At 40.8% G+C, this 144,179-nt stretch overlaps 1 protein-coding gene and 1 non-coding gene across 2 annotated transcripts; both read left to right on the forward strand.

Annotated features, from left to right (window-relative positions):
* The first annotated feature begins 26,824 nt into the window (after positions 1 to 26,824).
* On the forward strand, positions 26,825 to 92,339 carry LOC126236077 (sodium-independent sulfate anion transporter-like). Its single transcript, XM_049945137.1, has 11 exons — positions 26,825 to 27,010; positions 32,088 to 32,283; positions 40,757 to 40,977; positions 45,063 to 45,240; positions 45,366 to 45,542; positions 55,465 to 55,626; positions 71,791 to 71,931; positions 80,010 to 80,155; positions 81,619 to 81,783; positions 85,670 to 85,823; positions 92,258 to 92,339. The coding sequence occupies exons 1-11, from the start codon at positions 26,825 to 26,827 to the stop codon at positions 92,314 to 92,316; spliced, it is 1,785 nt and encodes a 594-aa protein (XP_049801094.1). The 3' UTR covers positions 92,317 to 92,339.
* Trnas-uga (transfer RNA serine (anticodon UGA)) lies at positions 51,466 to 51,540 on the forward strand. Its single transcript has one exon. It is a non-coding gene; the product is annotated as a tRNA-Ser (tRNA).
* Positions 92,340 to 144,179: the final 51,840 nt, after the last annotated feature.

Raw genomic sequence — 144,179 nt, forward strand, 5'->3', positions numbered from 1 at the left:
CTACAATAATTGCTCGTATATTACAAGGAAGGAGTATTCCATTCTCCGTCTCCTTCTACATCTTCACAGGACTAGTCACTCACAACACAGTCCTTGAGGAGGCCATGATACCAACTATGTCAGGTACTGACAAGTAGTGGGCACATGTAGGAAGACACATACATACCTGTAAGGATGGTAATAATATGTGTAGCCAATATAGCACACACACACACATATATATATATATATATATATATATATATATATATATATATATATATATTACCGCTGAATATATTTCGTAAACCACATCAAATACTGACGAACCGATTCCACAGACCGAACGTGAGGATAGGGGCTAGTGTAATTGTTTAATACAAACCATACAAAAATGCACGGAAGTATGTTTTTTAACACAAACCTACGTTTTTTAAAATGGAACCACGTTAGTTTTGTTAGCACATCTGAACTTATAAACAATTACGTAATCAGTGCCGTTTGTTGCATTGTAAAATATTAATTACATCCGGAGATATTGTAACCTAAAGTTGACGCTTGAAACCTCCGACGTTCAGTTGCGTGTTGTAACAAACACAGGCCACGGTCGGCGAGCAGCATCTACAAGGACATGTTTTACGATGACGACCGTGTTTCCGAGTGTGGCTGTAGTGCACTGTTGCGGTTTGGTCTAGCTGTCGCAGTGTCCGCATGTAGCGCTTGCTGCTATTGTTATTCTGCATTCGTCTCCGCACGCAGACCAACTGTAGTACACCTTGTTACCAGACGTCTGTGATAGTGCAGTGTTGTAGGAACTGTGACCATGGTGTATTCGAACTCTGAAAAGGCGGAGATGATACTCATCTATGGCGAGTGTCGACGAAATGCAGCTGAAGCCTGCAGGGTGTATGCAGAACGGTACCCGGACAGAGAGCATCCAATGTGCCGCACATTGCAAAACATCTACCGCCAACTGTATGCAACAGGTATGGTCGTAGCACGCAAACGGGTCCATAACAGGCCCGTCACAGGAGAAGCGGGTGCAGTTGGTGTGTTAGCTGCTGTTGCCATGAACCCACACATGAGTACACGGGACATTGCGAGAGCCGGTGGGCTGAGTCAAAGTAGTGTCATGCGCATACTGCATCGTCACCGCTTTCACCCGTTTCATGTGTCGCTACATCAGCAATTACATGGTGATGACTTTAATCATCGAGTGCAATTCTGTCAATGGGCATTAACAGAGAATGCGTTGCAGTTCTACCTGTTTACCGATGAAGCGGGTTTCACAAACCACGGGGCAGTGAATCTACGGAACATGCATTACTGGTCCGTGGACAATCCTCGCTGGCTCAGACAGGTAGAGCGACAGCGACCGTGGACTGTAAATGTATGGTGCGGAATCATTGGCGACCACCTCATTGGTCCTCACTTCATTGCAGGGGCCCAAACAGATGCAACATACATCGCGTTTCTACATAATGATCTGCCAACGTTGCTCGAAAATGTACCACTGGAAACGCGTCGACGTATGTGGTATCAGCATGATGGTGCACCTGCACGTTCCTCAATTATCACTAGGCTGACCCTTGACAGGATGTTCGACGGGCGTTTCGTAGGACTTTGAGGACGCATAAATTGGCCAGCCCGTTCTCCTGATCTTACACCTCTGGACTTCTTTCTGTGGGGCACGTTAAAGGAGAATGTGTACCGTGATGTGCCTCCAACCCCAGAGGATATGAAACAACGTGTTGTGGCAGCCTGCGGTGACATTACATCAGATGTACTGCGGCGTGTACGACATTCATTACACCAGAGATTGCAATTGTGTGCAGCAAATGATGGCCACCACATTGAACATCTATTGACCTGACATGTCGGGACACACTCTATTCCACTCCGTAATTGAAAACGGAAACCACGTGTGTACGTGTACCTCACCCCTCATGGTAATGTACATGTGCGTCAGTGAAAAAGGCCAATAAAAAGGTGTTAGCATGTGGACGTAATGTGCTGTTCCAGTCTCTTCTGTACCTAAGAACCATCACCGTTCCCTTTGGATCCCTACGTAATTCGGTGCTCTCCGATACACACGATCGAACAGCGGAGGAGTGGTACTCAAGCGTCAACTTTAGATTACAATATCTCCGGATGTAATTAACATTTTACAATGCAACAAACGGCACTGATTACGTATTTGTTTATATGTTCAGATGTGCTAACAAAACTAATGGGGTTCCATTTAAAAAAACGTAGGTTTGTGTTAAAAAAAAAACACTTCCGTGCATTTTTTTATGGTTTGTATTAACCTATTACACTAGCCCCTCTCCTCACGTTCGGTCTGTGGAATCGATTCGTCAGTATTTGATGTGGTTTACGAAATATATCCAGCGGTAATGTTAGGTGACTCTCCCTGTATATATATATATATATATATATATATATATATATATATATCTGTGTGTGTGTGTGTGAAAAGTAACTTCATCATTCAGTTTGACAATGACTGATGAGGAGGTGTTTCAGGCAATTGTCTGTTGCTTCATGATTATAGGTGCAACATTGAAAATAATGATATTAAAAATGTAATAACTGGACTATAATGAGAGAGGTATGAAATAAAATACAAACACGGTTTGAGGATATATATACCCATTCTTAATTTAAAAATCATGCATTGGATGCGGTATTTAAAAAGAAATCATCAGACTCTTTCTTTGTCTTCCTTGCACCTGTTCAGTATTTCCTAAAAAAAGCTTTTTGATATGTAATAAATTCCTCACACCAAAGGGCACCTCACAGTACTCTGGCTTTTCCATGTATCTTTAACCTGCCTCTCTTTTGGCTCTGCATTAATGCAGAAATTAAGGTACTGTTCCAAATCATCAGTATGTACACTATGCAAACATAGAAAGTTTACAACATCATTGCATGCGGATTCTATGCTTGGCAACCATTTACTCAGTCTGTCCAGTGCAAGGCAAAGTACACTATCTACAGTGTATCAACTCATAACTGTGGCATGACACACATCACTTGATTCACACATAGTGCAGAGTCATAACAAAAATGGTTCAAATGGCTCTGAGCACTATGGGACTCAACTGCTGAGGTTATTAGTCCCCTAGAACTTAGAACTAGTTAAACCTAACTAACCTAAGGACATCACAAACATCCACGCCCGAGGCAGGATTCGAACCTGCGACCGTAGCGGGAGTCATAACACACTGTTGTAGTAAATATGGCATATCAGTAAGGCAAATGTCCTGTTGATTATGAGTTGGATAATACTGTGTGGTCATCTGCTGATCGATGTGGTGCTCCACAAGACATACTTCATCCTAGTCGAAATTAGAAATAGGTATTCTAACACCCTCAACGCATTTTCTATTTCTATCCTTATGTGCAAGCCCCAGCCATGATTTGCTTCAATACTCCCATTTACACATTTAGTTCCACTAGGAGTTGAATTGTATGCAGAACTTAAAAGCATGATCACACTTGGTGCCTTCTTATCCACAAGAACTGCAAGTTATATGTTGGTGACCAGTACTGTCCTCCATCTTGTTGTTTAGGACCACCAGCAGCACTCGAGGCATTGGTAACAGACAGTGCATCCTCATCATACAAATCGATGAGTGGTGTACGCAATAACAGCTCCTTGTTCTGCTCCAGCAAGTGTGGCATTTGCACTACAGAATCCCACATGATCGCTCAGGTTCGCACATGTTGGCGGTTGCTGCTGCTGCAGGCGCAGAGGTAGGTGCAAGTCTCAACAAGATGGTGGCTAAGGTTGCTGTGAGCCCAGATGTGGCAGCGATCGACATGTTGGTGGTGACCCTTGCAGGTATTGGCAGGTCAAAGGATACAGCTGAACAAGGAGGAGGAAGCATCACATTCAGATCAAGACACAAAACAACCAATAATAATGCTAATTACAGAAAAAGATGTAATATGTGGTACTTATTTTTCCATTTCTTCCTCTCTGCAGAGCTGTGCCAGACCTAGACTGCTGCTGATGATGATGCTTCATGGCTCTTCTTCTGCAGCTGGTTCTGTTCCAGCAGAACCGAGCTCTTCTTAAATCTAGTCCTATTACATCACCAGATGCTTGGATCTTATTGACCAAAGCCTGTCATATGACTGGATTCAGTGTTCCTATTTGTTCATGCCCTTTCTTTTTTGGACTATCATCTTGGTTTACACCACGTGACAGGAGGGGAGATGGGAGTGGGGGAGGGCCAGCAGTATCCTCAGGTGGTGGCATTGCGGACTAAACCCATTGGTCTCTGACCTCAAGATGAACACGCACAAAATTTTATATTCATGCCAATTTGAGTTTCTCACCAAAATTCGAATTTCTCGCCATTTTCAGGGGGTGAGTGGTAAGGGACATGTGCCAGATGAGATAAATCCATGATGTCACCAGGAAGAGGGATAATTAATTGATCTATTATTTAATTTGCATAATTGATTTGATATCAGTTTTATATCAAACTGGCACCATAACTCTCTTTGTGTCATTACTCCAGTGGGAACACCTTGATCAGCCTGTTCGCGCCCTGGATCCACAGCCAAGAAACCTAGCACATCCAGCCACATCACTGGAGTCGTCATGACTCCACATTCATGTTGACCCTTCCAGAAACTCACTGACTCTCTTTCCACACATCTTACAGTGGTCCACAGTACAAGAGTTGGTTATTCAGGCTTTTGAAAGGTAGTCACATTGATGTTATTGGACAGCGTATCTCGTGGTTGTTGATTCGTCCTGGCTGCATGTCCATTTCTTCATTTGACGTTTGAGATGATATTTAAGGCTGCAAAACAAACAAAAACGTGGCGAAATGTTTGCTTATCATCATTCAGCGCAAAATAAGTATGGTTTTCACTAGAGTTGCGACAATACTGCTTATCAGAATCTTCTATGTACAGTGTCATCTGAAACTATCGCCACCAACTATTGTGACTCACTGAAAAACTCTGCCAGGACGGCCCTCAACTGTCCACTTTCACGTGAGGCAGCTTCTTCCATTATGGTTGTCGTGGCATGTCAACCAAGACAAAATTACAAGAGTTGTATGAATCTATTTATCATTTGTACTGTTTCAAAAGACATTGAAGGCATATTTTTAATATTATCCAGTGGATCAAAACAGAACCTCCCAAAGATAACCGTTTCTGTTTGTATTTAATAGTATATTGATTAGGCTAGACTGAGAAACGGGGTGGAAGAGCTAAAAATATATGGAAACGAAAATCACTATAAGAAGATAAGAAAAACTGAACGGAATATGGTTGGATTATACGCATCAAAGGATTGTAATTCATTCATAGGTTACGAATCTTGACTCGCATTTTGCCAGGACAAAATATTTCGTAAGTTACTGTGGCATTTATAACTACGTTTTAAGTAACTAATATTAACTGCGTCGCTTTTCAGTTGAAATAAACTTCCTGTACTGAGGTATTTTGACTTCGTACATCAAATGTGAGTTCTCACTTCTTTCAGAATCTTCTTAAAGATATTGTCGAAAAGTAAGTTGAGCAGTGTTCTCACCTGAGGATTTGCAGAACTGGTCCGGAGTTATGCTGCACATAACTTATTGTTCTGACTACCAATAAATCTTAGTAATGTCGGAGAGAGACCTCTGAATTGCGAGAAGAAGCCTTATAAAGTACATGTAAGCAAATATACTGTTTTGAAAAGAGAGAGAAAATTTCAAACAATTTTATCCTATTCTTCTTTCTATCCGGTTTAGGCCTGCTGGCCTGTTACGGTTTCATTCCACGTCCCTGCTGTACTTCCTTCCTCTCTGGGGGTGGTGGTGGGGGCGGGGGTTCTGGCTAGTCATCTGTAGTGCACGGTCTTTCCAAGACGTTCTGTATTGTGTTGAGAGTTGGTTTTGCTTTGAGATCCTTAAGGATGTCATCAGACCTTTTGCTCTCCCATAGCCAGCTATGCTCACCAACCGCCTCTCGGTGCTCATTAGTCTGGGTTCGTCATCTCTGCAGAGTGTCCAAGCTTCGCTGCCACACAAGAGGGTTAGTTTGGCCGGCGTATTGTATGGTTTGAGTCTCGTGTGCTCATGAACAAGAGATCGTCTGAAGACGTTATTTATTAGTCCTGCAACATCTGTGAAGCTTATCAAACAATTTTTATTACGCGCAAATTTAGTTTACGACGAACAAAGGGCTTCTTCTGAAACTATCGATCGAGTGTAATTCGAGTGCTGTCCACTGATTTTTTATTTATGAAAAGAGCGGATAACTCAACAAAATTATATCACAATGTCTATTTGCTTTTACAGTCCGCGTTTAACACTGGCCACCCCCATCATGAACACATTATTGCTTGGGTACATATGATCTGGCAGCAACCAAATGCAATCGTATCAACCGCTTCACTCGTCCTATGCTCGACTGTCATGCCAATGGTCACATCTCAGTCACTCAAAACGGAAATATTCTGTTCCTGCAGTGCTGTCTCGTCCAACACAGTAGCTATCTTTAATTCAACTGCCCATGTGTATACTTCTGTTCCGTTCTTAGACAACAGTTATTTTGATTGAGACACCTTGTACCATCTGCTGGCTACTGATAGCCGTGTCATTCCATTCCATCAGGGTCATTGGACAGCGACATGGAATGGCATGTACAGGGTGGTCAAAATAAAACTGCCCCATAAAATATTTTATGTACCTTAAGATGTCAGTTGGGTTGCCTGTCGTAAGGTGTATGAAACATTTTCTGGACCAGCTTTATTTTGCACACCCCACAGTTAACAAAGCCAACGACTTTCCAGCGGTGGTAACACTGGTTCCCGTCAGATCACCATCTACATCTACATGGATACTATGCAAATCACACTGAGTGCCTGACAGAGGTTTCATCGAACCCGCTTCACAGTAATTCTTTATTATTCCAATCTCGAACAGCACGCGGAAAAGAATGATCACTTGTATCTTTCAGCGTATGCTCGCATTTCCCTTATTTTATTGTGCTGATTCTTTCCCCATATGTAGGTCGGCGTCAAAAAAACGTTTTCGTATTCGGAGGACAAAGTTGGTGATTGAAATTTCATGAGGACATTCCACTGCAACGAGAAATGCCTTTGTTTTAATGATGTCCACCCCAAATCCTGTATCATGCTCGTGACACACTCTCCACTATTGCAAAACCTGCTGCTCTTTTTTGAACTTTCTAGATGTACTCCGGTAATCCTATCTGGTAAGCAGTCCAGACGGCGCAGCACTACTCCAAAAGAGGGCGTACAAGCGTAGTGCAGACAGTCTCTTTAGTAGATCTCTTGCATTTTGAAAGTGTTCTGCCAATAAGACGCAGCTTCGGTTTGCCTTCCCCACAAAATTTTGTATGTGTTTTTTTCCGTTTTAAGTTGTTCGTAATTGTAATTGCTAGGTATTTAGCTGAATTTATGCCATTTACATTTGACTGATTTATGGTGTAAGCGAAGTTTAACGGATTCCTTTCAGCACTGATGCGGATGACCTCACACAGTTCATTATTTAGAGTCAATTGCCAATTTTTGCACCATACAGATATCTTTTCTAAACCATTTTGCAATTTTTTTGATCTTCTAATGACTTTACTAGACGATAAACACAACATCATCTGCTAACAATCTAAGACTGCTGCTCAAATTGTCCTTTAAAACGTTTATATAGATAAGGAACATCAGAGGGCTTCTTACACTACCTTGTGGAACGCCAGAAACCACTTCTGTTTTACTTGATGACTCCATCAATTGCTGCTAACAGCGAGCTCTGACAGTAAATGACGAATCCAGCCACATAACTGAGACGATATTTCATAAGCACGCAATTTCACTACAAGCAGCTTGTGTGGTACAGTGCAGGGTGCGATTTGTGCTTTTACCAGTGGGGGGGGGGGGGGGGGATGTCTTAGGGGGCTAGTAGAATTATATATGTTACTAGCTTGGACCGTGGCGTTACGCATGGTTAAACAGCTATTTATAAATAAATGTTAATGCCGAAACTCACTATTGACTCGTATGCACTATCAGAAAAGCCATCCCTTGTCATATCTTTAAAAGTACTGACTGTTGTCAACTTTCGTGACCAGAGCTGCTACTTCTCAATCAAGTATCCCCTCACTTGGCCTCACAGCAGCTGAATGCACCCTCCTTGCCAACAAGGGTCGGCAGACAAGGATGGTCACCCATCCAAGTGCTAGCCAAACCCAACAGCACTTAACTCCTACACCAAAGAAAACGAAGTAAAAAATATTCTAGAATTCGAATCAAGAAAAGCAGCCAACATGACTGACTTAGAAGTAAATATCCTTGGAGTAGTGAAGCAACTTAAATCACATAAAAGCAAGTCCTCCAGTCCAGTTTATGTATCAATCATGTTCCTTTCAGAGTATGCTGATGCAATAGCTCCATACTTAACAATCATACACAAAAGCTTGCTAGACAAAACATCTGTACCCAAAGACTGGAAAGTTCTATAGGTCAAACCAAAATTCAAGAAAGGTATTAGGAGTAATTCACTAAATTATGGGCTCATATCATTAACATCAATATACAGCAGGGTTTTGGAACATATATTGTGTTCCAACATTATGAATTACCTCGAAGAGAACGGTCTATTGACACATAGTCAACACAGGTTTAGAAAACATCGTTCTTGTGAAACACAACTACCCCTTTACTCATACGAAGTGTTGAGTGGTACTGACAAGGGATTTCAAATTGATTCCGTGTTTCTAGATTGCCAGAAAGCTTTTGACACTGTACCAGTCTGCGATTTGCAGGGGGGGATTGGGGGGGGGGGAGATTTCCCCCCTCTGCATCAGACCATCCCCTCCTCTGGTTTTAGTTTATGCATCACAACCTGGGATGTTTATTTCCCACGCATTGGAGTAAAACTTTACACATAATTTAAATTTGTGGAACCGAACACTGAAAGTTTTTAATAATACTATTAATACTATTAATATGTTTCAGTTTTCTATCATCAGAATAAGCACAACTTTTCACAAATGTGCTTCTACTTTTTGAATTCCCCTCGTATATCTGTACCCGTATGTAGATCATTATGTAAATAAGCTGCTACAGACGAACGGTGTCCTACAAGGCGATCCACTCAGCCCTATCCTGTTTAACGTCCTCACACACGATCTCAGCAAAGGAATGGCAGGAACAAGCATGTACATATATGCTGATGACATGGTCATCGCAGTGGCAGATATTGACAAACTACAAGTAGCGCTAAACACACTAAACGAATGGGCGGAGCGAAAGGACATCAAGATAAACGCAGAGAAGATAGAGTTGGTAGTGTTCAGGAAAGAAGGAAGACTCACTGCAGCATAGAATGTCAAATACAATGGAAAACCACTCAACTGAGTTAACTATTTAAAATATCTAGGCATCACAGTCCAAACAATGGGAAAAATGTCAGACTTCATATAGGATCTAGAGCAGTGGCAGCCACTAAAGTTATGAATGAAATCAGCAACATCACAAAACTATTGATCAGCACTGACAGCTATGGACCTGTTTAGGCTGAAGATACTACCTGTCCTGACATATGGCCTGGAATCAGTAGAAGAATACCTCACATACAAACAGCTGGAAGAATTGGAGCGAGTTAAGTCTAGGTACCTGAAAAGTATTTTAGGAATCCTGCAGGACTCAAGATCGATGCTAGTATATGAACTTACCAGGAAGACATTCCTGATAGAGGGTCTAAGATGCGAGCTCATACTCTCAGCTAGGGCTGACTTCAAACAGCTTCTGCAAGATCTGAATGAGAAGAAAAACAACATACTGGAGAACTTCTATGCAACGCCCACTATGCACGACAGGATCTGGATGGAAGCTAACCATGAAATGTGAAACATGACGATGAGACAGGCAACCTATTTTCCCCACAAGGACTGTTGCAATAAATTATTTCACAAACCAAATGATGAGGGTGTGTCTGCGTTGTGCTAGGAATTCTGTGACTGATACCATATTATCAAATGCAAGAATACACAGTAATCCATTGTAGCTTATAGCAAAGACAAGTAATGTGAATGTAATGTAAGGTGAATATAATCCTTTCCAATAAATAAACCATGGATTATTATTTTAATCAATAATTATTGACGTTTGTTTATCATTATACATAAGTTTCTTATATTTATAATCTAAAAATGAATCCATAAATATATAATAAAATTTATTAAGTTACTTAAAAATTTTACATCAATTTTTTCTTTATAAATGGAAAGTATAAGTAAAGTGATTTGCCCATTGTGTAAAGATGAAAAAAAATTAATTAAGATGTAAAAGTAACAGAACAGAATACGCCTTCAAAAACGGGTTGTATTGTTTTTATAAAAAGTAACAAAATGAATATAGGGAAAATAAATCATGATGAAAAACAACTAATCAGTAACAGGAATAAAAAAATTCTGGTGGAGTTTGTAAAAAATAAGTTAAAAATTTTATAAATATATTCAAAATCGTGACTATAATCAACCAAAAGAAGAGAGAAAATCTTTTGGTTATCAAAAGCATAAATATAAGTATCACCAAAAGTTCAAATGTTTTTGTGGCAAATTTGTTTGTTAAATATATTTGAAAACACACAAAAAATACAATGTCACGAAAAAGTATTTAAAAGTTATTAGTAACATTAATTATTTGGATGGTAATTCATTAGTTCAACAATGGCCATATGGTAAAGTATTTATTCCATCTTGTAATAAACTCCATCTCTCATTGTTGGTACTGAAAACAATTTTATTTCATTCTATCTATATAATTCATGTTTAAAAGACATAATTAAATTCATTTTACTGTATTATATTATTTTGTCATTTAAACCATTTTGATAACTGTTAAAGGTAATTTCATGTTTTACAACAGATTTTTTTAACGGCTGTAGGTTTTTTATATTCTTGATCTTCTGCCATATAAGTATATATTTTCGATCGTAATCTAACGTGTTCTGACATAATTTTCCAACCGTTTTTGTGTTTCATTTTTCCCAAAACTCTCTTGTTTAAATGTTGAATTGCATAAATATTATCATTTGAATAATCGCTTCTACCAAATTTGTTTATCATAGGTTTCATGTCGTTGAAAAACCTTCAGTTTTTATTGCGAAAATAAACGAATCTGTTTTCAAGTGACATAAATCAATATTTTCACCATGTTGTTGTTGAGGTCTTCAGTCCTGAGACTGGTTTGATGCAGCTCTCCATGCTACTCTATCCTGTGCAAGCTTCTTCATCTCCCAGTACCTACTGCAACCTACATCCTTCTGAATCTGCTTAGTGTATTGATCTCTTGGTCTCCCTCTACGATTTTTACCCTCCACGCTGCCCTCCAATGCTAAATTTGTGATCCCTTGATGCCTCAAAACATGTCCTACCAACCGATCCCTTCTTCTAGTCAAGTTGTGCCACAAACTTCTCTTCTCCCCAATCCTATTCAGTACCTCCTCATTAGTTACGTGATCTACCCATCTAACCTTCAGCATTCTTCTGTAACACCACATTTCGAAAGCTTCTATTCTCTTCTTGTCCAAACTAGTTATCGTCCATGTTTCACTTCCATACATGGCTACACTCCATACAAATACTTTCAGAAACGACTTCCTGACACTTAAATCTATACTTGATGTTAACAAATTTCTCTTCTTGAGAAACGCTTTCCTTGCCATTGCCAGTCTACATTTTATATCCTCTCTACTTCGACCATCATCGGTTATTTTACTCCCTAAATAGCAAAACTCCTTTACTACTTTAAGTGTCTCATTTCCTAACCTAATTCCCTCAGCATCACCCGTCTTAATTTGACTACATTCCATTATCCTCGTTTTGCTTTTGTTGATGTTCATCTTATATCCTCCTTTCAAGACACTGTCCATTCCGTTCAACTGCTCTTCCAAGTCCTTTGCTGTCTCTGACAGAATTACAATGTCATCGGCGAACCTCAAAGTTTTTACTTCTTCTCCATGGATTTTAATACCTACTCCGAATTTTTCTTTTGTTTCCTTTACTGCTTGCTCAATATACAGATTGAATAACATCGGGGACAGGCTACAACCCTGTCTCACTCCTTTCCCAACCACTGCTTCCCTTTCATGCCCCTCGACTCTTATAACTGCCATCTGGTTTCTCTACAAATTGTAAATAGCCTTTCGCTCCTTGTATTTTACCCCTGCCACCTTCAGAATTTGAAAGAGAGTATTCCAGTTAACATTGTCAAAAGCTTTCTCTAAGTCTACAAATGCTAGAAACGTAGGTTTGCCTTTTCTTAATCTAGCTTCTAAGATAAGTCGTAAGGTCAGTATTGCCTCACGTGTTCCAACATTTCTACGGAATCCAAACTGATCTTCCCCGAGGTCGGCTTCTACCAGTTTTTCCATTCGTCTGTAAAGAATTCGCGTTAGTATTTTGCAGCTGTGACTTATTAAACTGATAGTCCGGTAATTTTCACATCTGTCAACACCTGCTTTCTTTGGGATTGGAATTATTATATTCTTCTTGAAGTCTGAGGGTATTTCGCCTGTCTCATACATCGTGCTCACCAGATGGTAGAGTTTTGTCATGACTGGCTCTCCCGAGGCCATCAGTAGTTCTAATGGAATGTTGTCTACTCCCGGGGCCTTGTCTCGACTCAGGTCTTTCAGTGCTCTGTCAAACTCTTCACGCAGTATCTTATCTCCCATTTCGTCTTCATCTACATCCTCTTCCATTTCCATAATATTGTCCTCAAGTACATCGCCCTTGTATAAACCCTCTATATACTCCTTCCACCTTTCTGCCTTCCCTTCTTTGCTTAGAACTGGGTTGCCATCTGAGCTCTTGATATTCATACAAGTGGTTCTCTTCTCTCCAAAGGTCTCTTTAATTTTCCTGTAGGCAGTATCTATCTTACCCCTAGTGATACAAGTCTCTACATCCTTACATTTGTCCTCTAGCCATCCCTGCTTAGCCATTTTGCACTTCCTGTCGATCTCATTTTTGAGACGCTTGTATTCCTTTTTGTCTGCTTCATTTACTGCATTTTTATATTTTCTCCTTTCATCAATTAAATTCAAGATTTCTTCTGTTACCCAAGGATTTCTATTAGCCCTCGTCTTTTTACCTACTTGATCCTGTGCTGCCTTCACTACTTCATCCCTCAGAGCTACCCATTCTTCTTCTACTGTATTTCTTTCCCCCATTCCTGTCAATTGTTCCCTTATGCTCTCCCTCAAACTCTCTACAACCTCTGGTTCTTTCAGTTTATCCAGGTCCCATCTCCTTAAATTCCCACCTTTTTGCAGTTTCTTCAGTTTCAATCTGCAGTTCATAACCAATAGATTGTGGTCAGAATCCACATCTGCCCCAGGAAATGTCTTACAATTTAAAACCTGGTTCCTAAATCTCTGTCTTACCATTATATAATCTATCTGATACCTTTTAGTATCTCCAGGATTCTTCCAGGTATACAACCTTCTTTTATGATTGTTGAACCAAGTGTTAGCTATGATTAAGTTGTGCTCTGTGCAAAATTCTACAAGGCGGCTTCCTCTTTCATTCCTTCCCCCCAATCCATATTCACCTACTATGTTTCCTTCTCTCCCTTTTCCTACTGACGAATTCCAGTCACCCATGACTATTAAATTTTCGTCTCCCTTCACTACCTGAATAATTTCTTTTATCTCGTCATACATTTCATCAATTTCTTCATCACCTGCAGAGCTAGTTGGCATATAAACTTGAACTACTGTAGTAGGCATGGGCTTTGTGTCTATCTTGGCCACAATAATGCGTTCACTATGCTGTTTGTAGTAGCTAACCCGCACTCCTATTTTTTTATTCATTATTAAACCTACTCCTGCATTACCCCTATTTGATTTTGTATTTATAACCCTGTAATCACCTGACCAAAAGTCTTGTTCCTTCTGCCACCGAACTTCACTAATTCCCACTATATCTAATTTTAACCTATCTATTTCCCTTTTTAAATTTTCTAACTTACCTGCCCGATTAAGGGATCTGACATTCCACGCTCCGATCCGTAGAACGCCAGTTTTCTTTCTTCTGATAACGACGTCCTCCTGAGTAGTCCCCGCCCGGAGATCCGAATGGGGGACTATTTTACCTCCGGAATATTTTACCCAAGAGGACGCCATCATCATTTAATCATACAGTAGAGCTGCATGTCCTCGGGAAAAATTACGGCTGTAGTTTCCCCTTGCTTTCAACCGTTCGCAGTACCAGCTCAGCAAGGCCGTTTTGGTTAATGTTACAAGGCCAGATCAGTCAGTCATCCAGACTGTTGCCCCTGCAACTACTGAAAAGGCTGCTGCCCCTCTTCAGGAACCACATGTTTGTCTGGCCTCTCAACAGATACCCCTCCGTTGTGGTTGCACCTACGGTACGGCCATCTGTATCACTGAGGCACGCAAGCCTCCCCACCAACGGCAAGGTCCATGGTTCATGGGGGGATTTTCACCATATTAAAGTTTTATTACATTGTAATGAAAATTGTACATTTTAATTTTGGAAATAACTAAAATACTCATTCCAATGTAAACTGATTTATTGAATTTTAGTATAGTTTTTTCATATGAAATTATACTAGATTTTCTGAAAATGTGGTAGTGTGTTCATGTTTTGGCTTTGAAATAAAATATGTGCAACATTTTCAATGTCTTCTTATTTTAATATTCAGTCTGTTTCAGATATTTTCCATCAGTTTTACCAATAACAGAGTTATTCATTAGTTTAAAATGAATCTTTTTCAAATTCGTTAGCAGCATTTTTTCTTAGTATTAAAATCGGTGCCTTTTTTCAACCAATCTGATTGTTGAAATGACAAGGATTTTATGGTTTTTTCGTTAATTTTAACCCAAGTTTGAACCAGTGTTTAAAATTTTTGTAATGTAAAACAATTTTTTCGTTATTATTTAATGTTGTTAATAGTTTACTTCCTTCTTTGGATGCAAGTGGTGAATCCTTGCGCAAATCATGTAATTCAATTGCGTATTCGAAATTGACTACAAAAATATAACCATATTTATTATCGTCTGTTGTTTCGAGTAATTTTGCAGTTTTCCAATTTTCTGGATCTTATCATTTGAAATTTTTAAATGGTAAAATTTGAGTCACTGCCCAATCATATAAATTATTTGCATTCAAATATGCAATGTAATCTGATTGTTTTTCTGGGTGAAAAATTTCATGTATTTACATTTTTATTTACCATACCATATATTTTGATATTTTGTGAATTTCCTCCTTGACTACCTTTATGAATAAAAACAATTATCTCACAATCACTTAATAAATCTAATTCAATTTGTGTCATTTTAACATAGATCCCAAGATAAATCAGTGCTGTAAAATACTAACTGTATCGAATTTATAAGATTTAATGTTAGTATCTGTAGAATTTTGAAAAATATATAAATGTCAGTGTTATTATAAAATCTTGTACATTCATCCAAAATTTTTAATATTAAATTTTGTTCCAAATTAATTTTGCATGATTATAACCTTTATTGGAAATATTAGATTTATTAAGTCTTGAATAAAAACTTACTTTTTCAGTTAGAGTTGCTTCTTTTAAGTTATATTCAGAATTCATATTTTCATAAGGCTCAATGCCTTTTTTATTTATTAACTGTAACTGTTCATCTTCGAAATCTTTTGTTGTTTATTTTAACTGTTCTTTTGTAACATTCGAAGAGAGTTTATCAAACTTTGAGGCCATAAATTTAAAAGTATTAAAAATCTTAAAGTTAATCCATCTTAAGTAAATATATTTTGAGTATCTATTGCCAAATCTTTGACAAGCAAATGAAGATTGTAATTTGTTAAATTATGAATATAAACTGGAATAAAAGAAAGGGTTTTGTAATTAAGATTACCAATATTCATGAGCATTCCTCATTGTTTTCCTCTTAAATGACAATGACCTCTTACTTTTTTCCTACTTCTGTAAATTCTTCTTCACTAATAAAACATGTTATTGAGTTTTAAAAATTTATTTTATCTATTTTGTCATTACCATTGGTACATTTCTTTCGTATATATTTTTTAAAAATTTTTCTAGATGCATGTTTTAACATTTCAGAGAATTTTTCTGTAGACTCTTTCCAGTATACGCCAAAGTTTATAAGTGCTGTTGGAGTATTTCACACAATAATTTAATGAAAATGGTATGTGGTTTGGATGTATATTTATACAAACTTTGCCCACATTTAGTTGACAAAGGTTAACATCTTTTAAAACATTCGAATAAGGAATAAATTACAAAATGTACCCTTGAAGGATCATTATATCTTTTAAATTTAATTTTTCACCCGTTTTAGGCATATTTATTTTTACTGCTTAATGTTCTTTACAATCATTTTTGTAATTGTCATTTTCTTTCTGTGAATGAAAATATCTTAAAATCTATCACAGAGTCAAATTTTCCAGTGTATTCAATTATTTGCGAATTAATTAATTTGTATAAATTTTTTATCCAACAATAATGTGAATTTTTTTAATTAAAAGAAGATTAACATGTTTTCTTGTTTTTTTTGTAGTAAAGAAGATATTCAATAAAAAATTTTATCGTAAGTATAGAGATCATGGAAATATTTGGTTTAGACCCAAATTTTGGAATACCTTTTAACTGGAAAAGAAAATTAGTTTTTTATTTGGCAAAAATATCATCTATTTCTAACCCAGTATTTTTATATTTCCTAGCTCTTTCCCAAACATGAGCTGCTGAATACAAAACAAATTTTATTGAATAAAGCAAAGAGTTTTTTTGGTATTTTTAATATTAATTACAGCTTCTTTGTATTAATTTCTTTTGGTAAATCGATATAAGAAGAATCGGAAATTGGCTTGCATCTATTAACACTTAATTCTAAATTATTTATAAAAAGTAAAGACCAATCAGATTTTTCCTTTCCATTTCTTCCATCAGTTAATACTTTATTCACTGATTTTTGATAATACTCTTCTTAATCAATTGCTAACAAAAATTCATTACTTGTCTTAAAATTAATTTCTTGTATTTCACCTTGTCTTTTAAAATTACAATAATACTTCATACTAATTTTAAATGGTTGTCTTTGTATTAAAGTTTTCTTAAATTTCCTGATTGCTACTTCTTTATTTTGATTAAAAAGTTCTTGTCGCGTAACAATATTTTCAGTATTATTAAATTCATAAGTTGTTTTAAAAAAGTCATAATCTAGGAAGGTATAAACTTAAAACTTTTCCTGATGCGGTTCTTGTTTCATTTCTTGATCTTAATCTAAATTTTCAATCGTTTCATTATTGTTATAGTTAATGTTAACCTTGGTATTCTGAGTACGATCGATTAATTGTTGTTTATTAAGTTTAGAATAATTTTTAAATTCTTTGTTTTACAGGTTTTACGAATACATTTTAAAGATTTTTTATTCAATTCATTATTGTTCTTATTAATATTACCTCCAGATCATTTGGTAAGATCGATTAATTGCCATTTATTAAGTTCAGACTAAGTTTTCCAACTTCCCATTTTACACATTTTATGAAGTTTTTATAAAAAAATTTATTCTATTCATTTTTGTTACTATTAGTATTGGCCTCAGAATTTAGAATAAGATGGAATAATTTTTCTTTATTAAGTTTAGGATAATTTTTTGAAAACTCTCGTTTCACAAACTGTTCAAAGTTCTTTTGTGATTTTATATGTTAGTTCTCTCTTCCTCATTTCTTTATGTTAAAATAATCAATGAATTCTAAGGGATCTGGTCTGGTAATTTTTAAATAACCTTTTTATTCACAATAACTTTTTCAATGAGTATAACTCATTTCATATTTTTCTTTACAATACTTTTCTAAGTCTTGAAATAATTCAGCTTTGAAATATCTTTTTTACTTTTTATTTATATAAAAAATTAATTTTTAAAAAATAAAACGTTTATGGTTGAAATGTACCTTTGAGTATTTAAATGAAAATTTCTTTCATTGGTATAGATAAAGGCGATCTAATACAACTTATTTACAAAGAGAAAATTAATTATAATTTTATTTTTTTAAACAAATGAAAATGTCGTTCATGGGTATAGATAAACACGAATTGGTAGAACTTATTTATAAAGAAAAATATTACTAAATTTTTAATTTTTTTAAATAAATGAAAATATCTTTCATGGATATAGACAAATTTCTTAAATAGGGGATATAGTAAAATTGAAATCACTGTTTTATATCAGGGAATTTAAAAAAAAAGTACTCTCTGTCCCAGAACTCTCACACAAATACTACTTTTGGCCTTCGTGAGCAACTGTCTCACAAAAATTCAAAGCATTTTTGAAAACTTAATGGAGATGTTACTGGTCGGAGTCAGAAACTTTTTGTAACGTCATATTTAATCGTTAAGCACTTAAAACATTTGAAAATACGTGTTATTACCATCAGCAATGCGTAAACATGACTTCAATACTCTTTTAGCAGATATCACATTCTAACTGAATTTAGTACTGTACTTAGATATGGCGATAAATTGCCAGCGGATATTGTCTTTTAGCATCCCTGATGAGGTCGGACGATCGCGGTAGATGTGCGACTTCAAGTAACCCAACAACGAATAATCACACGGGCTGTGGTCCGGGAACCTGGGAGGCAAAGAATAACGGAAGTTGCAGCTCAGCACGTGGTCCTCACCAAACGATATCAGCAAGAGATCCTTCATACGTGTAGCAAATACGCTGCGGTGGGCCATCCCGCATGAAAGCGTCACTGATGTGTTGCAGTCCAGCGCCATCTGCTGGAGAGTTTTTGCTCTCGTTATTCGTTTCAGTAAAGTGTGACAATTTTTACCTCTGTACCTACATAATTTCGTGAATTACTGCGTTTTCAATTGTTAACGGACTTTTGGGTCACCCTAAAGTCTAAAGATCTCGGCAGTAAATTGGAGCGTAGTTGTGTGTTGTAAATTTAAAGAAAATAATTATTTGGAAATAAAAATGCACAATACATTTTTAAAAAATCATAGCAGGCATGAAGCACATGCAGAAAAGCTTTAGCTGTGTCAACTGGAATGAATATATTCGACAGTTAGCAACTGTTCCCATAAACATGCACTTTTTCATTCTTTGAAACCACCAGCAAAAAGAATCAGTTCACCCCTGTTGAGAAATTCAGTTAACTTAGAGTTCTCCAGCCTCATCTTCGAAGGAGCAATGCTAGCCTTGATTCTTCTCTTCAGTCTTAGGACTTATGGAGCACTATACCTGGCAGAAGGTGCATATGTTCTTGTTGCAGGTAGCCAACTTTGCGAGGCAAAATAAGGTCGCTTACCTTTGAATAAGAAAATTTCGAAGTCCAACATTTACGAATTTGTCACTAACGGCGTAACATACAGTTGCTAGAAGTAACTATTCCTTGGGGATATAAAGAACTGAGATCAGATACTCAGTTTTCGTTAAGAATTGGGTGACCATCTTCTTTCCACACTGAGATTCTTGCTGTGCAATGGACTGGAGATCAGTTTCCAGCCCCTAATGGCATAGCTAAGCACAATGGACAAAAATCAGTCACCCTGCAACACTATCTCTAGTCTTGTTAATGGCCTCAAATCGATGAGGGAGAGAGTCAACAATATCTTCAGTACCGCCAAATCCAGCCCAATCCAGTCACTGTATGAGGGGTATTCTATATGTAATGGAACTCATTTCCTTTCTCGGCTAATCTCGGTGGAAAAAATACAGAATTTGTTGAGGGACATCATGGAATATTTCAACCTGAATGGTTTCATGATGTTCCAATAGGTGGCAGCACTACACATAGCCTCCAAAATGGCATCTGTAATGGAGGTGCATTGCAAGCCAATAGCTGTCATTGAGTTTCTTCTGGCAGAAAACCAGGGCACCTCAAATATTCATAGGCGTTTGCAGAATGTCTACGGAGACCTAGCACTGAACAAAAGTATGATGAGTCATTGGGCGAGGCATTTGTCATCGTCGCAAGATCAAGCGAATCTGTCTAGCCTACCATGTGCCAGCTGACCGCATACTGCTGTGACTCCCACAATGTTGGAAATTACGGGCACTGTCATTCGAGGTGATTGATAGATCACAATCAAACACCTCACTGCACAACTGGACGTCTTTGTTGGTGGTGCTGACACAATTGGCTCCCAGCTGGGGTACTCAAAGGTGTGTGCCCACTAAGTTCCTCACCACCAAACAGAAGACCATAAACAGCAACAAATGGCCATCTGTGCCAAAATGCTTGCACAATAGTAGAGTGTTTATAACAGCTTTTTGTTGAGTGTCAAGACAGCAGATGAAGCATAGTTTAATCACTTCGAATCAGAAATGAAATGGCAGTCCATGGAGTGGTGCAACACCACCTTTTCTCCGAAGAAAAAGTCCAAAGCTACACCCTCAGCCAGTAAAGTCATGGTGGCGGTCTTGTGAGACTCTGAAGCGGTTATTCTGTTTGATTTACTCCCTCTAGGTGCTACAATTAACTCTGAAGTGCACTGTGCTACCCTCAGTATCTGAAGAAACACCTTCGACTTGCTCATCGCCACAAAAATGTAAATAAAGTTCTCCTTCTCCATGACAACACCACACCTCATGTAAGTCAGCACACCCGAGAGGAGGTTACAAAGCTTTATTGAACTGTTCTTCTCATCCACCCTATGGCTCAGAATTTGATTATTCTAACTTCCAGCTGTTTGGCCCAATGGAAGATAAACTCTGTGGGAAGCATTACATGGATGATGGGGAGGATATTGAACATGCAAGTCATTGGCTGAGACTTTGACCAGTAGAATAGTATCATGTGAGATACAGGCTCTACCAGAAGGTGGCATTATGCCACTGCATTGAATGGCAATTGTATCGAAACCTCATGTTTTGTACCAGTAAGAATGGGTACTAATATGGTATATTGGAACTCTGAATAAAACCAGCCTCCTTTCAGAAAGAAAATGTATTGCATTACTTATTAAATGATGCTTGTACATCTATGACAAATGCTTAGCACTGTACGATTCTGTGATGATTACATCCCACAGATCTACTGCTATTGCAGAGACGTTGATCGCTAGACTTCAAGTAGTTGCAAACATTTTCGGTAAGATTAGGGTCTTGTGAACTATCCAGTCAGTTGAACTACAATAAGCACTGAACACATATGGACAGACATGTGAATATGGCTGTTATCATCTTGGATGATGGGAGTGTCCACAGCACACTAATCATGAAATTCTGAAGAAACAGCTACATTTTGTAACCGAGAAATAAAAGTCCAGTCTCATGTCCACAGCAACCCAAAAAGTAGGCCAAAGTCATGGCAGAGAAACGCCATTAAAACATCACAAAACTGTCTTTGGTCTGAATTACACCCTTCATACAATACTGATTAAATGCCTTATTGTGTGACGGCTTGCATCATTTGAAAAGAGCGGCAGTCGTTTGGATTAGATTAGATTAGTACTTGTTCCATAGATCATGAATACGACACTTCGTAATGATGTGGAACGTGTCAGATTAATAAAAGGTGCCTATACAAGATATTACAATAGACAAAATATTACATGACACTTTTTTTTTTTTTTTTTTTTTTTTTTTTTTTTTTTTTTTTTTTTTCTCTTTCCGTGGAGATTGGGAAATTACCCACTTACTATATCCAAAAATTCATCTAATGAGTAGAAGGAGTTGCCATTAAGAAATTCTTTTAATTTCCTTTTAAATGCTATATGGCTATCTGTCAGACTTTTGATGCTATTAGGTAAGTGACCAAAGACTTTTGTGGCAGCATAATTTACCCCCTTCTGAGCCAAAGTTAGATTTAACATTGAGTAGTGAAGATCATCCTTTCTCATAGTGTTGTAGCCATGTACACTGTTATTACTTTTGAATTTGTTCGGATTGTTAATAATAAATTTCATAAGTGAATATACATATTGTGAGGCTACAGTGAAGATTTCTAGCTCTTTAAATAAGTGTCTGCAGGATGATCTTGGATGAGCTCCAGCAATCATTCTGATTACACGCTTTTGTGCAATGATCACTCATTTACTCAATGATGAGTTACCACAGAAAATGATGCCATATGAAAACAGAGACTGAAAATAGGCATGGTAAGCTAATTTACTCAGATGTATATCGCCAAGATTTGCAATAACCCTAATAGCACAAGTACCTGAACTCAAATGTTTCAGCAGATCCTCAGTGTGATTTTTCCAGTTCAGCCCCCTATCAATGCACACACCTAGAAATTTTGAAAATTCTACCTTAGCTACCGATTTCTGATCGTGGTTCCTTGATCTTCACCACAAGGCTCCAATCGAGTGCTGTGCAATATCTCTGTTGTTTGACCATCAAAGACGTGGAGCTTTATGTGCAATGGCATTGTGCAAGGTCAAATATCAGTTACATGCCTTTCCCTTCATAATGTTTGTTCAGAATCTGCTTGAGATAGACCTGCATTAAGTGACAGCAGCAATTCATATCATATTTGAAACCAATTGTCATTGGCAGGGCAAGACACTTATCTCAAGTCTTAGTTGTTTAGGACACTGTTTCTTATGCTGGTGGCTAATTTGAATGTGGTACACCAAACCTGAATTGACCAAAAAAGGCACTGAAACCACTAGACAAAGAATACAGTCTAACACTGGACAAGAATGAGTGAACAAAGCTGCTGTGGCTTTCCTGATGGAATCATCTGTGATGAACATAAATCCAGATAGTTAGTTAGGGACCAGAATATGTGTCATGGCATCTAGCTTCTTCAGAAGAAAGTACAGTGTAAGTTATCAAATAAGTCCCAGAGTACAGATTTTGTTCCCTGATAAATGCCGGTCTTTGAAGAAGTGTGGTTCATTGAATATGCCAGCAGACTCTAACACCTCACCTAAACAGCCCAGTTCCTTGATTGGAACATTATGAGGATCTTTGGCATGGTTCTGAGAGAAAAATCTAGTGATGTAACACTTGCTTCCATTTAACTACTTGACAAACAGCATAAAACTTTTCTTGAAATACTTCACATTGTATGAATACAATTTTCTACAAAACACAACTGAACAACAGATTAAATTTCACCTATTTTCTCAAAGGAATTCAATGTATTTGAGTGAAGTATCATAAAATTTATTATAGGATCTGGAGGGATGACATCTAACACAACACCAAACTGTACAACAGTGGAAGTAATGTATTGCTGAAGGATTCAAAGTAAGTGAACTCTCATATCTAGCAACCAATGTGCTGACATGTGAGTCATAATACTGCACTGTGACTGCCTATTTTTAAACTGGTAGCGCCTCAAATAACAGCTGACATGTTAAGCCTTGCACTTAGCCTGAAGTTGTACAGGAAATGTTGTAACCCAGTCCACTAGTAATCTGGTAAGCTTATGAAGATCATCTTATCTAAGAAATCTTATGTGCATGACAGGAATCAAATCTCCATGACTGTCATTTTAAGAACTTGTCAGTCTCACTACAAATCCCATAATCTCTCAATAAATAAACTGAAGTGACCCTTCTTAGAACAAAGAAAAGGCATTTCCCTTTTGTTATTTCTCTACAAAGACATGCATGAGCATAACTGTGCAATCAGGAGAAGGCATTTTTTAAGTTTGGAATATGTCTATTACAAGCCCTCAACACAAGAAGGAATACAGGCGGCATGATTCTTTGAAAGGAAGGAATGAACAACAATTTTTAGTGCTGTCCTTAATATTATCGGGAATACATTAAGCAAGACTCTCAGCAGAAAACTAGCACCAAATAAACCAATTATTTCAGCAGACTGGATAGAAATCCAAATTTGATGTTCTGCTGGGGAATTCCAGCAAGACACCAGAACTCACATCTCTCATAGAAAACTGTTACCCTAACATCTTACTACAAACTGAGAATGGGTTGAAACCCGAAGAAGGAATCTGAGATTTTTTTGACATGTCAAATATATATTCGAAAAATAGGTTAGACATCCACAAGTAGGGGTTTTTATTAGGCAAGCAGAAGCATTAGGTCTAGTATGCACCAAAATGAATCCAGTTGTGAACCACTGAGGATAAGAATAACATGGTCAGTGGAGTTATATTAAGAACCATGTATTTCCACTGACCACCAGAATCTGACACACCAGTCATAGAATTATTGAAAAGTAGCCTAAGTCTGATAGCGCAGAAATACCCTCGAGCATTCAATAATGGTAGCTGGTAACTACTGGAAAAAATACACCTACATTATCAGCGGTAAGTCTGAATATAATAAATTTTCTTTAGCCACAAATACTTCTGTCTACAAATTAGTACAGATTTAGAAAGTGATGTACATGTGAAACTCAGCTTGCTACCTAAATTTCTGAGAAGTGTTTGATACAATGCCCTGCAGCAACCTGTTAATGAATGTAGGTGCATATGGAATAGGTGTACAGATATGTGAGTGGCTCAAAGACTTTTTATGTAATGGAACACAGTACATTGTCTTCGATGCCATGTGTTCAACAGAGACAGGGGTATCATCAAGAGCTATTCTTTATATGCATAAATGATGTGTCGGATGGGGTGAGCAGCAGTGTGCAGCTGTTTGCTGATGAGGCTATGGTGTACAGAATGGTGTCATCACTGAGTGACTGTAGGCGTATAACAAGATGACTTATGCAAAACTTCTAGTTGGCGTGATGATTAATGTTTGGTTTGTGGGGCACTCCACTACACAGTTATCAGCACCTATACAAAGTCCCAATCTTTACACAGTCCAGTCTCACCACATTCACGGATGATGATGAAATGATGAGGATGACACAAACACTCAGCCCTGAGTGGAGAAAATCTCTGACCCAGCCGGGAATCAAACCCAGGCCCTTAGGATTGACATTCTGTTGCGCTGACCACTCAGCTACCAGGGGCGGAAATCTGGATGTAATGTGGCTAAGTGATATGAAGTGGGACAAGCATGTAGCGAAGGCAAATGGTCGACTTCAGTTTATTGGGAGAATTTTAGGAAACTGTAGTTCATCTACAGGGTGGTCCATTGATAATGACTGGGCCAAATATCTCATGAAATAAGCAGCAAATGAAAAAACTGCAAAGAACGAAACTCGTCTAGCTTGAAGGGGGAAACCAGATGGTGCTATGGTTGGCCCGCTAGATGGTGCTGCCATAGGTCAAATGGATATCAATTGCCTTTTTTTAAATAGGAACCCTCATGTTTTATTACATATTTGTGTAGTACATAAAGAAAGGATATTTGCTATCTTGATCCACTGACAATGCCTGACAACATGTGCCATCACATTGTCAATGTGTGTGCGAACATTACAGAAGGCGAACTACTCCCTGTTGAGAAGAATGTCGCTACACATATTGCCAAATGCATTGAGGTTGACGGACATCATTTTGAGCATTTATTGCATTAATGTGGTATTTACAGGTAATCACACTGTAACAGCATGCATTCTCAGAAATGATAAGTTCACAGAGGTACATGTATCACATTGGAACAACCGAAATAAAATGTTCAAACGTACCTACATTCTGTATTTTAATTTTAAAAACCTACCTGTTACCAACTGTTCCTCTAAAATTGTGAGCTATATGTTTGTGACTATTTCAGTGCCATCTATCATGAAGCGAAAAAAGTGGCCCAACTAAAACATTCATATTTCTTTACGTACTACACGAATATGTAATAAAAAAAAGGGGTTCCTATTTTTTAAAAAAACGCAGTTGATATCTGTTTGGCCTATGGCAGCGCCATCTAGCAGGCCAACCTTAGTGCCATTTGATTTCCCCTTCAAGCTAGACAAGTTTCTTTCTTTGTAGTTTTTTCATTTGATGCTTATTTTGTGAGATATTTGACCCAGTCACGAACAATGGACCACCCTGGATAAAGGAGACTGCATATAGAACTTGAGTCTGACCCTTTCTGGAGTATTGCCTCAGTGTTTGCGATCCCCACCAGATTGGACTGAATGAAGGCTTGGAGGTTGATGAATTTATTACCATAGATCGATCAGTATGTGAGTGTTATGGTGACGCTTTGTGAATCAAATGAGAATAACTGAATTGAAGATGACTCACCAAGTTGGCAGTTTTTGTGCACAATATATTCCCTGCCTACTTCTGTATGGGGACACATGTGTTGTACTTAGTCTCAGTACTTTCCAAGACAATCCCAGAAAGCTGCAAAGAAGTGTCTAAAGGGTGATATTTCAAAGAGGGTTTACAGTTTCAGTATGTGCCTTATAAATTTCTTTTTAATCAAATACCAACTACAAGTAGGACAAGGGGCTTATGCATTTGGAATATTAAGATTAGCATTTCTGTCATTTTCCTTAGATCAAAGAGAAATATTTTGTAAAATCTAAGATTGGTCTCAATAAAAACAATATTTACATATAGTGTGTACATTTAGATGTATTGATGTGTGCATTTGTATAGAAAACATTTCACAGGTGACTCACCACTAACTGTAATAATTTGTTATCTGTAAGAATGTTGTCCTGTCCATAAAGGACTTGGTGCTATGAAATTAGCTGGAGTTTAATTTGGGAGCATGATTACTTTAATCATGTACAATACTTAGGAACCCTGTATTTTTATGTGAACTGCATTCTGAAAAATTATAATGCTTTATTCAGTAGAATGGGTACTTATAATGATCAGTGACTTGTTACGATGCTTCCTCTATATATTTTATGTACATGGTATATCTTGGACATTATGTGCCTATAAACAGTTCCATAAAGACTGTTGCCACTTGTCACTTAATGGCAGCAGTTACCACGGTAATCATTTTGACTGTACAGTGGCTTCACTCTGTTCAGAAAAGTCCCTGCACCAGAGGATGCACATTTGGCTGAAGAGGGCAATCTCACAGAAGACACTGCTCAAGAGGCTGCCCGTGCTGTCATGGCTGCCACACTACTCTACAGAGGATGCTGTGGGGGATTTGGTGGCCGGCATCACAGTTGGACTCACTGTCATTCCCCAGTCACTCGCCTACGCCAGCATCGTTGGTCTTCCAGCTCAGGTGCTACTGCCATCAGAGCTGTTTCATCTACACATTTTCCTAGCTGCTCTCCTCTATGTATACATTACTATATCCTCCCCCACCCCTCCATACAAACCAGCCTGTCTCCCCTCCATCGACCCCTTTCATCCTACTGTTGCCACACTTGTGCACAAACTATGTAAATTCTGTCTGATCAAAGTGTGACAGTTTGACACAGTAGATCTCAACTCAACCTCAGCTCTAGCATCCCATGTGGTGAGGAATGGAGAAGAGGGATGGTATGGGGGAGGTATGTGTGTGTGTGGAGGGGGGGGGGGGGGGGAAGAGGTGGGATTTTCATTTCTCAAGGGGCTGCGAGACAAAAATGAGCAGCAGGGCACTGTTAGCATGAAAAGGAGGATTTGGTTAGCATTAGCAATGGGTATTTGTTATTTGAGCTACAAAGAGACAAATTGAATGCGAATTTAATCTCCTAAATATTACTACAGTAATATGTTGCAGCTAGAACCAGTATTATTGATGAAAATGATATTTACTTTAGAAGTTAGTTAATAAATTAAATAATTACTACAAAGAAAGTATTTTAAGAATTAGTACTTTAATTTACACAAGACATGATAATGTCAGCATGTGTTTTATCTTCGAGTCAGTATATACCTATAAAGTGGACAAGCTGAGATTCAGACAAAGTTCCAATAAGAGAATTCCCTGCATCTCAATACATACATAGAAAACATGTACCCATGCCTTGGGCCATGTATTGCAAAGAAGTTCAAAGTGAAAGTATCTGGCCCATAGAGCTCAAATGCTTTCAGATAACTACAGCCTTGATAAAGGATTATAACACCTACAAATAGTGTTCTGGGTGCTCAAATCAACAAACTGAATGAGTGTAGCAGGCAAAATAAATGAAACCTGAGGAAGATGTTTTGAATGATAAACAACAAGAGGTGCTAAGAATTGTTTATATACCCAATCTCTAAAACGTTCGGTAGTCTCCTATGGAAACAAGGTAGCTAGAGTTTTTCGCTCCCATCAACAAAAATAGGAAGTTTTCTTTGTAATGTAAAAGACAATCCAGTTCTCTTAATGTGGATGTGTACCACATGTCTTATGCAAGTCAGACTATTAAAATAGTTGTGGAGAGTTGCAAGGAACATCAAAGAAACATCTATTTCCAGAAGTTTCCTGTTAGCTATTTTGAGCCTAAAAATTGAAAAACTGTCAGGTACATCGATTTAATTATGTACATTCCTACCTGCCTGTCCATGTAGTTAGACTTGCAGTCAAGTTTTTCAAGTCTTTCTTATAAACGATCCTTACACATGTAAACAGAAGTTGTTCCATGCACCATGACTGCATTGGATTTGTGATGTAAACTTAATTTCCCTGGATGAGGGAATGATTTCAAACCATGAGTCATACTGGTATGTGCTATCTGCCATTTCATATACTGTCTGAATTGCTGGTACAGCAGCTGGAAGATATTTTCCACAGACCCTTATGAAAATAGAAGTATCCATTTCAAAATCCCATGATCACTTTAGTAGAGCATATATTCAGATTACTGGTTTTGGCAAAACTTTTTTATCATCTTCAGATCTGTAAAGCATAGACTCAGTAAACACAAAAACTGGGTGTGAGATACCTACATAACATTTTTAACATAATATGGATTCATAACGTACCATATTCACTACACTTCAAAGCAGCTCATCCATGTGTACAATGATTTGTAACACATAATAAATAAACAATCCAAGAACATGCATGGCATAGTATATTAGTATGTCAAAGGTAAAACAATCATTATATAAAATACCATGTACTGTGCACTGAATGTACATGCTCATGCTCACTTAAAAGCCACATACACACTGACACTGGGTAGTAAACATAGCAGAGACCGAGTGAGGTGGTGCAGTGGTCAACACACTGGACTCACATTTGGGTGGGTGATGGTTCAGACCTGTGTCTGGCCATCCTCATTTTAGTTCTCCATGACTTTCCTAAATCACTTTAGGCACATGCCAGGATGGTTCCTTTGAAAAGGTATGGCCAATTTCCTTCCATAATCTGATGGGGCCCGTGACCTCACTGTTTGGTTCTCTCTCTCAAAGGAACCAACCAACCAAACATCATAGATATTATAGTCAGCCACCAGATAGGATCACAGTAGTAACAAATTGAAATGCAGAGTTCCATATAAAGCCTACGCACAAATATGAATACATGTTTACAATGAAATTGTACAATGATCCAAATTAGAGTATACATTTTTTTTTAAATTTATGTTTGAAATGTGACTTCTGTTGTTGCCAAATATTTAAGTTAAAATTGTTTATGAATGATAAAAGAAAGTGCTGCTCATCTATAATTATAATCCAAGGTGTTTTAAAGAAGTAAAACATATGGTTTGTTCAATCTAAATACAATGATGAACAAGTCATCAAAATAAGTCTTTATTGTTAACAACTGGTTCTGACAGTTGTAACTGTCATCTTCTGGCTTCAACAAATTTTTGTTAGAAAATGTGTTCCATTGTGAGTTCATACTTTGTGTCATGTCATCATTATGGAGGATAAAATACAGTATGTTATATGTAGGTTTGTCAAAAATAAAACCATTTACAGTTAAAAACTACCTTGTGCACATGGGAATGTTCACATATGTAGCACTCACAAAGGTTTGTGTACGACATGTTACATATTTCATCGATCCAACTTACCCAAATCATAAAGTCAGAAGTAGAATGGTTTTATTTTTGACAAACCTATGTACAGGGTGTCCATAAAGTCCCTTTACAACTTCAAAATTTTATTACAACAGCAGTTATTGAAATATTTTAACAACATATCTTTTATTGTAATTAGTATTTATAAAAAAATTTTGACAGTGTTTAATAGACCTCTATATGGGCACATTTAGTTGCATGAAGCACTTCAAGATGGTACTCAATCTCTTGCCATGTTTGCTGTAGCATAGCTTCATCAATGGTGGCAATGGCATTATGAATCCTTTGCTTCATGTCAGGAATGTCCCATATCTGTGTCTCATACACGATATCTTTTACATATCCCCATAGAAAAGAGTCAAAGGGAGTGATATCTGGTGAATGTGGTGGCTATGAATTGGCCCATCCCTCCTAATCCATCTGCCTGGAAATGTTTCACTGAAGAACCAATGAACATGCAGTCCCCAATGTGTTGGTGCACCATCTTGCTGGAAAATGATAATTGACTGTAAGCCAATCAGTTGCGGTGCTCTATATTTGGTCAGAAGGTTGAGGTAAACATCTGCAGTAATTGTTGACTCACTGAAGAAAAATCGATCAATTATTCGGTTGCACATGATTCCACACCACACATGCACTTTTGGACTATCCCAGTGAAGCTCCCTAGTCACATGGGGGTGTTCAGATACCCAGAGTCTCACAGTGTGTCTGTTTAATGTCCCAGAAACATGAAAAGTTGCCTCGTCACTGAAACAAACCTACCTGACAAATGCTTCATCCTCTAAAAGTGTTCCAGCATGTTGAGTGCAAACTCTGTCCATTTTGGCTTGTCGTTTGGCTCAAGTGTCTGTAACAGTTGCACTCTGTAAGTGTACAACCATAAGTTCTTGTGGAGGACCTTATGCACAGCTGAATGTGGTAGTTGCAACTTTCTGGCAGTAGTGCAGATGGACTTCGTAGGTGAATGAGAGAAGACGTTTAAAACACAATCGATGTTTTCCTTGGATGTTCTTGGTCACCTGCTCCTCCCTTTATCCAACAAAGTCTCTGTCTCCATAAATTTTTTGTGCCATGCATGGATTGAAGGGCATGATGGTGGATCTCTTCATAACTTCGTTCTGAAATTTCACTGAGTCTGAACATCCGATTTTGTCTCAATAAACCAGGGCACACATTGTGCCTTCTCTTGAGGAGTTGCCATTTTGTAGAGATTCAGTTCCTGCCATCAACAGAGTATCTTAAACACAAAATTTTAGTATACATAAAAACTTTAGAAAACAGTGATTACAATAACAGAAATTTTGTTAAAATATTTCAACAACTGCCATTGTAATAAAATTTTGAAGTTGTAAAGGGACTTTATGGACATCCTGTATAATGTACTGTATTTTATCCACCATAATGACAACATGGCATGAGGTACAAGTTCTCTAATGGAACACAAGTGAAAAAAAATTTTTTTAAAGACCATAAAATTACAGTTACACCTGTTGAAACCATTTGTCAACAATACAGACTAATTTCTGCAATCCTCGCTACTGAAAGTAAGACATAGACAACTCCTTCACAGTTCTCAATATGAGAAAATTCAGTCATGTTGTTAAAGCACCCTCCTGGGTGTAGAGAACAAGACACAGTATAGACAGTTCATGTTACAACACTATTTTAAAAAATTGTATTATATTTGTAGAAAGGCAACATAACAAAATTTTACAACTGTAGCCTTCATTTCCTTATAAAATTAACTCATAGTATACAATACTAACTGTACAATATAAATTCTGTTCAAAAAAAGCTAATTATTGACATCTAGGTGAATTTAATTGAACTGTTGACACCACAAAGGGAACACATTGGTTCACTTTGTTATATATGAAAATAATGTAGTCATTATTTCACAAAAAGTTGTGACTTGTTCTCTACAATAAGCTTCCTGTTCCCTAGGAGCAATTTTCAGCTGAAACGAACTGAAATTTTGCACATTTTCAGTTTTGAGGAAGATATTACAGTGGAATTACTACACCTCTTTGGTGAGAACGCCACCAGCAGATTTCATTTTATGTCTATAAATTTCAAGTTACAGTAGACTAAAAGTATCACTTTAAACTGAATCACTTATTTTCTCTATGCAATATGGCAAGACCAAGGTATATTTTATCTGTTGTGAGCCCACCATGATGTATACAAGAGGCTATTGTATATTTTTTGGTTAAAGCTGAAGCCACATGCATCCCCCTTGTAGCAAATTATTCCCATTTGACAGTTATTTCTTTTTGAATCCTTATCGGAAATCAATCAGGACACTATACTCCACAATAACATGCACTTGCACAGAAGCCACCATCTTTTTGTGTGTTCCAGTATGGGTTGTATGGCTCTTTCATGGGCTGCATCCTGTACATGCTTTTTGGCAGTTGCAAGGATGTACCCATGGGCCCTTCTGCTGTCATCTCTCTGCTGACATTTCAGTCAGTGCGTGGCATGGGTCCTGAACATGCCGTGCTTCTTTGCTTCCTCACCGGAGTCATCCAGGTCATTATGGGGATCCTGGGTCTCGGTAAGCAAATCTGCTTCATTTTTTCTTTTGATGTTTCATTTCAATGTAAATTCATCAATGATTAGATTAAGACAGAATTCACAGTTATGTGTCACGAAGGTTAATGTTCAAAATATTAATAAGTATGAACATTCAAACATTTATATATGACTGTTTTCTATATTGTTTTACCCCCTGGAAACCCATGCTGATGCTATTTATTTTGTTCTATTCGATGTTTTAAGTCATACTGTAAATTTATTTATTTGGTTTAGCATAAATTACTGAGCTGAGATTTATATATCTCTGCTTCCTGTCACTGGAAGCATCAGACCCATATGTTACTGAGAAGATATGGAATTCTCTAATTCTTTTGAATGTGATGATTTCTGATTGATCAACAAAAGGCTAGTGTGTTGCCTAGCAAACTAAAATTAATGTACACTGACATGAGACTGGATTGAAAAGTAAAAAGTACATTCTTTAGTAGAATACATCATAAAAGTTACATTGTCTATTTTTTAATATTGTACCTGTGAACGGTAAAATGAGATATTTTATCCCTGAAATTGGCTGCAATGACAGACTGGTTTGTAGTATCACTAGAGGTCTAAGTTACATTGAAAGGTGATAATTTGGTTGAGAGTAGCCAAAACCAATGAATGTGAATGCCAAATAAAGATTGTAGCAACAGACTGACTTGTAACATTGCCTAATGTTTATGTTTGTGTCACATTTAAAAACACTAATGATCGTTTAAGTAGTCTGCAATTAACCATTAATACTCTGATGAGCGAACTAAAAAAACTTACAACCAGAAAGTGTGAACCTACATCAAACTTGCCTCACAGTAACCACGAAATTTCAGGCAAAGTGAAAAACAAAGTGCCTCATTCTCAACAAAGATTATTGTATGACCCTAATACCGCGTTTACAAGCAGGTTCAGTGTACAATCAACCGTGCAAAGTAAGAAACATTGTGCATGTGATAAAACTAACTTCCGATCTGAATATGAAACTACAAATATGCTGAGTGATACATCCAAAAGAATGCCTAACAACTCAACTACTGTTATGAAAGGAAATGAAACTGAAAGACCTGAACACTTGCGTGACCCAAATATCAAGTATATGTCCAGCACTGATACTAAATTGTTTGGCCATAACGACAGTGGACCTTCTAAACAGGCAGAGAAACCTAAACGAAGAAAAGTAGTTTTGATGGCAGACAGTCATGGTCGTGGATTTGCTCGCCTTCTGAATGATCAGTCCAGTTTACAAACAATCACTTACATAAAGCCTGGTGCTTCTATGTCGGAAGTTTGCAATCATGTACAATCCACAGACGTTGCTGACTTATCCTCTGAAGACTTTGTTGTGCTAATTGGTGGGTCAAATGACGTATATAAAAACGAAACCCACAAAGCAAAACAAGAACTAAAAAGGTGCTTAGGACAGTTGACACACACAAATGTTTTAGTGCTGAACATTTCACATCGGCATGACTTACCGTCTTGGTCATGCATAAATAAAGAAATAATCAATGCCAACCAACAAATTTCATTACTTTGCAAACATTTCAGAAATGTAGAACTCGTAAATGTTAATAATATTGGGCGCAGATTCCACACATTACATGGATTGCACGTTAACAACATGGGGAAAAAACTGCTCGTCGCAAAAATTGAAGAAATTATCACCAAGAGGCATCAAACACTCAAAAGTAAAATTATCCTGGATTGGCCCCCCAAATATTCGAAGGAAACAACGCCAGCAAGACCTCACTCACCAACACCAACAACAAAAGAAGGAACTGGGTGCCTCCAATATTCAGGCACAATGAATGCAGTAACAGCTCTACCAATTGCAGACCCAGCTCTAACACCAGCAGCAATATTATCAACAGCAGGTGCAGTAGCTGAAAAACTACCAGGAGAGCCAGACACAGAAGAAAATTCTGCTGCAGATGATAATAGAAGAATAGGTGCTGTCGGGAAAAGAAAAGCAGCACTTCCAGCACACTTGAATGATTTTTTATTGACAAGGTAAAGGTAAGTGATCAATTAAATATGCCAAAGCCTAACAATATGCCAAAGCCTAACAAACCCTTTAATTTAATGCTGATTCATCAAAATGTCCAATCATTGCTAAACAAATTAAATGAAGTTGAAATTTTATGTACTGATGAGCTAAAAAACGTTTCTGTAGTGTGTATAACTGAACACTGGCTGCCTAAAGATGCAATGTCAGTCACAAAACTTTCAGACTTCAATCTTTCTTCATCATTTTCTAGAATTACATCCAGTCATGGAGGGTGATGTATATTTGTTAAAAGTGGCATTGATTATTGTAACATAAAATGCATTGAACTGTTAGCTGAAGAGAAAATTTTTGAAGTATCCGCAGTTGAACTCTCTGCATTAAAATTAATAATCATCTGTGTATATAAGAGCCCTGATGGGAACTTAAATGATTTCTGTCACCAACTAGAAGCAGCTTTAAATACTATAAAAAACTTCATCAAAACAGTGATCATATGTGGAGATTTTAATATTGATTTTCAAGAAATCTCAAAAGACCAGCAAAGCTTGATGACCCTACTGGAAACATATAACATAAAAGCCACCATAGACTCTCCTACAAGAGTTACACCAACAACTAGCTCAACAATTGATCAGATATTAATAAACAAAAATGTAAATCACAAGTTCTGTGCTGGAAATCTTAATACTGGCTTCAGTGATCACTATGCACAGTTTATTGCTTTGCACACCCCAAGTGAAACAACTGAGAAAGAGGAACTTGTAAAAGAAGCAAGGAAATTCACTAACAAACAAATAAACCTTTTTGTACAGAGACTAAGTGAAGAAACTTGGTATGAAGTGTATACCTGTGAAAATACTAACAAAAAGTTTGAAAAATTCATGGAAATCTTCATATCATACTTTGAAGCTGCATTTCCATTAAAAAAGCAAAAATGTCAACCTAACTTCAAAAAGAACAAATGGATTACAATAGGTATTACAATATCTTGTGCAGAGAAAAGAAGATTACACGATATAGCAAAGACACAGAACATGCCCCATGAATTTCATTTGTACCTGAAGAATTACAAGAGGATCCTCAAAAATGTTGTAAGGAAAGCTAAAACAATGGCAAATGACAAATACATTGAAAACTCAAAAAACAAATCTAAAGCTATATGGAAAGTTATAAAAAATCAAACAACAAGGGAAACTAAACAATATAAAAATGTGAACTTATGTTATGAAGGACAAATGATTTCTTGCCCAACAGAAATTGCAGGGACCTTCAACAAATATTTTGCAAACGTAAGTGAACAGTGGGTGAGTGGACTGGAAGAACACAACAAAATATCACCTCCAACATGCAATAGTGTGAGAAATGTGTCTACATCTTTGTTCCTTTCACCCACAAATTCTGAAGAAATTTTATCAGTTATAAAAACCTTGAAAACAGGCTACTCATGTGGAATTGATGGAATACCAGATGCAATTATTAAAAAATGCTGTCTTGCCTTAGCTGAACCCTTGACACATTTGTGCAACAGCTCACTGGCATCAGGAACCTTCCCTTCATGCTTAAAAACAGCAAAGCTGAAACCACTGTTCAAAAAAGGAAATCCAGAATGTGTTTCAAATTATAGACCAATAGCCCTACTGCCTGTATTTTCTAAAATTTTAGAAAAAGTTTTTTATAAGAGATTGTCTGATTTCCTAAATAAAAATAAGATTCTCTCTCCTTCACAACATGGCTTCAGGAAAGGCTATTCAACTGAAAGTGCAATATTTGAATTTCTTAATGAAATCTACACTAAACTGGATGCAGGTGAGTTTGTGACAGGCATATGTCTTGATTTATCTAAAGCTTTTGACGTCATTGACCATAGTGCCCTACTGCAGAAGCTTGACCAGTTAGAAATTAGAGGTACATCCAATGAGTGGCTCAAGACATACCTATGTGGTCGCAAACAGGTGGTTGAAGTGCAATATACTGACCATAACAAAATCAGCTACTACTATTCAGGATATGAAAATGTGAAATATGGTGTCCCTCAAGGATCAGTATTAGGACCCATTCTGTTTCTCCTCTATGTCAATGATCTTATGTACAACAAGTATTGCCAAACTACCCTCCAATTTGCAGACGATACAAGCTTCCTTATTAGTGGTAAAACAGAAGAAAAACTTAAAGACTCCGCTATCCAAACAATGAACAGTGTAGAACAGTGGTTCAGCTACAACAAGCTAATTATAAACAAAGAAAAGACAGTAGCACTGAATTTCTATAATGTAAAAGGAAGACACCACCCAAACATAGAAATAGAACTTAGGGACAGAGTTCTTGAAAGTGTTGACAGCACTAAATTTCTGGGACTCTGGCTCCAGAACAACACAAAATGGGTGGTACATATTGAATATTTGCAAAGAAAACTAAGCAAAACCTGTTACATGATACGGATCTTAAAAATTTGTTGCAGCAAAGCCAGCCTATTAAATGTATACTACTCCTATGTGCATTCTGTAATTAAATATGGCATAATCTTCTGGGGCAATACAACAACAAATATTAAACTTTTCAGGATGCAAAAGAGAATACTAAGAATTATTGAAGGGGTAAACAATACGAAATCGTGCAGACCCATATTCAAAAAACTGTCAGTTCTTCCTCTTCCTTGCATTTTTATCTATGAAACATCAGTTTTCATCAAACAACATATCGATAGACACCCAAATATCTTGTTAAAAAATGAAGATATACATGCACACAGTACAAGGCAAAAATCTGACCTTCATGAAACAGGTGAGAACATCATTGTGCCAAAAAGGCACACTACACACTGGGATAAAGATTTTCAATAATCTACCTAAACATATTAAATCAATAGGTAAACTCTGTAGTTTTAAGGCTGAAGTAAAGGCATATTTAATTGATCATTGCTTTTACAGTCTGACAGAATATATAAAAGCCAAACAACAAAAATAAAGATGCATTATTAATATTCTACTTTGTATGTTGCCTGTAATGTTTGTTGTATTTATGAATCTGTGCTAAATTACTTCAATATCTAGTCCTTAGGATTGCAATACAAACTGTATTTTATCTTGTAAATACCTAACCATGTCCAATATCCTTGTATATATTCTATACATATAGGATTTGAAGGACTAAATAAATAAATAAATAAATAAATTTAAGGCATATTTCATCGTAAGAACTAAAAGTGCAAGATAAATTCAGAAAACATATATTAGGTAATGGACAGAAGTCTCCAACAGTTATTTTGATGCATATTATGTCCATGTATTGTAAGCAAACTACGAAAAATGTAAAGGGGAATGAAATATTTAAAAGTAAACAACATTTTTATGATTCATCCAAATGATATATCCCCCCCCATTTACATTAAAGTATGATAACTTGCACTGTGACGAGCTCAATGAGAGTAGTGAAATGAAGTGTTGCTGGTGAAACCATTCAAACAGGAGATGTGTAATAAACCCTAGAGAGATTTAAAGGACAATACAACTTTTAAACTGGAACTTAGAAAATTTTTAATTGATATATGTTGCTACTCAATAAACGAATAACTTGAAGACCAAGCAAATGACATTACAAACTAACCTCCAAAATTTTCTATCTTTGTTTGTTTCAGCTTTTATTATACATTACCATTTATAGTACAAGTTATATATTGTTACTGAGATGCAAATTACTATGAACCATTTATGTGGGAAGAAGCTGTAAGTTCGCTGTCATTTATTATAGACAATTTCATTTTGTACATTCTATATTTTAATTTCTGTGTATGACAGATCCAATTGCAGACAATTTCATTTTGTATATTCTATATTGTTAATATCTATGTATGACAAGACCAATATAACTTGTATGATGACACGGATGCTAAATAAATAAATAAATGAGACAAGAACTGTGAGACCAATCATGCTTGAAATAACTTGAGTAATTATTTATCACGCACATGGTGTAGCTGATGGATTACATCACATATAAGTTCCAAGTATTTTGCTGTAAATTCAGGGCTAGTATTCTTTGTGAAACTGCACCTCAGGATGTGTTCTGACCATGTACTGTTTGCAGCTGCACATTGTGTAGTTGTGGCCAACATTACAAAGCTCAAAATTTGTAGTTGTTGAACCTTAAGTTTTCTGTTATTAATCTTATTGTTATGTTACATTTTACAGCTGAACATGCTATGTCTTTCATACTGATGAACAAAGTGTAGAACAGATAAGCTCCACTGCCTCATTTAACACCTTGCAACTTGGAAAGGAATCCTGCACGTCTTTGGGAAAAATAGCTAACCATATATATTTTCTGTAAAAAAACACAACCTTAATAGTGAGCAGGAAAGACACTTGGAATAAAGCTTCCTAATGTGCCAACCCTGCAAACAGATCTGTTTGTTTAGCAGATAATGTTTTGAAAATATGAACCATGGCTTGCACACACATTCTTTGTAATGGGTGATACCATTTGCAATAAAGAAACTGCTCTTGATCTATATATGATGCACTAAGGGAAAAACTACATGAAAAAAGCTCAGTTTGTAAATGTTTTAATTGTCTCATACCCCATTCTCTCCAAAAGTGTAACACTCACATTCAAAATTGAAGTCTAAACAATTTACAAATCCCTAATGGTATCAAAATTCAACTATTTAACAATACTTTTCAGGTTAAAATTACTCCTAACCTCTGTTACATTAGTCAGTGATCTTCATCTTAAAGGTGTTGTATTACATGTATTCTTCTGTAACAAACTGTACTACAACAGTGACATGGGAATTTCATCAAATTTCTCCCTGCGGTCTCTCAGTAGGTAGCTGAAAATGCACAAGTAGTAATGCTGCAAACTTCATTTTAAACTGTCCAAAAGTGCAGTGTTTCATTACATTGGATTCAAAATTTGTGACAGGTGTTCCTGCAATGTTTCCTGCTTTATGTTCTATTTATAATATAGGAAGGATGTGACAGGTTGTATGTAAGACCATATCTGATTTTTTGTCTCTGTATAAATGAGTGATGTCTTAGAGATAATTGAATTTTAATTTAATGCCTAGAAGTATGTAACATTCAGTTTATTAGTGTTTGTCAACTGCATGTACCAGTGATGTCCCCTCTTCTTCAAATTTGAGACTGTAACAGCCACCAGTCCTAGAAAAAGCTTCCTTGGCAACAGAGATAAAACTACGTGCATGTCTTACAAAGAGCATCACAATGAGTGAGAAAATTGTAGGCCTCACTTGAGGTAGCAAATGCCTTGCAAATGGCCACACACAAGAACTATTATTAATATTTAAAATATCCTGTGTTTAGTGAAGTCTCATAGGAGGAACTTCTAAATCAACCATTGTGTTCAGCAGAGACTGATTAAAGGTGAGACATTTGACATTGAACTGTGGCAGATTTAACCTCTGCAGCACACCACATTCTGTAAATGGGTTCTCTTGGCATGCCAGACAAAAAATTTTACACTGAACATGAACATCTGCATTGATAACCTGTAAAAGACCCCTATAGTTTGAAACTTTATTCAAAAGTGACCCAGTTTGTGTTTGCCTGTCTATTATACCTTCACCAGTTGTCATTCTAATGAAGTAACCATTTTCTCTGAACAACCTCACTACACGACTACACAGAATTTGTGTAACATCGATCGGTTTTGTGTGATGTAGAGCACTTTTTAAGTTTTCATTCATTTATTTTCATTTTATTGAAGCCTCAGTTTTTTGATGTAATGCAACTTCATGTTTTAGATTATTTCTTGTGTTATACATGTGCTTGGAAATGTGCGTGTGAAACATGCATGAATCACATGAGCTACCAAAAAATATTCTGTATGTCTCCCAGGCTACAATGTATGTTCCTTTCTCATCATCTAGTAACAGTAAGAACGTTAACATAAAAATAAAATAAATATTTCAGATAGAATTTCATTATTGGGACTTAATGCCAGATACGAACATGTCCTTGCTGTTGTTTGATCTAGTCTGAACAGATGGGGATTTGAAACTGGCATGCAGTCACAACACAAGTTTAGAAAACATGGAGATCATGCTACCAGTAACATACTCCTCTGTGCCTGTCCTCAATCATAGACCAAGATGACTGGGTAGACTTCAATAACAAATTGATTCCTACCAACTGGAAAGAGCTTGAACTCATTATACATTTTGCTGAGAAAAGTTTCCAGCTAGCTTGAAAAGAAAGCTTTTCAGAATTAGGTGACTGAACCCCAAAGGGATATCCCAGTGAACAATGCCATGCAGAATTACATTTTTATTCACTCATAGGCAGATGAGATGCACTGTTTACAAAGATATTTTACTACAAAATATAATATAAATAATATTATAGTAAATATATAATATTCACGCATCCCAGATACAAAAACAGAATTCTTGATCAGCAGTGGATTAAAACATTCTTTCATCTTGTTTTTGCAGGTTTCATTATTGACTTCATATCTGGACCAGTGTCATCAGGTTTCACATCAGCAGCTGCTCTCATGATTGTAACATCACAGATGAAGGATTTGTTGGGAATCACAGCAGAGGGCAGTACTTTCATTGAAGTATGGGGAAGTCTGTTCAAGAACATGCATAACACAAAACTCTATGACAGTGTTTTGGGTGTTGTCTGCATTGTGGTGCTGCTATTGATGAGGGTGAGTTGTTACCTTGTGATTTAACAACAAGAACTGTAGTGTGATTCTGCAATTGGCAAAGTCCAGATGTTTATCATTTTAATTGGTCCAGTTTTGGTTCTCGATGAAATAGTCTGCTGCTGTGTAATGTCTTATTTTGGGGTTTTCAAGTCTAGCAAAACACTTCTTTATTATTAAAAAATGAGCAATAAGAATTATGAAAGAGGTTGCACCTAGGGAGTCCAGTAGGAAAATATTCAAAGAAATGAAAGTTATGACTCTTCCATAAGTATATATCTATGAAAATATGTGCCTTTTGAAATCCCATCCCCATTTCTTTGCTATGAGCAATGATTACCATGACTATGAAACTAGACACAGAATTGACTTCCATAGAGACATACATCAGAAAGCCCAGTAATAAAAAAGTGTGATATATCATCCCAAAATTCTTTGTAGAGTTACTAAGATGCAGTGACGTAGCATGATTGTCAAGGTTGGGGAGACCCTGCAGTTATTATAGGGAGACAAAATAGTACAATAAACAATAATTTAAACAAATTAAACAAAATGCATCAAATAAAACAACAACAGCTAATACTACTACCACTACCACTACCACCACCACTAATAATGATAATAATAATAATAATAATAATAACTAACTTGTTCAAGAAACGATGACAGATTTTTAGAACCCCAGCAGCAGGAGAAGAAGCACTTATATTTTCTTGTACACAAGTGCAATGTGCCTGTCTTTTCTTTCCACGAATAAGCCTATAACTTGGTCTACAAAGATCTGATCACTGGATAGCTCTCCAGGTAGTGTCTTTTCTATGGCTAACTTGCTCAAAAACGACAGCTGGATGTTGGACATTGAATTCCTTAAATAATTCTTCACTCGATGTGCATTTTCAACTTGTTGCGACATAATGAATAATTCTTCACTCGTTTAAGAGCACTCATGCTTCGTTCACTGCTTGCTGTAGTTGCTGGTAGGGTCAAAACCAAATGCAAGGAACTTCGAAGTTTCTTCATAAACGAAGTCTAAATCACTGTTGACAATTAACTTTAAGAGGATTCCTTGAGATAAGTGATTTTTCTTATCAGCATTTATGTTACACAGTTCACTTTCAAGTTGTTGTTGTTTGAAAAAAGAATATTGTTCTAATAATTGAAGCAGTTTCAACTTTGGGAATTCTTGTTGACAGTTGGGAAAACACTTTTTGTTCAGAAGTTCAACAAACTGAATTTGGGGAAACTACCTTTCCATCTGAACAATTTGCAAATCCAGTATCTCGTTAAGTTAGTGCCCTGAGAGATGTCTTTTGACTGTCACAGAATGATAAGTTGCCATTCAAACACAAGCTGCATTTAATGCATTCATCAACGAATGTTTCTGTTCTTAACTTTCGTAAGTTTCTCAAAACAGTTCTTATTTCATCATGGCAAGCTGTTATACTGACAGATTTTGACTGAAGCACATTAAAGAGATGTTCAACATAAACCAAGCACCCTCGGTAGTAGCAAAGCAAGTAGGCAAACATAGGATCATCCATCTGTCGTTTCATTCCCACACCACAGCTCAAAGATTCTGGGTCCCACTGAGAGTCTGTATCATCAAATATACAATTAAAAACACTATATACACCTAAGAAATGATTAGATGTTCTTGAAACTGCCCTGGAACGAAAGTTCCGGCAAGTGTTGTTTGCAGGTGGCAGTTTAAATCCCTTCTCAGTTAGCAATACAGTTCGTTTTGATGATTTGCTGAAAAACAAATGGAATGCAGTAAGATCACTTACAAACATGCGTACTTGTCGAATGGTTTTGGAGGCATGTAACAGTACCCAATTCAGCTGGTGTGCATAACAATGAATAAACAGCGCATAGGGGCAGAACTGCTTCACCAATTGTTGTAGTCCTCTTTCTCTGCCCGCCATTACTGAAGTGCCATCATATGTTTGACTGACCACTTTTCCTTCCACATTCTATTCTTTCAATACTGCATGAATAATGTTTGACAAACCTTTAGCAGTTTTATCTCCAGAAACATTGTAAAATCCAGCTATTCTTTCCTCAATTCTGTCTGCAATACCGTTCCTGAATATTATACTCATTAGACTCTTGCATGACACGTCTAATGTTTCATCAGCTTGAATCGAAATGAAATTGCAGTTCTGAATTTCAGATTTTATTTTCTCATTAGCTGCCAAAGTTATCATTTCTATTACATCATTCTGTATATCTGGAGAAGTTCCTTTGAAGGTTGAAGATGATGACAGATGGTCTCGGATTAACTGCTCTCCTTGAGCTAGTAAATCCAACAATTTGAGATAGTTACATTTGTTGCTGGAGGTTTCATCATCTCGATGGCCGCAAAAGTCTAGTTCTTGTTTACAAAGTAATACAATTGCCTGAATAAGATGAGCCAATACTCTCCTGCTGGATGCAACTTGTTTGTTGTATTTTGCTGGCCGGAGTGACCGAGTGGTTCTAGACGCTACAGTCTGGAGCCGCACGACTGCTACGGTCGCAGGTTCGAATCCTGCCTCGGGCATGGATGTGTGTGATGTCCTTAGGTTAGTTAAGTTTAAGTAGTTCTAAGTTCTAGGGGACTGATGACCTCAAATGTTGAGTCCCATAGTGCTCAGAACCATTTGAATGATTTTTGTTGTATTTTATTGCTGTCAGACGAGCGGCTCCAGGAAGGGCGTGCTCAATTCTACTTTTGCCCAGTAACTGAAATGAGTCTATGTTCTGCAGGTGACGCTTTGATATCTTATGCTTTTGTGCTTCCCTGTCAAAGTTCTTTATTGCATCATTCCTTTTCACCACCAATCAGAAGGCATATATAACAATATAATCTATTATTAACTGCATTCGCAGTCAGCCAAGAAGACTTTTCGTACCAGGCAGTCTGAAAAGTGTGTTTTTGTTTGGCTTCACTTAAAACTACATGGAGTAGGTCATTTGTCCTTCAATTCGCACTTTTTTTCATATGTTAATGTAGAAAAAGGCGTTTTTAATAAAAATTGTATAAAATGTGCAGTTGCTGGCTCACTCATGTTGGCGACACAATGAAAATATGCACTAAAATCACACAAGAATGACTATGAACACAAACCGAGGAACCGTTCACTTCTGTGTTAAAAGCCAGCATAAAAGCGGCAGGGACTAGTCTCGATATCTGCTAGCAAGTGCAGCGCACTGGCCTTCATGGAAGGGGAAGTGGGGGGGGAGCCAAGAATGCCACTAACGCTCAGGCACACACAGGGAGGCAGAGACTGAGAGCAATCGAGTCTCAAGCAGGCAGATACACCAATTCTCAGGGTGCGGTGGCACGGCCTACAAAACTGATGTTTTCACACATTTAGTGCTCTTGGTAGAAATCTGTTTATATTTTTGTTATGAATTAATATTGCATCTTTTTTAAGCACGAATACAGGGGAGACTAAGTCTCAAAGTCTCCCCTCACACTACGCCACTGCTAAAATGTCAAAGCTGCACATTTTAAAAAATGAGCTCAAGGGAAAAAGTTTTTACAGTGTTGATGAGTACATGAATTTTATGAATTTGAGGACATCAGTAACTTAAATTAAACGTAGCCATGTGTTACTGGATATAATGTTAACTTAGAATTCATTTGGTTTATGTATTTGGTTATCTGTATGATTTTTATCTGTATCTGTATGATTTGTGTTTGTTTATGTACCTAATTATCTGTATGATTTGTATACAGACGCCGGCCGAAGTGGCCGCGCGGTTCTGGCGCTGCAGTCTTGAACCGCGAGACCGCTACGGTCGCAGGTTCGAATCCTGCCTCGGGCATGGATGTGTGTGATGTCCTTAGGTTAGTTAGGTTTAACTAGTTCTAAGTTCTAGGGGACTAATGACCTCAGCAGTTGAGTCCCATAGTGCTCAGAGCCATTTGAACCATTTTGTATACAGACACTATTATTTAAGTTTCTTTTGTGTCAACACAGCTATAGAAGGCACCTGAACAAAGCAGATGGCATGATGTTTATGAAAAAATTGAAATCTTAAAGTCTTATTTTTAGTGTTTTACAGCAATCATCATTCATAGACAAATTTGACTGTTACAGGTATTGGCAAATTTTAAAATAGGACCAAAAGATGATGAAGAGAAGACGACCACCCACAGGATTCTAAACAAAGCTATCTGGCTTACTGGGACTTCTCGCAATGCTATCCTAGTTGTTATATGTGGCATCATAGGACATCAGCTATCACTCTCAGGGGATTCACCTCTTAACTTAATAGGTTTGTTTTTAAATTCATTTATCATTTAGAAACTTTGTGAAATAAAAAAGTTAGTATTGAATCCTAGTGCATTAGTAATACCTGTATGTGATGTTGACTAATATGTGAATATCCTTTTTCTTTAGGTCCCATTCCTCCTGGACTTCCAGCTTTCCAGTTACCGCCATTTACTGTGACATTAGAAACAGGAAATTCCACAGTTACATATTCATTTGGTGACATGTGTTCACACCTTGGATCTGGAATTTTTATTGTACCTCTTGTAGCACTATTGGAAAATATTGCTGTCTGCAAGGCATTCTGTAAGTTCAGGTTTTTTACACAATATTATTTCATTTCACCCTTTTCTTTGGCTTTACTGAAAGGCTTTCTAGTTACATCAAGACAGAAAAAGCTTTTGTTTAAGTTGTGACAACAGACATACACAGAAGCAACTGTATCACTAACATGCAGCACATTAGGTTCCTTCATCTAACAAAAGAAGGAAGAGTCTCAGGTAGTATTCTTTCTCAGGAGAGATGCAGCATGTCAGAGTAAGAGGATCATCCACAATGACATGTCACCAATGGGTAACGTATAATGTGGTTAGAAAGCTCTAGCCAGTCCATTGAGCTTACTCTCAAACAACAGGCTCTGCATCCAAGTTCACACACTATGCATCAACACTGTATTTTCTTTTTCTGTCAGAATGAATCAATACAGAGTTCTGTCAGGGAGACTGTATATAATGTACATGAATCCAATGCCTTGTTCATGATACTGTAAGGTGTAAATGTTAGGGAAGCACTAAGCTCAAACATAAATCATAGACTTCAGTGGCTGTCAGACATTTCTGTGTTTATCAGTGAGATATATTGTGGAAGACATTTACTGCATTGTGTTGTGGTAACACCGAAATTTGGTGGCTGTTGTTTTATTGTCTGAGACTCTTCTTCTTTGTTTGGGAATGGACCATTATTTTTGTTCAGTACCAGTTTTCTGTATCAATGCAATAATGTTACACACTACAATGCAAGAACCATCTGCTTGAGGGGTTGAGAAAAATTAGGCTGTCTTGTTGGATAGCCCATTTCAAACCCCAACCTGAACCCAAAAATCATGTAATGCCTTCAGGATACAATAAAAATCAAACAATGGAAAATCCAAGATGCAATAATGACAGTATTATGAGAAGGATACATTGCTGCTTACTATATAGAGGATGTACTGAGTTGAAGTCTGGTACAACAAAAAGACTGCTATACATTTAAGTTTTTGGCCAAAAGGCATTTTTCTAAAGTGTAAAATGCACACAGATTCACACAAACACAACTCACACACACACAACAACTATCTCTGGCCACTGAGGCTGACCTGCTATAGCAGTCTGGCATCAGTGGCCAGAGGCAGTGGTCATGTGTGTGTGTGCGTGTGTGCGTGTTCTTTATGCATGAATGTGTTTGTATTTTCTACTTTAGAAGAAGGCCTTTTGGCCAAAAACTTAAAATAGAGCAATCATTTTGTTGTGCTTGTGTGCTACTCAGTGCCTCCTCTGTGTGGTGAGTAGCAATCTATTCTTTTATTGTTGTATTTAAGATAAAATAGTCATCTGTGTGTTATATCTATTTGTCCAAAACATGGTAATACCCCTCATCATCTCCAAAGAATCAGAACTTGAGGAAAAGTCATAGCAGAAATCAACACTATAATATAAAAACAAGTTTGTGTGTGCTGTTTGTTACATGATTGGTATCTTTCAAATGACAGGACTGGTTTCTGAAGATTTTGACCAAATAGTAAATATGTATATAATATGTATATAAATATGTATATAAATGTCTGCTTGTGTCTGTGTATGTGCGGATGGATATATATGTGTGTGTGTGTGTGTGTGTGTGTGTGTGTGTGTGTGTGAGTGTATACCTGTCCTTTTTTCCCCCTAAGTTTTTCTGCTCCTGGGATTGGAATGACTCCTTACCCTCTCCCTTAAAACCCACATCCTTTAGACTTTCCCTCCCCTTCCCTCTTTCCTGATGAAGCAACCGTTGGTTGCGAAAGCTTGAATTTTGTGTGTATGTTTGTGTTTGTTTGTGTGTCTATCGATCTGCCAGCACTTTCTTTGGTAAGTCACATCATCTTTGTTTTTAGATATATTTTTCCCGCATGGAATGTTTCCCTCTATTATATTCATATGTATATAATAAGTTAGAAGTTAGAGACAAGGTGAGCAGTAAGTTAAAAAATGGAGAGTTAAGGCTGTAAGTAGGACTGAAGACGGACAGCAACGGAGACCAACTGAAGAAAAAGCTTATAGAAGATGAAAAGATGCAAAAGAAAAAAGATAAAGCAAAACCTGAAGATTGAAAAAAATTATTAAAGTGTTTTTCCAGTAAATCAATCACACTCCATTAATCACAAAAGTATATCTGCCTATTATGCCATAAGATAATTTTTTCTCATTAATTCCCATTTATTCATCCTACATTCTTATTTGGAAAGGCAACCAACAACTTTGGAGTGTAATCTCATTTGTCTTTTACAATCATCATTCATGAGTTCATATACTTGATTACTGGTATTCAGTTATGTGAGTTAAATAGCTCTTTGATGCTTGCAATGCCCACCAAAGAAGGTAAAGCATCCCAAGAAAAACATTTTCTCCTCTCCTCTAGCTCTATTAAAAAATTAACACTTTAATATACTTGAGTTGTAGGAATAACTACTGTTATGTGTTTGACATTTAAGTATCTTTACATTAACAGGGTTTGTTGTGTGAGCTATTACTGTAATTCCGAAATGACTTTATTAAATATTGCACATATGATCCAGTAGGGTGAGGATGGTGAAGGAGACCGCCCACATCCTTTTCAAAGGAACCATCCTGGCACTTGCCTCAATTGATTCATGGAAACTATTGAAAACCTTAATCTCAGTGTCCAGGCACAGGCTTAAACTGTGAAAATTCTGTGCTTTTATCATTAGATATGAAGCATACAGTCCTATAGAACAAAGAAAATTGGCCATGACCATTTAAAAGCAACCATCCTGCATTTTCCTTATAGATTCAGGATTTTTTTTTTTTTCAAGCTGCATTATGACTACTGGGGCCTGCCATTTTATTGCTATATGCAGGCCATAGTGTTCCATACAGATCTCTTAGACAGTAACCATGGACACCAGCATGCAGCAAAATTGTGCTATGCATTAACTACACAAACACTGCTTATTGCCTTGTTTCACAAATTTTATTATGGTTACTACACAACCAAGGTTTTGAGTTACAAGCCCATTTTCACGTAAATTACTGATTCCAAAGATGATAATGGGCTGATAACCCAAAACCTAGATTTTGTAGTAAAATTTGTGAAATGTGGCAAAAAAAAAAAAAAAAAAAAAAAAACACTTTATAATGTTTCACCAAGAACTCAGAGTTGATTCAGTTAAAATAATTGTGCTATGCAGTTGAGGCCATGGGCACTGTTGCCCAATCAGCACCACTTGGAGGTGGCGCTGCGTGGAATTTTCAGGTCTTCACTTTGCTGTTATCTTTTACTTACTTACAGCAATTACACTTATTTTTAAAATTAAAGTACAGGAATTTGGAAGTAGGAAATTATAAATTTATGGTATAACTTAAGAAGAGAATAGCAGAAGGCAGGAAAGAGTAGATATAGATGTAGCTTCACCAACACCATCTGGGGAAAGCTATTTGTTATTGAAGTTCAAGTCCAGTGTCCATATGTGGAGCTACCCATTTTAGTAATTCTCCACATGAAAGTCCCTCTTTGGGAAAACTTGAATTGTTCAGTCCATGCAGATCTAATCTATGATGATGTTGTTTGTTAGAGTGCTGTGGGAGTTGATGTTTGTTAGGTTACGTAACAGCTTCTACAGCTAGGTAAGTTAGTAAACGAACTCCACACGGCTTTGGAATGATAACCTGCCTCAACGTAATCTAATTAAGTCACATACTGTTCCTAAATAGCTTTAGGAGAAATAACAAGCCACCACTGACCTATTATTAATCTTGTAAAAACATTTTTGTAGAATAAAACTATAACTTTTTTAAGTAGTGGACCCATTAATTTTGTAGACTTGTGTAATATGCATGATCTGTTTCCATTGTGTATTTACAGTGTTTGCTTTTGCTTGCTTACTTTATATAAAATTTATATTCCATTCATATTATTACATTTACAATGATGTGTTCATTTATGTTGGGTACAGGTTTTAACATTGATTCTAGAACAACATGTATGTGTGAACTATTCTAATTACTCCTACTTTTAATTACATTAATTCATAATAAGATATAGATTGCAATTTTTGATTAATGTTCATGTGAATAGTTGTGCATGTTTTACGTGTTTTATGTTACCTATATTTTGTGTGTATGTTATGTCAGCATTGCTGCTGTCACTCATATCATTGTCAGTACTGGAGCCACTTGAGCTCTCTGTGTCAGCCTGTCTTTGTCTTCTGCACCTTCTGTATTGATAAGTCTGTTTGTATATGTCATGTTCTGCTTTCGAGATGTTGTTGGTGATTGCATTCAGATGTGTCCATGTATCAGGGTTCCACAGTGAATTGTGTATATAGAGTTGTTTCCATTATGTCTTCTATGTTGTTACATAAGCACCTATATCTAATGCATTTCAAAAGGAAATGTTCTGTGGAACCAATTTTCCTGCAAGTGCAATGATCACTTTATGAAAGCAACATACACTACAAGTGTGTAGAGTAAGGGCAATATCCAGTCACAAAATAACCATGTCATGGCTGGGGTTAACATGGCACAACCATAACCACTCCCTGATATTGGGGAAAAATGAATAGACTTGATGGCCCTTATCAGTCTTGTTGCACCCTTTTTGCCAAGAGTTCACATGCCAATGTTTTAGTTGGCGCCTATCTTCTGTGTGCTGCCCAGCGATCTGCAACACTCTGTCAAGTCTACTGATCTTTAGGCAGTATGTTACAGTCTGATATCTGATGGTTATGTCAATCAGGTATATTCCGAGCACCACATACAGTAAATCAACTGATGTGGTGCTGAACGCCTCATATAGTCTAAGTAGCACACTCCTCTGCCACCTCCTAACAGTGATCTTGTTCATGATGAGAAGGAGTCTATGTGCCCATGTACTAGCTGCAAAGCTCGTTACTGACAAAAAAATGCACAGTGGTACATACTTATGTGTGTGAGTGGCAGCCTGTATATTGTCAAATTTAATGTCGCTAATTTGTAAAGTAGACTTTTGGCTTTGTTTGTGATTAGTCATTTGTGTTTGTTGAAGCAATGTCATTTTTCAATAAGTACCACAAGATATTTAGTTACTACTTCACATTTTATGTTTGTGTTGTTTATTTTAATTGCCGGGTGTCTTTGTAGTGAGCCTTTAAGCATTATGAACACTGTTTTTGTGCCGCTATGGATAATTTGTTTTGGTTACACCACTGGCCTTGTTTTCCAACACTGCTCTTGTTTTGACTGATATCACAACTAACAGGTCATCAGCATACAGAATGATCCCATCTCCCTCAATTAAATTCAAGAGCTGTTCAATTGTGTAAACCCAGAAGATGGGTCAATGGTTGGACATTATTTGGTAATCCTTTTTACAACCTTGTGGTTGCCTTCTTGCCACTCAACTCCTCTGTTCATACAATAGTCTCAAAGATTGTTGTACAGGGACCCAGGTACTTGCAGTTCTCAAAATAGAGCAAATATTTAAACTTCCTGGCAGATTAAAACTGTGTGCTGGGTTGAGACTCAAACTTGGGACCTTTGCCTTTCGCGGGCAAGTGCTCTACCAACTGAGCTACCCAAGCACGACTCACGCCCCGTCCTCACAGCTTTACTTCTGCCAGTACCTCATCTCCTACCTTCCAAACTTTACAGAAGGTTACTGGCAGAAGTAAAGCTGTGAGGATGGGGCATGAGTCGTGCTTGGGTAGCTCAGATGGTAGAGCACTTGCTCGCGAAAGGCAAAGGTCTCGAGTTCGATCTCGGCCCAGCACACAGTTTTAATCTGCCAGGAAGTTTCATATCAGCACACACTCCGCTGCAGAGTGAAAATCTCATTCTGGAAACATCCCCCAGGCTGTGGCTAAACCATGTCTCCGCAATATCCTTTCTTTCAGGAGTGCTAGTTCTGCAACGTTCGCAGGAGAGCTTCTGTAAAGTTTGGGAGTTAGGAGACGAGGTACTGGCAAAGTAAAGCTGTGATGACAGGGCGTGAGTCGTGCTTGGGTAGCTCAGTTGGTAGAGCACTTGCCCGTGAAAGGCAAAGGTCCCGAGTTCGAGTCTCGGCCCGGCACACAGTTTTAATCTGCCGGGAAGTTTCATATCAGCGCACACTCCGCTGCAGAGTGAAAATCTCATTCTAGAGCAAATATTTCTGGCCACCAAACCAGCAATATCAATAAGAATCACAACTGCATACTCCTGTAATTTGTGTTCTACGATTTTGAAAGTCTGATTAATCAGATTGTCAATATATTTTCCTGGTCCAAACTCAAATTTGTGATGACTGAGGCCATGGAATTTCCTGTGAGCTTGAAGGCAGCTACATAGAAGCCTCTCATGGACTTTAGCCAGTGTATTTAACAAGGAAATTGATCAATACGATTTTTGTCCCAATGGATCCTTATCCACAATTTTTTTAATAATTACTGTGTTGGTTCTTTTCCAGACTAGAGGCACCTGTCCAAGCCTCAGAGCATCATTTATTAGATTTGTTAAATATTGAGTTATCTGTCGTGAGACCTGGCACAATTTTTCCAAGTTGTTCTAGTGCTTTCTTGTTTTTCAAGCCAGTAATTGCTAGCAAGACCTCTACTTGCACAAACAGGCAGGTCACAGTTTCTTTAGTGTAATACCCAAACTCTGCCTCCTGAAGGCATGTGTGTGCTTGTGTATCTGTTCAAGGATCGTCATCGGGGAGGAGTTTATAGAGCAGATATTGTGCTGTTTGTCTCCAACCCCATTTCATAGTTCTGTTATCCTGTCTTAGGGTAGCCAGGACCAGATTGGACTTAATTTTCTCAGTTATAAGTTTGTATAGTATTCCCCATGTGTTCTGTGGTAGATGTGTTGTGACATAGCATTTCCAGTATTCTTCTCTAGTCATGATCAGTTTTGAATGTTGTTTTTGTGTCCTGTATTCTTGTAGCCAAATCTATCTATCCTAAGTGGTAACTGCCTTCTGGTAGAGTCTTTTCTTGCATCTCATATCCTGTCTTAGTCTAGATATCTTGGGGCTCCAGGGAACATCTGTCTTACACTGGTTATTGAAAGTTGGTATGTATTTTTGTTGGACAGTTTGTAATACACTCCTGGAAATGGAAAAAAGAACACATTGACACCGGTGTGTCAGACCCACCATACTTGCTCCGGACACTGCGAGAGGGCTGTACAAGCAATGATCACACGCACGGCACAGCGGACAAACCAGGAACCACGGTGTTGGCCATCGAATGGCACTAGCTGCGCAGCATATGTGCACCACCACCGTCAGTGTCAGCCAGTTTGCCATGGCATACGGAGCTCCATCGCAGTCTTTAACACTGGTAGCATGCCGCGACAGCGTGGACGTGAACTGTATGTGCAGTTGACGGACTTTGAGCGAGGGCGTATAGTGGGCATGCGGGAGGCCAGGTGGACATACCGCCGAATTGCTCAACACGTGGGGCGTGAGGTCTCCACAGTACATCGATGTTGTCGCCAGTGGTCGGCGGAAGGTGCACGTGCCCGTCGACCTGGGACCGGACCGCAGCGACACACAGATGCACACCAAGACCGTAGGATCCTACGCAGTGCCGTAGGGGACCGCACCGCCACTTCCCAGTAAATTAGGGACACTGTTGCTCCTGGGGTATCGGCGAGGACCATTCGCAACCGTCTCCATGAAGCTGGGCTACGGTCCCACACACCGTTAGGCCGTCTTCCGCTCACGTCCCAACATCGTGCAGCCCGCCTCCAGTGGTGTCGCGACAGGCGTGAATGGAGGGACGAATGGAGACGTGTCGTCTTCAGCAATGAGAGTCGCTTCTGCCTTGGTGCCAATGATGGTCATATGCGTGTTTGGCGCCGTGCAGGTGAGCGCCACAATCAGGACTGCATACGACCGAGGCACACAGGGCCAACAACCGGCATCATGGTGTGGGGAGCGATCTCCTACACTGGCCGTACACCACTGGTGATCGTCGAGGGGACACTGAATAGTGCACGGTACATCCAAACCGTCATCGAACCCATCGTTCTACCATTCCTAGACCGGCAAGGGAACTTGCTGTTCCAACAGGACAATGCACGTCCGCATGTATCCCATGCCACCCAATGTGCTCTAGAAGGTGTAAGTCAACTACCCTGGCCAGCAAGATCTCCGGATCTGTCCCCCATTGAGCATGTTTGGGACTGGATGAAGCGTCGTCTCACGCGGTCTGCACGTCCAGCACGAACGCTAGTCCAACTGAGGCGCCAGGTGGAAATGGCATGGCAAGCCGTTCCACAGGACTACATCCAGCATCTCTACGATCGTCTCCATGGGAGAATAGCAGCCTGCATTGCTGCGAAAGGTGGATATACACTGTACTAGTGCCGACATTGTGCATGCTCTGTTACCTGTGTCTATGTGCCTGTGGTTCTGTCAGTGTGATCATGTGATGTATCTGACCCCAGGAATGTGTCAATAAAGTTTCCCCTTCCTGGGACAATGAATTCACGGTGTTCTTATTTCAATTTCCAGGAGTGTAATTGCTGACGTTATATGCCCTTAGGTATACACTTTCATTTATGTTTCCCATTAGTTTATCTCTTACATAGTTTTGAATCCCCTCTCAATTTGCCCTGCTGTTGTTTGATGATGGTGTATGATGAGATATAGTCTTCATGCCAATTCAGATACACACACCATGTACTGGTTATTCGCTCTTAGTATGTCCTTGATGATCTGACCTCGGTCATCAGTCCAAATGCAATGCCACAAGGTGGATCTGGCACTGAAGTCAGCTGCAACGATCATCTTCCCTCTTGAGTAAACTGTTATCTGTTGAACCATGACTGTATATGATTGAATTATATAAGAGTACTGGGTATATAATGATGCCAGTACCCATGTGTCTGTGCCCTTGGTAGCCCCTACTGTTACAACATTCTTGTTGCACAACTGTGTGATATTTGTAGTCTGGCACCTGGTGTTCATTATCAATACAGCCACCATAGCCTATCTATCTCCTGTTATCTGAGTTGTTTGGGGAGGTGGGAAACATACTAATTTTCCAAATCTGCTGTATGGTTCTTGAACACACATGACATCAACATTAAAGTCTTGGGTCAGCCTGGGGAGTTCCACATTTACAGTTCTACTCCCCATAGCATTGAGCTGCAAGAACTTCATGGCTGCATTGTATACATGTAGCACTTCACATTTGTTTTTTCTAGGTCAAAGTACACTCTCCCATGAGCCCTAACAAGGTCTTTGTACATTTTCTTAATGTTGGTATCCCCTGAATGCCACCCACAGGCCCATATCAGGAAATTAGCAACCTCATTCGTATCAGTGCACAAGTTTTCTATACAAATGATTATACAATCCATCTAATCAGTTGTAGGGAAGCAAATAGAATAACCCTTTTCATGTGTTAATTGTATAACTAATCTTTGTGTAGTTTCAAGAATATCTCTTTCCTTTAGCCTACTGAGCTTTAAGTTCAATTCAAATGCACTGTAGTTTTCTGGTTCTTCATTACAATTATGTACTTGTTCATCGTGTTTGTTTTTCAGTTCAGACTTAATGCAGTTAGTTCATTCCTGCTTATGACTACATATTTGTTCTGCCTTGATTCAGGAAGTTGCAAAAGACTTAAATCTGGATGTCCAGTTGGGAACTAGAACCCCACTCCTCCCAAATGAAAATTCTGGCTCTAATCACTGTGCCAACTCACATTTTCTTTATACAACAATGAATATTACTACCTGCATTTGTTTCATATTCAGAAATTTGAGGAAGCAGTTGTTACTTGTTTTCTGATGTGATTCGGTGAAAATTATTGAAAGCATTTAGCAATACACTTTTCTTTAAATTTCTTTATCCTCAGTCATTATTAATTCTCAAATATTTTTGAAACAAGAAATTTTAAACATCTAGTCTAAGATAATACTTACTGTTCACATGTGTTAACATAAACTATTAAAAGAATTTAAATAACAGCATTGTTAGACCAGTCTGTTTTATTTTTCAGCTAATGGTAAACCTACAGATGCCACGCAAGAACTACTTGCCATTGGCATTTCCAATATTGGTAACTCTTTTGTCCAGGGCTTCCCAGGAACTGGAGCCCTAGCTCGCAGTGCCGTTAACAATTCAAGTGGAGTCAGGACAACATTTGGAGGGCTTTACACAGGTGATTGTGCTTTAAATTCAGTGATACATTGTCACTAAAACCTGTTCAGCAGAAGTATAAGCACAAAAGAAAGTAGTAGTAATTACAAAAGAAAAATTGCAAATGTTATACCATATTTCTTCCAGAGTATTCAATAATTCTCAGTTTTGTTTCTCAGTTACAGAGAGAATATTTGATTGAATTTTATTTTAGTGGGCCAGTGGCTTCACTTATCAACTAAATGACCCATAGATATCATAGTGAAGTTTTTACAGCTATTTAATTTCTTACATTTTATTATCTTTCATTTCAATAACTTACTTACTTACCATATTTATTCTGTTTAAATTTTTATTTCATTTATATATTTTTTGTGTCTCAGTCATATTTTATATAATGGGTGTTTCACACATGATGCCTGGGGGAATCCCACGGCTCACACGGCAGATTTACCAGCTGTTGGCTTCCTCCACCTACCGCAAGATGGCTGCTTGCATTTCCCCTGACCTGGATGTAAATTGTGATGCAATCTGATTAAATTAAGCTGATATTTATTTATAGCAGTTGCTCAAAATGATGTACCTCTATGGAAAGAGCAGATTGATGCCTTCTGAACACATTTCCAAACTCTCATTGAATGTCAATGTCAGCTGTAGAAATTTGGAAAATGAATAGCCAAACCCTGTCTTTGAGTGTATAGGGATTGTTTGCATGTACCTTATCACTTAACATACCCCAAAAATAAAAGCTATATAGAATTAGATCTAGAGAATGATGAGGCCAGTCAACTGTCCTTAGGGTTCCAAGTGTCCCGTATTTCCAGGGAAATCCCATATTTTGACTATTTTTTTGGTCATTTCCCATGTCCTGTAACATTTTGAATTCATCCCATATGTTTCTAACTTTCTGCAGTGGTCGTTAAAACAATTTATTTTGCCTGACACATCATGGCTTTCCCTACTATCTCTACCTCTGTGGTGAACAAGTAAACCGTTCCTAAAGCTGTGTGGTCACTTATCCATTTCTGCAAGTGAACGGAAGGTTTAAAGCCCTTTTTTGAATTTTTAGGTGCAGAATGAAGTGATGTTCTCCTACATTTACCAACTAGATGGCTTTCTTTAACACATGCAGTTGTCAGAGTTGTTACAAATTGGGAACCCATTAAAAGTCACATTAGAAGTAGTGATTGTTGTCCCAAAGCTGTGAAGTTATTTTTATATGATTTTGATGACGTTGAAAGATGGTTAGCCACAGACATTTATTCAACATTTTTCCCACATTGGTGCAGTTGTTTCAGAATGTTCTAGCTTTTTAGAACACTCTGATGTTAGTATAGAGGAAACTTTTGATGCAGCCAAGACTCTCATTAGTAAAACTGAGCAAAGAATGAAATATTTTGGTAGAGGAGGAAATAAAGATTTCAATAAGTTTATTGTTTCAGAAAATGCCTTGAAGATAATTTTCTGGACTTTTAAGTCTAACTGAAAACATATTCAGTCAAGAATTTACAATTTGGTGATCATTTACCAATGGCAGCACAATCTTGGATGCCTCTTTGTCTACGGTCCAAGCTAAAATTTAAGAATTTCCAAGAAGTAATAGACTCATTTTGGTTAGATAATGTAATTGTAGATTGTTTGTATGATGAACATTGTAATGCAGAATACATTTTGAATCGAAGTTTGTTCATGGGAGGGAATGGAAACAGAAGCTGGCTTTATGTTTTCTGTACCTTGCGAGCCAAAAATGTTCAGGTTCCAAATTTGCTAAAATTAGTTGGGTTTTTATTAAGAATTACTCCTAGTTCAAATGCTAAGGCAAAAAATATTCTTTCCCTGATGAACCATATATAGACTGAACTGCGCAACAAATGAACCCCCTAGCTTATAAAATCAGAACTGTAAGTAGCAGAGAATTTTAATTTGAGCTGTATATAATGCTTTACATATCTGAAATGGAATTAATCTTTGCAAAAAGAAGCAAAGACTGTTAATAAATACAAGCAACATTGTAAAATAAAACATTCATGCACATTATAAATGTATTCCTACTGTTTTTTGTAAGAAGAATCTTATTTGAAATGATTGTTTTGCAGGATTCCTTCTCAATTTCTTATTTTCCCAGTAAAAAGTTTTGCAACCCTAACTGTTTTATCACCAAAACACTTTGTATTAATGTAATAGAGCACTGGCAGTGTGTGGTCTAGCATTGCCTTGCATGAAATAACCATTCATCTCTTCATTAGGTGTTAGTACTCTAAAAAATGGGTGCAGTCTATTGTTCATATACCTATCAGAAGTTACTGTTCTATGGAAAAAGAAAAATAATTCATCTTGAACTAACTTCACACCATGCTCCTGTTTTCACATCATGCAGAGGCCATTGCTGTAACTGATGAGGATTTTCAGAGCTCCAACACTGCTTGTTCCATTAATCTACATACCTTGACAAATGAGCAACAATTATGCTGATGACTACTTTGATCTAATTATCAAAATTTTATTCATAACATACAGTAACTCACTCATTAATTGGGTAGAACTGTGACAGATCATCTCACTATGCCATTATTGATAAGTCAGAAGACTTCAAATGGGAGGTCAACAGATGAAGCGAATCATGTCCTGACACTTTTAAACCCACACAGTTTTACTAGAGAATATTGTGTTTTGGGATTAGATTATCATGTAACAGAGGCAGATTCTGAAACATTCTGAAGTCACTCTATTGTCAAGAGCTGTAGAGGAAGTTTTCATATTTCTAAGCTGTGAAAATAAAGAATGTCTGTGGATTAAATGCAGCATGTCTTGCCTAACTTCAGTTTTCTGATGACACTGTGTTGTTTGTCTCTAGTGTAGATAATCTTCATCAACAAATGGGAGAACTGAAGCAATAATATGACTAAAGTAGTGTACTATCAACACATTAAAAAAGAATATATTTCAATTTAACAATGGATTTGAAGAAATTGGGGTAACAGAGATTGTACGCCACCACAGAGCACCCCTCTTTTTCACTCCCCATCTAACCCCCCCCCCCCCCCCCCCATAATGTGGAGTACATATGAGGAGAGAGTGGCTGTAGCGGGGTGTGATCTGTCAGAAGTGATGTAGATGGCTGTGAAATGGTGAATGTGATGGAAGACACATTGTAGTCAGCAAGGAAGGTGTGCCATGTGGTGAGGGGGAGGCGGGAGGGTAGGGGGCGACGCAGGGCATGCCCCAAGTGTGACATCATCAGTGCATTCTATGGGTTTCTGCTGGCAGTGTTAGCAGATTAGGACATAATCTGGGTGGCTGTTTTAATTGTTACTGGCTCGATAGTGGTATTTAAAGAGGTAGGCATGTTGGCAGCATTTCCTTGCATTGAAGTGTCCACAGGAGGTGTTGCAGGGCCTGTGGCAGTGTAAGCTGCAGCAGTGCTGGTGAGTGTACCATCTGCTGAATAATGGGTGGTGAATCCTGCCATGCCATCTTCTTGTGGGACAGAAGCGACGTGCATGATATTGCATGTGATGGTACTTGCACCCAAGAGCCTGTCCATGTAGGTCATGGTAATCATGAGGTAGGTATTGTGTAACGTGATGGATATGTCTTTAGGCAGAAAATCATGGAGATTCATATGCACTGTAAAATGGAATGACAATTACATAGCAGATGGTGGGGAGTGGAGTGTCTGTTGTGACAAGTCCACTGAAGTCCACACCAGTTTAAGCTGGTTCATTGATACTGTTATTTTTTTCCATTAATTTTGATATCAAAAGTGTTTGTATTTCATATCAACACTTGTGTTGGCCCTGTAAATTGCAGTAGTAGGTTGGGTTCCACTAAATCTGTATATAGCATCACATGAGAACATGTCACCAGGTCTTAATGAATAAAAATTCATAGTGTCATGTGATAGGAGGGGGGCGGCAGACAGATGTTTTATGTATGTGTGTACACACGTGCAACAGTCTGGTAAGGATGTTAACTTTCAGCCATCAAATTTCCAAACTTATTTTATCTGGCTACCAGTTTCGGTCATTTACTACACCATTTTCAGGCCCCTGACTGAGGTGTAGGAAGATTCCATCTCAGTTCTGGTCAAAATAAGGGCCAATATTCAAATACTGGTATCTTTAGATTTCTGCTTGCTATAGCGGTCACTTCAAGCCCTTCAACTGCCGATTCAAGTCTGGTAAGTCCTGGTCTGAGAGAATTGTTCCATGCACTACAAATTCAGCAGGTAGGGTGAAGGGCTCAAGGTATAGTATTCTGGCATGTGAAATGTCAGTGTCATCTTTATGTGCTGTGTAAATGCCCCAGAGAACCCATGGAAGCACCTCCTCTCATGATTCTGAGTGGTGCAGGATAGTAACTTTCGTTGTTTGATGCCACAGTTTCATGAGGCCATTGGATTGGGGTGGTAGGCAGTTGTATGGAACTGGTACCATCTGCATAGTTGGTGTAAAACAGTTGGTATTCGATCTGCCAACCTGGGTCCAAAGTTAAGGATGCTGGGTAGCTGAAACTTGGAATCCAAATGTTGACAAAAGTTTTTGCTACTGTCCCTGCTGATATTTAGGAAATGGTCGTGGCCTCCACCTAGAGTGTCACGCGATATATCATTGGCAGAATATGATGATAAGCATGCAAATAATGGAAGTGACCCTAAGATGTCAATATGGACATGCTGGAACCACCCCTTTGGAATCAGGAATTTACCAAAAGGGGGCTGTATGTGATGGCCAGGGTTTGCTTGCCAGCATGGAATGCAAGTCCTGGCCCACATGGCACAATCCTTTCTAATGTCAGGCCAGACAAAGCATTGTGTGATGAGGCATATGGTAGGACACATGCTCGTGTATCCAAGGTTGTGGAGAAGGTCAAAAATTGTCTGCGATACAATTCTGGGATAACTGATCAGATCCATCCATCTCAAACATCACACAAAACTTGTTTCATAGCACCAGGTAGCATGTGTTGTTGCAATTGCAGCACAGTGTTTGGTTTGCTAAACAAGCTGTGACGATCGGCATTTATTACTTGGGCATCTGTGATCCTATCAAAGTCCATCTGGGCGGAGGTAGCTGCAATATGGGAAAGGTAGTCCACCACAATATTATCAGTACCTTTGATGTAACACAAAGCGGTAGTGAACTGTGCTACAAAATGTAAGTGGTGGAATGTCATGAGTGCGGAATCCCCCGACGGGTTCTGAAATTTGTCTGTTAATGCGCGATGGACAGTATTATGATAATGGGTCTCCCCCCAATATCACCCCGAAAGTGATACACTACTTCATATATGGCTAGTAGTTTGCAATCAAATGTGGACTATCTTTTCTGAGAGTCAGTAAGTTTGCGCGAGAAAAATTTGAATGGCTGAGAGATCCCACTAATCTCTTGCAGTAAGGCAGTCCTGATCACTTGATAGCTATCACTGGATGCAATAATTAGTTGTACATCACGTCAGGCAATGGGTGGGCAAGCATCATTGGTGCAACAGGGGTTCTTTTATTTTGTCATAGGTCATCTGCATTTTGTAGTGTCTAATCGAGGCATCATTTACCAAATGTATTTTGGCCGCTCAATGCTTGTGTGAGTGGTAGTAAGATCTCAGCAGTGTGTAGTAGTTGGTTCCTGTAAAAAGTTATGACCCCAAAAACTTGATAGTTGTAGGGAGGTGGGAGGAGGCATATCTGTCCAGTTTTCTCAGGAGTAGGATGCATACTGAATGCATCAACGTGATGTCTGACAAAGGTCACATGGGGTTGCCAAAGTTGGCTCTGGTCGTATTTTACACATTCCTGTGAGAGGTCAGCTTATTAAGGATGATTTGCAGGTTGTCATTGCGATCTTGCTTGTATTTGCAAAAAAGATTATGACATCATCTATATAGGTGTTTAAAAAGCAAACTGAAGAGTACAATGTCAACAAATCTTTTCCATGTCTGTGCCACATTTTTTACTCCTTATGGGATGTGGAACAACTCAGAGAGACTGAATGGTATGATTATCACAGTTTTCGGTACATCCTTGGCTGCCATTGGAATTTGCACATATGCTGTTTCGCAATCGATGACACTGAAAATTTTTTGTCCCAGTCAAGATGTGGGAAAAATCATGCAAGATCAGAATGGGGTTGCTGTCAATGACTGTACGGGCATTGGCATAGCATTAGTCGCCACATACACACCAAGTACCATTCATTTTAGGAAATATTTTAATTGAGGAGGCCCAAGCACTGTCTAATGGTCTGACTCTGGCAGCTCACAGAGGTACGTCCTCTGCAGCTTTAGCCACTTTAAGTTTATAGGGAGCTAGATGATGGGGGTGACAACAGACAGGGAGACCTGGTGCGGTTGTAAAGTGGTAGACTGTACAAACCTGCATGGCACAGAGTGTATGTGGTCTAATGGGGGAGTATAGAGTGAGTCCAGGAGGTGGAGCATGATGTGACTCATTGTCACAGTTAACATCACACGGCATTGTCTTGGGAGTGTACTCAAGTGAGGATTGTGTTGCTTCACTAAGCTGAGAAGTGTCTTTAGTAGCAGCACCACATTATTGATCATGTCAATGTGATGAAGGTCATGAAGGTGCTGTTAAGCTGCATATATACGGTGGTGTCCAAAATTTGTCTCTGTAGTTGTTTGTTGTTAAGGTGTGTGACTTTGTTGTCATGTTTTAATGGTAAGTATTCAGCTGCCTTTAAGCATAACTGGTTGTAAAGTGCTTCACTCTGTTGCTTCAGGTCAAGTGATGTACCGAGCTGCAGCAGTGTGACCAAGGGCATTGCTGTGCCAGCAGGTTGTTGTCTTACTGACCATACCACACGTTGGCTCCTGGTTGCCCTGTCCTAATAAGAGGGTGCGATTTAAATCTGGCAGTAGTTGGTAGTGCCAGAGGAAATCAGTTCCCAGGACTGGTTCAACTGTCTCTGCCATTAGGAGCGTCCAAAACATTTGTATATTTGTTCTGAGGTCGAGCATGATGTGCACAGTTCACCAAATGTGATTACAGTGTCATTGGCCACACTCAGTTGCAGTGGCGACAGCGACAGTGTATCAGGCCCTAGATCAGGTGGTAAGAGTGCTCTTGTCAAGCCTGGTGTCAATGAGGAAATAGGTTAGCAGGTGCCTATAAAGGATGAATAATTGGCAACCATCTGCCCATTGAAACACTGTGTCGGTGCCCTTTTGTCATTGTATGCATTGGCATTTTGTTAATGAAGACAGCCTGGTGCACCTACCCAGGTCACTGCTCTAGTTTGGGCAGGTGCAGGGTTATCTGCAGTGCTGTGCATCCTTCCCAAATCTGGTGTGAAACCAGCAGTAGCGCTGCTATGTGTTGGGCATGGAAGCAGGCAATGCACTTGGTTAGCAAAGATTTTATGTATACACAGAGTCAGAGCAGTGGACAGCTGGGTTATCAACAACCTCGGCTGTCGAGCTAGCAACTGTTTTGGGCCCGAGGAGTAAAAGGGACTTGGGTTGGTAGAGGCGGGGGGCAGAGCCTAGTTCAGGTCAGTCTGGCCGTCATCAGTCATGCAGTTGTGCAGAATGTCAGGGCAGCTATGCTAAGATTGTGTAAAATCAGTTTTGGTGCAGTTGTACTGGGCATCGACTGCAGTGTTGGGCTGTTGATTCTTGATTAGAATGTCATGTTGCGGCTCCAGAGGTGCCTCCTTATGTGCCTGCCTTGCTGTCTGGATGTTCTCTGGCAGTTTTAGGAACCAAAGTATCAATAACACACGATCAGGCAGTAGCGTTAGATCAATTAGAACTTGCAGGTGGAGCTGAAGTGGGACAGCATGCTGCTTCCCAAAGTAGTCTCATTGACAATTAGATGTAGCTATTGTTCAGGTGTGCGTGTTAGTCACTGTAGCAGTAGTGTCTTGGCAGTTTCATATGAGAAGCTGGAACACTCAGAAGCAAGTTGCTAATAAGATCCACAGTGCCTCTCAGATGGTTAAGAATAGTGGCAAACTTCTCGTTGTCCCCAGTGAGGTTACTGGCTGACATCAAACTCTCGCTGAGAGCAAACCACATCATGTGAGAATCCACATGGAACAATGGTGGTTTCAGATGGTGGTGGACAGTGTGATGGCAATCAGCGGTTTGGTCATGAGGCACCATCATGAGGTAGGCATGAAATGGTGTAGGAAATGTGGGAGCTGCAGGAGCATCGATACGCAAGATGGACAGAAATGCAGCTTGACATAGGGAAGTACATGAAGCAGCAGTTCACATTATGGTGCAGGTGACACCAGTGTCACACAGTGATATGCGTACAGCTCAGATGGCAGATCATAGAATGGCTCTGCATGTGAGAGAAGTTCCCAGGCCAGCGTGGTAGGTATGACTCTCCCAATGTCAGATGTCTGAGATGGTGGAAAATGTATGTGAGAGCGAGCGTGAGGTTGTGGCACCATAAAGAAGTAAGGCATGGTCAATTTATTATCCAGCAGCACAAGCAGTGTCTCATGGAGGTTGTGCAGACATGTAGTCATACACGACGTGGCTGATGCAGGTGCGACATCACTTGAACTGGGATGTAGTGGTATCTGACCTTGCTGATGTGAGGTCGTGAAAAATGCATACTTGGAGTCCATACTTGGTTTTGGAGCTGTATGTGGGTGATGTACATGCAAAGCACAGTGATGGACTGGAACCGAGTTGGTTGTGATGCCCAGCACGAGTGGCACGGCTGGTACGTGAATAACACCATAGTCTGTCTCATAGAACTCGCGTTTAGTCACAATGGTCGGAACTATGTAACTCCCTCTCACACAAAAGGTAAATTGTTTTAATTTTATTGAGATGTAATGATTTATGAGAGGAGGTGTTATTTCACCCTGAACCCAGTTGTTGTATGGAGATCTGTGTTGAAAAGTTCCTTTCAGAGACAAAACTGAAGTGCTTTCATTATTATTTCCTTCCTTTCCCAGACGTTATGTCTGGTTAAAAATGAAAAGTGATGTGGACCTTGATCAAGCATGACTTCCTTTTAATTGTACAGTATGTGTTACATTGCCTTGAGGAACTTTCAGGTAACTGAACATGTATCAATAATTACAGATTTCTATTAATGATATTAATATAATATAGGGAAACATTCCACGTGGGAAAAATATATCTAAAAACAAAGATGATGTGACTTACCAAATGAAAGCGCTGGCAGGTTGATAGACACACAAACAAACACAAACATACACACAAAATTCAAGCTTTCGCACAACTGTTGCCTCATCAGGAAAGAGGGAAGGAGAGGGAAAGACGAAAGGATGTGGGTTTTAAGGGAGAGGGTAAGAAGTCATTCCAATCCCGGGAGCGGAAAGACTTACCTTAGGGGGAAAAAAGGATGGGTATACACTCGCGCACACACACACACACACACACACATATCCATCCACACATATACAGACACAAGCAGACATATTTAAAGACAAAGAGTTTGGGCAGAGATGTCAGTCGAGGCGGAAGTGCAGAGGCAAAGATGTTGTTGTATGACAGGTATAAGTGGCAGCAACATGAAATTAGTGGAGATTGAGGCCTGGTGGGTAACGGGAAGAGAGGATATATTGAAGAGCAAGTTCCCATCTCCGGAGTTTGGATAGGTTGGTGTTGGTGGGAAGTATCCAGATAACCCGGACGGTGTAACACTGTGCCAAGATGTGCTGGCCGTGCACCAAGGTATGTTTAGCCACAGGGTGATCCTCATTACCAACAAACACTGTCTGCCTGTGTCCATTCATGCGAATGGACAGTTTGTTGCTGGTCATTCCCACATAGAATGCATCACAGTGTTGGCAGGTCAGTTGGTAAATCACATGGGTGCTTTCACACGTGGCTCTGCCTTTGATCGTGTACACCTTCCGGGTTACAGGACTGGAGTAGGTGGTAGTGGGAGGGTGCGTGGGACAGGTTTTACACCGGGGGCGGTTACAAGGATAGGAGCCAGAGGGTAGGGAAGGTGGTTTGGGGATTTCATAGGGATGAACTAACAGGTTACGAAGGTTAGGTGGACGGCGGAAAGACACTCTTGGTGGAGTGGGGAGGATTTCATGAAGGATGGATCTCATTTCAGGGCAGGATTTGAGGAAGTCGTATCCCTGCTGGAGAGCCACATTCTGAATCTGGTCCAGTCCCAGAAAGTATCCTGTCACAAGTGGGGCACTTTTGTGGTTCTTCTGTGGGAGGTTCTGGGCTTGAGGGAATGAGGAAGTGGCTCTGGTTATTTGCTTCTGTACCATATCGGGAGGGTAGTTACAGGATGCGAAAGCTGTTGTCAGGTTGTTGGTGTAATGGTTCAGGGATTCCGGACTGGAGCAGATTTGTTTGCCACGAAGATCTAGGCTGTAGGGAAGGGACCGTTTGATGTGGAACGGGTGGCAGCTGTCATAATGGAGGTACTGTTGCTTGTTGGTGGGTTTGATGTGGACGGACGTGTGAAGCTGGCTATTGGACAGATGGAGGTCAACGTCAAGGAAAGTGGCGTGGGATTTGGAGTAGGACCAGGTGAATCTGATGGAACCAAAGGAGTTGAGGTTGGAGAGGAACAGGAATAGATTGGTGTACGAGGGGGCCATCCTGGTACCCATGGCTGTTCCCTTTAATTGTTGGTACGTCTGGCCTTCAAAAGTGAAGAAGTTGTGGGTCAGGATGAAGCTGGCTAAGGTAATGAGGAAAGAGGTTTTAGGTAGGGTGGCAGGTGATCGGCGTGAAAGGAAATACTCCATCGCAGCGAGGCCCTGGACGTGCGGAATATTTGTGTATAAGGAAGTGGCATCAATGGTTACAAGGATGGTTTATGGGGGTAACAGATTGGGTAAGGATTCCAGGCGTTCGAGAAAGTGGTTGGTGTCTTTGATGAAGGATGGGAGACTGCATGTAATGGGTTGAAGGTGTTGATCTACGTAGGCAGAGATACATTCTGTGGGGGCTTGGTAACCAGCTACAATGGGGCAGCCGGGATGATTGCGTTTGTGAATTTTAGGAAGAAGGTAGAAGGTAGGGGTGCGGGGCTTCGGTGGGGTCAGGAGGTTGATGGAGTCAGGTGAAAGTTTTTGCAGGGGGCCTAAGGTTATGAGGATTCCTTGAAGCTCCGCCTGGGAATGGGATTACCTTGGTAAACTTTGTATGTGGTGTTGTCTGAAAGCTGACGCAGTCCCTCAGCCACATACTCCTGATGATCAAGTACCATGGTCGTGGAACCCTTGTCCGCCGGAAGAATGACAATGGATCGGTCAGCCTTCAGATCACGGATAGCTTGGGCTTCAGCAGTGGTGATGTTGGGAGTAGGATTAAGGTTTTTTAAGAAGGATTGAGATGCAAGGCTGGAAGTCAGAAATTCCTGGAAGGTTTGGAGATGGTGATTTTGAGGAAGAGGAGGTGGGTCCCGCTGCGACGGAGGAGGGAACTGTTCCAGGCAGGGTTCAATTTGGATAGTGTCCTGGGTTGTTGGATCTTTAGGAGTAGGATTAGGATCATTTTTCTTCGTGGCAAAGTGATATTTCCAGCAGAGATTACGAGAGTAGGACAGTAAATCTTTGATGAGGGCTGTTTGGTTGAGTCTGGGAGTGGGGCTGAACGTGAGGCCTTTGGATAGGGCAGAGGTTTCGGATTGGGAGAGAGGTTTGGAGGAAAGGTTAACTACTGAATTAGGGTGTTGTGGTTCCAGATTGTGTTGATTGGAATTTTGAGGTTTTGGAGGGAGTGGAGCTGGAAGTGTGAGATTGAGTAAATTGCACACAAACCCAGTCTCTCCCATCTACTCAATCTCCCACTTCCAGCTCCACTCCCTTCAAAACCTGCCACCCTACCTAAAACCTCTTTCCTCATTACCTTAGCCAGCTTCATCCTGACCCACAACTTCTTCACTTTTGAAGGCCAGACATACCAACAATTAAAGGGAACAGCCATGGGTACCAGGATGGCCCCCTCGTACACCAACCTATTCCTGGGTCACCTAGAGGAAGCCTTCTTGGTTACCCAGGCCTGCCAACCCAAAGTTTGGTACAGATTTATTGATGACATCTTCATGATCTGGACTCACAGTGAAGAAGAACTCCAGAATTTCCTCTCCAACCTCAACTCCTTTGGTTCCATCAGATTCACCTGGTCCTACTCCAAATCCCACGCCACTTTCCTTGACGTTGACCTCCATCTGTCCAATAGCCAGCTTCACACGTCCGTCCACATCAAACCCACCAACAAGCAACAGTACCTCCATTAAGACAACTGCCACCCATTCCACATCAAACGGTCCCTTCCCTACAGCCTAGATCTTCGTGGCAAACAAATCTGCTCCAGTCCGGAATCCCTGAACCATTACACCAACAACCTGACAACAGCTTTCGCATCCTGTAACTACCCTCCCGATCTGGTACGGAAGCAAATAACCAGAGCCACTTCCTCATCCCCTCAAGCCCAGAACCTCCCACAGAAGAACCACAAAAGTGCCCCACTTGTGACAGGATACTTTCCGGGACTGGACCAGGCTCTGAATGTGGCTCTCCAGCAGGGATACGACTTCCTCAAATCCTGCCCTGAAATGAGATCCATCCTTCATGAAATCCTCCCCACTCCACCAAGAGTGTCTTTCCGCTGTCCACCTTACCTTCGTAACCTGTTAGTTCATCCCTATGAACCACCTTCCCTACCCTCTGACTCCTATCCTTGTAACCGCCCCTGGTGTAAAACCTGTCCCACGCACCCTCCCACTACCACCTACTCCAGTCCTGTAACCCGGAAGGTGTACACGATCAAAGGCAGAGCCACGTGTGAAAGCACCCATGTGATTTACCAACTGACCTGCCTACACTGTGATGCATTCTATGTGGGAATGACCAGCAACAAACTGTCCATTCGCATGAATGGACACAGGCAGACAGTGTTTGTTGGTAATGAGGATCACCCTGTGGCTAAACATGCCTTGGTGCACGGCCAGCACATCTTGGCACAGTGTTACACCGTCCGGGTTATCTGGATACTTCCCACCAACACCAACCTATCCAAACTCCGGAGATGGGAACTTGCTCTTCAATATATCCTCTCTTCCCGTTACTCACCAGGCCTCAATCTCCGCTAATTTCAAGTTGCCACCACTCATACCTCACCTGTCATTCAACAACATCTTTGCCTCTGCACTTCCGCCTCGACTGACATCTCTGCCCAAACTCTTTGTCTTTAAATATGTCTGCTTGTGTCTGTATATGTGTGTGTGTGTGTGTGTGTGTGTGTGTGTGTGTGTGTGTGTGTGTGTGTGTGTGTGCGAGTGTATACCCATCCTTTTTTCCCCATAAGGTAAGTCTTTCCGCTCCCGGGATTGGAATGACTCCTTACCCTCTCCCTTAAAACCCACATCCTTTCGTCTTTCCCTCTCCTTCACTCTTTCCTGATGAGGCAACAGTTTGTTGCGAAAGCTTGAATTTTGTGTGTATGTTTGTGTGTCTATCGACCTGCCAGTGCTTTCATTTTGTAAGTCACATCACCTTTGTTTTTAGATATAATTACAGATTTCTGTAGTTGTATATATACATGTTTGGATGTAGCTGTATTGCATTGATATTATTATTATTATTATTATTATTATTACTATTACTATTATTCATTTAATTACTGCTTTGATTTAAGTATTATTATTATTATTATTATTATTATTATTATTATGGATTCAAGGAATTTGTTCTTTAGTAATCAGTCTCTCTAAGAAAAGAGTGTAGATCTTTGAAATGAATAAATAACCAAACAGATCTCATGAGATGATGTTTATGTTCAGTGGATTGTGCAAGGTACACTAGAGATCTGCTGCCACATGCTGACTGTAAACTGTTCTCAATGTCTTTGCTGGCCATCGAACTGTGAGCTAAATCTGTAAGAATCTTAGTCTACATTAACTACGGCCCAATTCTCCTTTCTGTGGAAGCCTGTCCATTGAAGCAGATTTGTTTAAAAGTCTTTCAATTAATGACCACATAGAGTTTACAGGTTCAAGCTTAAATAGTCCAAAGAAATGTCTCGTAGGCATGCTTAAATATCCGAAAATGTAAAACCATAAGATGGAGAATAAACCTTGTTTATGCTGCCGAGTAGTTGGTTTAAGAACAGTAAATGCCTTTGAATTAAAGATGGTGGACTCACAACAATCTCTTCTCTCTTAAGCTGTAATATGTTCATCCACACTCATTAAGATTACAAGCTAGACTACATCTTTTCACAATGGTTAACATCAAACCAAAGCTCTCTTAGTTCAAGGAATAGAAAGTGTGTCAGCAATAATGCTGTTTCCTTGCAGTTAGTTGCACACAAGTGCACTTCAAATAATATTTGTTCAGCCACGTATCTTTTACTCTCACATGACATGAACCACTACAACTGGAATTGGAAAACTGGAATGCACAGATACTGAAAGATCATGTAAACCTTGATCCCATGGTCTGCTGGTTGATGGGTGATGAAACAGAATGATGGAGTGACATGATGTGGGGCATTGTTGTTCAACTGTAATGGCATTGTGGGATGTGTTCTTACAGTTCAGGTTGTAGAAGCAAGTGTCGTAACACTCATAATCACTACTGTTGGAACACGTGATGACTTTTCCTGTGCAAAGATCGAAGGCACTTAGATTAACATTCGTGACCGAGGCAGACGGCTATTGTTTATTGTGATTCTCTGCAGCACTTTTATCAGAAGTACCAGGAATAGATTCACTCGATGTAAAATGTGGAATGTTTATTATGAAGTCACTCAGTAAGTTTGGCACTCGTCATGGCACAGTTTGCCGCTTCACATCAGTGATGATGAGAGCTGATGCAAAAATGAAGGCATTGGTGCTATGTCTTTCAGCACTGTTGTATCATCCAAGTCTTTGCAAACATTTAGCAATTTTGCACACAGAATGTTTATGGAGTTCGCAGGCACTTGTTGAGAGATATCAACATTGCCAAAAAGCAGTGAGGTTGTACTGTTTGTGATGGCAGAATTCTCGATGGTCTAATCAATGTGGCAGATTTTCAGATTAAAAGCAAAATTGCAGCACAGTGTGGAAATTCAGGGTCACCACAGGGAGGAATGGGGTACTGGAGGTGGGTTCAAATGGTTCAAATGGCTCTGAGCACTATGGGACTCAACTGCTGAGGTCATTAGTCCCCTAGAACTTAGAACTAGTTAAACCTAACTAACCTAAGGACATCACAAACATCCATGCCCGAGGCAGGATTCGAACCTGCGACCGTAGCGGTCTTGCGGTTCCAGACTGCAGCGCCTTTAACCGCACGGCCACTTCGGCCGGCGCTGGAGGTGGGATAGCGGAATAGTGACACACCACACAGACACAGTCACCACACTGAGCACAATATAAATAACTTGTGTAATTGTTACAGGCTTACAGAACATATTCTCTGCTCAGAGATATTAAGCTGCCACAGATTTGTAGAGTCAGTTGATGAATTTTAGCATTTAGTACAACTGAAGACAATAACTAAGTAGGTGAGTAAAGAAAGTAAGCCGATGGATGGGAGAACAAACTGAAGTGGAGGACTTCATAATGATGATAATGGGGGGACATCAAGATGTGTAGCCAAGAACATAAGTGGTAGATGGTACTTGGAATCTCTTCAGTGGATTCAAGAAATAAGAAAAAAAATGAGAAGATGATCTAAAGGTGGGTAGGTGATGTTAACTAAAACAGAGGAGCAACATGGATGCTAATTGTTAAATACCATAATGCATGGAGATATTTGGATGAAACCATCATCTGGCAGTCGTTGCTGCATAGCTGATGATGACAAAATTTCCACTAAGTAAAACAATGAGTATTTTTGCTTATATCATTCAAGGTACAATGTACAAAAATCAAAACTGAAACTGAATAATATCTTAGTTTTCCATTTCTGTAGGCTGCTTATTTTGTTTTGGATTGAAAAATTAGACATTTTCACTTATGTGATATTGTTCTGATATTGTTCTGCACTATTTTTACAAGTGTAAGAATGGAAAATTTTAGACAAATAGAAAACTGCTATAGGAAATTAAAAGATGTTCCTAACAATCTTCTATTTATCATTGTCATAACTTAATACTAAAAAATAGTGTTTTGTAACTATATAAGACGTGTGGGTTTCTTGTGTACTCCAGTACTAACTTATAAATGTGAAATGGAGATGACAGTCTTCTGCAATTTTTTCTCTCTTCTTCACAGGACTTTTGGTGATTTTATCTCTTCTTTTCTTTGCTGATTGTTTCTGCTTTATACCAAAATCATGTCTTGCTGCCATAATCATAGCTGCTGTGATATTTATGGTTGAAGTCAAAGTTGTTGTCCCAATCTGGAATACAAAGAGTAAGTATTCACAAGATAACATATGGTTAATTTATCTATCAATGCACAGAGGAAGACATACAATTACAATTATAATCATCAATACATGAATTACTTATCTGATTAAAAATGAAACCCAGAGCTTAAATCCATCTGTCTATATGAATGAAGTGGTGTAAATTTATCAGTACAAAACTAGAAAGATGATGTGCAATGAAACAGAAGTAATGACTGGAAGATCAATTTACTGAGAACAAAATATGCACTTTGACTAAATGTTCATTAATTTTCATTCTTCTTGACAAGATCAGGGAGTCAGCTTTTGGTTGACACAGTAACTTCCCTGTGTTTAGTCAAGCTAGAGAAGCAGTATTTGACATTAATATGTATGCCTCATATCAAGCTTTAGTATGACCTTAAACTCAATATGAAATCTATTAAAAAACAAATTTTTTAGTTTAAAATGTTTGATTTTATATATTGACTATCTATGAAATCAGAGAAGAAGGTAACAAGCACTGTGAGACAAGGCTGAAAGCTTTTATAAAGAAAAGCAAATCCTACTGTGAGACTGTATTATTGGCTCCAAAAATTAATATCCTCATAATAGGACCATTGTACATCCACTGAATCCTTATTCTTCAATATGCCAAATACAGATAATGCTGATAATATCCTAGGGTTTTACAGGTTCACAGAATTGTGTTTCAAATTAGTGTACATTGCAGTAAGGTATTTTTCTTTCATTGGAGCTCTGATAATAGTCAGAATTATCATGTGTTAGTAAAAAAGATACAGCATATTAAAATCTGCACATCTAGGGGTAATACACCAATAATAAGTTTAACACATGGTGAGGAAGTAATAAATGGTGTGGAAACATAGGTGTCTACATTGACAAGAATTTAAACTAGAAAAAACACATTTTGGAACTCTTAAAACAACTTAGTGCAGTCACATTCTCACTTAGAATCAAAGCAAAGACAGTAAGTAGACATATCTTCATCAAAATGTTGTATAGAATAGTATTCTGGGTTAACTCATTATTAAGAAAGAACATCTTCATTGCTCAAAATCGTGTTGTAAGAATTATATATGATGCTCACTCATGTTCATTTTGTAGACATTTGTTTAAGGTGTTGAGCAATCTAACTACTGCTTCACAGTACATGTACTGTTTCATGAAGTTTACTGTAAATAATCTGCTTCTGTCAAAAGGAGCAATGAATTACATAACTGAAATACCAGAAAGAAAAATGACACCCATTACTCCATTTTAAGGCAGTCTTTAGCACAAAAGGGGATACACAATGCTGCAACTAAAACTTTTGATAATTTAGCAATGATATAAAATGCCTGACGGGAAGCAAAGTAAAATTTGAAAACTGAAAAAGTTTCTCCTTTTTATTCTGTAGATGAGTTTCTATTATTGTATTCTGTAAAAGGTGTCGGGTAGGAATTACTAACTCTCTCTCTCTCTCTCTCTCTCTCTCTCACACACACACACACACACACACACACACACACACACATACACACACACACACAATCTGTTTGTCAATATTACCAAAATATAATAGAGGGAAACATTCCACGTAGGAAAAATATATCCAAAAACAAAGATGCTGTAACTTACCAAACGAGAAAGCAATGGTATGTTGATAGACACAGTAAAAAAACACACAAACACACACACAAATTTCAAGCTTTCGCAACCCAAGGTTGCTTCATCAGGAAAGAGGGAAGGAGAGGGAAAGACGAAAGGATGTGGGTTTTACTTACCTTAGGGGGAATCTTTGTTATTGTCTCTATCAACATACCAACGCTTTTGTTTGGTAAGTTACAGCATCTTTGTTTTTATATATATTTTTCCCACGTGGAATGTTTCCCTGGTCAGCTCATAGTCATAACTACAAATTTAGTCTGTAGTGTGAATGTAACATGACTTATTCCCAATCATTATGATTTATGATGCAAATGACCCAAGGAACATGAAGCTAAGCAATTAAACAGCTAAAAATTTGTGATGTCTACTGACGGGTATATGTCTTTTCCACAACATTTAATAAACTAGGTTTATATCTAATGCATAATTGTGAAATAATGCTGAATAATAAGTGGTTCACTATGCCACATATTAGTTTCTGCAATGTATCTCAGTAAGTTATTGTGACTATTGTTTAGTTCCTTATAAATGATAAGCAAAGAGTAAATATATTGATTTCTTGATATTCGGTGTCTGTTCTGTTGGACATGTCTGGATGCACCATATCTTTTGAACTCCTGCAGAACTTAGCAAACCCTATGAGCAGTGGGGCTAATACATGGGGGTGCTACTTGTGTGTGACAGGTTGAGAATTTGGGTTGGATGGGAAGCATGTATCATGTGGTAATTATGTCAGTCTCCTGACAATCTGTTTGTCAATATTACCAAAATATAATAGAGGGAAACATTCCACGTAGGAAAAATATATCCAAAAACAAAGATGATGTGACTTACCAAATGAAAGTGCTGGCAGGTCGACAGACACACAAACAAACACAAACATACACACAAAATTCAAGCTTTCACAACAAACTGTTGCCTCATCAGGAAAGAGGGAAGGAGAGGGAAAGATGAAAGGATGTGGGTTTTAAGGGAGAGGGTAAGGAATCATTCCAATCCCGGGAGCGGAAAGACTTACCTTAGGGAGAAAAAAGGACGGGTATACACTCGCACACACACACATATCCATCCTCACATATACAGACACAAGCAGACATATTTAAAGACAAAGAGTTTGGGCAGAGATGTCAGTCGAGGCAGAAGTGCAAAGGCAAAGATGTTGTTGTATGACAGGTATGAGTGGCGGCAACTTGAAATTAGCGGAGATTGAGGCTGGTGGGTAACGGGAAGAGAGGATATATTGAAGAGCAAGTTCCCATCTCCGGAGTTCGAATAGGTTGGTGTTGGTGGGAAGTATCCAGATAACCCGGACGGTGTAACACTGTGCCAAGATGTGCTGGCCGTGCACCAAGGCATGTTTAGCCACAGGGTGATCCTCATTACCAACAAACACTGTCTGCCTGAGTCCATTCATGCGAATGGACAGTTTGTTGCTGGTCATTCCCACATAGAATGCATCACAATGTAGGCAGGTCAGTTGGTAAATCACATGGGTGCTTTCACACGTGGCTCTGCCTTTGATCGTGTACACCTTCCGGGTTACAGGACTGGAGTAGGTGGTGGTGGGAGGGTGCATGGGACAGGTTTTACACCGGGGGTGGTTACAAGGATAGGAGCCAGAGGGTAGGGAAGGTGGTTTGGGGATTTCATAGGGATGAACTAACAGGTTACGAAGGTTAGGTGGACGGCGGAAAGACACTCTTGGTGGAGTGGGGAGGATTTCATGACGGATGGATCTCATTTCAGGGCAGGATTTGAGGAAGTTGTATCCCTGCTGGAGAGCCACATTCAGAGTCTGGTCCAGTCCCGGAAAGTATCCTAACCCTACTCCTAATGATCCAACTCCCCAAGACACTATCCAAATTGAACCCTGCCTGGAACAGTTCTGTCCTCCGTCACAGCGGGACCCACCTCCTCTTCCTCAAAATCACCCTCTCCAAACCTTCCAGCAATTTCTGACTTCCAGCCTTGCCTCTCAATCCTTCTTGAAATACCTTAATCCTACTCCCAACATCACCACTGCTGAAGCCCAAGCTATCCGTGATCTGAAGGCTGACCGATCCATCGTCATTCTTCCGGCGGACAAGGGTTCCACGACCATGGTACTTGATCATCAGGAGTATGTGGCTGAGGGACTGCGTCAGCTTTCAGACAACACCACATACAAAGTTTACCAAGGTAATCCCATTCCTGATGTCCAGGAGGAGCTTCAAGGAATCCTCAGAACCTTAGGCCCCCTACAAAACCTTTCACCTGACTCCATCAACCTCCTGACCCCACCAACACCCCGCACCCCTACCTTCTACCTTCTTCCCAAAATTCATAAACCCAACCATCCCGGCTGCCCCATTGTAGCTGGTTACCAAGCGCCCACAGAGCGTATCTCTGCCTACGTAGATCAACACCTTCAACCCATTACATGCAGTCTCCCATCCTTCATCAAAGACACCAACCACTTTCTCGAACGCCTGGAATCCTTACCCAATCTGTTACCCCCAGAAACCATCCTAGTAACCATTGATGCCACTTCCTTATACACAAATATTCCGCACGTCCAGGGCCTCGCTGCGATGGAGCACTTCCTTTCACGCCGATCACCTGCCGCCCTACCTAAAACCTCTTTCCTCACTACCTTAGCCAGCTTCATCCTGACCCACAACTTCTTCACTTTTGAAGGCCAGACATACCAACAATTAAAGGGAACAGCCATGGGTACCAGGATGGCCCCCTCGTACACCAACCTATTCCTGGGTCGCCTAGAGGAAGCCTTCTTGGTTACCCAGGCCTGCCAACCCAAAGTTTGGTACAGATTTATTGATGACATCTTCATGATCTGGACTCACAGTGAAGAAGAACTCCAGAATTTCCTCTCCAACCTCAACTCCTTTGGTTCCATCAGATTCACCTGGTCCTACTCCAAATCCCACGCCACTTTCCTTGACGTTGACCTCCATCTGTCCAATAGCCAGCTTCACACGTCCGTCCACATCAAACCCACCAACAAGCAACAGTACCTCCATTATGACAGCTGCCACCCATTCCACATCAAACGGTCCCTTCCCTACAGCCTAGATCTTCGTGGCAAACGAATCTGCTCCAGTCCGGAATCCCTGAACCATTACACCAACAACCTGACAACAGCTTTCGCATCCTGTAACTACCCTCCCGATATGGTACGGAAGCAAATAACCAGAGCCACTTCCTCATCCCCTCAAGCCCAGAACCTCCCACAGAAGAACCACAAAAGTGCCCCACTTGTGACAGGATACTTTCCGGGACTGGACCAGGCTCTGAATGTGGCTCTCCAGCAGGGATATGACTTCCTCAAATCCTGCCCTGAAATGAGATCCATCCTTCATGAAATCCTCCCCACTCCACCAAGAGTGTCTTTCCGCTGTCCACCTAACCTTCGTAACCTGTTAGTTCATCCCTATGAACCACCTTCCCTACCCTCTGGCTCCTATCCTTGTAACCGCCCCCGGTGTAAAACCTGTCCCACGCACCCTCCCACTACCACCTACTCCAGTCCTGTAACCCGGAAGGTGTACACGATCAAAGGCAGAGCCACGTGTGAAAGCACCCATGTGATTTACCAACTGACCTGCCTACACTGTGATGCATTCTATGTGGGAATGACCAGCAACAAACTGTCCATTCGCATGAATGGACACAGGCAGACAGTGTTTGTTGGTAATGAGGATCACCCTGTGGCTAAACATGCCTTGGTGCACGGCCAGCACATCTTGGCACAGTGTTACACCGTCCGGGTTATCTGGATACTTCCCACCAACACCAACCTATCCAAACTCCGGAGATGGGAACTTGCTCTTCAATATATCCTCTCTTCCCGTTACCCACCAGGCCTCAATCTCCACTAATTTCAAGTTGCCGCCACTCATACCTGTCATGCAACAACATCTTTGCCTCTGCACTTCCGCCTCGACTGACATCTCTGCCCAAACTCTTTGTCTTTAAATATGTCTGCTTGTGTCTGTATATGTGTGGATGGATATGTGTGTGTGTGCGCGAGTGTATACCTGTCCTATTTTCCCCCCTAAGGTAAGTCTTTCCGCTCCCGGGATTGGAATGACTCCTTACCCTCTCCCTTAAAACCCACATCCTTTCGTCTTTCCCTCTCCTTCACTCTTTCCTGATGAGGCAACAGTTTGTTGCAAAAGCTTGAATTTTGTGTGTATGTTTGTGTTTGTTTGTGTGTCTGTCAACCTGCCAGCACTTTCATTTGGTAAGTCACATCATCTTTGTTTTTGGATATATTTACCAAAATATAAAATTTTCCTCAGCTCCTTTTGCATCTGTTCTGAACTGAAGAAGTACTTCTAACTATGTTTCTCCTCACCTCTTATTCTCTTTATTCTCTTGACTGGAGTAGCTAGCAGGAGCTGCAACCATTTCCAGCACACTTTTTTATGATATTTTTGCTACCTGATGTGCCTCTTCTTACCGCAATTTAATCGCATTGCATGTAATCATACAGTCACACATGTCTGACGATGAAGAACTTTTACTGTACCTATGGTGTCTGAAGACTGTGGTGACCTGTGATTTAGTAAAGAGATAGCAACAAGAACTCTTGAAGTGTGCAGACTGGCAGGTACAGTCAACTAATGTGGCCCCTCTTTTGGAACATAAGGATGGATTTGCCCAGTGCTCAGAACATAAATGTGCTTCTGCTCTGTTGACACTGTTTTGCATGAGCTACACTGCTGATTTTGGTTATGTTGTCAAAACTGTCTAATGCTTTTTGAAAAAAATAGTTTCAGAACATAATTTTAAGAGCATAGAAGATATATGTTTTTCCTGGAACCTTTCAGTATACTGATGTCATATGAAACTTTATCTCTCTCTTTGATCTGTGCTGTTTGATTCTGCACTTTTCCATCCTCTGCTATAGTACTGTTGTGCGGTATAGGATCCTTGCCGAACAGGATTGATGGGGGACATTCAAGAAGTCCTAAGAAGGGCAACTGGTTTTGTATTATCAAGGAAGAGGGGAGAAAGTGTAATAGATATGATAAGTGAGTTGGGGTGGAAGTCAATAAACAAAGGTGTTTTTTTGATTGCCATGAGATCTTTACATAAAAAATTTTAATCACCAACTTTCTCTGCTGGATGTGAAAATTTTTATTGTTTGCCAAAGTGTGAAGGGAGAAATGACCATCATAATAAAACGCAAGAAATCAGAGATCATTTGGGAAGATTTAAGTATTCATTTTTCCCACACACTGTTATAGAGTGGAACAGTAGGAACATAGTCCGAAGGTGGTTTGAAGAACTCTGTGCCAGGCATTTAAGTCTGAACTGCAGATAAGTCACGTAGATGTAGTACAATTATGTTGATTGAGTTTAAGCTGGTAAACAAGTATGTGATGTTTAAAACTGTCAAACACATTTTTATGATCAATAAAGCAGACAATGATATCTGCTTTCTAATAGAACTGGTGTCCGCCCCCAGTAGCTGAGTGGTCAGTGCGACAGAATGTCAATGTTCAAGACCCAGGTTCAGTTTCCGGCTGGGTCGGAGATTTTCTCTGCTCAGGGACTGGGTGTTGTGTTGTCCTAATCATCACCATTTCATCCCCATTGATGTGGAAGTCACCGAAGTGGCGTCAAATCGAAAGACTTGCATCCGGTGAATGGTCTACCCAACATGAGGCCCTAGCCACACAACATTTATTTAATAGAACTGGTAGCATCTGGATGGAAAATAGGTGACTTTTGTTCTGAAACCACCCTTAAATCAAAGTCTTTCCACTGATGTTTGCCTCTGTTTTTCCAAAGTTTGGAATTATTTAATCATTAAATAATAACACAAAAGTGAAAATCTAATTTAAAACAATAATATGTTAATTTAATCAAAATGCTCTACTTTATAGTAGACCATTTTTGACATATTTGTTCAATTTTGTACAGCATTTTGGTACCTTGCTTGATGCTCTGTGACCATACATAATTGTCACCAACCATAATTTCTACTGCCAAGACTGAAATAGAATTTTCCTGACATTATAAATTATATAAAATAAGAATTTTTCTTTTCATGTTTGCTGCTATGTCTGTCTGTTGGAAGGGACATTGAGCTAGATTTTCACCTTTGTGTTACTTAAGAGGAGGAGTGTTTACTATTTCCCTTCTTTCAAGAAATCAGCAACACAAATACAAATAGTAATGTAAGCAGATATTTGGTTATCCTTAAGATGTAATATACAGTGTGAAGAAATATATACAGTATGCTTCCCCTGAAAGAAAACATTGCTTAATATGCAGCTTGTCCATCCCATGGGGCTAGCCAGATGATAATGCTACATGATTGTTTCTACGTTACATAACAGACTCTGTGAAGTAATTATGCTATATTGTATTGCTTTCATTGCCTGATCATAATCTGCAAAATGAAAATGTTCCTTCTTTCCAGAAAATGATCTGATCCCTGGATTTGCAACACTTTTTGCCTGTCTGATACTGCAACTGGAACTGGGAATCCTTGTGGGAATTGGTTTGAATGTAGTGTTCATTCTTTACAATGTTGCACGACCAAAAATAACGATTGAGACAAAGAAAGTAAGTATTTATAGTTCGAAATTTGACTTATCATCATTTCACTTGATAAAACTGACCTAGCAAACGTATTCAGACTAACATAAAACTTAAAATTAAATTTTGAGTTTCCAGAATTAATATCATACATTACAACACCCTTGACATTGACAGGGAAAAATTTCACAAAGGAAAAGACATGTAAGATGATAAGTGAGATTCTAGGTTATTCTAAATAAATGGTCAAAAACATGTATTCAAGTACAATTTGGAATGAAGTACATGCTAATAAACTGAAATGGAGGGATTCAAAAAGAATATGGAGAAAGCTAATCTCTGTCTCGTTACAGTCGGAACATTGAGTGTATGACTCAGGAGTGAAATTCTGAAAAAAATTATCAAGACCTGATTCATTTATGAATAAAATTTGCAAAACAGGATACCCAGGTGAACTACTGCACAGACTAATATGCACCCACTGAAAGATTTCCAACATAGCTGATCAACATGTCCATCCCATTACATGAGGATATAGGACAACGGCCTTACCGCAGTGGTAACGCCGATTCCCATCAGATCACCGAAGCTAAGTGCTGTCAGGCTGGCCTAGCACTTGGACGGGTGACCATCCGGTCTGTTGGCAAGTGGGGTGGACTCATCCCATGTGAGGGAAACTGAGGAGCTACTTGATTGAGAAGTAGTGACTCCGGTCTCAGAAACTGACATATGGCCAGGAGAGCAGACCATATACCCCTCCATATCTGCATCAGGTGATCCCTGTGGGCTGAGGATGGCAAGGTGGTCAGGTGGACAGTCGTACCATTGAGCCTTTATGGCCGGTGTTGGCGGAGTTAAGTGGTTTTTTTTTTTTTTTTTTAAATAGGGAAAAAAGGAAATCTTTAGAGATTTTAACTAGGAATGAAAATACAAGTATAAACAAAGAACATAATGTAATGATAAGAACAAAAGTTGTAATAACATTTAACACACCCAGAAGTCATAGGAAATGAAACAACAGAGGCAGAAGAGGAATGATATGGAAGAAGAAAACACCAAAAAACGAACACAAGCACACAGGTCTTTTAGGCAGCGGAAAATTAATGGAACAATAACATGGATGGATGTTCAGGCTCTGGGATGTTATAATGAAAGGGAAGGACAGAAAAAGAAAGAAAGTATGGTGTAAATGTAGCTCTGGTATGTGATGCAAAGCAAGATTTTATTGTAGATAACATTTGTTCTCCAAAGTTCCAATTCAAATCTATCAGCATCATTTTATTTCTGGTGAGTCTAACATGATCTTACATTTGCATTTACACCTAAACTTTTGTCTATCTGATAATTAACACAATAATATATCATACACAAAAAGTAATAACTCTTGTACTTTCTATAAAGACAGTAGCTTTTTTCCATGAATAATTACTTGTAGTATATTAACAGGTTAACTAGATTCTCATTAATGATAAGCTTCTCATTCATTTCAGACTGCAGAGGGTACTGACTACCTAGAGCTTACTCCAGATAGGTGTCTTATTTTTCCTTCTGTTGAATATGTACGCAACTTGGTGGTGAAGCACAGCATGAGGAATGATATGCCTGTTGTAATTAATTGTTCACATATATTTGTGTCAGACTACACTGCAGCCAAGGTAATAAATTATTTTATACTTTCATTAGTAAATTTCTGCGAACAAAGAGACAGAGTTCATGGCTTGCATTTTAATTATGCATGATGTGCAATCTACACAGAGTGGGATAATAAATTAAGGCAGTAACCAGCTGAGGGCAAATGTACATAAATCCTCAAATAATCATGGAAATGAGGCATTATATTTGCTTTGGTATCAATTTTTGGACAGAAATTGTGGGTGACACACTTAGCTTCATACCAGATACTGATAAATTATTAGGTACTGTTTATCACCAGTCTGTGTACAACAAATTATCCACATTGCTGAAGAGTATTATACTTGCATAAAAACAATACATGTGGAGGTTGCAAATTAGGGAACCACCTCAATCTCTGCAGGAGGAAAAATTCTTAGTGTGATTGTCATGTAAAAATGGAATAAATTGTTCTTAACTTTAAAAAATGTTAGTTCCTTTATCACAGAGGAAAGAGGGACAAGTTGGAAAGGGTTGGAATAAATTGGTAGGCAACTCAAGTCCCAGATTGAGAAGAATGAGCCTGGAACTTTAGGTTCCTAGGTTTTTGCATAAGAAACGCGCTAACAGTTGTGAGAACTAGGTGGTAACACCTGAAATTTTGCCTTTGACACAGAAGAATTGTCCAACCTGGGGTACTCACAGTTCAGTTGCTGAACACGCTCACTGCCGCAACTTAACGAATCTAAGTGCCCCAAGGAACCACAGGCCATTTAAATTCTCCCACTCAGCTCTACTGTTGAATTGCACCCACCACAGTCTCACATACCACAAGCATTTTGGCTGTAGCTCTACTGACAGTCCTCCCTCTCCCAGTAATTACAATTTTGAAAACTTGATTTCCATTGGTAATATTATTTTTTATTGTTGTAGCTCCTTATTTATTCTATAACTTGTTTAGCATCCCTCTTTTTGTTTTTTCTTCAACCGTTTTACTTTTAGATCTTAATCACACTATGTATCCACTTCTCATCCTGATTCTCATTCTGCCCTATCAGATCTGAATTTCAGTTGGCTGGTACAGTGTTTACCATGGAACATCATTAACCTCCTATTCTCTCAGATGCCTCACCCTTTATCAGTGTCTCATCCCATCTTCTCAGCAGGTGGGTTCCTCTCCAGCTGGGATCAGAGTAACCTGCCAACCTTCCTCACCTTCAAAACCTATTCCTCCTTCCTCCCTGAGACAGTAAAAAACAGATCCAAAACCTAAGTAACAGTTTTTCTCCATACAACTGTGTCTATCAGAAATACTGAAATTTTTCCTCCTGAAGGTTAGTGATGCCCAGCCATTCTATTTTCCATACACTCAAAGGAAATCTACTTTTAGAGCGATTTGTTAATCCAAACAAAATTACAGTTTGCTTTACTTTTGCCATAATGTCAACTATTTATCTTAGTTTCCCAAATACTGCTAATTTTTATGTAATGTCTCACAGAGATTCATTCAAGAAAATAACTTGTGCACAGCTATTTGATCAAATATGAACTTCACTATCGTGAACCATATCCATATTACTTGAGTTACTACAGTTTCACCACCACATCAATCACTGGGGACCTTTTTTTTTTTTTTTTTTTTACCTAGCTCCACAGCCGTAGTTGCTGAGGCACATATGTGCAGTAGCACTCAACTTGGAAGTGGCTCATTTGAATCATAGCACTGGTGAAATACTTGGAAGAAGTAATTGGCTGGCAAAATTCCAGAAAATTTCAGGTACTGCCGACAGGCACATTTAAAATTCAAAAAAATGCCTAGCTTTCACAATTGTTAGTTCCTTCCCCAGGGCACAATCCAGTAATTTCAGGTTTCAGGTGCCTCTTCTCAACCTCCTCATAAACCTCTGGAATGATTTCAATCAAATGTGGTATACATATTAATTACAGTCTGGGAATAACTACTGTAGGGGTAAGAACCACTAGTCTCCTATTCAGGTGAGTTTGATAACGTGGACAGAGAGTGGAGGACAAGCAGACAGACACACAGTGAGGGGGGAGGAGGAGATAAGCACAGATAGGAGGACAAGGAGATGGACAGAGATATGACAGGGAGAAATGGACAGTGAGAGGGGAAGGGAGATGCACAGAGAAAGAGAACAGGAGGGGGTGGACAGACACGGAGGGAGGAAGAGACAGGCAGAGAGATGGGGGAGGAGGAGATGAACATGCGCAGGGGAGGAGGAAATGAACAGAGAAAGGGAAGAGTAGGAGATGGACAGAGAGAGGGGAGAGGAGGAGATGGTCACAGGAATGTAAAGGGGGGAGATTAACAAGGAGAGGGGGAGGAGGACATTGACAAAGAGATGGGAGGAAGAGATTGACAAAGAGAGTAAGAGAAGATGGAATAAGACGAGAAAGATGGATGTGGATAGAGAGTGAAGAAGCAGATGGACAGAAGGGGCAGGGAGGAGAGGGGGGGAGCAGATTGACAGAGAGAGGAGGCAGGAGGAGATGGATAGAGAGAGGGGTAGGAGGAGATTAACAGAGAGTGGGTGGTGGAGGAGGTGGACAGACAGAGGTGGAAGAAGGAGGTGGATTAATAGAAGACAGGAATAAATACGTACCCAGGTAATGCCGGGTACTAAGCTAATCGTTACCCACATGGCTAGCCGTGCTGTCTAATGTGCTGCTTCTCAAGCAGGAAGGTGTGCCGGTCCCTGACATAAATCTGCCCAGCGGATTCGTGTCAAGGTCTGGTGTGCCGGCCAGGATGTGGATAGTTGTTAAGGCAGTTTTCCATCTGCCTCGGTGAATTCTGGCTGGTTCCCCTTATTCCGTCTCATTTGCACTATATTGGCAACTGCTGCACATACACTGTCTCCACGTAAGCATACACCATAATTACACTACCACGCAAACATTTGGGGTTACACTTGTCTGGTAAGAGATGATCCCAGGAGGATCCACTGGGGGCTGAACTGCACAATAACTGTGGATTCGGCGTGGGGCAGCGGTGGGCTGGGTTGACTGCTGTGACCTGTTGTGGGGTTGTGAACCACTGAGGGCTACAGCAGGATGAAGACTCTCCATTGTTTCTAGGTGCCCAATTCAATACACAATACACAATACACAATACATAAGCTAGTTTTTAATAAAACTTGTTTGAGTGTGTGACTCTCTAGCTGTGTTGTTATACACACCACTGTTTTGGTTGTTGTTGCAAGTGCCATTCATCATGATGATGTATTTGGCCAGTACAATATAAATATCTCATTTACTAACATTTCATGCTAAATCTAGTGTTGGTTGTTAATGAACTCTATTTTTGATTCTACTGGAGGAGTGAGAGGTGCGGTCAACTCCGCTTTACTGAGAGTCATGGACTAGTATTGATGGCCATGGAGTTTGTGAGTACAGAGACAAAGTACTGTATTAGTACCGAAGTACTTGTTGGTGACTGAGGCTACACAATGTTTACTGCCATCCCCAGTGAAGCAACCTCATGAATGCTAGTAATAATGATCAACCCTGACTTTTCATTCCTACCTTCCAATGGAAAATTAGGCTTGCTAACATTTTTTAGCAATTGATACTATGAACACAATGAAATATCAGATCTGGATGTGGCAGTGGATCAATAGTAAACACACCAACCTAACAAAAGCCACAGGCATGGCCAATGGCCTTGCTGCAGTGGTAACACCTGTTCCACACAAGAAAAGAGAGACAAGTTATCTATTCTGATGTGTTCCATATTGATGAGGATCTCCTTACTATGTGAACATGGAAAAACAGTGTATTTAATCATGTTTTTTGTATGTAATCATGCTCTATAAACACATTGTTGTAGCCTAGTGTGATAACATAGTATACCAGTGACCTAACCTCAGGAAGAGAAAAAAAATTATTATTAATATTAATTACTTACAGGTGGTTGACCGCCTTACACATGACTTCAGTAAAAGACAACAGCCACTTTTCTTCTATAAACTAAAGCCAAGCATAGTGAAAATGTTCCAAGGACTACATCCAACAGAATTTGTTGATTATCAAGATGAGAATGAACTGGAGAGTCTTATCAGAGGTAAGATCTACTTCCATTACTGTTTGTAACATTTTCAGTTCAGTAACTATCTCTGATTAACAGCATTCCACACATGTATTTGAACAGGATGTTAAGCACACAAAAATTGTTTACTCTAGTTGCTATACTTTAAACATGGTTTCCATTCCAGTACTTGGGAGGCTGACATGCAGTGGTTTCCCACAGGGTGAGGGGAACAACAATTCCCTACACAAGTCCTTATTGCTGAGGGGCCAGTTTTCTTTTTTTAATATTTTCATGTTGTGTGTTTTTAACTGTTGTATTTGATTTATTGGAGGTCTGAAATATTTTTAGTGTCAGCAACTATGAGAAAGCTTCAAATCTGAGAATTAGTTTATGCCTTGTTTCACAGTTCACAAAAAGTACACGGCTTCATGAAATGGTATTTCTGAAATCAGTTTTGTTAGTACTGGATGACTACCATGAAGAAGCTTACTAGAATCATCATGAACTTGAAAATGGTGGTTCCTCAAGTGAAAATGATTAAAGATAAATCAGTATAATGCTTTGGGAACTGAAATTAGCAAAATGTGCACTGTAACTAAAGACATATTGATATTAGTGCCAGTACAAGTGAAAATGATTAAAGATAAATCAGTATAATGCTTTGGGAACTGAAATTAGCAAAATGTGCACTGTAACTGAAGACATATTGATATTAGTGCCAGTACAATATATAACAACTGGTTTTCAACACAACAGAAGCAAGGGCAAAAGATGTTATTAGGTGGCAGCATGTATGAAGCTGAAAACCAATCAATAAATTTACTTTCTTCTGTAATGCCTAAGTACAAAATGGTCTGTAATTACAACAGTGACAAAATCAGTAGATAAACCAAACGTGTTATGAACCTAGTTTTCCAAAAAAGAAAGATGCAAAGTATTTTCTTTGAATTGATTTGCCAAATCAACACTAAAGATTTGTATGACTCCTTATGTTAATTTGGGACTGGTTCATTACTAGTGAAACAGTGGTGTAACACTCAAAGTACATGGAGCAAAAGTTTCAATGGTACAAGCAGATGCTAGATGCTTCTCCCAACTGTTTTGTTGAAAATGCACATGCTGTCAGAATTCCAATGTGACTGGTTTGGAAAGCCAATTACAAGATGCTGAAACATCTCACAAACCAACATCAACCCATTGTGCTGGAAATGATGAATGAATACTGGTTTTAGAATTTTAGGTAACCTATAAGAGCAATCTGCATAATTTTGCAGAAGTAAGGGCAGCAATGAACTGCATGTTATGAAGTTAATGAAACAGTAAACACAGATACTGTACTATCAATCTGTTGTTGTCATAACTGCAACAATTAACAGTTTATAAAAATGTTACAATAAGTTTTTATCAGTACCTTGTCAAGCATTCTTGCTGGAAGTTGTCTATAATTCTACTAACTGCAAGGCTTGGTTCATGTATTATTAAACGAATGAAATATCAACATATAAGTCTGCCCTGGTAGCTGAGTGATCAGCACAATAAAATGCCATGCAAAGGGGTCCAGTTTCAATTCCCGGCTGGGTCAGAGATTTTCTCCACTCAGGGTCTGGGTGTTGTGTTGTCCTCATCATCATCATATCATCCCCATTGATGCGCAAGTCGCCTAATGGCGTCAACTCAAAAGACTTGCGCCAGGTGACCGTCTACCCAACGGGAGACCCTAGCCTCACAACATTTCATTTAATTTCGGATCTGAATTTGGTACTGATCCACTGTAATGAAGTCCATTTAGAAAAGTGACATAAACGTTGGTGAATTTGATACAAAGTGGTTGTGCACTCAAAAAGGTTGTCACAAAAACCAGACTTCTAATTATCAGTTTCTAAAAATAATGTTGAATTATGTGACTGAGTAAAGCCCACACAATAAAAAGGAGATAAGTTATCTAGAAAGATCTGCATTCTGACATGTTCCACATCAATGAGGCTCTCCTTACTATGTGAACATGGAGAAACAATGTATATAATCACACTTTTTCTTTTATTTTTTGTTACAGATAATCTGTCAAGTCTCAAGTTGCACAACGTGTACTTGCAGGCACGTGCATGTGCCCCATGCACATGCACATACACAAGTGTGTGCTCACACCTGTGCTCACATATGTTTCCCTCATTATATTAATTTCTTACGTTTACTTTTTCATCAGTGATTGTAGTAGTAGTATATATTTTTCAGAAAGCTGTCAGGAAGTGCCACTTTATTGCAAATGTCTATATGTCCCCCCAGTTCACCTACAATGCGTCATGTAAAATAGAAACCAAGGGTAAAATATTTATATTTTGTTACAATATTATGAAAAGGAAAGTTGCTACTCACCATATAGTAGAGGTGCTGAGTCACAGATAGGCACAACAAAAAGATTGTCACAAATAAAGCTTTTGGCCAGTAAAGCCTTCATCAAAAATAGACAACAGATACATACACACACACACACACACACACACACACACACACACACACACACACACAAATGCAACTCTCACACACATGACTGCAGTCTCAAGCAACTGATGCCACACTTTGAGCAGTAGCACCAGTGCATGATGGGAGTGGTGACTGGGTGGGGGTAAGGAGGACGCAGGGGTGGGGAGGGGGTAGCAGAAAATGAGATAAGTAAAAGGACTTGGTGTGATGGTGGAATGAGGGCTGTGTAGTGCTGGAATGGGAAACAAGGAAGAGGCTGAATGGGCGAGGACAATGACTAACAAAGGTTGAGGCCAGGAGGGTTACAGGAATGTAGGATGTATTGCAGGGAAAGTCCCCACCTGCGCAAACCGGAAAAGCTGGTGTTGGTGGGAAGGATCCATATGGCACAGGCTGTGAAGCAGTCATTCAAATGAAGGATGTCATGTTTGGTAGCATGCTCAGCAACAGGGTGGCCCACTTGTTTCTTGGCCACAGTTTGTCAGTGGCAATTCATGCAGACAGACAGCTTGTTGGTTGTCGTGCCCACAAAGAATGCAGCTCAGTGGTTGCAGCTTAGATTGTAGATTTGTAGATTTGTAGATTTGATGGGACAGGTGATGTTTGTGGCTGGACTGGAGTAGGTGGTGGTTGGAAGATGTATAGGACAGGTCTTGCATCTAGGTCTATTACAGGGGATGAGGCATGAGGTAAGGGGTTGGGAGCAGGGGTGGTGCAGGGATGGATGAGTATATTGTCTATGTTCAGTGAACAGCAGAATACCACTGTGGGAGGGTTGGGAAGGATTTTAGGAAGGGCATTTCTCATTTCACAGCATGACAAGGGGTAGTTGAGACCCTGGTGGAGAATTTAATTCAGTTACGCCAGTCCTGGGTGGCACTGAGTTACGAGAGGAAAGCTCCTCTGTGGCCGGATGTTGGGACTTTGGGAGGTGGTGGACGTCTGAAAGATAAGGCACAAGAGATTTGTTTTAGTACAAGGTTGTGAGGATAACTATGGTCTGTAAAGGCTTCAGTGCGACAGTTGGTATATTTTGAGATGAGCCACTTGTCACTGCAGATGCTATGACCACAGCTGTAAGGAAGGGACTTCTTGGTATGGAATGGGTGGCAGCTGTTTAAGTGGAGGTGTTGCTGGCAGTTAGTAGGTTTGATATGGACAGAAGTACTGATGTAGCCATCTTTGAGATAGAGGTCAACATCTAGGAAGGTGGCTTGTTGGGTTGACTAGGACCAGATGAAGCAAATGGGGGAGAAGTTGTTGAGGTTCTGGAGGAATGTGGATAGGGTGTCCTCACCCTCAATCCAAATTGCAAAGATGTCATCAATGAATCTGAACCAGATGAGGGGTTAGGATTCTGGGTGTTTAGGAAGGATTCCTCTAGATGGCCCATGAATAGATTGGCATAGGATGGTGCCATGTGGGTGCTCATTGCTGTACCCTGGATTTGTTTGTAGGTAATGCCTTCAAAGGAGAAGTAATAGTGAGTAAATAGTTGGTCATGGTGACTAGGAAGGAGGTTGTTGGTTTGGAAATTATCAGACATTGGGAAAGGAAGTGTTCAATAGTGGTAAGGCCATGGGCATTAGGGATGTTAGTGTAAAGGGAGGTGGCATCAACAGTGTGGAGCAGGGCACTATGTGGTAAAGAGAAACTGTGGAGAGTCAATGAAGGAAATGGTTAGTATCCTTTTTTATTTTTCCCCAAGAGGAAAGATTCTGGGTAATAGGTTCAAGGTGTTCGTCTACAAGAGCACAGTAATTGGCCACAATTGGGCATTCTGGGTGGTTAGGAGACATGTAGAAGGTAGGAGTGAGGGGAGTGGTAGGGGTGAACAGAGAGACGGAGTCTTGGGAGAGGTTCTGCGATGGGCCTAATGATTTGAGGAGTGAGTGGAGATCCTGCTGGATTTCTGAAATGGGGTCAATGTGGCATCATTAGCCATTGTTGTCACCCATCCAGCCCCTTCCCTGTTCCCATTCCAGCACTTCACAGCCCTCATTCCACCACTGCACCCAGTCTTTTTACATCTCTCCATTTCTGCTATCCTTCCCCATCCCCCCACCCTCCTTCCCTCCCCCCACCCATGCCCACCTCTACCTGCTCTCTGTCTAACCTCCTGTCTGCCCATAACTGCCCTACACCCTCTCTCCACCTCAACCCTGTGCGCTCCCCCGCAGCACTGCACTGTCCGCCATCCCTACCCTAATATCCCTTCCCCTACCCACCCCAGCCCCCTCCTTACCCCAACCCAGTCACAACTCCCATCATGCACTGCTGCTGCTGTTTGCAGTGTGGCATCAGTTGCCTGAAACTGCAGTCATGTGTGTGTGAGTTGCATTTTCATGTGTATGTGTGGGTGTCTGTCATTGGTTTTGGGTGGAGGCCTTACTGGCTGAAAGCGTCATTTGTGACAGTCTCTTTGTTGTGCCTATCTGTGACTCAGCATCTCTGCTATATGGTGAGTAGCAACTTTCCTTTTCATGATATTGTTTCATTCCATCTTGGATTTTCCACTGTTATATTTTGTTAGGACTTTGTTTTTAAGAAATTGTGTGCTATATGCTACCTGCTTTGCTGATTGCAATAACTACAAGATCTGTTCAAAAAGTTCCGGAACGTTTATAAATTTGCACCAATGATGTGCTGGAGCAAAATATGGCTGGCAACCCTGCACATGCCTTTTGTTTAATGTGTAACTGCCAAAAGTTTCAGTGTTGTATGTCTGTTAGTTATTATTCTGTGCTGTATTGAATAGAGCACTGTGTTGCACAGTTTGCAAATTTTGAGGTCACAGAGTTAGAGGAGCAATCATCTCCATTAAATTTTGCATGAAACTCAAGAAAACCTTTACAGGGACACAGTAAAGGATGCAGGAAGTCTATAGTTATGAGTGCTTAAGCCATACTCAGTGTTATGAATAGTTCAATGGTTTAAAAATAGCTGCACAGAAGTTAAAGATGACCTTTGTTCAGAACACCCTTTGACGACTACCTCCGACACTCATGTCATGAATGTCAACGAACTCGTGCCTGCCAATTGAACTCTGTCTGTCCTAGGGAATACAGAAGAATGTAACATTATAGTTGTTTCATGCTGTGAAATCCTTGCACAGCATCTTGGAGTGTGTCCATGTTGCCACCAAGGTTGTCCCATGGCACATGAGTCAAGACCAGAAAGACGTTCTCCTTGCAGGCTGTGAAGAGCTTTTGGATGGTGTGAAAGGGAACAAGATGTTCCTTAAGAGTATCATAACTGATGATGCAACATGTGTCTACAGTTATGATGTCAAGACCAAGGTTCAATCTCCACAATGGGTCAGTAAAGGTTCTCTGAGACCAAACAAAGCAAGTCAGGTGAGGTCAAATGTCAAAGCCATGCTAATAGTTTTCTTTGACTTTGAAGTATTAGTTCATCATGAATTCATGGCACAGGGATGAACTGTTAATCGGTTGTGCTATCAGGATATGTTGTAATGCCTGTGAAAAATGTGAGAAGTAAATGACCTGAAATGTGGTTAAAAAGTTTATGGCTCTTACATCACGATAATGCACCTGCACATTCATCCCTGTTGGTGTATGGTTATTGGACAAAAAACGAAATCACCGTGCTGTCTCATCCTCCATACACTCCAGACCTTACCCCTGAAGATGGTTTTTCAGTTCCAAATTTGAAAACCCAATTGAAAGGATGAAGATTTGCAATGTCAGATGAGATTGAAATAAACTTCACCAATGGTGCCTCAGTTGATCACCAAGAGACATACCAAGACTACTTTTGGAAGTAGGAACAATGTTGGGAGCAGTGCATCATTCGTGGAGGGGAATTTTTCAAGGGAGGCCATGCACAATAAGTAAAAGGTAAGCATAGAAAAATTTTGTGGACAAAGTTTGGGAATTTTTTGAACAGACCTCATATGTTTTTGTAGCCTAATATGATGATTTAATCTCAGGAGGAAAGAAAATTTAGTTATTAATTACTTACAGGCGATTCCTTACACATGACTTCAGTGAAAGACAACAGCCACCTTTCTTCTGTAAATTAAAGCCAAGCATAGTGAAGATGTTCTAAGGACTACATCAAACAGAATTTGTTGTTTATTGTGATGAGAGTCTTATCACAGGTAAGATCTACTTCCATTACTATTTGTAATGTTTTTAGTTCTGTGACTGCCTCTGATTAACAACATTTCACACATGCATCTGAACAGGATGTAAAGCACATGCATATGTTTACTCTAGTTTGCTGTACTTCACCTGTGGTTTTCCTTCCAGTACTTGGAAGGTTGACTTTCAAAGGTTTCCCACTGGGAGATTGGTGCAACAGTTCCCTAAACTGGGCTAATGTACTTATTGCTCAGGAGCCAGTTCTTTTTTGGTCTAAAAAAATATTTTCATGTTGTGTGTTTTTAATTGTTATAATTGATTTATTGGAGGTTTGAAATATTTCCTGTGTCAGCAAGTATGAAAAATCTCAAATATGCAAATTAATTTAAGTTTTGTTTTACAGCTCACAAAAAGTACATGGCTGCACAAAATGGTATTTCTGATCTCAGTTTTGTAACTGGATGACTACCATGAAGAAGCTTATGAGAATCCTCATGAACTTGAAAATGGTGGTTCCTCAAGTGCAAATGAATAAATATGAATCAGTATAATGCTTTGAGAAAAGAGACTGACAAAATGTGTGCTGTAACTGAAGACATATTTATATTACTGATAGTACAATACATGACAACTGGTTTTCAACACAGCTGAAGCAAGGACAAAATATGTTATTACGTGGTAGTATGTACAAAGCTGAAAACCAATCAATAAATTTTCAATAAATTTACTTTCTTCTGAAAAGCTGAAGTGCAAAAACTGTCTCTAATTGCAATAGTAACTAAATCAGTAGATAAATCAAATTTATTATGCACCTTATTTTCTGAAAAAGAAAGCTGTGACATATTGGCTTTGACCTGATTTGTCAAAACAACACTGAAGATTTTTATGACTCCTTATGCTAACTTCATGCTAATTTGGGACTGGTTCAGTATTATTGAAACAGTGATGTAATACTCCAAGTATATGGAGCAAAAGTCTCAATGATACAAGCAAATGCTAGATGTTTCTCAAAACTTATGGCTAAAACTGCATGTGCTCTCCAGGTTCCATTGTAACTAGCTTGAACTGGTGACTTATTATATCAACAGTATAGTATCATGTTGAATATTTGGGTCTCTGCCAGTTATTGTGTCTTTCTGGCATGACATTTCAACTTTATGGCTTGCAGTCTTCTTCAGGTTCTGTCTGCTACTCACAGCAATAGCAGATGGCACCTGAAGATTAGATTAGATTAATTTTCGTTCCATAGATCTGTGCTGAGGAGATCCTCGTGGATGTGGAACATGTCAATTTTTTTTTAAGCTGAAATAACAATACTAATAGTATGAATACATACAATACATCATTTGTTTCTATTAAAAAATTCGTCAATGGAGTAGAAGGAGTTGGCCACTAGTAAGTCTTTCAGGCCCCTTTCAACCTGATCTTTATTTGTAACTAAATTTTTTATGTTTACTGGTAATTTATTGAAGATGAGTGTTCCTGAGTAGTGGACCTCTTTTTGAACTAAAGTAAGTGCTTTTAAGTCCTTGTGCAGATCATTTTTGTTCCTGGTATTGTATGTATGAACTGAGCTGTTTGTTGGAAAAAGAGATACATTATTTAGAACAAATTTCATTAATGAGTAAATATACTGAGAGGCAGTAATTAGTATACCCAGTTCTTTGAAGAGGCTTCTACAGGACATCCGTGAATTTACTCCACAAATAATTCGTATTACACGCTTTTGGACTCTGAAAACTTTTGTTTGACTTGAAGAGTTACCACAAAATACACTCCTGGAAATTGAAATAAGAACACCGTGAATTCATTGTCCCAGGAAGGGGAAACTTTATTGACACATTCCTGGGGTCAGATACATCACATGATCACACTGACAGAACCACAGGCACATAGACACGGGCAACAGAGCATGCACAATGTCGGCACTAGTACAGTGTATATCCACCTTTCGCAGCAATGCAGGCTGCTATTCTCCCATGGAGACGATTGTAGAGATGCTGGATGTAGTCCTGTGGAACGGCTTGCCATGCCATTTCCACCTGGCGCCTCAGTTGGACCAGCGTTCGTGCTGGACGTGCAGACCGCGTGAGACGACGCTTCATCCAGTCCCAAACATGCTCAATGGGGGACAGATGCGGAGATCTTGCTGGCCAGGGTAGTTGACTTACACCTTCTAGAGCACGTTGGGTGGCACGGGATACATGCGGACGTGCATTGTCCTGTTGGAACAGCAAGTTCCCTTGTCGGTCTAGGAATGGTAGAACGATGGGTTCGATGACGGTTTGGATGTACCGTGCACTATTCAGTGTCCCCTCGACGATCAACAGTGGTGTACGGCCAGTGTAGGAGATCGCTCCCCACACCATGATGCCGGGTGTTGGCCCTGTGTGCCTCGGTCGTATGCAGTCCTGATTGTGGCGCTCACCTGCACGGCGCCAAACACGCATACGACCATCATTGGCACCAAGGCAGAAGCGACTCTCATCGCTGAAGACGACACGTCTCCATTCGTCCCTCCATTCACGCCTGTCGCGACACCACTGGAGGCGGGCTGCACGATGTTGGGGCGTGAGCGGAAGACGGCCTAACGGTGTGCGGGACCGTAGCCCAGCTTCATGGAGACGGTTGCGAATGGTCCTCGCCGATACCCCAGGAGCAACAGTGTCCCTAATTTGCTGGGAAGTGGCGGTACGGTCCCCTACGGCACTGCGTAGGATCCTACGGTCTTGGCGTGCATCCGTGCGTCGCTGCGGTCCGGTCCCAGGTCGACGGGCACGTGCACCTTCCGCCGACCACTGGTGACAACATCGATGTACTGTGGAGACCTCACGCCCCACGTGTTGAGCAATTCGGCGGTACGTCCACCCGGCCTCCCGCATGCCCACTATACGCCCTCGCTCAAAGTCCGTCAACTGCACATACGGTTCACGTCCACGCTGTCGCGGCATGCTACCAGTGTTAAAGACTGTGATGGAGCTCCGTATGCCACGGCAAACTGGCTGACACTGACGGCGGCGGTGCACAAATGCTGCGCAGCTAGCGCCATTCGACGGCCAACACCGCGGTTCCTGGTGTGTCCGCTGTGCCGTGCGTGTGATCATTGCTTGTGCAGCCCTCTCGCAGTGTCCGGAGCAAGTATGGTGGGTCTGACACACCGGTATCAATGTGTTCTTTTTTCCATTTCCAGGAGTGTATTATACCGTATGACATTATGGAATGAAAGTAGGCAAAATATGCAAGCTTTTTCATTTTTATGTCGCCTATGTCTGCTAACACTCAAATTGCAAAAACAGATTTGTTAAGGCGTTTCTGTAGTTCTGTGGTGTGCTCTTCCCAACTGAATTTATTATCAAGTTGTAATCCCAGGAATTTAAGACTGTCAACCTCTTCTATCTGCTCTTCTTCGTATTTTATGCATATGCTGGGTGGAAACCTCTTACAGGTTCTGAATTGCATGTAGTGAGTCTTTTCGAAGTTTAATGTCAGTGAGTTGGCTTTAAACCATTTATTAATATCCATGAAAATATCATTAGCAGATCTTTCTAGAACTAGACTTGACATACTATTTATTGCAATACTTGTGTCATCTACAAACAAAACGAACTCTGCTTCTGGCAGTGTAACTGATGAGGGATCATTAATGTACACAAGAAAAAGCAATGGCCCTAAGATGGATCCCTGTGGGACACCACATCTAATTTCTTCCCATTCTGATGATGACTGATGACTTAATTCACTAGTCCCTTGCACTGACACCCTTTGTTTTCTGTTAGTGAGGTATGACTTGAACCACTTTGCAGCACTGCCCGTGACACCATAGAATTCTAATTTACTTAAAAGGATGTTGTGGTTCACACAATCAAATGCCTTTGACAAATCACAGAAAATACCTGCTGCTTGTAATTTGTTATTTAATGAATTAAGTACATTTTCACTGTAGGTGTAAATAGCCTTCTTGATATCAGAACCCTTCAGAAATCCAAACTGTGTTCTTGATAATATGTTATTTGTGGTGAGATGGTTGAGCAGCTGCCTGTACATTACTTTTTCTAAAATTTTTGAGAATGCTGGCAAAAGTGAAATCGGTCTGTAGTTTGATGGTATCTCTTTATCCCCTTTCTTGAAGAGAGGTTTAACATCTGCATATTTTAGCCAGTCAGGAAATGTCCCAGTTATAATTGACTGGTTACACAAGTAACTTAGAATTGTGCTAAACTCACAAGAACATGCCTTAATTAACTTTGTTGATATTTCATTGTACCCACTAGAATGCTTTGTTTTTAAAGATTTTATTATGGACGTTATTTCTTTTGGTGAAGTGAGTGATATATTCATGTACTTGAAGCTATTTGTGAAGGCTAGTTTCAGATAATCAAGGGCATTATTTACTGATCCTGAAAGTCCCATTCTATCAGTAACGGATGTAAAGTACTTGTTAAATAGATTTGCCACACTATGCCCATCAGTTACTAATGTGTCTTCTACCCTTACTGCTATTTGCTCCTGATCCTTTCTGGTTCTACCAGTCTGCTCTTTCACTATATCCCATATTGTTTTTATTTTGTTACCTGACATTGTTATCTTCTTCTCGTAGTGCATTTGTTTAGACATCTGAATTACTTTTTTAATGTTTTACAGTATTCCTTGTATTTAGCTAAATAATCAGCATTGGAGCTATTCTTGGTCGACAGATACATTTTCCTTTTTGTCTTACAGGAAATCTTTATTCCTTGTGTAATCCATGGTTTTATTATAGACTTCTGTTTAATTTGAGTAACTATTAGAGGAAAACAGTTTTCAAACATGGTACTGACATTGTTCATGAATGTGTTATATTTTTCATTCGTGTCATGAGCACTATAAACATCTTTCCAGTTCATATCTTTGAGCAGTTTTCTAAAACACTTAATTTTTGGTTGATTGACTACTCTCCTGTACTCAGATTTAGCAGTCTTGATAATCTGCTTAGAATTTACATCTAAAACAGGGAGCTGCATGTCATGATCCGATAGTCCATTTATAACAGGTTTTATGATATGATTTTGTTCCTTTGATTTGTCTATAAAACAAGAAGAAGACTGCGAGTCATGCAGTTGAAATATTGTGTAGGAAAGACATGAATAACTAGCAGAAACCCAATTATTCAACATGACAATGCCTTGCCAGGAAAGCCTGATTAATAAAAGTATAATGTAGCCAGGGTTACTACAGAAAACATAAAATGAATATTTTTTCCCTTTCTCCAGGAAATGTAGTCCTATTATTAACTGGTATTCAAATTTATGATAATGAATGGGCTATAAAGTTTTGGATAAATAATGTAATGATTTCACTACACTGCATTGTTGATTATTTCAGTTGCTTGTCTCTCAACTAACAGTGTATAATGTATTTCAAATTGATTATTCTTGCAGTGTTAAAAACAACTCTCTGTAAAATGTTTCTCATTTTAAGAAGGTGGCTTATCTTGGACTGGAGAAAAGGAAGATTGCCGCTTCAGGAGTGAAAGAGAATTAATATGCTCTGTACACTTGTAATGATTACAAGAGTTATGTACAGGGTGATTATAATAAAAGTTAAACTTTGAAACTGTTGTGCAATTAACACCACTAGTAATTTTTTGTAATTGATTTGTGTGAAACATGCTATTACATGCATAGCAATTGATAGTACAATACAACAGTATACAATTTAAATTTACTTTATAATAGGAACTTAAGAAAGTAGTCGAAATTATTTGACACAATAATACTTTAGATTTTAGTTTCTACAGAAGGCTATAGAAGCACTGCTCAATGAGCTACAGTTTTAGATGTTTTTTGGATGTCTCTCCAGTTATTACCTTCAATTCATTTGGCAGTGCATTGAAGTATTTTGCTCCATTATTTATGGACTGTTTGCTGTTTTTTTAGTCTTCTGTTTATCATATGGAAATTTTGTACTTTTCTAGTATTGTGATCATGAATTTCTGCATTACAACATGTATATTTCTTATCTTCTACAGTTAATACTACTGTTTCAAACATAGATATAGAATAGTCAGAATTTTAAAATCTGTAAACAATCCCTTACTTTAAGTTCTAGCACCTTTTTTGCCTAATATTCTCAAGGCTCTTTTCTGGAGTTTAAATACTCAATCTACATGAGTTTTGGAAGCCCCGCCCCACAATGAAAGACCATATGCTGGAAAGGGATATATTAAACCAAAATACATCATCCTCATTGTTTGGGTATTGATGTATGGAGTTATTCTTCTTAAAACATATAGGCTAGATGATAGCCTTGCACATACATTGTCCATTTGTTGTGTCCATAGTAGTTTGCTATCTATGCATATACCTAGGAATTTACACTCACTCACTGCAGATTTCCCCTAAAATATTACTATCTTGAGAATCAATACAAGTTTGCAAATCACCAACATTGAAGGGGATTATTTTTTGTAAGTTGACTTTTAGATTGTCATTTTCGAACTTTTCCTTTCCAATACCTATAAATCTTTTTACCTCTGTATCAAGATTAAGAATATCATTTCCCCAACAAAGGCCTGAAGTGTCATCTGCATACATTGTAATGAAGGTATAATATTTTTCTATCTTTGGGAAGTCATTAACGTAACATATAAAAAGGAAGAGACCAATTATCAATCCCTGAGGCACACCAAATTTAATATTCCTGACCCTTGATGTATAACTTTTTAATGTATTCCATTATTGTGTCAGATTGAGGTATACTGTCTCTATTTTTTAAATGTGATGTGATCAGGTGCAATAGTTTTCCACTTATGCCATCTTTGGTCAGTTTTGACAGAAGTACCTTATGATCAATCCTATCAAAAGCCTTTGATAAGTCTAGTAAAACTCCAGCTACTTGCATGCTTTCATGAATTTTGTCAAGAGCTTTCAGTATAAACTGAAGTGTTACAGTCATGGTGCTATGACCACTTCTGAAGCCATGCTGAAAATCTCCCAAGATGTTGTGCCTATTTTAATGCTATAACATATATTTCAGAATTACTTTTACAATTAACTTGCTAAAAATGGAAGTTAAAGCGAGTGGTCTGTAATTCTGTACTAGTTGTTTGTGGCTTTTCTTGTAAAGAGGTTTAACAATGGTTAGTTTAGTATGTCAGGGAACACTCCTTTTAAGACACTATTTACTAGCTGCACCAAAGAATATGCTAGATTATTTTCACACTGTTTAAGTAAAAATGGAGAAATTTCATCCCAGCCAGCGGATTTTTTTTGTTTTTATATTCTCTGATGAGATACAAAATATCCTTTATTTCAAGTTCATGGAGTTGATTAGGTTCAGAACTGTCCTCAGCAAGACTTCCAACAGGTACTTTATCTGTGGTAGAAAAGTCAGATTCTATGATATCTATGAAATAGTCATTAAAAATGTTACTGATCTCCTGAGGATTGGTGAAATTGTTAATAGGTATCTGTATGTTGATGTTACCTTTCAGTTTTGTTTTATTGTCTCTTATTTCATTTACTATTGACCAACAGGTCTTCAAGATACAACCTGACTTTTGTAGAGTTAATCTTTTCAGCCTTCAATCTTTTGACGTGTTTGCGAAACTGGTACTTATATTGTTTCTATTTATCCCTGTGCTCATTGTTTTTGATCTCTTTTTGTATCAAATTCATTTCTTCCATTTTTTCTTTCAGTTCTTTGGTAGAATTATCTAATTCAATGGGCCTTGACTGTCTTGCCTTATTCTTATTAATATTTATCTTTCCTGATGGGAATAGTATTATTTATATGAAAATGTAATGTATCTAGGAAGCATCCCATTTATTTTTCACTCCTTCAGCTTGAAATACTATATGCAAGATTCATGACCAAGGCTCTCATTCAGTCTGGCAATGTTGATAGAGAGATTTCTTTTGTATTCATAAATTATCTTTGGTTTTATAGAAGGATCTCCCTTTAGCACTAATAGTTGACCTAGATGATCAGAGATGAGACCATTTACAACAGCAGCTGTGGCAATATTTTCACAATTAGTAATAACATGATCTATAGATCTTATACTACACTCCTGGAAATTGAAATAAGAACACCGTGAATTCATTGTCCCAGGAAGGGGAAACTTTATTGACACATTCCTGGGGTCAGATACATCACATGATCACACTGACAGAACCACAGGCACATAGACACAGGCAACAGAGCATGCACAATGTCGGCACTAGTACAGTGTATATCCACCTTTCGCAGCAATGCAGGCTGCTATTCTCCCATGGAGACGATCGTAGAGATGCTGGATGTAGTCCTGTGGAACGGCTTGCCATGCCATTTCCACCTGGCACCTCAGTTGGACCAGCGTTCGTGCTGGATGTGCAGACTGCGTGAGACGACGCTTCATCCAGTCCCAAACATGCTCAATGGGGGACAGATCTGGAGATCTTGCTGGCCAGGGTAGTTGACTTACACCTTCTAGAGCACGTTGGGTGGCATGGGATACATGCGGACGTGCATTGTCCTGTTGGAACAGCAAGTTCCCTTGCCGGTCTAGGAATGGTAGAACGATGGGTTCGATGATGGTTTGGATGTACCGTGCACTATTCAGTGTCCCCTCAACGATCACCAGTGGTGTACGGCCAGTGTAGGAGATCGCTCCCCACACCATGATGCCGGATGTTGGCCCTGTGTGCCTCGGTCGTATGCAGTCCTGATTGTGGCGCTCACCTGCACGGTGCCAAACACGCATACGACCATCATTGGCACCAAGGCAGAAGCGACTCTCATCGCTGAAGACGACACGTCTCCATTCGTCCCTCCATTCACGCCTGTCGCGACACCACTGGAGGCGAGCTTCACGATGTTGGGGCGTGAGCAGAAGACGGCCTAACGGTGTGCGGGACCGTAGCCCAGCTTCATGGAGATGGTTGCGAATGGTCCTCGCCGATACCCCAGAAGCAACAGTGTCCCTAATTTGCTGGGAAGTGGCGGTGCGGTCCCTTACGGCACTGCGTAGGATCCTACGGTCTTGGCGTGCATCCGTGCGTCGCTGCGGTCCGGTCCCAGGTCGACGGGCACGTGCACCTTCCGCCGACCACTGGCGACAACATCAATGTACTGTGGAGACCTCACGCCCCACGTGTTGAGCAATTCGGCGGTGTGTCCACCCGGCCTCCCGCATGCCCACTATACGCCCTCGCTCAAAGTCCGTCAACTGCACATACGGTTCACGTCCACGCTGTCGCGGCATGCTACCAGTGTTAAAGACTGCGATGGAGCTCCGTATGCCACGGCAAACTGGCTGACACTGACGGCGGCGGTGCACAAATGCTGCGCAGCTAGCGCCATTTGACGGCCAACACCGCAGTTCCTGGTGTGTCCGCTGTGCCGTGCGTGTGATCATTGCCTGTACAGCCCTCTCGCAGTGTCCGGAGCAAGTATGGTGGGTCTGACACACCGGTGTCAATGTGTTCTTTTTTCCATTTCCAGGAGTGTAGTTGGAATGATTCTAGTGGGTATGTCTCCCACCAGATCTTTTGCCCCATAAGAATGGATACAGTCTTTGAAGTGTTTGCTTTCTTGGGACTCTTGTAACATGTTGACATTAATATCCCCTAATAATATAACACCCATATGTTCTAGCTTGGACATTAATTTACATAATACTGTATCAATGGAATTAAGAAATAATTCAAAATTTCCATTTGGTGATCTATACAGTCCTAAGATAAAGTATACAACAGACAAGAATTTTAACTTAAATGCTACAATTTCACAGTGCAAATCAGAGAAATACTCTTTTACCCAAGCAATACCTTCGTAAGATTCTACTTAGTTATTTGTTCTCAGGTAGATAGCCACTCCTATCCCTTTATGGTTAGAATGACAGTAAAAATCAGTTTATGAATAATTTTGGATTTTAAACAAGTGTATGTTATCTGCACATTTTTTGTGTTCACTGACAACTAGTATGTGGGGTGTAATATCTGTAAGATAGTCGCTGAAAACATCAATCTTATTACCTAATAAATCTACATTATAATGTACGAAAGAAATATTGCTTTCTTCAGGTACATTTTGTGCATGATCATCCCCTCTTCTGCTTATTAGTTTCCCTTACTATATGATGTCAAATTGCAATGGAATATTATCAGAGAAGTGAGAAAACATGGCAGAAAAAAAAATAGTTACAAAATGTAGCAATAGATGGTGCTGTAAGCATCATAATTTAATAGTGGTCAACTACAAATGACTTATTAATCATAAAACAATGCCTATGGTGTACATTTGACGTTAAACAAACTGTAATTCTCCATGTGCATGGGTGTTTGGGTGCGATACTGTTAGTTACTTAATCACTTACACGGCAAGGTCATATAACATTAGATGAGAAAAATCAGTTTTTAATTGTCCTGAGGCCAAAAACCGCAAAAAAAGCATCAATCATATTGGTTTTCAACTGAGTCCAAAAACCACATAAAAAGAATCAATCAAAATCAAATTGGATTATTAATTTCCATGTGACTGGCACAAAACATGTTCAGTATGCTATCCACCATTTTCTGCAACAAGTTCAAATTGAGAAACAGCATGTTCCACAACTGATCAAAGTGTTTCTGCGGTCATGTTCAGAATGTGTTGCACAATGCATGCCTTCAGTGCAGATAAGTTTGCAATCGGAACACTGAACACAACATCTTTCAAGAAGACCCACAGCCAGAAGTCACTCAGATTAAGATCAGGTCATCAGGACGGCCAGGCTGTAGGAAAATGGTGGCTGATAATTCTAGCATTTCCATAATGGCACTTCAGCAGTTGTTTAACCAGATTTTCAATGTGCGCAGGTGCACCATCTTACATAAAAATGATCCCATCCACACATCCATGCTGCTGGAGAGCTGGAATGACGTGGTTCCACAAAAGACACTCATTGTGCTTATCTGTGATAGTACAGGTAACAGACTGGAAGCACCTGTCTCTTAGAAAAAATAGAGCCCCTTGATAAATGATACCATAAATCTGCACCACATAGTGATATTTTCAGGATAAAGTGGTACTGGTTGATTTGCATATGGATTTTTCATTGCCGATATTCAACAATTCTGTCTATTGACATATCCTGTCAGATGGAAGTGGGCTTCGTCTGTCCACTTCCATGTGAGGAAGAAATTCTAAAGCAAAGGTCTCTCCTGCTGACAGGTCAACAGGAAGCAACTCGTGCACACGGGTAATTTTGGATGGATAGCAAAGAAGGATGATTGCCAGTCTAAAATGGCCAAGGTGAATGTTTTCTTCTGTACCACAAATTTGTGGCTGATTACTTCTACAGATGTCGATATTTTTCTGGCAGTGTGTTGAAAATAGCGAAGTTAATGGTTTCCTTAAAAACTCTTAGATTTTAGCTGATTTTTTGTTATTTTTTCTTACTATGAACGAATACCGTAATACTCTAGCTTGCTCCACACCCATTGTTTTTTTTTTCATGTTATGAGTTAATTATAACATTTGTTCAAATTGTAATTGTGACTTGTCCCATATCCATGGCTAATAACAAACAACAGGATTTCTGGGATCAATAAGAATGATCTCAGATTAAGTGACCCATTTCACGTCATATATACTGAGGCATATGTGGAGCCTCCGACGCTAACACATTATAAATGAACAGTTGGTGTTTTGAAATTGCTCTGATACACTAGGTGTTTCACATAACCATATCCATATAAATCCGTTTTGGAATATTAAAACAGTGTCGCGTGTGTTTTCATTCATAAATGAATTAGTGATAGGTCCGGATGTCTATAATATACTGCTTTACAGAGTCACGTCGATTAAATATCTGGGCGCAACGTTGCGAAGCGACACGAAATGGAACAAGCATCTATTTTAGGAAAGTGTAGTTCATCTATAGGATGCCAAGACAAAAATGTGGTGTCATCTCTTCCAGTACGACCTATCACACGAGTTGGTAGATGTTGATTTAAAAACATGGGAAACTCCATACCGCAATGCATGTGTGTCTGTATACGGGGAGGTTGGAGGAGGTGTTCCATCGTACTGAGAGACGTGATCTGTTTTAAGATGCGGCATTTACCATTGCGGAAGAATGTGACATACAGAAAGGCTTGAACTTGTACTGCACTTCAACTCGCTTTTACCCAGACACGATGAATAAATATAGGCCTATGTCATAAATATTGCTGCGATACCATATGGTACATAAATTATGTCGAGAATTCACACCAGAGCACGGAAACATTTTGCAGTTTAATATCTGGTTTCTAAATCTCTGTGTTACCATTATATAGTCTTTTTGAACCCTTCCAGTTCCTCCATGTCTCATTCGCGTGTGTAACCTTCTTTTACTAGTCAACAGTGACTAAACTGTGCTCTATGCATCCCTTTCCCCCAGTTCATGTTTCTTTTTATTGTTGCTTCTCTTCCTCTTCTTAGTTTCGAATTCCAGTCCCCATCACAGTTAAATTTTCACATCTCCTAAGTACCTAAATAATTTCTTTGGTATCATCGTACATACTTTCAATCTCTTCATCATCTGTGGAGCTAATTGGCATATAAACTTGCACTATTGTATTAGGTTTTGGATTCGTGTCTATTTTGGCTACGACGGAGCAGTCACTCCACAGTTCAAAGAAGTGTACTTGTATTCCCATTTTCTTATTCATTATTAGACCTAGTCCAGCATTGGACTATTTGATGTTATATTAATAACCCTTTGCTCACCTGAACAGAAGTCCTGTTCTTCCTACGACGTTACGCTACAAATTCCCACTACATCTAACTTCATCCTACCCCTTTCTCTTTCAGATTTTCTAACCTACCTACCCTATTAAGGATCAAACGTTCTAAGCTCCGGAAATACACTGTCCAGTCACATTAACGTGACCATCTGTCAAAAGTCTGCATAAGGTCGTCAAGGATAGATGCACACACTGATCCATTGTGCCTTCCAGAATGAGAACATCACTGAGGAATGCCACGAAAACATTCCGCAAACAATAAAGCTCCCTGCCCCGCCTCCTACCCTTCCGACGATTGCTGCAGGGATTTGCTTTCAGCCGTTTCACGCCACACACGCCAACAGTTTAATGTCCGAGGTAGCAAACAAGGTGATTCATCTGGAAAGGCCACCTGTTGCGGTACTGGCGTGCAAATTCGAGGTTTCGTTGCCAATGGACAGCAATCAGCAACGGTGCACGAGAAAGGCGCTTTCTGTGGAGGCCCGTACGCAACAACATTCGCTGAACGGTCGTTGAGGAGTCACTGTTGGTAGACGCTTGGTTCTTCTGTGTGGTCAGTTACTCAAGAGTTGCACGTCTATTTCCCATACACATCTCTGTAACCGTCGTACACCCTTGTCATCTATGGTCTGTGGTGCACCACAGTTACCTAGGTGTCTGTTTTGGATAGCACCATTTTGCCATTCACGGTATACTTTAACCACGATGGGTAGAACAGTGTACACATTTAGACACTTCGGGAAAGCTTCCACTACTGGACCGTAGCCAATGGTCATGCTCTTTTGCATGCCAGATAAATTTCTCCGTTTCTGCGTTACTACAACGACTGGACTGTTTCCGCGTCCCCTTCCCCCTCTCTCGTCACGCTTTTACCCTCCACTGCTAGTGCTACCATGTGACACCTATGAGTAGTTATTCCACTCTGACGTCAAACATAGGTGGTCGTCACATTAATGAGACTGGACCGTGTATACGAGGTTTGTCTTACCTCTCCACCGGTTCCCCTTCCGTTATGGTTTGTACTCACTGTTCGGCTATCTGTATCGTTGAGACACACAAGCCACCATACTGTGGCAAGATTCACGTTTCTTTTGGGTGATTAATGTCATATGAAAGAACTACACAAGTAAATGCAATACGTTGTGCTAATCATCTAAATTTTATAACAACTATTTGAACAACTAGGTGTTCTCACAACATCCTCGCAAGACATTTACTTCCTTGAGAAGTTTGTCTATAGTAGCTGGTACCAGCTTAGAAATAACGAAAACAGTTATAAATACAACACTAACAATAAAAATGACTCCAATATTTAAAGCTTGGCTTTTCTCTGGTATGGAAAGGAGCAATTTATGCGTGGTAAAAATTGTTTAGCAGTCTATCCCATGCTGACAAATAATGAAGAAAATTTTGAAAACTCTTACATTAAAGGCATATCGCTGCGAGATACTGTGAACATTACGCATGGAAATACGTTATGTAGATTCTGTACCACAGCTTTTATAAACTGTAGAAACGGCGTTATGCAACACCTTAAGCAACACCTTTTGCGCGGCCGGTTTCGGTCAAAGACCGTTATTCAGCACCTAATGTATGCACGTCATGGATACAGAAATTTTCAGGTGGAAGGGTTGTTTGAAAATAATGGTAAGAAATACGAGCAATACTTACAGATATTTGTTAGCAGCAATACTTACATATACACATAAAACACTCTGTCAAAAATATTACATTTATAAATAACGTTTAATCATGCAGAGACAGGTGCGTGGAGCGTTAATTACAAACAGCTATGCAATCAGTACACAAAATAACTATTTCCTTCAATACCCAGAGGGGATCTATCTTTTGAAAAGTATAAACTTTCTTTAGCAACTTATCTATGACATTAATTTAGTACCAATCATCAATAAGTTCAGATGATATTAAACACACATTGTTTGTCTTGAGATACATTTGTCTTCCTTTGCGTGACTTGGGCAAGAGAAACTTCCAAAAAAGCGAACAATTGATTTAAGTGCTTGGTTAATTAGACGAACTCTGTTCTATAAAATGTGAAGTGAATCCAAGAAATGTCGAGGCTCCTTAAACCCAAACCTATTACCAATCACATCTGTAGATATTCACCTTCTAAATGCAGATTCAACAACAGCCTATTCAAGATGACCTGATTTAATGATTTTGGTGCTGTTTCGCACATTATTGCTAGTACAATAAAGTCTCAAAGTTGGCAACGCTGTTATTCAGTCTGCAGAGAGACTTCTCCGTCGGCAACGTTCTTCTTCTACACCAGTCGAGCACTAGGCGCTGCACGTTCTGCTCTGCTCAATGATCGAGCTGCTGTATTTTTGCTTGCAGATTCTACAACATTGAACGAAATAAAAAGTAGGCTTTAGGAAAGACAATGTAGTTGCATTCATAGATATGGCAACGTCTGAAACATGCCTGCAGGAGTAAAGAGAAGACTGGAAGAGGCTTTTTGAACAAACTGTTTAAGCAGAAACGTTTCAAGAAGAAGAAGAGTCAGTAGTTAGAAATGTAAGATGTTGTGGTTGGCAAGAGAGCCAACACCGTTTTACTAAAGGAGGCCGAAATGCACGCGTTTTAGCTCACGCAGGCTGGCGTGAGGTCTGGAACATGACAAGGAAATTAGAATTTAGAAAAACGGACGTAGCTGGTGGAATACTTAACTTTAATCCATTCACAATATCAATAGTAACTGATAATGGCGCCTTGCTAGGTCGTAGCAAATGAAATAGCTGAAGGCTATGCTAAACTATCGTCTCGGCAAATGAGAACGTAAGTAGGCAGTGAACCATCGCTAGCAGTCGGCTGTACAACTGGGGCAAGTGCTAGGAAGTCTCTCTAGACCTGCCGTGTGGCGGCGCTCGGTCTGCAATCATTGATAGTGGCGACACGCGGGTCCGACGTATACTAACGGACCGCGTCCGATTTAAAGGCTACCACCTAGCAAGTGTGATGTCTGGCGGTGACACCACATTCCTCCCCCGCAAATCGGCGTACGGTTGTGGCATAAGGCTTCCTCCCGCCGTGGGGAGGACCCCTTGTTGACGTATGCGACGAGGTGGGGAGCCTAACAACAGGCGAGGCTGTGCCACCCGCACCCTGCCATTCGGACCGCGGGGAGCTGGCCGGCCGGAGTGGCCGTGCGGTTCTAGGCGCTGTGTCTGGAGCCGAGCGACCGCTACGGTCGCAGGTTCGAATCCTGCATCGGGCATGGATGTGTGTGATGTCCTTAGGTTAGTCAGGTTTAATTAGTTCTAAGTTCTAGGCGACTGATGACCTCAGAAGTTAAGTCGCATAGTGCTCAGAGCTATTTGAGAGCCGCGGGGAGCTAGGAAACGCCTGAAAACCTGTTCCAGGGTGCACGCCAACATGCGGTGTATGCGCCCGCAGAGAGACACGAGGGGCCGAAGGGTCGACCTCCATCGGGTCGGGGCACCCGACGGGCGAAGACGAGACATGGTCCGGAGCGGGCAAGAGTTCCAATGTCGGAGGACAACCGGTCACAGGAAGCGATCGGCGGCGCGTGACCCAGGGAGGCGCCCGGCGGTTGCAGCGACGCGTCCACTGCGAGCGTCGCCGGCGGGAGAACAGGGGGCGGCGGCGGTGGCGGCGGCGCGTCGCCATTGGGCAAAATGGAAGGCAGCGTCGGTAACACCTGAGGCTGAGGCGAGCCAGTAGATGGGTCCACAGGGCGCTGACCGGACGGCACCGTCGCTGAAAGCAGATGGCGAGCAGCAGATCCCGTGCGACGACAGAGGCGCAGCTGGTTGAGATGCCGGCGCACCTCACCAGAGGCCCCCAAAACCAGATACGTAGCGCGTCCGAGGCAGCGAAGAATGCGCCCTCCGAGCCAACGCCGTGAACCTCGGTAGTGACGATAGTAGACAACGTCGCCTGGAGCAAAAGCAGGTGTCTGCCGCTGCACAGGAACCTGATGCGGCGGATGTAGCAAAGACATCAAGGTTCGATGAGGGCGACCATGGAGCAACTCAGCCGGCGAGCGACCATCTCGGGGCTGAGAGCGATATGAGGACAAAAAGAGCAATAACGCGTCCTCCCGAGAATGCGACTCTTTTAACTTCAACATCTGTGACTTGAAAGTCCTGACCAATCGTTCAGCGGCACCGTTTGACTGTGGCGAAAACGGCGCGGACGTCAGATGTTGAATACCATTGGCCTTGCAGAATGACTGAAATTCTGTGGACATGAATTGTGGGCCATTGTCGGAAACAATAGTCTGTGGAAGACTTTCAACGCAAAAGATAGCAGACAACGCTTGGATGGTGACAGATGACGTCGTAGAAGACATCCGGACAACAAAAGGAAAATTACTGAATGAATCTACCACAACCAACCATCGAGCATTCCAGAATGGACCAGCAAAATCGATGTGTAAGCGTTGCCAAGGGGAAGTGGCTTTTGGCCATGCAAAAAATTTACGCGGTGGTGCTGATTGTTGTTCGGCACACACCATGCAAGAAGAGCACATATTCGTAATCGCGGCATCGATTCCGAACCAAGTACAGTGCTGACGAGCAAGTTGTTTCGTTCTCACTATACCCCAATGTCCTTGGTGGAGAAGCTGTAAGACAGAGGACTGTAACGAACGTGGGACCACGACCCTGGACTGATCATTGTCAGAACGCAACAGCAAAACACCACGTCCAACAAAAAGTCTCTCCTTGTGAGCAAAAAATCGGCGAACCAGCGGGTCCCCGATCCGTGACTTTGACAAGGGCCATTACGTAGCAACAAAACGCAGAACGGTAGCAAGGACAGGGTCGGCAGCTGTGGCTGTAGCTACACAACGAAAAGCAATCGGAAACGATTCGACCACGTCATCGGTTTCCGCATCAATGAACATGCAAGCAAGTTCGGAGGAATCGAATGCCCTATCCTCAGCAACAGGCAAGCGGGACAACGCATCGGCGTTTCCGTGCTTAGCAGTGGACCGATACAAGATATCATAGCGGTACTGCGAGAGGAAAATAGACCAGCGAATTAATTTCTGAGCTGTACGTGGAGGTACAGGCTGGGTCGGATGAAAAAGCGATGTTAAAGGTTTGTGGTCTGTGATTATGGTAAAGTGACGACCATACAAGAAATCATGAAACTCTGTAAAACCAAATACGAGAGCCAATGCTTCTTTCTCGATCTGTGAATAATTTCTTTGCGCAAACGAGAGCAATTTGGACGCAAAGGCAATAGGGTGATTGTGCGATCCATCTTTGTGCGCAAGCACAGCACCGATCCCGAAATCCGATGCATCCACCATCAACAAAAGGGGCTTCGGGGCATCGAATGGCGTAAGGCAAGTATTGGAAAGCAACGCCGATTTCAACTGGCGAAAGGCACGTTCGCATTCCGTCTTCCAGACGAACGGAACACCTTTACGGCGTAAGCGATGAAGCGGAGCTGAAATGGAAGAGGCATGTGGCACATATCTGTTATAGTAATTTATTTTCCCAGCACACTCTGTAGCTGATTCAAATTCTGCGGCGAAGGCAAGTCTTGTATGGCACGAAGGTGCGTGGGACTGGAATGTATGTCTTGGGCATTGAGTACATGTCCCAGGTATGGCAAATCACGAGCAAAAAACACACATTTGTCCTTCCGCAAGCGAAGACCATTTTGTCGCAAGACCTGAAATAATGTTCTGAGATTGGCCAAATGTTCTTCTTCCGTCTTTCCGGAGATCACAATATCGTCCAGATAATTTGCTGCAGTAGGGACCGACGCACAAACAGTTTGTAGATATTGCTGAAACAATGCAGGGGCGGATGCACATCTGAATGGCAGTCGTTTGAATTGATACAACCCAAGATGCGTGTTAACCACCAAAACGCGCTGGGATTCTTCGTCCGCCGGTATTTGCAAGTACGCATCTGTGAGGTCCAACTTCGAAAAATATTTACCCGGGCACAGTTTGTCAAAAAGATCTTCCAGGCGGGGTAAAGGAAAAGTTGCAATCACTAGTTGTGGATTCACTGTTGCCTTGAAGTCCACACAAAGTCTCAATTTTCCCGAAGGTTTTGGCAAAATTACTAAGGGTGATGCCCAGAGGGAAGCCTGCACATGTTCAATTACACCTTGTGATTCCAAATCGTGTAATGTTTTTGCGACCTCATCACGCAATGCGTGGGGAACACTGCGCGCTCTGAAAAATTTCGGTTGCGCGTTTACTTTCAGTTTCAAATGTGCTTTATAGTTCTTAGCGCAACCAAGGCCCGGTGCAAAAATGTCTGCAAATTTTTCACATAGACGAGAAACACTGTCGGAAGGCACAGTCTGGTTCACTGATAGGACCTGATTTACTATAGACAAGTTAAACAACTGAAATAAATCGAAACCAAACAAGTTCACTGCAGAAGAAGAACGAAGGACGTAAAATGACACAAGTTTTGTTTGTCCTTTGTCTGTTGCAAGGACACAGGGATATCTTGACCTGAATAACTAGTTAACTTAACATTTGCGGCACACAACGGAGGTGTGCCCAGCTGTTTGTACGTGTCTTGATTGATCAGTGAAAGTGCAGCTCTGGTATCGAGCTGGAATGGTATCACTTTGCCGTTAATGTCCAAGTCTACAAAAAGTTTATTGTCCTGCTGACGACAAGAGCGACTGTCTCGTGCAACGTGAACTGACACTGGCACATAATCACTTGCAACTTGACGGGATTTCTGGCGATGTCGACGCACACTATGTGTGGGACGAACACAGTCACTGTTAGAGAGAGTGGCACTGGACGGAGTGGAATGAACTACATGAATTTCCATGGGCGAAGTTTCGCGAGCCTGAGTATCCTTGGTTCGGTTCTGATTCCGGCGCGAAGCAAAGGGCCTGGAATGGTTTTGAGCTTCCGATCTGAGCTTTTTCTGGCAAACACTCTGAACATGTCCTTTTTTAGTACAATAAAAGCAAATAGCTTGGCGTGACGGGCAATTCTCACGCGAATGTCTAGTAGCGCACCGCGGGCAGGATTTGAGCACTGCATTTGCTTGCCGGTGCGGCACACATGGCTGAGAGCCTGGCGGCAGCGGCGCGGCAGGGCGTGAGAGTTGTTTACTGCTCCGTGCAGCTCGCCCGGCGGGCCGGTTAACCTGACACACGACTGGTGAAGTTTCAAATGATTCCTGAGCAAAGTCAAGTGTGTCCTGCCGATCCAATATGTCCATCACTTGTTGAAGGGAGGGATTGACTAGTTTCAAAATCTGTTCCCTTATACGAACATCAAAAACGTTCTGTGCAATTGCATCACGTACCATAGTATCTGAATAAGGGAGTCCACATTGACACTCAAAAGCACAATCCCTAGCAAGGCCTTGGAAGGTTGCAACCCATTCCCGATTAGCCTGACCTGCCGTATGTTCTGTACGAAAGAAGGTATACCTTTTCGCAACTACATTGACTGATGCTTTGAAATATGCATCTAATGCAGACAAAATGTCTTCGTAGGACACAGTTGCTACGTCGCGTCGGGGAAATAATTTGACTATCACACGGTACGTTTGTATGCCGACCGATGATAAGAAATAAGGCTGAATTCTGTAGGTGGCGAGATGGAATCCAAATTGGCGTGACCACTCCATCCAGCTTTCCAGTGCAGCATCAAAAGGTCGAAAAGTTGGTGCAACAGCGTGTTGTGGCAGCGTTAGCGGTGGAGCGGCGGCGGCCGCATCGTTTTGCATTGCACGTAGACCCTGGACGAGCTGTCCAAGGGCATCCATTAATGCCTGCGTCTGCTGATTCTGTAAGCGATAAAATTCGGACAGTACATCTGGAGATTGTGGCGAAGCCATTACACAAGTAAATTTTGGCAGTTTAGAGAAGAACGCGATTCCATCCTCGTCGCCAATGTTGTGGTTGGCAAGAAAGCCAACACCATTTTACTAAAGGAGGCCGAAATGCACGCGTTTTAGCTCACGCAGGCTGGCGTGAGGTCTGGAACATGACAAGGAAATTAGAATTTAGAAAAACGGACATAGCTGGTGGAATACTTAACTTTAATCCATTAATGATGAACGTTGGTCTTGACAGTACATGATTCACAATATCAATAGTAACTGATAATGGCGCCTTGCTAGGTCGTAGCAAATGAAATAGCTGAAGGCTATGCTAAACTATCGTCTCGGCAAATGAGAACGTAAGTAGGCAGTGAACCATTGCTAGCAAAGTCGGCTGTACAACTGGGGCGAGTGCTAGAAAGCCTCTCTAGACCTGCCGTGTGGCGGCGCTCGGTCTGCAATCATTGATAGTGGCGACACGCGGGTCCGACGTATACTAACGGACCGCGGCCGATTTGAAGGCCACCACCTAGCAAGTGTGGTGTCTGGCGGTGACACCACATAAGATTTACATTTGCTTCTATAACGTTGCCAAAAGCATCCAATTTTCGGGTATTTTTACGACAGCTGCTACTGTTCTTTGGTCGCTGTTCCGATCGAGCATTATAGACAAATGGCAGTGCATATTCTGTAACACGGAACAGAAAAAGCATGCCTTAGATACAGCAAGTAGTCAGTGGTAAAAAGATGTCATATTGTTGACAGTATTATATACGTGTTAGATTTACATTTTTTCTGGAGACCTACTCACGTAGACGGAAAGCGATGTTAACGGATATTCTGATAACACATCAATATCCTCCTTGAGTGATTTCTCTCGTGATTATAGTCGCTTCCAGCTGCGTTCTGCGATTTCTGATATCTATGAATGTGCGTTAATGCAGTTGCATACGTCATTCAGTCGAAAAGTCCAGACAAACTGAGATTTCCAAAATGCATAGTCAGCAAGTTCAGGCTTGCCACTGCAGCAATTTGATATTTCGCCAACTCTAGACAAGTTGGAGCTTGCAAAATGCACAGTCAAAGAGTTCAGACTTTTCAGTTTATAAATTTCGTGTTTCACCGAGTCGAAACAAGTTGAGGCTTGCAAAATGCAAAGTCAGTAATTTAGGCTCGCCGGTTACCAATTGACACGTGTGCCATATTACTATGATTGGCTATGGAACTTGTTGAATGTTCAGTCAGAGAGTTCAGTCTTGCTGCTACCCAATCAGCAGGTGTGTCTTGATACGCCAAGCTGAGAGTAAAATGCATTGACAGAATTGTAAGCCACATAACAAAATGAAATGGTTAACAGAAACATCAAGCTTTATTTCATCAAGTAATGTATCATTAACCTACATCCATAGTGTGATAAATACTTGATTGCTTTTAAAAAAATCCAAGAATTTGTTCAGAGAACATTTGATTATGATGTTAAATACAAATACTTTTCAACATGGTTCGTGTGCGGCGGCGAGGTGGTGGCGGCCATCAAATCTCACAGTGTGCAATTATGCACAACTTGAGTTATGCCTTTGTCAGTTGTGTCATTTAAAAGATGTTGCACACCCACCTTGTGTAGTATTCAACGAATAATGTAAGTGCTGTAAATTTTTTCTCGAGAGTCCTTGTTGTATCGTTTCGAAATTCAAACAATACCTTCTGCATTTGCGCCTTATAGTACATATATCATTACCTGCAAGAAACATGGATTCGAAATTCAAACAGGATGCTTCCAGAGAAAATTCTGCTCATTATCCCTTAAGAAAACTACAAACGACAGCCTTAAAGACGGAAAAATACAACGCATTGTGAACCACCAGCTTTAGAGAGATACAAGGCCCCTTCAGATACGTAAAAATACAGGTCCCGCATTTTGCTCGGAAAACTGCGTAACACCTTTTGTAAAAACCACAGCACCATGCCCACAATGTATCTGTTTTCAGCACCTCAAACAGTGAATTATTTTTCCTCGTGATAATTTTCTGAAGACTATTCATACATATGCAGATTCTTTCGGTAATTTTTTCTTATACTGCCTTTTTCTCCATTCGTGTAACGACTTAAAATGTCCGGATTTTGTGTCAGGATGGAGTATATTATTAATTTTCACATTCGCTATCTAAGTGACACATGATAAAATATAAAAGGGTGAGGCTGGTCTCGGCAGAGGTTCAAGTCCTCCTTCGGGCATGGATGTGTGTGTTTGTCCTTAGCGTAATTTAGGTTAAGTAGTGTGTAAGCTTAGGAACTGATGATCTAAGCAGTTAAGTCCCATAACATTTCACACACATTTTTTTTATAAAAGGGTGATCTATGAGCTACTTTGAACGACAGCTTTTATACTGGCCGTCAGCAAATTGTTGTTGTTGTTGTTGTGGTCTTCAGTCCAGAGATGCAGCTCTCCAAGCTACTCAATCTTGTGCAAGCTTCTTCATCTCCCAGTACCTACTGCAGTCAGCAGATTATGAAAGTTGAATGTTGCTTAACTGTTTTTACACAAATGTTGATTATTTTGAGAATATTTTTGTCATAGAGTAACTTCAGAATAATTTTCAGTAGAGTACCACAAAATACTGGACTCTGTGGGGACGAGAGAAATAGAGAGAGGTACTCATAGGTTGTTGACTTGATAATTTTTGAAATGAGAGGCAAAAGCAGTGTACGAGGGTTGTGATGATATTCTACAAGTAGGCAGTTACTCTAAAGATGTTTCTTGACCGATGTGCTTGGTATTTATCGTTTTAAGCTTCACGTAGCTGTTCAGAGCTCATCAAAACACCTTAGGATCCGTTTATGTAGATCTATAGTGGAATTTCGTGAAATCTTAGAGTATCCTTTATCTAAATATTCGCTAACACATAAAGCTCCTCTTATTACTTTGATAACAATAATTATATCTTTGTGGTACTTATGTATGGAAATTATCTTTGACATATGAGGCTTTTTCAGAACGTAAGTGTACTGTGACCATAACACGCTGTGGGCATTATTTTCTGAGGGTTGGCAACACTGAGTGGTAGAGGGGATCCCCTGACCAGAGCGAGCGTCGCAGCAACACGGTAATACGTACACCCATGTTGTAGTGTCCAGTTGCATGAAAGATGTCAGTAAGAAATCCCGCCAAGTGTGGGCCACACGCTATGATCCGCTTCCTACTCGCTCATGGAATAACGCCTACAGAAGATTTTTCGCGAATCAAAACGGTTTACGACGAAAGTGTTATGAACAGAACGAGTGTCTTTAATTAATGTGGGGAGTTTAGTGCAGGCAGAACAAATATTCAAGACGAACAGGGGGGTAGGAAACCTTCCATTTTGAGTGGTGAGTTGGTGCAAAGATCGATAAAACTGCTCGTGAACACCATCGATTGATAGTGGGTGAAATTTCTGTGATCCTTCTATATCTGTCCAGAACTCTTATGCGAAACCTTCACAGAAACGCTGGGATACCGGAAACTGTACGCGAGCTGGGTCCAACGTAACTCACAGAGCAGCACAAGAAAAATCGGGTCAGTGACTCCCGCGAATTTCTTGAGCGACTTGAATTGGAAGGTGACGATTTTCTGAGTTCTGTTGTGGCTGGGTATGAAACGTGGGTGTTTCAGTAAAAGCCAGAGACAAAAAGACAGTCGTCATAGTGGAATCATACCAATTCCCCTTAGTCAAAAATTTGAAAAGCACAACTTCGGCAAAAAAGAAAAAAAGTCATAGGATCATTGTTTGGAACCGAAAAGGCATCATTTTGGTCGAATTTCTGCCTCATGGGGAGACCATCAACGCACAACGATATTGTGGGATGGTAAAAATAAACTCAAAAGGAGCATTCAAAACAAGCGGAGGGGTCTGCTGAAGAGAAGAGTGTGCTTGCCGTACGACAACGCCCGACCTCACGCAGCCTTAGCCACCATGGCGCTCTTCGACCCACTTGCTTGGGATATTTGTACCCCTCCCCGTATTTCCCTGATTTGTAGCCTTCAAATTATCATCTTTTCACCTCCACGAAGACACAGATAAGTGGAATTAAGTTTTCAGCCGATGAGCGGATGGAAAAAGAGGTTCTGAGGTGGGGAATGAGCTTTCGTGAGAGTTCTTCGAGGAGACACAGAGTAGCTTGTGCCACGGCTCACCACATGCTCTGAATGGGATGTCGGTTATGTATAGAAATGCTCAACAAGTGTGTCGAAAATATCGTGTAGTATTTTTACAAAAACTCTTTGTCTAAAATCGTAAAGAAGTCTACTACACTTATTTTATGAACTTGCCTCGTATTTCGATTTTCATCACTATCCGTTACCAACGTAATTTTACAGCTTATCTCTTAGCGCAACAAACGACGTTATAAAAAGCTCACGCAAAAATCCTATTTCAGTGTTGCCGTCATGCACATTACACTGATCTCGTTCGATAGATATTCCTAGTGAACACTACCACAGCCGCATGATTTCGTTACTTCTTCATTTATGGCTTAAAAACACTTTTGTGTTAGCTGAAGAGCCAACACCGTGTTACGAGTGGAGGCCGAAATGCACGCGTTTTAGCTCACGCAGGCTGGCGTGAGAAGGGAAGAACTATACTGACGTGAGGTCTGGAACATGACGGGGAATGAGAATTCAGAAAGCGGACGTAATTAGTTTGATAGTTAACTTTAATCCATTAATAATGAACGTCGCTCTTGACGGTACACGATTCACAATATTATCTGTTCAGAATACATTCTTGAAGATAGTAATTATAGTAACTGAATGTGGCGCCTTGCTAGGTCGTAGCAAATGACGTAGCTGAAGGCTATGCTAAACTGTCGTCTCTGTAAATGAGGGCGTATGTAGACAGTGAACCATCGCTAGCAAAGTCGGCTGTACAACTGGAGCGAGTGCAAGGGAGTCTCTCTAGACTAGACCTACCGTGTGGCGGCGCTCGGTCTGCAATCACTGATAGTGGCGACACGCGGGTCCGACGTATACTAACGGACCGTGGTCGATTTAAATGCTACCACCTAGCAAGTGTGGTGTCTGGCGGTGACACCACAAACACTATGTCGCTCCTGTCGATAGTATATCAGCATATAACCTAACAAAGTACTGAGCCGTTTAACCGTTCACCGTTTATGTATTAAGACCCAATAGCTAACACCTCCAATAGATGACACTCCCAGCAGCAGCTGACACCTCTTAGCAAATGCTAGTAAATCGTACACATTCTCAGAACGACTCTGACGCACACAATTTCGGTAAAATGTCCAGTTCAAATTCAAATGGTTCAAATGGCTCTGAGCACTATGGGACTTATCATCTGAGGTCATCAGTACCCTAGAACTTAGAACTACTTAAACGTAACTAACCTAAGGACAGCACACACATCCATGCCCCAGACAGGTTTCGAACCTGCGATCGTAGCGGTCGCGCGGTTCCAACTGAAGCGCCTAGAACCGCTCGGCCACATCGGCCGGTCCAGTTCGAAGACAGTGGTTTCTACTGTGTCACAGCATGTTTACCATTATCAATAGAGCATAGCAAACTTTTTGCACTGCAAAATAAAGTTAATACCCTAGCGTGGAGCCGCTGACATAAACATTAAGGATGAAAACAAGAGAGACATGAAATACAGAGGTCGAACGTTACGCAATGTGTGTGTGTGTGTGTGAGAGTGTGCGTGAGCGTGCGTGCGTGCGTGTCTGCTTTTATGAAGAAAAAGAAAGGAAATAAAGCTTTATACACATGAAATAGAGAGGTACGTGTGTGTGTGTGTGTGTGTGTGTGTGTGTGTGTGTGTGTGTGTGTGTGTGCGTGCGTGTGGGTACGGGTGCGCGCGCGCCCTCACGCAATTCAGAGACAACTTTCATTGACATTCACGGAAGTAAAGCAATTTACCACCATTATTATGCATCATTTGAAAATTACGCAGGCTGAATAGAGAGGTATACACATGTACACTAATACGAGCTTTGACTTCCAAGGAAATAATAAAAGTTGGCATAATTTTTTACGGCTCATTTTAATATGATGCCGATGAAATACAGAGATATGTATGTGTACACAAATTTCTTTGACTTTTACCGAAATAACACATATCTTCGATTTTAAAGTGAAGGCTACCTAATTTCAACTTGACTACATTCTTACACATCATTTTAATACATGACTGAGACTGGCTGCAGAGGAAGACTGGGAATGGATATAAAGCACAACTGGGCTCGTTGGATTTTTGTAATTTTATTTAATTAATTTGTTTATTGAAACTACATCCTGCTTCACTGGCTCATTTTAATACTAAGCTGTGATTGAATGGAGAGGGCAGGGGCGAAGGAAGGGTGGATGTCACATGACAGATAAGGAGGACAGGCTTGCCACGTGATGGCTAAAAGGTGGCGTGGGTGCCACCATTTTCTATGCATGTAGATAACCCTAAGCAAATGATTCCACTGTCAGAGGTAGAAAAACGATTTTCGCTTACAACTTTCGACTTGATCATTATGAGACCAGGAACCCCTACCTCAGATTGATATAGTTTCCCTTCTTCATCGTCCCTGAAAGGCTGTTAACAATGTCAGGGAATCATTCTGTATACATTATTGTGGTCTGTTGAGGAACAACACACTACATACCGTACAGGGTAACTAAGAGTCAGTTTGTCATCTTGCAACGTAGCCTGCGGTGGTATACATAGATTTTCTATTTTTCTGAGTTTCTTGTGTTAGTTATATTAGTGTTCCATATATTGTTAAAACATGTAGTGGAAAAGGAACATACTCTGGTGTGTCTGGAAAATGTGCAGTCACTCATTTAAATGGCATTCTGAAGGAGGGTCGATATACCATTGTGAAACAGCTTGTGCGTAGAAGAGAGTGGGGATTCTTCTGTTGTCTCTTCTGTTTATCGACAGATTATACTGTCCATTGTTAAAGGCACATCTGAGCCAGCACAGAGCACCTCGTCTGTTGTCAGTGAGGTCGATCTTCCTGAAAAGTTCGGGCAAGAGCAAAGGATGGATTTGCTGGCCAATGGTATCTCCAGTTTTAAGTGGGTGATAGAATCCCTTAGTGAAAAAGGTTGACTTGCCGGAAAGGGAGGGCAGGATCCATGCAACTGAGTACAGTAGGCGCACCCGTATGGAAATCGTCACTCTTGTCGTCACGAACGACGCCTGCTGCCTCGGTTCAGAGGTCATCCTCGATTCTTACAGCCTACTGACTTCGTCATCGAAGACACTTTTGGTGTAGAAGCACAGTTAGCGTTCTGCAACTACGTTCCCAGAACTGATAGTGGCTGTCTTGTCTGGAGCCGAGTGGAAGGCTTCAACAATTCTGAGATCTTGGGTGATAATTCCTAGACGCCCATTATCAGATGGATAACTCTAGGACCTTTCTTCCTAGGTCAGATGTGCACTACCCACAGGAAGGAGCTACGTTTATTGGAACAGTTATAGGTTTAGTAAACAATGATGTAGTGCCTATTTTCGAGTACTCTTTCCTGGGGGCATGGCTGCGTGGATACCACAAAAAGGAGTTAAAAATAAACTACATATAATGCACAACCTCTCCCATACCTAAAATTCACCAATTTCAAAGCCACAAGTAATGTGTCACAAAGACACAAGTAATGTGTCCTCACAAGTAATAAGTAATAAGAAGAACGTTTTCGAAAGCTGTTACAGAAAACGAGGAAAAAAATGTTAATTATTAATTAGAAATACTGTTCTGATTTCAGAATGTAACATGAAGTAATGCAGTAACATTATCTAACGATAACGCAGCATGGACTCAACAGGTCGTTGGAAGGCTCCTGCAGAAATATTGAGCCATGCTGCCTCTATAGCCGTCCATAGAAGCGGAAGTGTTGTCAGTGCAGGATTTTGCGCACGAACTGACGTCTCCATTATGTCTCATAAACGTTCGATGGACATGTCGGGTGATATGGGTGGCCAAACCATTCGCTCGAGTAGTTCACAGCGTTGTAGCCCCGTGACGTGGTGCACTGTCAATCATAGAAATTACATCGTTGTCTGGGAACACCAAGCCCATGATTGGCTGAAAATAGTCTCCAAGTAGCTGAGCATAATCACGTCCACTCAATGATCGTTACAGTTGGACCAGAGAACAGGCCACACAATTACTGAGCCACCACCAGCTTGCAACAGGGCCTTGTTGATAACTTGGGTCCACGGCTTCGTGGGGTCTTCGTACTCGAAATGCACCATCAGCTCTTACCAACTGAAATCGGGGCTCATCAGACCAGGGCAGGTTTTCCAGTTCTCCAGTGTCACGAGCCCAGGAGAGGCGCTGCATGCGATGACGTGCCGTCAGCAAAGACATCCGCATCTCTCGTCTGCTGCTGTGGCCCATTAACTTCAAATATCGCAGCTCTGTCCTAAGGGATACGGTCGTCGTACGCCCACATCAATTTCTGCTGCTATTTCTTGTCTGCTAGCACTGACAGCATTACGCAAATGCCGCTGCTCTCGGTCGTTAGCAGACGGCCGTCAGCCACTGCGTCGTCCGTGGTGAGAGGTAATGTCTATAATTCGGTATTCTCAGTATACTCTTGACATTGTGAATCTCGTAACATTGAATTCTCTAACGATTTCCGAAATGGAATGTCCAATACGTCTAGCTCCAACCATCATTATGCGTTCAAAGTCTCTTAATTCCTGTCGTGCGGCCATAATCACGTTGGAAACCCTTTCACATGAATCACTCGTATACAATTGACGGCTCCCCCAATGCAATGCCCTTTTATACCTGCTCCACGTGACACTGCTGCAATCTGCATATGTGCATATTGCTGTCCCATGACTTTTGTACTGTTCTCCCGGCCATACACGCTCAAACTGTCATGTCACGAAGCTTGAGACACGAAGTTGGGTTTTTGCAGCAAGACATTTATGCACATGGAGTGTTCGGACAACTGCAGGGTGTCAGCACGATGACCACTACAGTGATTCCCCTTGTCATGAGGTAGACAACACAGTCACCTCTGGTTCGTGTGGATGGTAATTTGGACAGTACGTGATATAGCCTGGGGATACGCCCTATCTTTGAGATCTCTATGATGTTACCATTCAACAAGATATAACAAGACCGTGAGTTGCCCGTGCTGGCCTAGTCAACCTCAGTGCTATCCTGACCAAGACGTTTTCCAGATCTCTCACCCAATGAAAACATTTGCTCGCGGACTGAACTGTAACATCCTCTTCTTTTTCTTGTGCCTTTGGCCCCCATAAGCGCAGGGACGGTATAGTCTAACGAATTTGGTGTGGTTAATTTCAAGGAGTAGACAAATGCCGTTCCTATTGCCACCCCGGCACCTCACGGGACGCAGTATGTATACCCCAGGTGTCTCCATGTAGCGTTATTCATTTCAAAGTGACCGAAAGTTTTCTAAATGTCTGCAAAATGTATAACGGAGGCGGAACATGGGTATCAGCCCAGAATTCACCTCGGTTTGTGTGGAAAACCGCCTAAAAGCCACATCCAGGCTGGCAAGCACACTGATCCTCGTCGTTAATCCGCCAGGTGCACTCGATCCAGGGTCGGCGCCTCTCACCGTTCCGGAAGCAGCGCTTTAACACGCCCGGGTATCGGGACGGGTATTGATGAATTCTAGCGTACAGTTCAAAAGGTATGGAACGACTTACTCGTGTCTGTGATCCAAACATCAGTTGGCTCTATTTCCAGCCGGGTCACAGCCAATGTTGCCCTGAGGTGGCAGCTCTGTGTACTAAATATTGCACAGTGTATGCCTACAAATCAGCTATGTTGGTTCCTGCTACACTGTATGAGCACATTAAGCAATATTTCGCCACTTTATATACTTTCTGGTTTTAATGGCCATAAGTTACGTAATTCATTTACAGAAAGAAGGTAAGTCTCTGGGCGTTTATTCGGCTGGAAAACTGTAACAACCATAAAACGCGTCTCTATCACGAAACGACAGCACCGACCTGCAGGAGATCATTCTAGAGGAAAAATATATCCAATACAAGTCATTGGTTAGTCAGGTTGTATATATGCAGTTTGTAATTATACCTTCTTAGCTAAGACTTGCGTGTAGTAGTTGCAGTAAACATAAGCATAGCGCTGAGTATCACATTCCATTAGCTAGTTCCTTGTGCATTGCAAACTACGGTAATTAACAACTCCAGAAGTTGCGAAAGGAATTCCAAAACACCTGCTACAGCCGTAGCTAATCAGTTACGTCACCCAAGAATATCGGCGCTGTCTTAACTACAGCTGAGATAAACACTAGGAAAACGCGCGTTCTGTCGACAAAAACATCCGCCTCTGAGCTACTGTTCTGCAGCTCGGAAAACATGCGTTCTCGGTAAAACTAATATCAGCTATTGGAAACATTTCTACTTCGATCTCTGGCATCATTATTTCCATGTCAAGCAAGCTAAAGGATAAGCGAAATTACTAACTTACAATTTCGATTTATGCAGTTAAATAGTGTAACATCTCACTGCTTTCGCACATTATTGCAAGATTTGATAATAAAGTTGAAGTTATAATAAAGACATAAATTTCGTTGTTTCCGTCGCCAAACCTAAGCTTGGTTTGATGCAGTTTTCGATTCTGCCACTTGCTAGCTGTTCTTCTCATTACAGTAAAACTGGTGCGTCTACATCATCAACGATCTGCCTTATGTACACAGTACACATACCGAAGTCTGCCCTTTTTTCCAGCGCCCTTTCAACTAAAGTTTTCAGAAACGACAGAAATGGATGTTGTGATACGTGACCAACCACTCCACCTCTCCTTTTGATTGTCTTCGTTATTAGGCATTTTGTTTCGTTGACTTATCAAAAGACTTTTTCATTCCTCACTCGATAAATCAGTGTTATCTACAGTCCCCTGAAATATCATATTTCGAAGGCTTCCAACCGTTTCATTTCTCTCGTCCACATTGTCCATGTTTCAGAACTATTCAGAGCTATACTACAAACACAGCTTTTCATGAGTCTTCCTTTCTTGCAGTATGGCTCATTTTTTTCGATGTTACGAGTGGTTTCTTTTTGTAGCTAACCGTCCTGCTTCATGATTTTTTTTATTTTTGCATTTTCCTACTTTAGATATTCTAGTTTTGAGATAGCAAAATTCGTCCATTTGTAGAAGAATCTATTGTTCCAGTTTCATATTTTAGCGAATTTTGCCCTGCAGTTTCATCTGAATTCTGAGGGAAGTTGTAATTCTGCCGGCGACCGATTGTCATTTCGAGAAAAAGCGCTGTATCTGGCGTCAGGCTGTCTGCTGTCTAAAGAGCCCCTCACACGAGCGACGGATCTCAGCGGTACGTAGCATGCGGTATCACCTGTAATCCGTCGCTCGCCTCGACACCCCACATACGAGCGATTTGCCAAGCAATTTCAATCAGTATTACAAATGCCACTCTGTCGCAGAGTTCTCATATGGGAAATGGACTGCGTTGTTTAGAAGCAGTTGCAGTTGATTTCCGTATCCTCACGAATGCTTGCAAGAAATAAATTTAAAATGAGCGAGTTGAGGGTTCTGTACATTTTTCCAGTGTGATAACACAATTAACTTTTCGTTTAATAGTACTCAGTTCCTTTTTTAGGGTTTAGTGCGTCAGTCGGTAAAAACGGAACCTTTAAAGGATGGCATTGTCGTCCGTCTGTCTGTCCGGTTATTAAAAACCCTTTTTCTCAAAAACGAGTAGACGTATCAAGTTGAAATTTTTGTCACATACTGAGGTCTATAGTCTCTTGGCGGTGCAGAAAATTGAAACTTTTAAGTCAGTGCAATCAAAAGATACCGCCATTTATATCACATATTTTAATTCTCGCAAACTCGCTCAGGAAAACGTGTAAGGTACATCCCGTTGGCCTGAAATCATGGAATTTGGCGAAAAACCATTAATTTATAATTATATCAAATGAAAAAATATTTCTTTTGTCATTTGTTATCCGACGTCAAACTTGAACTTACAACAATGAGCAATTCTGTATTCAGGCTGACTGGATCGCTATCGTAAAAGTTAAACGTCAGACAAGGAATGACTTCATTACTCATATGACATATTCTGGAATTTATCCATTACCAAGCAGCTAGGAGCACATTCACATTGTATGTGAAACGGTGTATCTACGTGCAGTAATCGGTCCTGGGTATCTGATAATGGATAAATTTCGAAACACGTCATATGAGCAATAAAGTCATTGCTTACCTGCACAGAGTTCTGGGTAATTGTGGGTGCATTGTGTTGGAGCTAAGTGGCTTTGAACGTGGCCACATTCTCGGTGCCCTTATGGAGGATGCTTCAGTAACCAAGATATCCGAAGTGTTTGCAGTTTCAAGAGGCATCCTATCGAAAATTTACGCCGCATACAGAGAAAGCAGAAAAACTTAATTCACTAAATCACAACGGAGACGAAAGAGGATGTTAAGTTATCGTGACAGGCGGTCATTGAAGAGGATTCTAACGAAAAATAGGACGACAGCTGCAAAAGTCACTGCAGAACTGGATATCGCACCAAAACAACACGAAAGGATCTCCAGAATCAGGAAACTGCAGGGGGAGCAAATGCTCGTAATGGGAAAATATGGTACCGAAGGATAAAATACGGACTTTGGAGCAAGAGAAGGGATGTCATTTGACCGAATGATTCTTGTTGCACACTGATCACACGGTACACCGCTGACACGCTACCCGGATCGTTTCCTGATTTTTGCAAATTTTTTGAAGAGATGTTAAGATCGAATTTAGAGGGTGTTGCTCTAAAACAAACGAAGTAACTGGAAGCTAACTTTGAATGTGTGGCATCTGCATTACAGATCAAGGTGACCGCACAGCTATGATCAGATTTGGATCAGAATTATAACCACGTAGCACTTGACTTTCAGGATATTAGGACGGAATTTACCGAACTAAAGAAAGCTTAGAAAGATTTGCCTGCGACAGTGCATACTTTGTATTGGCACGTCGTGAAAATCAAAACTGCACAGGGAACAACAGGAGATACTGTTTAGCAGTTTGCTGTGGAGCAAGATGAAAAGATACAAGAAAAATTTAAAAACGAAATTCGTCATATTTTAGTAAATGCAGGTGACAAGATAACAGATACAATCCTGGCTATTTCCAGCACGATTTTTAATATGCCGTTGATGTTCTGCACGGCATATTGAAAATCGTGAGTTGAAGTAGTCAGCAGTTACAGAGCACAACCTCACAAACAAACATAAAATACTGTTTGACGAAACAAAAGTTTTGTCCCAGGTTTCCACATGGGGGGACCCTGTAATTAAAGAGGCTGTAGGGATAAGAATGTGTGAGAAAACCTTCAACTGTGAAGGCGGATATAATCTTAGCGGTGCATGGAAGTGAGCTCTTAATGCAGAAAAGAGCCATAGTAATTCGTCGCTATGTTTACGCTACGGCGGGAGTGGTGGCGCAACTAGATCAGACGTTGACACCATCCGCCGACCAATCGGAAGCCGCCTTTGGGTTACATAGGACCACCACAGCAACGAGTCTGATAGTAAGTTGCTCCTGACGATGACGTTGGTGGAAATCGTCGAAAGCTCGAGGTTTTACCCTGAATTGACGGGGCAAAAAGTCCGAGAATGTATCATACAACAGTGCCATCGCGAAAGACTTCGTTCTTATATTCAAGTCTTCTTCAAGCATGAGGGTAATTCGCCTGTCTCGACACCTTCCGTGAAGATGGGAAAGTTTCGTCATGGCTGGCTCTCCGAAGGCGGTCAGTAGTTCTGACGGAATGTCGTCTACTCCCGGTTCATTGTTTCGGCTTAGGTCTTTCAGTACTCTGTGACACTGTTCTCGCAGTATCATATCTCCCATATAATCTTCATCTATGTCCTCTTCCGTTTCTATAATAGCACCTTTAAGTTCATTTACCTTGTATAGCCCCTCAATACGCTACTTGTACGTTGTACGTCTCTTTTCCTTGCTTAATACTGGTTTTCCGTCTGACCTCCAAAGCCCTCTTAAATTTTTCTGTATCTAGGTCACATCTCACAAACTCCCTTCCTCTTCGCAATTTCTATGGTTTTAATCTGCAGTTCGCAACCAGTGAATTGTGGTCAGAGTCAACATCTGCCCTTGGAAATGTCTTAAAAATTAAAATCTGGTTTCGAAATCTCTGATTTACCATTGTATAATGAATCTGAAAAATTACAGTGTCTCCATGTCTCTTCCACGCATACACCCTTCTTTTATGATTCTTCGCTGAAGTGTTAGCTATGATTTAATTATCTTCTGTGCAAAATTCTACCACACGGCTTCATCTTTCATTGCTTTCCACTAGTCCATATTCACCTACTATTTTTCATTCTCTTCTTTTACCTACTATCGAATTCCAGTCGGTCGTCATTATAAATTTTGCTCTCCCTTAACTATTTGAATAATTTATTTTATTTAACCTTACATTCTTTAAGTCTCTCCATCATGTGCCGACCTAGTTGGCATATAAATTTCCACTACTGTGTCGGGTGTTGTCTTTGTGTCTGCTTTGGCTAAAATGATGTGTTCGCTATTCTGTTCGTTGTAAGGTACTTGCATTCCTGTTTTTTTATTCATTATCAGACCAAATCCTGCTGTAGCCCTGTTTCATTTGTAATCCTGTATTCACATTGCCCTGTTCATCGTGCTACCGAACTTCATTAATTCCTACTATACACTGATTAGCCAGAACGTTATGACCACCTAAGTAATAACCAGTATGTCCACCTTTGACACGCGTCGTAGCATGGAAGCCTTGGTAGGTCGCTGGATGGAGCTGGCACCACATCTGCACACACAAGTCACCTAATTCCCATAAATTCCAGGGAGGGAATCCCACACTCAGTCACATCCCAGATGTGCTCGACCGGGTTCAGATATGGCGAGCTGAGGGGCCAGCACATCACTTGGCACTCAGCACTGCGTTTATCGAACCACTCCATCATACTCCTGGCCTTGTGACATGGCGCATTATCTCGTTGAAAAATGCCACTGCCGGGAAACATGATCGTCACGAAGGGGTGTACATGGTCTGCAACCAGTGTACTATACTTCCTGGCCGTCATGGTGGCTTGCACGAGCTCCACTGGACTCATGGATGACCACGTGAATGTTCCCCAGAGCATAATGGAGCCGCCGCCAACTTATCTGCGTCCTACGCCTGGAAAACGATTGATTCGCGTCCTCCCACTGGCGCGATGAAGAAGGTGTGGTGATTCATCAGACCACACAACGCTGTGCCTCTGCGACAATGTCCAGTACTGCTGGTCACGTGCCCATTTCTGTCGTATTTGCCTGTGTCTTGATCTAACATTGGCACATGTAAGGATCGTCGGCTGTGGGGGCCCATCGTTAGGAGTGTTCGGTACACTGTGCGTTCAGACACACTTGTTATCTCTGCCCAGAGTTAACGTCTGATGTTAGTTCCGCCACAGTTCGCCACCCGACCTTTTTTACCAGTCTGTCCAGCCTACGACGTCCGACGTCTGTAATGAGGCATGGCCTGTCCAACCCCACGAAGTCTGGAAGTGGTTTCACCTTGGTTTCGCACGTGCTGAAGACACTCACCACAGCACTCCTCGAACACCAGACAAGTCGGTCAGTTTCCGAATGCTCATGCCGAGCGCCCAGGGCACCAAAATCCGCCCTCGGCCAAACTCAGATAGATCACATGCCTTCCCCATTCTACACACGGACAGCATGCTCACTGATACTACATGCACCAGGCGTGTGTCTGACTAGAAGTAATTCCTCGCCAGGTGATGTTGCTGTCGTCTGGATGGGTTTATACCGCTACTAGGTTGGTGGTCATAGTATTCTGGCTGATCAGCGTGTCTCACTTCAACCTTCCCATTTCCCTTTTTAAATTTTCTAACCTACGTGCCAAATTAATGAATCTAACATTCCACGCTCCGATCCGTACAAGGCCAGTTTTTTTTTTTCTGATGACATCTTCCTGTGTTGTCCTCGCCTGAAGATCCCAGTGCGGGACTATTTTACTTCTGGAATATTTTACCAATGAGGTTGCCATCATCATTTCAAAGTACAGTACAGCTGCATGCCCCTTGCTTTCAGACGATCGTAATACCAGGATAGTAAGGTCATTTTAGTTGATGTTACAAGGCCAGATCAGTCAATCATACGGACTGTTCCCGCTGCAACTACTGAAACGGCTTCTGGCCCTCTTCAGGAATCTCACTTTTGTCTTGCCTCTCAAAAGATACCCTTAAAAATGGGTAGGCTGAAGTCAGATATAGTGGTAATTTGTGATGTTTGGTGGCAGGAGAATTAAGAGTTTTGGTCAGATGAGTACAGGGTGGTGCCTACATTCTCTGTCTGTGTGATTGAGTCACATGAGCCACCCCCCACGACAAGGTGCATGGTTCACAGAGGGGAGAGGTTGACACACGTCATATGAATGAACCATGAAGCTTAGGTCATCCAAGCAAGATAAACTAAGACTAAAGGTTCATTAACAAACAATATTAACAAACAACTTATGTGCAAATGTGCTTAATACTTACGACAAAGAAATTTATTGTTTATACAGACAGGGATTAACGTGGCCTTTTTAGAAGTATGGTAGAGTCATACTGTGCTATTTTTAATGATCGTCACACAATATATGTAAATTGCATTAGTGTGAAATGACATGCAGCTTTGTTAATGGGCAAATGACTATTTAAGCAATAAATGAAGCTAAAAACTTTACAGAAGACATATCGAAAAATAGACATGGTTACAGCCTGGTCTAACCATTATGAGTATTTCTCTGGAGGAATCACCGTTCTGACACATTTACATAATGATCTGTAATTAAAATACGATAAAACTGTGAATGTATGTGAGTTAGTGATGCGTGACCATCAGTGACCACAGCTGACTGCCTCAGGCACAGTCTGTCGTCTTGACTGTAGTTATCGCTCAATGCATTTACTGGTTACTGACTTTTAAAGGCTTATCTAATAATGTTTCAGATAACTGTGGCGATACAACTTCCATAACTTTCGAGTATAATTATCGTTCAAGCGGTAACCCATCCACTGCATTGTTGTGATCATCCTGGTTAATTTAGATTTCTGGTAGGACGTTCTTGCGATTTATTACTTAATCTCGGACTTACTGACCATAGCCACTGTCAACCCTTGGCGGTACCCCAGCCATCTTTCCACCTTCCACAGTCCCCTGGAAGGACCGAGACGACGGCGTGGGTGCACCTACCTGTCATACTTGCCGGCCTGTGACAGCTCTGCCCCTGTCATGATCCTTCTCCTCTTTCCAAACACGCGCTCTGACACTTCGGCAGTGGGCGCTATCTTACAGCACACAGGCCAGTTGCTGAGAGTCTCACATACATTTGTTGTGTAACTGAAGCTTCTCAGAGAGCTGCAAGTTCTGCAGGCAGGGATTTATTTGCGCAGTTAAGACTATATATCGGCCCCATTGCGCAGTTATCGCGGTTGGACTCGTATTGCCCTGTTACAAACAATTTCTACTCTCTGAAATGCTAGTCAGTGACTTGAAATGACTGTTTTTGACACGTTAAGCGCTGATGAGACTTCAGGAAGAGACTACAGCTGCTTGCATTCTTTATCTACATAGATAACACATTACAATTTATGGGGAAATATTGTTGATTTTAGACATAATGTCTGCGGAACTGTAGTGATTGCTATGAATTGACTGTAAAAAATAGTCTCAGTGCGCCGATATTAACGTTCTCCTCCCACAGGCCGATTACCTTAATTCAGGTTAATGATGCATGGAATACTCATAATGAATTCTTCCCCTTTTATTAAACGGAGTCCTTTTCCTGCAAGGTCGTATTTTATAATAACAATTTGTAGTTTGCACGATTAGCCAATCTGGACATCATTATCATTTTCAAGTGCATGATTGCTGATAAGGGTGTACGATCAAGTATAGGGTTTTAACAGGCCAAATTAAGTGTACATAACACATTCAAAACATTGTTGTACTAGAGTCTGAGAAAGCCACCTACATAATAACATACAAATAAGTGCAATCAAGGCTCATGGCAAAGCGATGTACATCGAAGATCATTCATATGTTTAAGATCAGTTCAGCGTGGAGGTTATTAGAGATGCACAGAAAAGTAAATTTTGTAAATTTCGGAGTGTAAATCGGCCATTTCTTTTACATAGGAAACGTTCCAAAATTTTCAATATTCGGTTCAAGGAAACTATGGTAAACTTACATTTGGATAGCCAGGTAGGGGTTTAAGGCACTGTCCTCTGTATTAACGTCTAGTGCTTTAACTACTGAGCCAGCTGGTTCCGATGATGCACTCAGCGTTTGCTCTGGTAATTGATTACAGACCGTCGAACAGTTTCATTACTAAGCTATAGGAATATTTTATACGTTAAGGAGCCACATCTGTGCGTAAGTATGAGGTTGACACATCTTGCTTCTTCGCAAATATTAGACATGGTCAGTGGCCGTGCTGAGGTGGATACACCGGTTCCCACCAGGTCAACGAAGTTAAGCACCGTCGGCCGTGGCCAATACTTGGATGGACGAGCATCCAGATACGCCACCCTTTGCCTCTGTGGCGGAGGAAACACGGGAATTGGTAGCATAAAGTCCCTGACAACGAATCTCTGCGTCAAAGTACTGGATTAAATTCCAAACCTCTCCTCGTGAAATGAGTGCATGCGGGTCTGTTGATGGTGATACGTCAGCCAAATGGGGACGTTAAGCTGGGCCGTCCCCTTGGTGCTCTTCGAGAGGAGTGGGCTATGTGCCGGCACCCTCTTCCTTTTCTCGTCATCTCCCACACGAAAATGACGCTACACAACACACACCGTTACAGTCACATACACTTACACACACAACTCTCATATTTCGTGAAGGGAAAGTGCCTGAGAGGGCGAAGCAAAGGGAAAACCATTCCCATTAGAATGCTGAACCTGCGCTTCAGGATCTCCCAGCCATTCATTCCTTACGACCTTATTTTTTAAAATTTTAGACATACAACCTCCTTTACGGATAGTTAGTGCTGTTGTGAAGCCGTTTATTTGAGATATACAACCAAGAAGACAGGTTCAAACTATGCATATAAGCATTATTCCCAGTGATAGTCTATGAAGATTACCAGTATATGCTTTTTCCTTTACATGCACCTGTGAAGACCCTCTACATGTATTAGAAAACAGCCACATACCAACAAGACGCACTCGACGTAGGCTGATTAATATGTCACACAATTCCTGCCTCTGGCATTCTGGCTTCGGTGACTGCATGACGAAGTTCTCACCAAAGCAAGGATTTTCCACACCCACAGTAGCCCCTACCTCATGTAGCTGTTCACACAGCTGCCTCGCATGTTGTTTGATGATGATCCACCGACGGAAAGTGTTAACAACATTAACACTAAGTGTACACGACTGGTGTGGTACCGAATAAAGGGTATAGCTGGCAAGTAACAGGAACTGCATGAAACCAGCCCTAGGTTTGATGCCCAAACAATAGTTACTACACTTAACTGCACTTCCTTGGGACTCTATCAGTGAATCCTTTTTGACTACTGCTTTTCAGGCAACAGTAATTTTCGTGGTCATTGCATACCAATTATTTCAGAAGGATGCTACTTACTATTTGGCAGTTTTGACCAAACTGAAAGACTGACAGGTGACTGTGCATTCAGACAACGTAGGGAGAGCTGTAGGTAAGCCGTGTGCCTACCTAGCCAGCAACCAACATTACATCCGAGGGAAGTGGTCACATAACTTACAGGAGCCAGCCTTCCCGCAAACAGAAGCAACTTGGCCACGATCCGCCCGGCCACCAGATGGCATCCCAGGTGCCGATACAGGTCGCTATCCCCTTCGCGGGTCACGTGACAAAGTAGTGCCTACAGTGTTCTGTCGCCCAGGCTGTATTTAAACCGGCGCTCGACCCACGATGAGTTGAGCACTCAGGATGGGCCTCCTGGACCAGATGCTGAGTACAGTTCCATTCCTTCAATCAGGAAATCACTTTAGAACCGCCACAACGACGACGCCCTATTTTGTGTCAGTGATCAGTTACTGGACTTGTAAGATTTCTTGTCTTTGTTTCTACACTGGACTTGACAGTGTTTTCACATTCTGAAACTTTGAAACTGGACTCTCCTTCTGGGACCTTAACTCGTTTTGAGTCTAAGTGTACAAAACTCCAAATTTGGACGGTCGGTCGGGACTTGTACTTTGGCTAGGATTGTGCATTTTCGTTTATTAGTGAGTGACATTTCCACAGTGTTTGTTTTCTTCCTAAAGGCCTTCGCCCTTAGACCATATTAGTGTTTATTTATTCTTCCACAGGAAGTGACTGTTTCGTTATGGGCGTTTGGCCTTCCCATAAATACTGCTGTTATTTCAGTACTTGAGAAGAGATTTTTTTCACACCATTCACTCTCCATTTAAGAAAAATTTGCACTTTAAACATTTCTCGTCCACGAAACCAGGGCGGACACAACAGCATATTTTCATATGTTTATGCACATATTACTTTTATTAACGTTCGATAAAAAGAGGTTAAGATATTTAAAATGTACCCCCGTACTGCATCAAGCGCTAGTTGTTACAAAAACTGTCTTTTTATTAAGGCCGCAACAATTTTTCGGTTATCGGACTCTACTTTTGGTTCCGGTATTGACTCAGATTCATTAATGTAACATCTGCGCGGCGAAAATAAAATAAAAAAAAAACATTAACGATGGAACTAAACATCTACGTAGTCAGCTGACGCTCCTTGTTCCTGAAACACTTGTGGTCATAAAAGGCCCATTTAGAGAACTCTCTGCTCCTGGCAGTAGTCGGGGCCACAATCAACATCATCCTCAATCTCCAAGGCCCCTCGCACCCTTCCTTACATTTGCCCATATCAGATAAAACTGAGTCGTCGTAAAGCAAAACTTGCTACTTTCACACCGCTCCTCCATATAAGCTGAGCGGTGAAGGTCGGTAACGCTGAAAGGCGACTCTCAGCTTCGTGGAAGGAGCCGAAGCCAACATATATATGAATATTATGAAGAATAAAGAGTGAAAAATAAAGTGTCTTACTAATTTTACTACTGAGGTAATAATGAGAAAAAATTAGTGAATAAGTACCTGTGTTCCAAAAACTAGTTACAATTGTTTCAGCTTTAATTAACAAAAGGTAACTAAGGCAGTGGTGTTTATTATTTGAAATTATCTGTTCACAGTTCTATGTAGTCGACAAACTCTCTTACTTACAACAGCATATCAGTGCCACTCACTTCGGCGAGATGATAACAGGCAGCTCCCTACTTGCTCTGATGTTATGCCAGGCAGCTTCCTCCTTGCTCTGTTGTTATGCCAGGCAGCTCCCTACTTGCTCCCGTGCTATTACCCGTTAAATTTTTCGGAAGAAAGTCTGCAGTGGTGGCAGAGTCAGTAATTTGCAATGACTTCAAGTGATAAAGACTCCCAAGATCGAATATCTGTTCCGAATAATGTATCTTCAGCAGACAAGGAAGCTTATATAAATGAAACTCTGAGCCATCGCTATAGCGTTAAGGTCAGTTAATAAAAGTCCTACCAGCACGTTTTTGAAGCTACAAGATGGATTCTGTCCCTTCCGTTGCGTGGTGCTGTAAATGGCAGCCACCTTTACTATCGAGACTAGTACGCATCTAATCCTTCCAGATTAAGAGTTCAAGCTGATTTAGTCCGTATTTTTGGATGCAACCTCAAAACTACAAAGGATGTTCGTCGGCGATGGTAGCGCCAGATGAAACCAAATGAAACGCCTTCTTCACAAGATCACGGCAAAAACTTGCTGCTGGCTACTACTGCGAGCTGCGAGGACAGCTACACTAGATGATCAAAAGTATCAGGACACCTTGCTGAAAATGACTTACAAGTTCGTGACGTCCTCCATCGGTAATGCTGGAATTCAATATGGCCTTGGGCCACCCTTAGACTTGATGACAGCTTCCACTCTCGCAGAAATACGTTCAGTCAGGTGCTGGAAGGTTTCTTGGGGAATGGCAGCCCATTCTTCAAGGAGTGCTGCACTGAGGAGAGGTATCGCTGTCGTTCGGTGAGACCTGCCATGAAGTTGGCGTTCCAAAACATGCCTAAGGTGTTCCATAGGATTCAGATCAGGACTCTGTGCAGGCCAGTCCATTAAAGGGATGTTATTGTCGTGTAACCACTCCGCCACAGGCCGTGCATTATGAACAGGTGCTCAATCGTGTTGAAAGATGCAATCGCCATCCCCCAATTGCTTTTCAACAGTGGGAAGCAAGAAGGTACGTAAAACATCCTTGTCGGCCTGTTCTGTAATAGTGCCACGAAAAGCAAGGGGTGCAACCCCCCCTCCCCCCCCCCCCCCCCCCCATGAAAAACACTACTACACCATAACGCCACCGCCTCCGAATTTTACTGTTGGCACTACACACGCTGGCAGATGATGTTCACGGGGCAGTCACCATACATACACCCTACCATCGGATCGCCACACTGTGTACCGTGATTCGTCACTCCGCACAACGTTTTCCCACTATTCAGTCGTCCAATGTTTCACCAAGCGAGGCGTCATTTGGCATTTACCGGCGTGATTTGTGACTTACGAGCAGCTGCTCGGCCATGAAATCCAAGTTTTTTCACCTCCTGCCCATCTGTCGTAGTACTTGCAGTGGATCCTGATGCAGTTTGGAATTCCTGTGTGATGGTCTTGATAGATGTCTGTGTATTACACATTACGACCCTCTTCAACTATCGGCGGTCTCTGTCAGTCAACAGACGAAATCGGCTGTACGCATTTGTGCTGTTTGTGTCCCTTCACGTTTCCACTTCATTATCACATCGGAAACAGTGGACCTAGGAATGTTTAGGAGTGTGGAAATCTCGCGTATGACACAAGTGACACTCAATCAACTAACCACGTTCGAAGTCCGTGAGTTTCGCAGAGCGCCCCATTCTGCTCTCTCACGATGTCTAATGACTACTGAAGTCGCTGATATGGAGTACCTAGCAGTAGGTGGCAGCACAATGTATCTAATATGAAAAACGTATGTTTTTGGTGGTGTCCGGATACTTTTGATACATAGAGTATCTTGCCCACTTACAGTGGCGAGCTTCGAGCTCTGGCAACCTTACCACTGCTTCTGTCATTAAACACCACTCTTATTTCTCTTCCATCACTTTGATCGCCCTCACAAAGAAATACTTTCGTTAGTTGTCGTTCATCCTACTTTGCTATGTTAATAATTTAGATCATATGTAAATGGTGAATTTTTCCACCATATGTGGCTGTACATATGTTTTATTCTACTGTGCTGGATGTACACAGAGATTTCTTTTAACGCCACTACTCTCATCTTGTAGCTTTAAGTGCTTTTATGACTACCCGTCACTTTCTGTACAGCTTGCGTAGTACATCCTGACATACACTACAATTATACTCTTTTGGAATGCAGGGGCCTGAAGATGTCATAGTGTATTGCCGAAACTTGTAGTCAAACTAAATTAAAATAACATCTCAATTACACGACTGTTAGCAAATTTCATGGATAAATATAAGAAAAGGTCTCTGTCTGAATTTTCCTCTCAGATTTTCTGCCAGAGACAGCTCTCTTGTCGGATCTTATATACTCTTACTACACTATCTCTTTGCCTGCTGCGTAAAAGACTCGAAACTGTCCATCCTTGTAACTGTCAACAGTATTGCACTATACTTGACAACTTCCTAGAGAAAAAAAGTGTTCTGTTAAAATTGTAGTGTCGCGGACTAGTAAAGAGTTGGAAACGTGGAATATTGTCAAAGTTTCGTTGCCTATGCCGAGAGCCAGAGGCAGTAGGTTAGCCAAGAGGTAGGAGGATTGCACATATATCGGAATGTGTCGCCACGCAGGGGCAGTGGCTGGGTTACACACAACAGGCGAGAGAGAATTGCTTAGCACATGGGTTTGTGTTAGACGGACACTTTCGTAGAGTGCAAGACAGAGGTATAGCGTCAGCTGTACTGCATTTCACAACTTCGCGTAAGTCTGCCGTAACAACACGTAACTCTGTCGCAAGAACACCTAAGGGGGGAGTATGACAGATGAATCAGCAGTATAAGTGGAACGAATGCGTTCATTACAAACGAGCATGACGTCAGGACGTCGCTCGTGCTTCCTTTAAATACGCCAGCTTTAATAGCAATAAGGCACTCGCAGTTAGACTTGCAGTTAGATGTGTACTGGGTCGCTGCATAGCGCTCAGCTCAGTGATCGACATGTTAATCTTTATTAAGGAGATGTTGCAGTAAGGGCGGCCCATCCAGCAGCAGACGTGAGGGGACAGTACCAGCTCTGGTCCTCTCTGCTGCCGCTGTCAATCATCAACCCAGGATTAGCAGACATCGCGGCAGACTCACTCGCCGCCAATGCTGACCACATCAGTGAGTCGTCGTCGAGATCGTGCAGGGCCTAGGCCTAGTGCATCCGCCGTCACAACTGGGTGAGCCGACGATGCTGGGGGACTGCAGCCCGTTCCGCCCGTCCACCGCGGACGAGCCACCAGGAGGAGCGGGGAAGAAGACTGGGTGGGATAGAGTACTACGAGAACGCCTCTCGTGCTGACAGCGGCCGGACTCCAACCCGGAGCCTGCTGTCCGCCGCCGAGCCGGCCGGCCAGCCGAGCGCTGCCAGCAACGCGCGGCCGAAGTGAGGGCATTCCTTCGCTACGTCACAGCACTCGGCGCTGCGCTACCAAGACTGTGCGGCTTGGAGCTGGTGTCATCGCTACGAGTCAGCGAGGACTTGGGAAGGTCGTTGATATCACCAAGCCACATTGTACTCGGCAGGAATAAAGGTTTTATGAATTAATAATGTTTCTTTGGCGTTTCTGAGCGTCCACAGTCATATCCTAGCATCCTGACAACTGGAGAGGTCACCGGTCGGCCATCCAGTCCACCGTAGGCGACCGGGACCACCGGGGCGCCTACAAAACATAGGGAACCGTTACGATATGCTTAGGTTAGAGGGCAACTGCATCAAGATGTTATCACATTCATGTCTTCCTGCATTTCAGAACAGTTCCCTAATACACCGACCTCCCTGTAGGATCTGCATACCTCCGTCGTCCTCGGGCCTCAGACATACACCCACAGACTAACGGTCTTATCGCAGTTACCTCAGGTACCCCCAGATCTTTGTTTTATCTCTGACAGTGCTCTCCCATTTTCGGTCAAACAGCCCTCTATTCAACCATTCTTATTGTTTGTTATTTCTGATATATCATGTTTATTATGCCTCACTGCTATTTAACGGCTGCTTGTCATCAAGAATAAATGGAGACAAAAAAATTAAAGATATTAGCTGCCAGTGGACGCTTATTTGTATCAATGGGGCAGGCTGAAAATTTGTGCTGGACTTGGAATTGAATCCAGGTCTCCTGCTTACTAGACAGAGGCGCTAACCACTACACTATCGAGACACAATGGTCACCACAGCCACACGGACTAACCTAGCATGCCTCCCGTCAGACCCAAATTCTCAGCTTATACTGCACAGTACTGATGTAGTGTGCTTGTTCCTTAGCCACACTACTCGCAGCACTCACTGATTCCCGTAAGAGTTGGAGCTTGGTGTGCATCTGCAGTAAAGTGCTCATTAGCTGTCATCGCTTTAATTATACAGGTTGGGCAAATAAAAGAGGCTCGGCCTAATGGATACCAGTGGCAACATTAACCGAGGAGGAAAGGACCTACAGTTACTTCTAACAGGATAGGGCAACTGCCCGTACTGCCGGCTGAATCTTGGAGCACATTTACACAGCGTTAACACCTGACAGAGTTGTTAGCAGAGGTCTGTCTGGTCGCAGCCCTAGCGGGGCATCTGATCTGTCGGTGTGCGATTACTTTACGTGGGGAGCCCTCAAATCTAGAGTGTGTCACAACAACCCTCATAGGCTTCAAGAACTCCCGCTGAACATTTCGGATGAGATTGCAGCAATTCCACCTTCGGCAACTTGCTGATCAGTGCCCAAAAGTGCCAAGAGATAAATGTTGGTCACTTTCAACATCTACTATAGTCAGTTAGTACTGTATTCCCTTTCCTCTGCTATGTTTCTTCGTACCCTGGAACTCTGTTCTCCGGGCCACTTTTATTTGCCCTAACCTATAGATGTGGTGTTTGTTCTTTCGGGCGGGAATCGGAAAGTAGCCACGAGTAATGAGGCTAAGGATAAGGGCACTACATCAGTAGTGTGTGGTATAAGTTGAGAATTTGGCTCAGAAGGGAGGCGTGCTAGAGTAGTCCGTGCTGTTGTGGTGACCACTGTGTCCGGGTGGTGTAGTGGTCAGCACTTCTGCCTAATGAGCACGAGACTCAGGTTCTAATAACAGTCTGGCAAAATTTTCAACTTGTCTCCCTGATATAAATCAAATCCCACTGACAGCTGACGTCTTCAGTCCCTTTGTTTCTTGATTCATAGTGGCTGCAGGATCAAAAATGATATGTGTTAGTTTGGACACGTCTGCAAGAACACACACCACATATGTAAAAATAAATGAGCCGCAACCTGCACAAACATAGGATTGCATTCTGTTTTAGTTTAATATCGACTACAAAATTAGCAGCATAGCTTACTAAGGATGAAAGTATAGAGGCAAACGATGAATAATAAATGGTACTAAGTTATCTTGTTCCTGGAGTAGAAACCTTGACAAGTCATAACCAAGAGCTGTATCGTGAGTCAATGATCCACAGCACAATTGAAGTCCTGGCCCACTTGGCAGTTGGCACCACTGCTGTCGATGTACTTTTACTGTAATGTATTGCATGCAAAACTACAAAATCGCCGACTGCAGCACCATGGCAAGGCGATAAATGGACGTGAGTGATAGCGGAGAGCAGCCTGATGCAGGATAAGAAAACAGCAACAACTCGGACCCAGCACCGGGAGCTGTGGGCAGAATGAGACTTTGTGTGCCGTGCCAGGGATGACGCACGAGACGGTCTTGTTTACGTCCTGGAGTAGCAAGTTCAGGGAACTGACTGGCGCAGTTCTGCTGGTAGCTGGTGATAGAGGCCCTGAGTGTATGGGGACTGGAAGTGAAGGCGTGGACAGTATGCAAGAGAGCCAGCGAGGAAGCAAAACAACAAGGAGCAACTAATACGAGAGTCAGCTGGACAATAAGGTGGAGCAAGTTCGCATTGCTAGAAGTTGGGGCAGCTTGATGGTGTCTTGGCCTGATCTAGCAGCGACTTATTATCAACATTGGGTATCAGCTCTTGTTCAAGGTGAGCGGACGGTGCCTTGGGTCTTGGCTCCAAGGAAGTCCGTTCTGACGAGACCTAAACAGATATTAGCTGTACTGTGTGCTCTTGGACAGCATTGCACAAGGAGAGTACTGTGACGATTGTGCTCAGTGGAACGTTTCAATTGTGCAGATGCTTGTGTATGACCATTTTTCGGCTTAATCTGTATTATTTATTACACTGACGTAACGGCAGGAACTCTGCAAGGCGTAATGTTGCTATCCGAAGTATGTTTTAGAGGGAGAAGCTTCATTGTGCATTAAATCCCAAGGGTGCACATGCTGCGACTTACACCCCTCAAGACATATTTATGATTTCTGACTATAATACATGACTCATTGAGTTAAACCTTTAACGTAAGTTCGTGTGCCTCTTAATGAGTAGATGTGCCTCTTAATGAGTAGATTATAATATCATTTTGAAAATTTTAATTCGGTCAATAATTGTATGAAATACTGCAGATGAAAATTTTGTTGTCTCTGGAAGGTTGTTAGATAGGCAACCTGCAGCTGAGACTGGCCACCGTTTTAACAGTTTATTGACAAATACTGCATGATAAAGAAACATGAAGCACCAAGAGGAGAAGGAGGAGTAGAAATGAAACTTCATGAATTGAGGGGATATTTGATCATGTTCCAGTAATACGATGTTGAGTCACATCTACAAAGAACTACCTTGGCAGTATGAGTCCATTTACCAGTATGATGTTACACCCCAACTGATCTGGATGGGAAGTTTGGGAAGGGTGTGATAAAGTTGTTGCATTCTCTCCTAAGGCAATTTGGCCCACAAGTTTTGTAACTGGTCCTTGATATCCTGCATACTGGCATTGGGCCAGAGTTGACTCCGAGCTGGCACACTCACCTAGTGTTGGTATAGTTAGTTCTTCCAACCAAATCTCGTCAGACCTTTCTTATATTCTCCAAAACAGATAGCGCACTGTTTCTGAAGACATCAGTATCGATAATATGTTACACGCTACACCTACTCCCTCTTTCCATTCTTCTCCTCGCTTTTGTGGTGATACATGGCTAAGGAGGGTCCTTGGTTGTTAGTGGCTTACAGGACAGCGAAAGTGCTTTAGTAAGGAATGTCTGCAGTGTCAGTCTTTCGCCATCACTGCATTCGGCATTTTATATTTTCTTGGAGCGTTTGCATTAACATAGAACCTCTGCTCACAGAACCATCCTATTAGAAGCATCTGCAGTTTTTCACAGCTTTCGTGCCTTCTCTTACTGTTGACATTCTCGAGGCAGAAGCGCACTTGAATCCACATGAAGGCCAACAAGTTAGCAGCACGCGACGAGGGCACACATGGCTCTGTTTCTCACATCCGCGTGTTTTCCTCATATTAATCGTGCCTGCACGATCGGGGCCGCATAATCTACGTGAGGCAGAGCGCGCACCGTGAGATCGACTGGACGTCCGTGTTACACAACAGAGCGATATTACTCAACAGAAACAGTGCAGTGCTGCGCAATGGCTGTGATCCCGAATGACTTCTCACATAATAACCGACCTTCAGATGTTTTCTACTCTGCTTGGAGGAAACATCCTACACCAACAATGTAACTAAACTCAGTGTCCCACATGACTCTTGTTCTACACCAAACAAGTCTCTCTTGTCTCTAGTGGTGATAAGTTCCTATGGGACCAAACTGCTGAGGTCATCGGTCCCTAGGCTTACACACTACTTAACCTAACTTAAATTAACTTACGATAAGTACAACACGTACACCCATGCCCAAGGGAGGACTCGAACCTCCGACGGGGGGAGCCGCGCAAACCATGAGAAGTGCTCTAGACCACGCGGCTACCCCGCGCGGCTCTTGTCTGTAGTACGGTGACGGCACTGCATTTCGACGTCACAACCCGGTCTCCACTAATCTATTATCTTCCTGATGCTTCACGGCACCTCTCTGCCTCTAAACGCAGCTGTCGCCATCCGTCTGTTCGTCAGAGCTAACCGAACAATCCTACGACTGCATCTTGTCATATTCGTTCTGGAACAACACGAATCTACCGAGCGAGGTGGGGCATTCGTTAGAACACTGGACTCGCGTTTCGGAAGGATGACGGTTCAAATTCGCGTCCGGCCATATCGTTTTAGGTTTTCCGTAATTCCTTTGAATCGCTCCAGGCGTATGCTGGGATGATCCTTTGAAAGGCCACGGCAGATTTCATTCCCATCCTTGAAACCATACAAGCTCGGGCTACGTCTATAATGACCTCGATGTCGACGGGACATTAAACGCTATTCCTCCTTCCTTAAATTGCTTTCAGAGTTGTCAGTTTCCAAACAGTCTCGATTTTGTGCTATATAGAAGCGTCAGATGCGTAAAAAAATCCTTTGTTTATAAAAGCACATTACACAAGCATGCAAGTACTGTTGTTTTAGTATGGTGGCGTACGATCAACGAGTTCCAGTTTGTATTAGAGATACCCAAGCAACTCATGTACTTATACTACTTTTGTCTAGCGTCACAAATTAAAGCTATTTTGTCATATGATTAATATGGAATTATATGTGGCCTTCTTGTAATGAAATGGAGGTACACTCGAGATCAACCATTTAGCAGACAGTACGAAGCAGATCCAAGATTCATTAAAGCAGATAAAAGCAGACTATGAACCAAGATTCATAAAACCAGATCCTCACGTAAAGGTCTGCTTTTATGAATCTTGGATGGAGACCCATTTATCGTAAGTGTTACGAAATGAAGGATGCAGATGTAGGATACTAAATACGTCGTTCTTGATGGTGCTGTAGTCTTAAGCCCGAAGACTGGTTTGATGGAAATGTCCACGCTAGTTTACCACTTGCGACTCTCTTCTCTTTTGTATAACTTCTGCAATCTACACCCATTTAAATCTACTTACTGTGTTCAAACCTTGGTCTCTCACCATAATTTTTACCTCCAACATGTCCCGCCATTACCAAATTAGTTATTCCTTTATGTCTAAGGGGCTGCCCTATCAAATTCCTTTTTTTTTTAGTCAAGTTGTACCATTAACCACACATTTCTCCCCTATTCCATTCAGTATCTTTCACTAGTTATCCGATCTACCCACCTAATCTACACTCCTGGAAATTGAAATAAGAACACCGTGAATTCATTGTCCCAGGAAGGGGAAACTTTATTGACACATTCCTGGGGTCAGATACATCACATGATCACACTGACAGAACCACAGGCACATAGACACAGGCAACAGAGCATGCACAATGTCGGCACTAGTACAGTGTATATCCACCTTTCGCAGCAATACAGGCTGCTATTCTCCCATGGAGACGATCGTAGAGATGCTGGATGTAGTCCTGTGGAACGGCTTGCCATGCCATTTCCACCTGGCGCCTCAGTTGGACCAGCGTTCGTGCTGGACGTGCAGACCGCGTGAGACGACGCTTCATCCAGTCCCAAACATGCTCAATGGGGGACAGATCCGGAGATCTTGCTGGCCAGGGTAGTTGACTTACACCTTCTAGAGCACGTTGGGTGGCACGGGATACATGCGGACGTGCATTGTCCTGTTGGAACAGCAAGTTCCCTTGCCGGTCTAGGAATGGTAGAACGATGGGTTCGATGACGGTTTGGATGTACCGTGCACTATTCAGTGTCCCCTCGACGATCACCAGTGGTGTACGGCCAGTGTAGGAGATCGCTCCCCACACCATGATGCCGGGTGTTGGCCCTGTGTGCCTCGGTCGTATGCAGTCCTGATTGTGGCGCTCACCTGCACGGCGCCAAACACGCATACGACCATCATTGGCACCAAGGCAGAAGCGACTCTCATCGCTGAAGACGACACGTCTCCATTCGTCCCTCCATTCACGCTTGTCGCGACACCACTGGAGGCGGGCTGCACGATGTTGGGGCGTGAGCGGAAGACGGCCTAACGGTGTGCGGGACCGTAGCCCAGCTTCATGGAGACGGTTGCGAATGGTCCTCGCCGATACCCCAGGAGCAAC

This window comes from Schistocerca nitens, chromosome 2 (assembly GCF_023898315.1).
Source record: "Schistocerca nitens isolate TAMUIC-IGC-003100 chromosome 2, iqSchNite1.1, whole genome shotgun sequence".
In the NCBI taxonomy this organism is placed as follows: Eukaryota; Metazoa; Arthropoda; class Insecta; order Orthoptera; family Acrididae; genus Schistocerca; species Schistocerca nitens.

Coding starts and splice junctions, on each gene's coding strand:
- LOC126236077 (XM_049945137.1), top strand. CDS start 26,825: ATGCACATTTGGCTGAAGAGGGCAATCTCACAGAAGACACTGCTCAAG. Junction 27,011..32,087: donor TCGTTGGTCTTCCAGCTCAG/GTGCTACTGCCA, acceptor TGTGTGTTCCAG/TATGGGTTGTATGGCTCTTT. Junction 45,241..45,365: donor TTCACCTCTTAACTTAATAG/GTTTGTTTTTAA, acceptor CTTTTTCTTTAG/GTCCCATTCCTCCTGGACTT.